The sequence below is a fragment of the Coregonus clupeaformis genome, chromosome 26, assembly GCF_020615455.1.
Source record: "Coregonus clupeaformis isolate EN_2021a chromosome 26, ASM2061545v1, whole genome shotgun sequence".
Taxonomy (NCBI): Eukaryota; Metazoa; Chordata; class Actinopteri; order Salmoniformes; family Salmonidae; genus Coregonus; species Coregonus clupeaformis.
This window is the reverse complement of record NC_059217.1, coordinates 50,883,028-51,027,206: the sequence shown is the minus strand read 5'-3', so window position 1 is coordinate 51,027,206 and position 144,179 is coordinate 50,883,028. Positions and strand designations below refer to the sequence as shown.

The following is a 144,179-nucleotide window of genomic DNA, read 5'->3' as shown; positions in this document are numbered from 1 at the left end:
GCAGAGGGTGCAGAGCTGGTGACCGGGGTAGTGGTAGCCAGGTGGAAAGCATGGCCAGCCGTAGCAAAATGCTTGTTGAAATTCTCGATTATTGTAGATTTATCGGTGGTGATAGTGTTTCCTAGCCTCAGTGCAGTGGGCTGCTGGGAGGAGGTACTCTTATTCTCCATGGACTTTACAGTGTCCCAAAACTTTTTGGAGTGCTACAGGATGCACATTTCTGTTTGAAAAAGATAGCCTTTGCTTTCCTAACTGCTTGTGTATATTGGTTCCTAACTTCCCTGAAAAGTTGCATATCGAGGGGGCTATTCGATGCTAATGCAGTAAGCCACAGGATGTTTTTGTGCTGGTCAAGGGCAGTCAAGTCTGAGGAGAACCAGGGGCTATATCTGTTCTTAGTTCTGAATTTTTTGAATGGGGCATGCTTATTTAAGATTGAGAAGAAAGCACTTTTAAAGAACAACCAGGCATCCTCTACTGACGGAATGAGATCGATATCCATCCAGGAAACCTGGGCCAGGTAAATTAGGAAGGCCTGCTCGCTAAAGTGTTTTAGGGAGCGTTTGACAGTGATGAGGGGTGGTCGTTTGACCGTGGACCCGTTACGGACGCAGGCAATAAGGCAGTGATCGCTGAGATCCTGGTTGAAGACAGCGGAGGTGTATTTAGAGGGTGAGTTAGTCAGGATGATATCTATAAGGGTGCCCATGTTTACAGATTTAGGGTTGTACCTGGTAGGTTCCTTGATAATTTGTGTGAGATTGAGGGCATCTAGTTTGGATTGTAGGATGGCCGGGGTGTTAAGCATATCCCAGTTTAGGTCACCAAGCAGTACGAACTCTGAGGATAGATGGGGGGCAATCAATTCACATATGGTGTCCAGGGCACAGCTGGGGGCTGAGGGGGGTCTGTAGCAAGCGGCAACAGTGAGAGACTAATTTCTGGAAAGGTGGATTTTTAGAAGTAGGAGCTCAAACTGTTTGGGCACAGACCTGGATAGTATGATAGAGCTCTGCAGGCTATCTCTACAGTAGATTGCAACTACACCCCCTTTGGCAGTTCTATCCAGACGGATGGACAGCCAACATCAGTACTGTTGACTCGTGAACATGCTTTCTCATATCATCAGCAAACCATTCACATCTGTAAAAAGAAAACCCTGTAAAAATGTGTACAATCGGTAAGGCACCTGACATATTTGCATGTGTATTTGTTTTAACGAAAACCATGTTCTACCTTTCACTCACTGGATGGTTACAACAAGCTCTTGTTATGTGCGACGTCCAAGATATATGCAATGGCCAAGATATATGCAATAGCCAAGATATATGCAATGGCCAAGATATATGCAACGGCCAAGATATATGCAATGGCCAAGATATATGCAATGGCCAAGATATATGCAACGGCCAAGATATATGCAATGGCCAAGATATATGCAATGCAATGGCCAAGATATATGCAATAGCCAAGATATATGCAATGTCCAAGATATATGCAATGGCCAAGATATATGCAATGGCCAAGATATATGCAATGGCCAAGATATATGCAACGTCCAAGATATATGCAATGGCCAATATATATGCAATGCAATGGCCAAGATATATGCAATGTCCAAGATATATGCAATGTCCAAGATATATGCAATGCAATGGCCAAGATATATGCAATGTCCAAGATATATGCAATGCAATGTCCAAGATATATGCAATGGCCAAGATATATGCAATGCAATGTCCAAGATATATGCAATGTCCAAGATATATGCAATGTCCAAGATATATGCAATGCAATGGCCAAGATATATGCAATGGCCAAGATATATGCAATGCAATGTCCAAGATATATGCAATGTCCAAGATATATGCAATGTCCAAGATATATGCAATGCAATGTCCAAGATATATGCAATGTCCAAGATATATGCAATGTCCAAGATATATGCAATGTCCAAGATATATGCAATGTCCAAGATATATGCAATGTCCAAGATATATGCAATGTCCAAGATATATGCAATGCAATGGCCAATATATATGCAATGCAATGGCCAAGATATATGCAATGCAATGGCCAAGATATATGCAATGGCCAAGATATATGCAATGGCCAAGATATATGCAATGGCCAAGATATATGCAACGGCCAAGATATATGCAACGTCCAAGATATATATGCAATGTCCAAGATATATGCAATGTCCAAGATATATGCAATGTCCAAGATATATGCAATGTCCAAGATATATGCAATGGCCAAGATATATGCAATGGCCATTAGATGGCGCTAAAACTCTGGGTAGGTGAGTAGTACTGCCGTAATGTCCTATATAACCAACTCTCAGTTGCCTCCTTTTCTCCTGTGCTGTGGTTGAGACTGAGACCACACCCTGCCCTGAGGAAAGCTGCCTGATCCTGCAGCCTACCAATGTCAATACTGAGAACAATGATGGTTGTAGCTGCCATTCTTTAGACAGGCACACACACACACACACTCACACATTTACATTTACATTTACATCATTTAGCAGACACTCTTATCCAGAGCGACTTACAAATTGGTGCATTCAACTTAGGATAGCCAGTGGGAAAACCACCTTTTTTTTTCTTCTTTTTTTTTTATGGGGGGTGGGGGAAGAAGGATTACTTTATACTATTCCAGGTATTCCTTAAAGAGGTAGGGTTTCAAGTGTCTTCAGAAGGTGGTCAGTGACTCCATTGTCCTGGCGTCGTGGGGGAGCTTGTTCCACCATTGGGGTGCCAGAGCAGCGAATAGCTTTGACTGGGCTGAGCGGGAACCGTGCTTCCGTAGAGGTAGGGGGGCTAGCAGGCCAGAGGTGGTGCCCTCGTTTAGGTGTAGGGTCTGATCAGAGCCTGAAGGTAAGGAGGTGCCGTTCCCCTCACAGCTCCGTAGGCAAGCACCATGGGAGTACATGCACACACACACACACACACACACACACACACACACACACACACACGCATGGGAGTACATGCACGCACACACACACACACACGCGCATGGGAGCACATGCACACACACACACACACACAAAAACAAGCACACATGCACACACGCATACTTAAACCAAACCTCTTGTTTTGTACACATCAGGCCCTATAGAAAAGTTCAGTCAAGGTAAGACCAAACTGTCATTTCCCATGTTTTATGTAGCGCCCTGGTGTGACTGTTTACAGACTATTTTCTGTCAACTATTTGTTGTGAAATTGACCTGGATAAGAGCGTCTGCTAAATGACTAAAATGTAAATGTAAAAATGTGAAAGAACATTAATAATACTGGATGTCTGAACTGAGGAGTACATTTAGTAGAGGAGATTTAATTTACAAATAGGGATTAGTGGGTCCCACCCTTTGATTTCACAGGTTTAGCAAGGCAGGTTTTAGGAAATTAACCAATGTGATGCACCAGACAAAATGATGATGCCAACAGATACTCTCATAGACTAGACGTAGTAACATAGTAAATGTAATTCCGGGACACATAAGAAAGATGGCTGATTAAGGCAAAAACGAAAGGAGGTGGATGAGTATAATGCAAACGTCTAGCAACCCAAAGGTGACGTCTTCGAATCTCATCACGGACAACTTTAGCGTTTTAGCTAATTAGAAAACGTTGAAACTACTTACTACTTCCTATCTACTTTACAACTACTTTGCATGTTAGCTAACCCTTCCCCTAACCTTTTAGCTAACTCTTCCCCCACCCCTAACCCTTTAGCTAACCCTTTCCCTAACCCTTTAGCTAACCCTTCCCCTAACCCTAACTTTAATACTTTAGACCTAACCCCTAGAGCTAACGTTAGCCAGCTAGCAAACGTTAGCGTTAGCCACCTAGCTAACGTTAGCCACAACAAATTGGAATTCGTAACATATCATACGTTTTGAAAATTCGCAACAAATTGTACTTTTAGCAAATTTGTAACATATTGTACGAATTGCAATTCGTAACATATTGTACAAATGCAATAGATAACATTTCATACGAATTGTAATTCGTAACATATCATATGAAATGGATATCCACAAATGAACACATACCATTCGAAACGTAACATATCACACTAAAATGGAGTCTCCTCGGATTTACGTACATAATAATACGAAATGCTCTGAGACCAGGTTGAGATATAATGCACTTTTGACAGGGAGGACGATCAAGTACAACACAGCAAGAAAGTGATTTGTTTACATCATTTACATGCCAGGGTGAGTGCCTGTCCTGTCCAGTTCATGCTGACAAGACCTATCCTACACTCCACAGTCCAACACACACATTGGGAACAGACAACCCATTGTTTCATTAATGTCAACTCCTCGACATCCCACCCCTGTAATTACATAAACCATGTCTGCGCATCAACCTACACCTACGCAGACCGTGTAGGCCTATGTTCCACCATGTATAGAAGATAGCCCTGTTTGGTAAAAGACCAAGTCCATATTATGGCAAGAAAATGCTCAAATAAGCAAAGAGAAACGACAGTCCATCATTACTTTAAGACATGAAGTTCAGTCAATACTGAACATTTCAAGGACTTTGAAAGTTTCTTTAAGTGCAGTCGCAAAAACCATCAAGCGCTATGATGAAACTGGCTCTCATGAGGACCGCCACAGGAATGGAAGACCCAGAGCTACCTCTGTTGCAGAGAATAAGTTCATTAGAGTTACCAGCCTTAGAAATTGTAGCCCAAATAAATGCTTCACAGAGTTCAAGTAACAGACACATCTCAACATCAACTGTTCAGAGGGGACTGTGTGAATCCGGCCTTCATGGTCGAATTGCTGCAAAGAAACCACTACTAAAGGACACCAATAAGAAGAAGAGACTTGCTTGTGTGTTGCAACCGAGGACAGACGATTTTTACGCGCTTCAGCACTCGGCGGTCCTGTTCTGTGAGCTTGTGTGGCCTACCACTCCACGGTTGAGCCGTTGTTGCTCCTAGACGTTTCCACTTCATAATAACATCACAATAACAGTTGACCGGGGCAGCTCTAGCAGGGCAGAAATTTGACGAACTGACTTGTTGGAAAGGTGGCATCCTATGACGGTGCCACGTTGAAAGTCACTGAGCTCTTCAGTAAGGCCATTCTACTGCCATTGTTTGTCTATGGAGATTGCATGGCTGTGTGCTCGATTTTATACACCTGTCAGAAACGGGTGTGGCTGAAATAGCCGAATGGTTTTCTTTGGCCCCCCATGTTTTCTTTTAAATTATTATTATTATGGACATAAAAGACTGTAAAATCACCAGGAAATCAGCTCCAAGTGATTTTAATTTAGGAAATCTGTTCCCCAGTATTCCCACACATAATGGAGAGACAAGTGATCGTATACAAATGTAAGCAAGGTTTGAAATTATTATGTTTTAGTCAAATATTATATATGTTTGGGCTTCTTGCGGTCAATTTGCAGTCTACAAATGATTTGTAATTATGTTCCGGCCCCCTGACCATCCGCTCAAGACAATAATCATCCCGAAGCTGAATCTAGTTGATGATCCCTGCCATACAGTGTAAATTGGAAGTCTATCAACAGGATATAACAAAAGCAACAGGATATGAGTCACGCCACTGAGTGATTGTCTCTGTTTTCATTGAGTTGCCATCACAAAGCAAGCAGGGAAGGAGCCAGTGAGGTCACAACTAGGAATCCAACAAGATTCCTCAATCTTTATCTTGGGATCACAATTGAGACCGCAGACCACTTTTTTTGCTACTCATAATTCCATGATCACGTTTTCTTGATTTGTTTTGTGTTATCTTTCCCCATCGATTTGATCTCCTTACCTCCTAATCATATTTACTGCCACAGCACTAGAGCACTATCCACTATGAATAACTGGAGATCTAGGCAGGGAATAGGGTGCAATTTGGAGTGCAGCCAGAGTGAAAGTAGAGGCGGAGTACACCTCAGACACCGAAAAAATTCAGAGAGGGAACATGTTCGATCCAAGAGAGAGAGAACCCAGAGCTAGAGAGAGACAGAGACAGACAGATAGAGACAGAGAGACAGAGAGACAGAGAGACAGAGAGACAGAGAGACAGAGAGACAGAGAGACACAGAGACAGAGACAGACAGACAGAGAGACAAAGAGACAGAGAGAAAGAGAGACAAAGAGACAGTGAGAAAGAGAGAGAGAAAGCGAGAGAGAGAGAGAGAGAGAGAGAGAGAGAGAGAGAGAGAGACATATATAGAGACATACAGACAAAGAGAGAGAAAGAGAGAAAAAAATCACCCACATCCACTGTCAGATTCCTGTGGTGCCACAGATCAGACACACTAATTAAAATGTCTGTCGTCTGTCTAATTCTCTCTAGGAAAGGAGGCGGAGGGAATCCAGAACATCTCTCAGAATGTGTCATTGTTGACTTATTGCCATGGGCAACATACTGAACAAAAGCGTTGGTCCCATGTTTCATGAGCTGAAATAAAAGATCCCAGAAATGTTCCATATGCACAAAAAGCTTATTTCTCTCACATTGTGTGCACAAACTTTTTTACCTCCCTGTTAGTGAGCATTTCTCCTTTGCCAAGATAATCTATCCACCTGACAGGTGTGGCAAATCAAGAAGTTGATTAAACAGCATGATCGTTACACAGGTGCACCTTGTGCTGGGGACAATAAACGGCCACTCTAAAATGTGTAGTTTTGTCACACAACACAATGCAAGATGTTTCAAGTTTTGAGGGATTGTGCAATTGGCATGCTGACTACAGGAATGTCCCCCAGAGCTGTTGCCAGATAATTTAATGTTAATTTCTCTACCATAAGCCACCTCCAACGTCGTTATAGAGAATTTGGCTGTACGTCCAACCGGCCTCACAACCACAGACCACGTGTAACCATGTCAGCCCAGGACCTCCACATCCGGCTTCTTCACCTGCGGGATCGTCCGAGACCAGCCACCTGGACAGCTGATGAAACTGAGGAGTATTTCTGTTTGTAATATAGCCCTTTTGTGGGGAAAAACTCATTTTGATTGGCTGTGCCTGGCTCCCAAGTGGGTGGGCCTATGCCCTCCCAGGCCCAGCCATGGCTGCGCTCCTTCCCAGTCATGTGAAATCTATAGATTAGGGCCTAATGAATTTATTTCAATTGACTGATTTCCTTATATGAACTGTAACTCAGTAATATCGTAGAAATTATCTAAAATTATCTAAAATAATAAAATGCTTTATCTCTACGATAAAAGCAATGAATTCCATCTTGAAAATACTTTAACTAAGTGAACAGAGATACAAGCCTATGGTTTATCCAGACTCTATAGAATGCAGAATCTCTCTCTCTCTCTCTCTCTCTCTCTCTCTCTCTCTCTCTCTCTCTCTCTCTCTCTCTCTCTCTCTCTCTCTCTCTCTCTCTCTCTCTCTCTCTCTCTCTCTCTCTCTCTCTCTCTCTCTCTCTCTCTCTCTAAGAATGCACATGCTTTCTAAATGCCATATCCTGTAATTTAGGTAATTCTAGATATGAATCAGATCATAGGTATGAGATGTAAATTCTATTCATACAGTGCTGGTATCATAAAATCTTTCAACTCCAGTAACTCAACACCAATCACAGCCCGTCCAGCTAAAGGGGGTTACTTTAACAAAGCAACTATGCAGACCTATCGAATCTGCAATGTCAAAGCGTGTGTCCCAAATAATACCCTATTCCCTACATAGTGCACTACTTTTGGCCAGGGCGCATCAAAAGTAGTGCACAACATAGGGGATAGGGTGTTATTCATCAAAGACGCTTGATCTAATTAACTCATCAAGATCAAATTCCACTCAGGTCAACTGACACTGCTAGCTAGTGTAACACAATCTAAAACAGGCCCTTAGTATCATGACCAAAATGCATTCTAAGTATATCAAAACAGAGTGTGTGTGTGTGTGTGTGTGTGTGTGTGTGTGTGTGTGTGTGTGTGTGTGTGTGTGTGTGTTCTCAAAGTCAACACACCATCACGTCCCATTCTATGCTTTTTGCTCTAATACACCTGTTGGTTTCAGAGCTTATCTCCGTCTGCACAGAGACATTCAGGATATGAGAGACCCATGAAAACTATGCTGCCCTAACTCTAAAACCAGCCCCATTATTATTGTTGGCACTCACAGTTATTTACAAAAGCAAGAGTGGAACAGAGGGAGGGGGAAACCAACAGCTCCCGCCTCTAGCTATTCTCCTCTACGTCCAGCCCTCATCTCATCTCTCACATTAAAAAGTTACCTAAGGCCACACCACACCCAACTCTCACTCAAATCACTCTCTATTGCTGCAATAGTCCTCCAGGTTTCATAACACCAATGTGTATTTTCCTGTTCCCCCCTCCCTCTTTTGGAACTTCATGATCTAGAGAGGTATTTGGGCAGTCCTTGTTCTCACAGTTTTGACATATTCCTGGCAAGGAGTACTGGGAGGGGCAGAGAGAGACTGGGAGGGGCAGAGAGAGACTGGGAGGGGCAGAGAGAGACTGGGAGGGGCAGAGAGAGACTGGGAGGGGCAGAGAGAGACTGGGAGGGGCAGAGAGAGACTGGGAGGGAGGGATGAATGGGTGGGTGGGGGAGAGAGAGAAACATGGATGGAGGAGATGGTGGAGGGGAGGGAGGGGTGAGAGAGAGGGAGAACACAGGGAGGGAAGGAGGGGAGAACAGGGGGGGTGAGAGAGAGGGAGAACACAGGGAGGGAAGGAGGGGAGAACAGGGGGGGTGAGAGAGAGGGAGAACACAGGGAGGGAAGGAGGGGAGAACAGGGGGGGTGAGAGAGAGGGAGAACATTGGAGGAGAGCCTAACTGTTCCAGGACCAGTTCCTGTGGAATGTCAGCCTAGAAGTAAAGTTGTGGAGTGAGGGATAGAAAGGGAAATAGACTGTGGTCATGAAACCATAGACAGCTGCTTCACAACCTCTGTAGAAAACTGTTTCAATGTTCCAGTCATTTATTACTGAATTTCATTCAAGATTTCCAGTCTTTCTGTCCATTAACTACACTATGTTATGTTTCTCCCAACTTGCGAAAACCTCTCCAGGAACAGGGTTGGGCAACCCTGACATAGACAATCTCTTTACACTAGAGATGGAAAGGAGACATGGCAGAACACTATAGGAAAGGAGACATGGAAGAACACTATAGGAAAGGAGACATGGAAGAACACTATAGGAAAGGAGACATGGAATAACACTATAGGAAAGGAGACATGGAAGAACACTATAGGAAAGGAGACATGGAAGAACACTATAGGAAAGGAGACATGGAAGAACACTATAGGAAACGAGACATGGAAGAACACTATAGGAAAGGAGACATGGAAGAACACTATAGGAAAGGAGACATGGAAGAACACTATAGGAAAGGAGACATGGAAGAACACTATAGGAAAGGAATGAAATATGAGCAGGAAGAGGAAACGACTGTTAAGCACCTGAATCCAACCCTTAACATCAAAGAGACAGACAGAGCAGGAGGGACTCTTTGGTTTGTATAATTGCTGTAATGTAAAGTCACATGACCAGCTGGTTGAGGGGTAAACAAACTATATTGCTGTAATGTAAAGTCACATGACCAGCTGGTTGAGGGGTAAACAAACTATATTGCTGTAATGTAAAGTCACATGACCAGCTGGTTGAGGGGTACACAAACAGTGAACGAGACCTCTTGTGTTCATGGAATCATACGACGGACAAGCAGCCATAGAAAGCAGAAACAATAACAGTCAAACAACTTTCTTCCATTTCTGCCTCTCTGTGCCTTGAGTGCAAGAAATCTGCTTGCCGAGGGACACATCGCACTCTAATCAAATCATTGAGCTCATCAAAATGTGCTCAAGGGAGACATGAAAGTAAATATTTGGGCACAAAAGGGTCAAAGGAGAAAATCGGGGGGGGAAAGGAATGGGAAGGAGATGAGGGTCATACACACATCATGTAGTTTGGTATGTAACTGTGCCTATGAGAGAAAGCCTGCCGGGAACACAAGGACAGAAAGCTTGTGGTTTCTGGCAATGGCAGCTCCTAGCCAGCGAGCTAAACCCACCGCTTTCTGACCACAGAACATATCTGTATACGCCTCTTTCCTTTCTCCCTTGTTGGCTACATTGTCTGCCTACGGTTTGGCGGTTTGGTATTCCTTAGACTTACGACACTGACGACTCAAAAAATGTATCTTGGTGCAGCTGCTACTACCAACAGTTAAACACTGTGATCTGGCAGGGCTTGACTGGCCATTTCATTTTAAAAGGGGGGGCTGGACTAAACAGGTGGTCAAGCAATAGCGGGGGGGTAAAGATGAGGCATGCAGAGGGTGTCAGATTTCTCCAAGGCAGGCCTTTCACAGCTCAATGGAGGCATGACCTTCCAGGTTCAAAGGCTGTTCTGTGACAAACATTCCAAAAGAGGTTCTAGAGTTTGACTTTAGAATCACCAAGGTCCAATCAACAAAGACAATAGAATGTTGTTGACCAAAACAAGATGACAGCAACAAGATAAACTATGTAATATTTGTGGAGATATTTAGTTTACAGTAACTGATATGTTTTGTGTTGTGTTTAGCCTGTGTCTTGTCGTCAACATCTTGGAGGAGTATATCTTTGAATGAAGGACACTTACGTACTTTGGATTGCTCAAGCAAGGCCAAGGCTGTCTGTCTCTTTGCTTCTTGTCTTTCTCTGTTTGTTTGTCTGTTAACATGGAGAGAGAAGGGGAATGGGAGTTAATCACATTGATTGATTGATTGATTGATTGATTGATTGATTGATTGATTGATCGACTAGTTAGGTTCATTCTCATGTCCACACGTCTCTCTTGCATGTGTTACTCACACAAGAGAGCAACCAACTTCAACACAATTTCATTCATGGCTTTCGGACAGACATAGAAACAAATTCATAAACTATGCCCGTACTTATATGCTACTGCTCCGGGGGATATCTAGTCTACATGACTACGTCACACGTCTGCAGTGCGTTGTGATTGTGTCTTCCTAACAATGCAATGGACTTTCACCTCAGAGATAATTCCTTTAATCAACTGGAGGGGCACTCCGGGAACATTAATAATTAACCTGCCTGGGTGAGAATAAAGTATTGACGGCAAAGAGTCCCAATCATGTAAAACACTCCCTTAAAATTAGGCGTGTGCAGCTACTGCTTGGGACATGCTGCATTATTTCAGGTCAACTATCTAGCCAAAAATAGACACACCAACTTCTAATATAGATGCAGCATCAGCTAAATCACGTAAATGCTGAAAGTGTTCCATTTTAAGAACAAACAACTTGCAGGTGGGAAAGGAACATTTTATCGTAGGTACTGGTGAAGCAAGAGCTTCTATATTCCAATACCCACTGGGTAAAAAAAACTGGTTGAATCAACGTTGAAAACTGAAATGTATGTGAATCAATGTGGAAAACTGATAGGAGTTGCAAAACGTCATCAACCTAAGGGCATTTCATCTTTTTTTTTTCCCACCCAACATTTAGCCTAAATCCAATGACATGGTTAAACGTTTTGTTGCTTTAACGTTGAATTCACATTAGTTGACAACTCAACCAAATGTAAATCGAAACTAGACGTCGAACTGACGTCTGTGCCCAGTGGGTTATGTGAATTATGTGGCAGCCACAACATTTTTAAATATGCACCACGGATCACTCAACACAACAAGAAAGATGCAATGCAGGCAGCCGGGGGTCATTTCAGTTTCCCGACTCAACGCAAGACTAGTATGTTCAAACCACAACTTAAACACATCGCTGGACTTTCAAATGTTGCCAAAACAGTCCCAAACAAAACAGTCACGAGCTATTGGCCCTTTCCTTATGGTTTTCCCCCTGGGGAGTCAACACCTTGGCTTATAAACAGACCTCACATACCCAGCTGCTGTCTGCCGTAGGCCTAGTTCTGATGTCTGATAATATATTTAGCCAAGATTCACTTTCAGTTCAGGTCTATTAAGATTTTAGAAACAACTAGAGACTAGCCTTAGGCCTCCATAACAGTTAGCGTCTCACTTGTAGCTGAAGTGTCTTCAGAAAATATTCCCACCCCATGACTTTTTCCACATTTTGTTGTATTACATTTAGATTTTTTTGGCATACACACAATACCCCATAATGTCAAAGTGGAATTATGTTTTTCAAAATGTATACTAACTCATTAAAAAGTAAAAGCTGAAATGTCTTGAGTCAATAAGTATTCAACCCCTTTGTTATGGCAAGCCTAAATAAGTTCAGGAGACAAAGATTTTGCTCAACAAAGTCACATAATAAGTTGCATGGACTCACACTGTGTGCAATAATAGTGTTTAACATGATTTTTGAATGACTACCTCATCTCTGTACCCCCACACATACTAACCGCCCCCTGTTATTGTAATGGTGAGAGGTTAGCATTTTGGGGGGCGGGGGGGGGGTATGATATTTCTGTGTCAGTTACTTTCTCACTCATCATTAGGTCACGATTCATTCAGGACTATCCGTAACCATGGTAGCATCCACATTAATTTAGAAGCATTTAGAAACGTGTTCTGTTCGTATTTACAATAAAAGTGACTCCAAAATGAGACAATACATTTCTACTGGGCAATAAAAAATTATCTGAAGCACAACCAAAAAACAAACAGCGAATGCATCCAACAAGTTTGTAGAGTCACCAGCGTGATGTAATCATTGTGTGCTAGTATTATGGAATGAAATAGTAAAACCTTTGATCTCTTTAATACACATTTAAGTGAATTTGTCCCAATCCCCTAAAATGGGTGGACTATTGTATGTACAAAAGTGCTGTCATTTCTAAACCGTTTCTAAACACCCAATATTGATGAATGAAAATACCCTCAAATTAAAGCTGACAGTCTGAACTTTAACCTCATAGTGGAGTACAGAGCCAAAACAAACAAAAAAAAAATTCCCTAGCTAGGTTTCCATCCACTTGGTGACAGATTTTCATGCAAATATTATAAAAAATCTGCATAAAAACAATATCCACATTTTTCCACCAGAGATGTGTTTCCATCAAATTGACTTGTTGCGGATAAAAGGTTCTGTGTGATGACGTAGTGCACATAAAAATATATTTTGCGGGTAACTTCCCGTGTACCCAATAAAAAAATAAAATTTTTAAATGGGTTTCCATCACATTTTCAACTCTACTGATGGTTTTGTCACAAATAATGTTGTGTTATATAGCGAGTGTCCCCACTCTGGTATTGCCACGTGCGCTCTTGCCAACAGCGCACAGATACAGGCGCTGTTGGTTGGAGCGCACGTATAGCCGACATGATGAGATTATCATGGACAAAAGAGCAAGATTATTTTTATTTGTCAAACGGCAGCCAAACAACGATCATCATGTCACCAGAATAAGACCCTCGATATGTATTGAAAAGGAGCATCAAGCTCATCACCGTGCACTTTTCACCACCCTGTGACGTTCATCATCATTTATTTAATCTGTAGCCCAATAAACTGCATGATATCCCGAGTCGTAGTGGGAGGACCACACAACACGTCATCGCCTCACTCCAAGTTTACTTCCATATGATGGTCATTATATCAATATTTGCGCACCGACATTTCTCCCATAAATCATTTTTACCGACACAAAAAGATCCCACCTTGTCTAGCGTAATTTTGTTTTGTCGACATTTGTAAAGTTTACTAAAACATTTTCTGTTTCCTTCAGGCCTGTCATGTACTTTACTCACATAACAAGGTTGGATGGACGCCTTCTTAGTGTCCCAATACCTTTGGAGCTCACTGTACCAGCACTAGCCTGAAGATGAAGAAATATCTGATTTAAGATTTATGACTCATACTATAAAGTATCTGGAGGATTCTGATTTCCTGAATGACAGTGATCATTTTCAGCACAGCCTTTAAGCTTTGAGACATCAATATTTTCAAGATATAATTGTATAAGCATATGCTAGCCAACTGCTTTTGGTATTGATATATTTTATTTTCCAATTAGACTTTGCCATTTGTACGTTGTATTTAAAGTGCTTTCTCTCCGGCTTAGTTCACAATTCCTGTCTACGTTTGAAGATCACTGCTTTGACTGGAGTGAAACAAAGAAGACTCTTTCCTCTTGAGCAGAAACAGCAAATGGTGGACTGGATTCCTCACAGACAGGCATGGACCAGTGTCAACCTGCCCCACAGACAAGCTGTGTTTTTTTTAGTCTGCTCTCTCCTCCCCTGTTGTTGTATGCAGAACTCAAAGTCAAAGTTATAGTAATGGGTAAAAAGATGAAAAGCTTTCCTGGATTTCCGATTGGTAACTTAAGAAGCTGAAGTAGTTTGAGGATCAAACACAAACCTATGACGCATAACACAGCTACATCTGCAACAAACTGGATCTTAGCTAGATTTAGAGCTACGTATCGCTCCTGTGTTCAGCTTGTGCTTACCTGTTGCAGAAGAGCAGAAACCAGGCATGTCATAGCTACATGTTGTTGTCTATAGCGATAGCCACCGGTGAACTAGGAGTAAACAAGGGTCTGGTAACGGATCCAACAAGTGTTTATCTCTTAACTGACCACCCGGCCGCCAGTCATTTCAAACCCTCATTAAAGTCTTTCATCACAACACCACCAAGCTAAAAACCTCTTCCTATCCTACTGCTTTATTGTTGGCACAGCTAGCCGGTTTGGTTATTTCTGCCTGGTACTGAAATAGATAGGCCAGAGGTGATAAATGCCAAGCGATACGAGGTTGGGTCGTCGCTGTGTTTGCATAGAGAGACTCGGGGGGTTATGGCAGCTGTGTACACTAACAGACATCAGAGGTTTGTATTAATTTTCCTCCTGTCACGAGGGGGGAGATCAACAACATACGTAGTAGGGCTGACCCCAATTAGTCGACCGCCATGCACCTCCCAAATGTTGTCACAATGCGGAAGGGGCTCTGTATAGCTCCGTATTGACATGATCGGTTGATGGTAGGTGGGGGGCGGTACACACCGGATAAACCTTGGATTGACCAATGCGCCCAGATGCACTATACACGTCTCTCTCCAGAATGCGCCCTCTCCTGCCAATTTGTGCACATTCATTGTTTCATAACTTCTTTGTGTGAATTGTTTGTGTTTGATTGTTAGTGTGTATCAATTCCCCATTACATAAATCACCGGTAGTACATTTACCGTTAATTCCTATAATTTCTAATCTACAATGTTTGTTATTTTCGTTATGGTAATTTATTTTAATGCATTCAATATTATTATTCCAGTCTTCCTGTTCTCATTGTGGGAGTGGACACATTGTTTGCAGAGCACACAACCTGCTACACTTGTGAGAAACACATTTTGGTTTATTTCATTCCATTTACGAGTTTTGTCAATTTTAGTCATTGTCTTTTGTTTGGAGCGTTCCTGTCAATGTTGAGGAAGGAAGCGCACGCATAGAAGTAAGGCCTATAGGCTACCTGGCCTGCGCCCAAATGGAGGCATATAAATGTGCCCATTTGGGGATCTGATAGTATTTCTGATTGGCTTAACGCACCACCACTAATGAGCTGTGGAGCTTCTCAAAGTAATGTTTTCTTCACCTCAAAACAGCAAGTAAACAAAGTCTGTTTTTACATCCATTGAGAATGACAATAGTTCCTCAATGTATTTGAAAAATCTTTCCAGCTCTCTCCATTTTGATCACCACTCAGCGTGAAAGGGAAAAATGTCATGCTCTGATCCAGTGGAAACGTCAAAAATAGGCCTACCTGATTACTTCTTATTAGTGCTTGACTTGGACTGAAATAAGTTCCGGTATTCATTTTGGGTGCTGGCACTGTTTATATTTAGGTGCAGGAGCTCCACAGTACTTTTGAGCTAATATTCTATAAGAGGAACAGGAGCTCAAGCAGTAGAACATTTGAGTTGCCGGTACTCAGCTCCGGTGAATTCCTGCCCAAGTCAAGCACCGCTTCTCATCCCTTGCGCAAATAGCCTACAGCTGTGTCTGTTCTGAGCGCACTGGCGTGGGAAACTTTGAGGGCCCAGAATATTTATACATTGTTGCAAGCTTCGGGCTAATAAAGCTAATAGTTGATACAATGTTTTAAGTTCGTTGCAGACAGGCCATGTGTAGCCAATGTGATTTATAGGATATTTATTTTTATCAGGATATTTTCTACCTGCAGGCTGCAATGTTTTCGTTTGTTGTCTTTATGTAGGCTATTTTTAAACGTGGCAATATAAGTTACTTTTTAGATTTGAATCATTTTCATTTAGATTTTGGATAGAATGTTGATTAACCACATGACAATGATTTTGAGGTATGAAGACGTTATTATTAATTAAATTAAACTGTTTCACAAAAATGTTTTTTTCTTCCGGTTATCTAGATCTCTGGCGCCCTCTTGAGGCATTTGCCTTATCTAATCAAACCGTAAGCTTAAAGCATCAGACAAGCTCAATGCATATAGTTGATTTTATTAACTATATATGGAAAATACACGTTTAAAAATGTTGACCAATCGATTGGAACAGACGACTTTCGGTCGACCAAGATTTTTTTGGTCGGGGACAGCCCAAATACCTAGGTAAGACGGTTAGGCACAAGAATTCCAAAAATGTGGGTTCTGTCTGTAATCCATTCAATGAAGGAGATTCACATAAGATTTGGTTGACCTAATTTGCATTGATTGTTTTAATGTCTGTTTGGAAATGTTTTCTGACCAGATAAATGGCTCTTGTCAATGGTGCTATTAACATAGGAACATGTCAACCTTGACTTGCATTGACTTGTTACATGGACATCACACATTCAAAACACTGTGTACTACTGGTCGCACCTATGTGGTAAAGCTAACATCATTAGTCAAAGCAAGGCGACTGGAATAACAGTTAAAGAAATATTCTGAGAAGCGTGGGGAAACACCTTCACCTATCATACTACTGTTGTGGGAAACTAGCTCAAGGTCACTGCAAAACTAAGCTTAACAAATCTCAGGTAGGTTTAACCCAGAAAGGAAACAGTGTGGCCCCACACTACTGTTAACCATCACAAGCACAGCAGTACACACAGAGGAGCTGTGCTAGCTAGCTTGCTAAAGGGAGTGTGGGGCTGTGCGGGCTGGGCCCGGGAATTAGACTGACTAGAATAGATGCATCACAATACCATGTCGGCAATATTGATTGTACCTATGAGTGTACTGTCAAATTTCCATCATCTGATGGGCTTTTCCCCGTTCTAGTCAGTCAAACAAATATATTGATTTATATGTGCCTCCGGTCTTTTCACCATCTCAGCGCTAGCTTGTTTGCTAAAGGATCGGAGCAACGAGCTAGGCTTCAGGTCCCACCTCAGGCAGTGTTAAAAGAGCAACAGGCTAAAGGGCTAGGTGCTGTGCTGTGCTACGAGGCTGGGCCCCACCCTAGCCTCCAGTCCTGTCTCAGCGCTAGCAGTTAGCTTGCTAAGAGATTGGAGCAACAGGCTACGATGCTGGGCCCCACCCTAGCCTCCAGTCCTGTCTCAGCGCTAGCAGTTAGCTTGCTAAGAGATTGGAGCAACAGGCTACGATGCTGGGCCCGACCCTAGCCTCCAGTCCTGTCTCAGCGCTAGCAGTTAGCTTGCTAAGAGATTGGAGCAACAGGCTACGATGCTGGGCCCCACCCTAGCCTCCAGTCCTGTCTCAGCGCTAGCAGTTAGCTTGCTAAGAGATTGGAGCAACAGGCTACGATGCTGGGCCCCACCCTAGCCTCCAGTCCTGTCTCAGCGCTAGCAGTTAGCTTGCTAAGAGATTGGAGCAACAGGCTACGATGCTGGGCCCCACCCTAGCCTCCAGTCCTATCTCAGCGCTAGCAGTTAGCTTGCTAAGAGATTGGAGCAACAGGCTACGATGCTGGGCGGCCCCACCCTAGCCTCCAGTCCTGTCTCAGCGCTAGCAGTTAGCTTGCTAAGAGATTGGAGCAACAGGCTACGATGCTGGGCCCCACCCTAGCCTCCAGTCCTGTCTCAGCGCTAGCAGTTAGCTTGCTAAGAGATTGGAGCAACAGGCTACGATGCTGGGCCCCACCCTAGCCTCCAGTCCTGTCTCAGCGCTAGCAGTTAGCTTGCTAAGAGATTGAAGCAACAGGCTACGGGGCTGGGCTCCACCCTAGTCTCTCAGTGCTAGCTAGATTGCTAAAAGAGCAACCAATGGGCTAGGCAACAGGGCTGGGTGTTATGCTGCGCTCTACAGGGCTGAGCAGGCCCCACCCTGGGCTGGGTGTTATGCTGCGCTTTACAGGGCTGAGCAGGCCCCACCCTGGGCTGGGTGTTATGCTGCGCTTTACAGGGCTGAGCAGGCCCCACCCTGGGCTGGGTGTTATGCTGTGCTCTACAGGGCTCCAATCTACCACATTCCTTGATAGAGCTGTCAGGCCAGCTGGAACGGAGTCCAGTCTCTACTCTCCTCTCTCTCTCTCTCTCGCCCCCTCTCTCTCTCTCCCGCAGTGAATAACTCCAAAGAAATAACCTCCACTCACTCTACCAAGCCTCTCCGTGTGCTGCCTGCCGCCCAGAGCATGTCAGCACAGGTTTCAGCCACAAAACAGAATAACACTTTTTTGTTGTAATTATTATTACTTTTTTGGGGGGTTGGGTTGTGCAACTACAATCATTATCACTGAATGGATCTCTGTACATGATTGTACCAAGGAGCCGTATAGACTCTCCAGTTTGGTAAATACCTAGTGAGATAGTATTTTATCTGATAGAGGCAGTGAAAATGAATGCAACCAGAGAAGCAAAGGATCTGAAAGGATCAGTCAGTCAAGACAACAAAACAATGAAGGATAGATTGAAAGGTGATGGTGATAAGAACACTAAATCAAACAATGAAGTGTGAAACACTGGTGAGTGAGTGGCAAGATTTGGTTAAGGATCTATGGGCCCTGGTCAAAGGTAGTGCACTATAAAGGGAATAGGGTGCCATTTGGGACGCACACTTAGACAAAGGAGAATAGAGAAACTGAATTGTCCCAATGTTATCAAACAGAACTGTCTCAATGTTTTCCTCCTTACTCTATTGTGGGGGGGTAGTTACAAGCGAAGGGGTGGACAGATCAGCTGACAAAGCAACATTTGCTACCACTAACTGGCCTGACTGGTTTACAGACCAGAGAGAGAGAGAGAGAGAGAGAGACAGTAAATCTCAGTAAGACAAAAATAATAGTGTTCCAAAAAAGGTCCAGTTGCCAGGACCACAAATATAAATTCCATCTAGACACCATTACCCGAGAGCACACAAAAAACGATACATACCTCGGCCTAAACATCAGCGCCACAGGTAATTTCCACAAAGCTGTGAACGATCTGAGAGACAAGGCAAGAAGGGCCTTCTATGCCATCAAAAGGAACATAAAATTTGACATACCAATCAGGATCTGGCTAAAAATACTTGAATCAGTTATAGAACCCATTGCCATTTATGGTTGTGAGGTCTGGGGTCCGCTCACCAACCAAGAATTCACAAAATGGGACAAACACCAAATTGAGACTCTGCATGCAGAATTCTGCAAAAATATCCTCTGTGTACAACGAAAAACACAAAATAATGCATGCAGAGCAGAATTAGGCCGATACCCGCTAATTATCAAAATCCAGAAAAGAGCCGTTAAATTCTATAACCACTTAAAAGGAAGCGATTCCCAAACCTTCCATAACAAAGCCATCACCTACAGAGAGATGAACCAGGAGAAGAGTTCCTTAAGTAAGCTGGTCCTGATTTGGTTGGCTCTGTTCACAAACACAAACAGACCCCACAGAGCCCCAGGACAACAACAACAACACAATTAGACCCAACCAAATCATGTGAAAACAAAAAGAGAATTACTTGACACATTGGAAAGAATTAACAAAAAAACAGCGCAAACTAGAATGCTATTTGGCCCTAAACAGAGAGTACACAGTGGCAGAATACCTGACCACTGTGACTGACCCAAATTTAAGGAAAGCTTTGACTAGGTTCGATCCCCGGGACCACCAATACACAAAAATGTATGCACGCATGACTGTAAGTCGCTTTGGATAAAAGCGTCTGCTAAATGGCATATTATTATTATTATTATTACTATGTACAGACTCAGTGAGCATAGCCTTGCTATTGAGAAAGGCCGCCGTAGGCAGACCTGGCTCTCAAGAGAAGACAGGCTATGTGCACACTGCCCACAAAATGAGGTGGAAACTGAGCTGCACTTCCTAACCTCCTGCCAAATGTATGACCATATTAGAGACACATATTTCCCTCAGATTACAGAGATCCACAAAGAATTAGAAAACAAACCCAATTTTGATCAACTCCCTTATCTACTGGGTGAAAAACCACAGTGTGCCATCACAGTTGCAAGATTTGTGACCTGTTGCCACAAGAAAAGGGCAACCAGTGAAGAACAACCACCATTGTAAATACAACCCATATTTATGTTGATTTATTTTCCCATTTGTACTTTAACTATTTGCACAATGTTACAACACTGTATATAGACATAATATGACATTTGAAATGTCTTTATTCTTTTGAAACTTCTGAGTGTAATGTTTACTGTTAATATTTATTGTTTATTTCACTTTTGTTTACTATCTACTTCACTTGCTTTGGCAATGTTAACACACGTTTCCCATGTCAATAAAGCCCTTAAATTGAAATTGAATTGAGAGAGGTTTTGCATAAGCAAAGAGAAAAAGGTTTTAGATTGACAGAGGCAATAATGTGATTATTCTACAGTACATGGTGCATAACACCTCAAATCAAATAACATAACATTGATTAATAACTGAACTTGAAATTATTTATTACACTGATTTGCAAGTGGAATAGATCCTTTTATAGAAATTATTTACATTTAGTTTCCAACACGCATCAAAATACACCAACATCTAAGGACTGCATACAAGTATTGTTTTAAAAGAGTGCAAATAAGTATTGTGTTATTTATTCTGTATGTTGTTGTTGTCCGACCCAAAGTGAACACTGTTTATTGTTTGTGTGAATGTCACCAATGGCTAATGGTAATTACAGGCTAATATCACACCCTATTTAAATCTTAAAGTGATGGAGCTTTGGAAATCATCATTTAATACCTGAAATTCTATTACATTCTATAGTTATTGTTGACATGAATCATTATAACGTCTTCCAGTGACATGACATATTGATACATAGTGTGTAACACACTTGTAACCTTTTGACTTTTTTTGCAACTTTTCTGCACATTCTATAGGCTAGCGGTTTTTATTTCAGAGTACGAGAACAGCTGTGGTTGGAAACAAATGGGTTTTAACAAGCAAAGACAAGTGCTGAGAAGGAGGTAAGGAAATGACAGTTTAAAAAAACATGTGAGCCAGTCTCTGTAGCCAGACAATAACCTCAACAAAGCAAAATATATTTCTAAATGTACATTCCTCGCACTGCCACCCTGACATTTAGGCACTCCATTCCAAACAACGTGTTACGTACAGATGTAGGATCTTAATTTGACCAGTTTCTCACAGCAGGAAAATAATCCAGCAGCAACGGAAAATTTTAATTATTGTGTGGATTATAATTAAATTGACATTTTTTCTAAGCGTTGATAGATTTTTTTTTTGTTTAGTTAGGGCAGATCAAGTCTGACATTGTGGAAATTAAACCTTGAATACACTACAAGTTTGCATTTCCTGGTGTGCAGCAAATGTCCTGCAACAACAGGGTGATCAAATTAAGATCCTATACCTTTACACCATATGTCAACTCTAGTCAGAGCTGGAGAAAGGCAGTTGGAAGGTGGGGGGTGGCACGGTTGTACATATGCGAGGTTGTGTAAGGTTTACGGCGAGTGTACTGTAGGGGTTTTCTGTGTTAGTAGTTTTTTTGTAACTTCAGGTGTGTGTTCACTGTGGCCCATGTCTACTCCCCATCCTACACTTGCACATGAGATATAAAAAGCTTATCCCAGCAAGAACGTTTTAAAAATTGGGACTGTATGAATTGGGCTCCAAAAAACATTGCCTGATTTTATTAACAGGAAACATGCCGTAAAGTCTGTCTCTAAATGCACAGACAGAATAGTCGAGAGGAGAGAGTGGGTAGTGGCTCTCTCTGCAAATCTGTGTACAATCGCTCTGTCTGAAAGACAGTATTTTGCAATAATCGTTATCATGAACATTGCTACATTTCATTATGGCAAAATAAGTCCACGAGCCAAGCGATATTTTGAGATCTGCTTACAGTTCCACAGAGGGGGGGAAGAGAACACCACACTACCCAGCAGTTTCCCAAGTTGGGATCAATAACGTAGTACTGTACAACTTCTACTCTACACATCATCTACACACCAATTCAAACAGCTGTTGCTGCTTTAGTGCACCAGTTGTGAAATGTATGTGATAAATACAATAAAATAGGGTGGGATTAAAATGAGTTAAAGGTCTACAATCAGAACACCCAGGGACCAATCAGAGATTAATAGAAGTGTTTTAAAAAAAACTTTCGTTTTATAGGAATAAGTCCTCCCCTACACTCTCTCTCTCTCTCTCTCTCTCTCTCTCTCTCTCTCTCTCTCTCTCTCTCTCTCCCTCTCTCTCTCTCTCTCTCTCCCTCTCCCTCTCCCTCCCTCCCTCTCCCTCCCTCCCTCCCTCTCCCTCCCTCTCCTTCTCCCTCCCTCTCCCTGTCTCTCCCTCGCTCTCTCTAACGGATAAGGTCCTAAACGGCCCTGAATGGGACCGTGAGGAGGAAATGGGCTCTTTCCGTTTCACACTGGCACAGTGAGAATGCCACTCCTCTCCTCTGCTATCAACAGTTGGCAGGGGAAAGCTATGGGGGCAGGTTTGGTGGAGTATAATGATGAATGTTCTATGAATTCCATGTCCACTGGATTGATAGATTATGTGAATAAACAACGATACCCAGTTTGGGCTTGACAGGGGGTTGTCAAGAAAGGCTCTGTTCTAAATCTGTTGGCTGTGTAGTAATTTATTGCTTACTTTGTTCCAGTCAGTATTTCACACTTACTATATTCTCTGTTTTGAACAAGTACTACCATGTCAAATGAACTGTTCAAAACATTGAACACACAGACATAGGCTATACTTTTTTCCATACCATCACATTAAAAAAAGTGAACATTTAAAGGTCCAATGCAGTCAAAAACGTGATTTTCCTTTATTTTATATATATTTCCACACTGAGGTTGGAATAATACTGTGAAATTGTGAAAATTATGATAACACCCTTTTAGTGTAAGAGCTGTTTGAAAAGACCACCTGAAACTTCAGCCTGATTTGGTGGGATGGAGTTTTTGCCTGTCTGGTGACATCACCAGGTAGTAAATTAGTTAATAGACCAATAAGAATGAGAGTTCCAAACTTCTCTGCCAATAACAGCTAGTTTCAGTTTCTCCCCTCCCCACTCAGACCACTCCCAGACAGTCCTAGCTAAATTCTTGCTTGAGAAATTGCTCTTTGCTAAGAAGACATTTTATTATTTTTTGACCATTTTAATTTTAAACAATCACAGTAAGGTACTTAGTGTTTACCCAGAAATGATTTTGATATTGATATTATTATTTTTTTAAAGATTGCATTGGACTTGACTGACCATATGTAGGGCGGCAGGTAGCTTAGTGGTTAAGAGCGTTGTGCCAGTAACCGAAAGGTCGCTGGTTCTAATCCCCGAGCCGACTAGGTGAAAAATCTGTCGATGTGCCCTTGAGCAAGGCACTTAACCCTAATTGCTCCTGTAAGTCGCTCTGGATAAGAGCATCTACTAAAATGTAAATGTAATACAACCCTTTGCTAATCACTATTCATCTCCTCAACAGGAACAATTGGAGAACCGCTTGACATTTACAGCTTTAAGGCATTTTCTGTGAGTTGGCTGACTCTGGTGGCAGCCTGTGGCTAGTGTTCTCTGGGAGAGCGGCTTTCGTTTCCTTGCTGCTCTACAGAACAACGTCGGCCAGGGTGTGACAGAAGGAGGAAGGGAGAACTTTACAAAGCATAATGTCTGGGGGATCTAAATCGCTACATCTCTATCTATGTCTATTTGGATGGAGAAACACACAAGGTGGCTGTTAGGTTTTATTATATCTCTTCAAGGTTAATACACGCCTGAAGTTACAACAGCGTAGCTGTTCTGTTATTCAAACACATTCTGTATCTTCCCTTCTTAATGTTCTGAGCTCGATAAAACACCTCTTTCCCTCTGCATAAAACACCTCTTTCTCTCTGTGTAAAACACCTCTTTCTCTCTGTATAAAACACCTATTTCTCTCTGCATAAAACACATATTTCCCTCTGCATAAAATACCTCTTTCTCTCTGCATAAAACACATCTTTCCCTCTGCGCTGCAGAAGTCTTGATTATTTTCCCCTCTTCTCCTCAAACCTGGTTTCAATTAGTAAGTATTTCCAAACCACTACATTCCATTACCATACCCCGCCCCCGCCCCCACCCAACCCCCTCTCCCCCCTCTCCTCCCTCTCCCCCCTCTCCCCCTCTCCCTCCCTCTCCCCCTCTCCCCCCTCTCCCTCCCTCCCTCTCCCCCTCTCCCTCCCTCTCCCTCCCTCTCCCCCCTCTCCCTCCCCTCTCCCCCCTCTCCCCCCTCTCCCTCCCTCCCTCTCCCCCCTCTCCCCCTCTCCCTCCCTCTCCCCCCTCTCCCTCCCTCTCCCTCCCTCTCCCCCTCTCTCCTCCCTCTCCCCCTCTCCCCCCTCTCCCTCCCTCTCTCTCCACCCTGGTTAGAATCCCAGGATAAAACGAATCCAGTTAAAACTGCGAGTCAGGAGAAAGTCCCTAAAACTCCATCCATGTCAACACAGTTAAAACACACTTAAAACAGACGAAAACTGTTTTTTTGTAGTTGTTGTTTTTTGCTAAATTGGAAAGTACAGTTTCATTTATCACACACACTGTATACTTATATACTATATTAAAACCGTTACTATATTATACTCTGAAAACCGTTGTTTTTTCGTGAAGATGGGTTGGAAGTTGTTGTTCTAAAACTGCTGTACATGACTGTGTAATTATTTTCTCTCTCGCTGGGTGCGCCTCCCTGAACGAGGGAGAAAGAGGGAGGGAGGGAGGGAGGGACGGAGGGAGGGAGGGAGGGACGGAGGGAGGAGGTGAAAGAGTAGTAGTAAGTACAATCCACACGCAAGCCTGTAGGCTATCTTAAAAGGCTTTATTGGAAACTGCCTTTACTGATAGACATTTCTTAACAAACAATTACTCATAGTCACACAAACACTCGACTTGGTAGATTAGGAAGCAAATAGAAAAAATATAAATTAGCATGACAGGTTTTTAATCAAAGATGATATTTGGGCGTTGTCTTTGGACAACTTTTTTTTTTTTTCTTACTGAGTGCAGGGCGAGATTAGATTCGGATGATCAATATCCACGTTGCTGAGATGAAGTAACAACTGGACTAGGCTATACATCTGCATGGGGTTTTTATTTAAAATGTTGATAGATAGCATTAAGCACAATGGAACATAACAACCCCCCCCCAGCTTTATTTTGTGCGCAGTAAGAGAGAGTGAAATAAGAAGGGTGACCCAAGTCCCCGTTCATGTGGGTGGGGACACACACCCACTTCATCTCGTGTTGGAAATTACAGAACTTTGAACGAGAAAAAAAAGTAACACCATGGACCACCACCCTTCCTCTCAGTTAGTGCGGTGTTAGTGCGGTGAAAGACTACAATTCTTATTTTCAAAAACTTTATGTAAACGAACCTTAAACAGCACGATTGCCACGTCATTTAACAAATGCGTTACAACTTTGGGAGGTTACCAGATGTGATACCATCACCATAATACACTTTTTAAATAATCTAAATCAGAATTGTGACGACAGAAGTAAATGGTTGTTTTACCTATGAGCAGTCAGAGCTGCAACAACTTCAACACAGCAGTTTGAGCATCTTTGGCAGTGTCCTCTTCTCCTCCTCCGTCCCAGCAGTCGATAAAAGCAAGTCTTCCTCTTCCCAATCAAAAGTTATTTCTCTCTTCTAATCTTCCCAATCAAAAGTTATTTCTCTCTTCTAAAATACTTTTTTTTTTTTCTCTCTCTCTATCAACCCGAGTCTCCCTCGGTGTCCAGGGCGTTTTTCTCTCCCCTTCCTTCTTCTCACTCTCTCACCTAAGTAAGTTTTACCTTTTTTCTAGTGTGCGTGGCTGTTACTCCGCACTTTGCAGAATGGTTGGACATGCGAACTGGTACTGCTACTGGTCGTGGATAGAGGGTGGGAAGGGAGGGATATAGGGTGTAGAAGGGCGTGGCGGTGGGCTCCCTTTCTGGCTCTGCCCATCCAATGCAACCTGGAATCAGGGGTAGACATAACATAGTAAATAAAATCGGGGCACTCTAATTATGTTTCAACAAAAATATAAACGCAACATGCAACAATTACATTGATTTTACCGAGAGAGTTCATAGAAGGAAATAAGTCAATTGAAATAAATTTATTAGGCCCCTAATCTATGGATTTCACACGACTGTGCAGGGGCGCAGCCATGGGTGGGCCTGGGAGGGCATAAGCCCACTCACTTGGGAGCCAGTCCCACAAAAAGGGCTTTATTACAGACAGAAATACTCCTCTGTTTCATAAACTTTCCGGGTGGCTGGTCTCAGATGATCCCGCAGGTGAAGAAGCAGGATGTGGAGGTCCTGGGCTGGCGTGGTTCCACGTGGTCTGCGGTTGTGAGGCCAGTTGGACGTACTGCCAAATTCTATAAAACGACGTTGGAGGTGGCTTATGGTAGAGAAATGAACATTAAATTATCTGGCAACAGCTCTGGTGGACAGTCCTGCAGTCAGCATGCCAATTGCACGCTCCCTCAAAACTTGAGATATCTGTGGCATTGTGTTGTGTTGTCCCCAGCACAAGGTGTACCTGTGTAATGATCATGCTGTTTAATCAGCTTCTTGATATGCCACACCTGTCAGGTGGATGGATTGTCTTGGCAAAGGATAAATGCTCACTAACATGGATGTAAACAAATTTGTGCAAAACATTTGAGAGAAATAAGCTTTTTGTGCGTATGGAACATTTCTGGGATCTTTTATTTCAGCTCATGAAACATGGGACCAACACTTTACATGATGCATTTATATTTTTGTTCAGTATAGTATGTCATGTTACTTTGCAGACATTACAGTGAAATGCTTACTTACAGCCCTTAACAAACAGTGCATTTATTTTTAATAAAAAAGTAAAATAAAACAACAACAAAAAAGTGTTGAGAAAAAAAGAGCAGAAGTAAAATAAAATAACAGTAGGGAGGCTATATATACAGGGGGGTACCGGTGCAGAGTCAATGTGCGGGGGCACCGGCTAGTTGAGGTAGTTGAAGTAATATGTACATGTGGGTAGAGTTAAAGTGACTATGCATAAATAATTAACAGAGTAGCAGCAGCGTAAAAAGATGGGTTGGGGGGGCAGTGCAAATAGTTTGGGTAGCCATGATTAGCTGTTCAGTAGTCTTATGGCTTGGGGGTAGAAGCTGTTGAGAAGTCTTTTGGACCTAGACTTGGCTCTCCGGTACCGCTTGCCGTGCGGTAGCAGAGAGAACAGTCTATGACTAGGGTGGCTGGAGTCTTTGACAATTTTGAGGGCCTTCCTCTGACACCGCCTGGTATAGAGGTCCTGGATGGCAGGAAGCTTGGCCCCAGTGATGTACTGGGCCGTACGCACTACCCTCTGTAGTGCCTTGCGGTCGGAGGCTGAGCAGTTGCCATACCAGGCGGTGATGCAACCAGTCAGGATGCTCACGATGGTGCAGCTGTAGAATTTTTTGAGGATCTGAGGACCCATGCCAAATATTTTCAGTCTCCTGAGGGGGAATAGGCTTTGTCGTGCCCTCTTCACGACTGTCTTGGTGTGTTTGGACCAGGATAGTTCGTTGGTGATGTGGACACCAAGGAACTTGAAGCTCTCAACCTGTTAGGGTTAGGGGTTAAGGTTAGGGTTAAAGTTAGGGTTAAGGTTAGGGTTAAAGTTAAGGTTAGGGTTAAGGTTTGGGTTAAGATTTAGGAGTTAGGTTAAAGGGTTAAGGTTAGGGGAAGGGCTAGCTAATACGCTAAGAAGTAGCACAAGTATCTAAGAAGTAGTAGGTTGTTGCAACGTTGCTAATTAGCTAAAATGCTAAAGTTGTCCGTGATGAGATTGGATTACGCAACCTTTGGGTTGCTAGACATTCGCATTATATGCCCACCCATAAGTAACCTTCTGTCTTATGTAACCATACAAAAAATGATTTACATTTACTATGCTACGTCTAGTCTATGAGACCAGCCTGCCCAACGCAACAGTCATTTCACTGCTCCAATGACATGTAATAGAAAGCTTTTGCCGCAACCAAAATAATTGGTTAAAGGGGCAGTCCTTCATGGTCCAGTTATCCAAAGTAATACATTTGTAACAGAGTTTTAGAGAGCAGATAAACTCAGATAAATGTGTTTCAAATATAACTTTTGTCTCTTTGTCTTTGAAGAAATGCTCTCTCTTGTTTTTATATAAACTTTTGAAATAGTTTTTCTTTGACGCAATAGGAATTTAACAATATAGTCCTAACCTATTTATTAACAACATATAAAGTTGAAACTTTTTCCATTTGTGAAGGAGCTTTGGTTGAAACTCAGCAGGGGCAATTGTATTGCTTTGAATGACTGTCCAACTTTGTTCTCTAAAATTCAAGAGATCCATTCAAAACATGAAACAACCCTTTGGTTATGATATATTATAAGTGTCCCAAATGGGACCCTATTCATATAAGGGCACCAGTCCTGGTCAAAAGTAGTGCACTATTAAGGGAACAGGTAGCCTAGTGGTTAGAGTGTTGGGACCAGTAACCGAAGGTGAAAAATCTGTCCATGTGCCCTTGGGCAAGGCACTTAAACCAAAGTTGCATCCCAGCTCTGTCACCCAATACTGTTATTCATGCCAGAGCAAACGCTACACTGTATAATTTCACCCTCATTGCTAGCTGTATTGCTTGCTCATTTTTTTTTTTGTGCTAGTCTCGCGGCAGCAAGACACATCATTATACATCTCGTCTTTGTTACTAGCAATTAAGTCAAATACTTCTCAAATGGCACCCTATTCCCTATATAGTGCACTACTTTTTGTCCAGAGCACCACTACACGGGGAATAGGGTGTCATTTGGGACGTACCCATGCAGGGCGTTGTCTAACTTGGTTCCAGGTAGGCTTCTCTTTCAGCAGTTATTGTCCTGGCCTGAAATGCACAGGATCAGTAGGCATGGAGAGAAGGTTGTTCTATCAAAAAAGGTTATGTTTTGTTTTTCATGTGAGGCAGAATATGGAAGTGAATAACAGAGTCAGAACAATATGCCGATCCAACAGAATTAACATCTGAGAGTTTTGGAGACGGTGATTTCAGATGAGGTGACTGCATTATGCTACTCCGATATTGGCCTTTTTGTCCCTTGAACCGCAAGTCACACTGAATTGAACTGTGTGTGTGTGTGTGTGTGTGTGTGAGGGTGTGGGTGTGGGTGTGTTTGTGTCTGCAGAGCATGGGTCCTTGCACGTAGGTGTGTGTATGCGGGCGTGCACGTGTAGGTGCGTGTGCTTGCCAAAGCTCTCATACCCCAGGACATGTCACACCCATATTGACTGAGGAGAAACAGCAAACAGTCAGATGTAGAGAGAGAGGGTGGAGAGATAGAGTGAGTGAGAGAGAGAGAGAGAGAGAGAGAGAGAGAGAGAGAGAGAGAGAGAGAGAGAGAGAGAGAGAGAGACAGACAGAGAGAGAGAGAGAGAGAGGGAGAGAGAGAGGGAGAGAGAGAGGAAGAACAGGAAGTGGAAACTGGTCCCGTGTGTCTGTGTAAGGAAGAACAGGAAGTGGAGACTGGTCCTGTGTGTCTTTGTAAGGAAGAACAGGAAGTGGAAACTGGTCCTTTGTGTCTGTTTAAGGAAGAGCAGGAAGTGGAAACTGATCCTGTGTGTCTGTGTAAGGAAGAACAGGAAGTGGAAACCGGTCCTGTGTGTCTGTGTAAGGAAGAACAGGAAGTGGACACTGGTCCTGTGTGTCTGTGTAAGGAAGAACAGGAAGTGGACACTGGTCCTGTGTGTCTGTGTAAGGAAGAACAGGGAGTGGCAGCACAATACTTTGAGTCAAGAAGACAACTCTGATTTGGCCTGCGTCCCAAATGGCACCCTATTCCATATTTATATAGTGCACTACATTTGACCAGAGCCATATGGACCCTATGGACCCTGGTCGAAAGTAGTGCACTATATAGGGAAAAGGGTGCCATTTGGGATGCAGTTTTAGTCTCAGGTTAGGGAACACACAGGGAAGTGGAGTGCAGCTGTACTAAAGACGTTGGCTGTTTTCTTTAGAAGTAGCCTGTCTATTCATGTGGAGATGATAGTGGAGAGCAAGGGGAGAGCTCATCATAAACTTCTGTATAGGTTAAGGAGGTCCTAAAGTTCTCAGAAGGAATGTCTGTTCCTCTCTAGGAACAGAGGAATCCCCAAAAATGCATATATTTTATACATCAAACAAATTTAGACCCCTTGACTTTTTCCACATTTTGTTACATTACGGCCTTATTCTAAAATTGATTAAATATTTTTTTTAATCAGCAATCTACACACAATACCCCATAATGACAAAGTGAAAACAGGTTTTATGAAATGTTTGCTAATGTATAAAAAATTTAAACAGAAATACCTTGTAAGTATTCAGACCCTTTGCTATGAGACTCGAAATTGAGCTCAGGTGCATCCTATTTCCATTGATCATACTTGAGATGTTTCTACAACTTGATTGGTCGACCTGTGGTAAATTATATTGATTGGACATGATTTGGAAAGGCACACACCTGTCTATATAAGGTCCCACAGTTGACAGTGCATGTCAGAGCAAAAACCAAGCCATGAGGTCAAAGGAATTGTCTGTAGAGCTCCGAGACAGGATTGTGTCGAGGCACAGATCTGGGGAAGGGTACCAAAAAATGTCTGAAGCATTGAAGGTCCCCAAGAGCACAGTGGCCTCCATGATTCTTAAATGGAAGAAGTTTGGAACCACCAAGACTCTTCCTAGAGCTGGCCGCCCGGCCAAACTGAGCAATCAGGGGAGAAGGGCCTTGGTCAGGGAGGTGACCAAGAACCCAATGGTCACTATGACAGAGCTCTAGAGTTCCTCTGTGGAGATGGGAGAACCTTCCAGAAGGACAACCATCTCTGCAGCACTCCACCAATTAGGCCTTTATGGTAGAGTGGCCAGACGGAAGCCACTCCTCAGTAAAAGGCACATTACAGCCCGCTTGGAGTTTGCCAAAAAGGCACCTAAAGACTCTCAGACCATGAGAAACAAGATTCTCTGGTCTGATGAAACAAAGATTGAACTCTTTGGCCTGAATGCCAAGCGTCAGGTCTGGAGGAAACCTGGCATCATCCCTACGGTGAATCATGGTGGCGGCAGCATCATGCTGTGGGGATGTTTTTCAGCGGCAGGGACTGGGAGACTAGTCAGGATCGAGGGAAAGATGAACGGAGCAAAGTACAGAGAGATCCTTGATGAAAATCTGTTTCAGAGTGCACAGGACCTCAGACTGGGTTGAAGGTTCACCTTCCAACAGGACAACGACCCTAAGCACACAGCCAAGACAAAGCAGGAGTGGCTTCGGGACAAGTCTCTGAATGTCCTTGAGTGGCCCAGCCAGAGCCCGGACTTGAACCCGATCGAACATCTCTGGAGAGACCTGAAAATAGCTGTGCAGCAATGCTCCCCATCCAACCTGAGAGAGCTTGAGAGGATCTGCAGAGAATAATGGGAAAAATACAGATACAGGTGTGCCAAGCTTGTAGCATCATACACAAGAAGACTCGAGGCTGTAATCGCTGACAAAGGTGTTTCAACAAAGTACAGAGTAAAGGGTCTGAATACTTATGTAAATGTGATATTTCAGTTTTTTATTTTTAACACATTTGCAAAAATTCTAAAAACCAGTTTTTGCTTTGTCATTATGGGGTACTGTGTGTAGATTGATGAGGGGGAAAAAACAATTTAATCAATTTTAGAATAAGGCTGTAACGTAACAAAATGTGGAAAAAGTCAAGGGGTCTGAATACTTTCCCAATACACTTTACATGATGTTTGAAAGTAGGCACTTTTCTATTTGGGCATGTCATGCTCACACAGATTGTTTAGCAAAATTAGAAACATGTTTTGAATTAAACTTTCAACTAACATTTTGTTTTAATCACACACAATCATATAATCATAATCAAGTCAGAAAACTCCAGCAGCAGATACAGTATATGGTTGTACTTCAGAAACGTATGCTGCACCTGCACCTGTTTACCTGAGCACCTGTTCGACTCACTGCCACTTGGGCGTGGTCCACTTCGAAAGACCAGTTGCATGTGTTAATATTCTCTGCCGAGTCTGACTAACACTTTGTCATGCTCAGTGACTCACAATGCCACAAATCATTGAGTAATGAAATGCAGCTAAACTCTGTACATTTCTAAATGCCTTCCCATCTGCGTCTACTCTTCAGTTTCTCAACCGCTCTTTGCCTTTTTTTGCGAAACATAAGGAATGTGTCAGTGGTTGAATGGTAGGATGTGTAGGAAGCATGGGTGTGTTTCCTGGTGAATGTGCTGTAGTGTAGGTGTGTCTGCCTGGGCGACCTGCCTGTGTGAACCAGTGCAAATAGCTGGGGCTGCAGTCACCGTGAGTCAGAGGGTCCGTCCCAAATGGCACCCTATTCCCTATATAGTGCACTACTTCCTCCTATGGGCTCTGGTCAAAAGTAGTGCACTATATAGGGAATAGGGTGTAATTTCGGACGCTTCCAGAGCCCCGCATGACTACATAGGATGTGTTTTAGGATTAGAAGAGAGGGATGTGTGTGTGTGTGTGTGTGTGTGGACAGATCTCCAAACCCATTTACAAAACAATCTTGAGCAGCCAAATACGATAAGACAGATAAACTTGAACATCTTCATCCAGATGCTTTCCATCAGTTCAAACAAGAAGGTCCACATGCCAATAGTGAAAAGAAAACACTGAAACCCAGATGATGATAGTCAACTGGAATTCCAATCCTACGATTGGACAATACAAGCAGTGTGCTTAGTAGAGAATAGCCAGCCTCTTGTCTGTTTCATTTTTTCATGAGATCAGTTGATAGATCATGGGGTAGTATTTGTGATACGCCAGGCCTGCTCCTCAGTGTAACCTTAGGATGTTGTGCTGTTGTCTTCACTGTAACCTTAGGATGTTGTGCTGTTGTCTTCAGTGTAACCTTAGGATGTTGTGCTGTTGTCTTCACTGTAACCTTAGGATGTTGTGCTGTTGTCTTCAGTGTAACCTTAGTATGTTGTGTTGTTAGTTGCAAATGTATAAAATAAAAGAAACTGAAATATAACCTTTACATAAGTATTCAGACCCTTTTCTCAGTACTAGGTTGAAGCACCTTTGGCAGCGATTACAGCCTTGAGTCTTCTTGGGTATGACACTACAAGCTTGGCACACCTGTATTTGGGGAGTTTCTCCCATTCTTCTCTGTAGATCCTCTCAAGCTCTCTCAGGTTGGATGGGGAGCGTCGCTGGATGGCTATTTTCAGGTCTCTCCAGAGATGTTTGATCAGGTTCAAGTCCGGGCTCTGGCTGGGCCACTCAAGGACATTCAGAGAATTGTCCCAAAGCCACTCCTGCGTTGTCTTGGCTGTGTGCTTAGTGTTGTTGTCTTGTTGGAAGGTGAACCTTTGCCCCAGTATGAGGTCCTGAGCGCTCTGGACCAGGTTTTCATCAAGGATCTCTCTGTACTTTGTTCCATTCATCTTTCCCTCGATCCTGACTAGTCTCCCAGTCCATGCCACTGAAAAACATCCCCACAGCATGATGCTTCCACCACTATGCTTCACAGTAGGGATGGTGTCAGGTTTCCTCCAGATGTGACGCTTGGCATTCAGGCCAAATAGTTCAATCTTTGTTTCATCAGACCAGAGAATCTTGTTTCTCATGGTCTGAGAGTCTTTAGGTACCTTTTGGCAAACTCCAAGCAGGCTGTCATGTGACTTTTACTGAGGAGTGGCTTCCGTCTGGCCACTCTACCATAAAGGCCTGATTGGTGTAGTGCTGCAGTGATGGTTGTCCTTCTGGAAGTTTCTCCCATCTCCACAGAGGAACTCTAGAGCTCTGTCAGAGTGACCATCGGGTTCTTGGTCACCTCCCTGACCAAGGCCCTTCTCCCTCGATTGCTCAGTTTGGATGGGCGGCCAGCTCTAGGAAGAGTCCTGGTGGTTCCAAACTTCTTCCATTTAAGAATCATGGAGGCCACTGTGTTCTTGGGGACATTCAATGCTGCAGACATTTTTTGGTACCCTTCCCCAGATCTGTGCCTCGACACAATCCTGTCTCGGAGCTCTACAGACAATTCCTTTGACCTCATGGCTTGGTTTTTGCTCTTACATGCACTGTCAACTGTGGGACATTATACTATATAGACAGGTGTGTGCCTTTCCAAATCATGTCCAATCAATTGAATGTATCACAGGTGGACTCCAATCAAGTTGTAGAAACATTTCAAGGATGATCAACGGAAACAGGCTGCACCTGAGCTCAATTTTGAGTCTCATAGCAAAGGGTCTGAATACTTATAAGGTATTTCTGTTTTTTATTTTTTATACATTTGCAAACATTTCTAAAAACCTGTTTTTGCTTTGTCATTATGGGGCTTTGTGTGTAGATTGATGAGGGAAAATAATAATTTAATCAATTTTAGAATAAGGCTGTAACGTAACAAAATGTGGAATGGGTCAAGGGTTCTGAATACCTTGCGAATACACTGTACATGTATCTCTGGATTGAATGGGATCCTATGGGCAAACGGCATAACACAATATGCCTATAAAGTATCTAAATATGTTAGATATTGTCACGCTCTGGCTCCGGGACTGTGTATTTTGAGCCAGGGTGTGTTCATTTTGGTTGTGTTTCATTGTTTGGTCGTGTGACTCCCAATCAGTGGTAACGAGTGTCAGCTGTCGGCTCGTTATCTCTGATTGGGAGCCATATTTAAACTGTCAGTGTTCACCTTAGTGTTGTGGGTTTTTGTTCCTTGTCAGTCATTGTAACGGAGGAATTCACGTTTCGTCATTGTTTATTGTTTTCGTGTTTAGGCTTTAATTTAATAAAGTCATGTTCACCTTCAACGCTGCGCATTGGTCCTCCTCATTAGACGATCGTGACAAAAAAAAACACCACGATGGGACCAAGCAGCGTGTCCAGGAGCCGTCGCCAGGGAGATCCCTCACAGATCTCCTTCGCCTCCTGGACTGGGTCAAGCCGAGTGAGGAGGAGAAGGGCTTGACACTATGGCAGAAGGGCGAGAGGCTGGCGGGGGATATGGAGACCTGGTCCACGGGTAGGAGAGACGCCCCGAAAAATTTTAGGGGGGGGCTCACGACGTCGGACCAGCAGGAGGCCGCGATAGAGCGGTCCAGTGGGTTGCCGGAGAAGGCCGCCGGGTTACGGGGGCCACTGGTCGAAGAGGGGATGGAGGAAGTAGAGGCACGGCGAGAGGTACTGGCGTGTGTTGCCAGTCCGGTCCGGCCCGTTCCAGATCCCGGTGTAGGACCAGTGGTGTGTGTCCCCAGTACAGTCCGGCCCATCCAAGCTTCCCGCACCAAGCCAGTGGTGTGCGTCGTCAGCCCGGCTCTGCCCGTGCCTGCTCTCCGCATCAAGCCTGTGGTGCGTCTCGTCAGCCCGGCTCTGCCCGTTCCTGCTCTCCGCACCAGGTCTGTGGTGCGCGTCGCCAGCCCAGTCCGGCCCGTTCCTGCTACTCGCAACAAGCCAAGGGTGCGAGTCGTCAGCCGGATTCAGCCCATTCCTGCTACTCGCACCAAGCCAAGGGTGCGAGTCGTCAGCCGGATTCAGCCCATTCCTGCTACTCGCACCAAGCCAAGGGTGCGAGTCGTCAGCCGGATTCAGCCCATTCCTGCTACTCGCACCAAGCCAGGGATGCGAGTCTTCAGCCTGGTGAGGCCTGTTCCGGCTCCACGCACCATGCAAAGGGTGCGTATCGTCTGCCAGGTCCGGTCCATTCCTGCCTCACGCGCCAAGCCAGGGGTGCGCGTCGGCAGTCCTGATCCAGCTAACTGGGTCAGATCGGACTGGGGACACTGCGGGGGGGATTGTAGTAGGGTGGTGGTCAAGCCCGGAGCCGGAGCCGCCTCCGAGGAGCAATACCCACCCAGCCCTTCCCTATTTGGGGTGTAGGCGCGGTCGGAGTCCGCGCCTTTAGGGGGTACTGTCACGCTCTGGCTCCGGGACTGTGTATTTTGAGCCAGGGTGTGTTCATTTTGGTTGTGTTTCATTGTTTGGTCGTGTGACTCCCAATCAGTGGTAACGAGTGTCAGCTGTCGGCTCGTTATCTCTGATTGGGAGCCATATTTAAACTGTCAGTGTTCACCTTAGTGTTGTGGGTTTTTGTTCCTTGTCAGTCATTGTAACGGAGGACTTCACGTTTCGTCATTGTTTATTGTTTTCGTGTTTAGGCTTTAATTTAATAAAGTCATGTTCACCTTCAACGCTGCGCATTGGTCCTCCTCATTAGACGATCGTGACAGATATGGACCAAAAACTGTCTTTAGATGTTAAACAACAGTATAGGTAAGTGTGAAAACAGGTACACATGTCAAAATTGGGGATATCCTAATTTAAGTGGTGGGGTTGCTCTTTGCTGAAACACAAACTGCTGATTGTGGCTTAGAGTAAGTTAAATGGATTTACACCATCTTGACAAACCCTACTTAAACAAATACCTGTTGTTTTACAAAAAAATCTACACAATAGGTTTAAAGAGTGGTCCTAGTAAATAAATAAAGTTACCAGCACAACACACCCATTGACTATACATTAGAATTAGCTAATTATCATTACCGAAATTAAAGGTTCTCATTACCGAAACGGACCTAAAAATGACACGGAAATGAGAAATCTGTGTTTCGGTAATGAGAGGCCCTTAGCTCAATCTGCAAATAATAGGAGACAGCCATTATGAGTCAGCAAATAATTGACCATTTCACTATTGCCCATTCATGCCTCCATGTTGGTAAGGTAAAGATTCTCTGCCTTTTGCCTAATTTGAGCTTTTTTTGCCATTTCAGTAATGAGAAGACCAAGTGGGGTAAAGGGGGAGTTGGAGAATAAGAACCTCATTCTGAAGGAATATAAACAAATACATGAACTTAACTTGTGCTCATCTAAGGACTACCCCTCTAGATGATGCATCATGGGTGAATAAAACTTAATTTAAAAAATGAATTAAGCAATTAACATCCCATCATGCTTAGGGTCATGTATAAAAATGCTGGGCAGGCCATTATTTTGGCTACCGTGACTATGCCCCCCGTAGGATGACAATGCCCCCATCCACAGGGCACGAGTGGTCACTGAATGGTTTGATGAGCATGATAACGATGTAAACCCTATGCCATGGCCGTCTCAGTCACCAGATCTCAACCCAATTCAACACTCCTGAGTGGCGCAGTGGTCTAAGGCACTGCATCGCAGTGCTAACTGTGCCACTAGAGATCCTGGTTCGAATCCAGGCTCTGTCGCAGCCGGCCGCGACCGGGAGACTCATGGGCGGCGCACAATTGGCCCAGGGTTGGGGAGGGAATGGCCGGCAGGGATGTAGCTCAGTTGATAGAGCATGGTGTTTGCAACGCCAGGGTTGTGGGTTCGATTCCCACGGGGGGCCAGTATAAAAAATAAAAAAATGTATTCACTAACTGTAAGTTGCTCTGGATAAGGGCGTCTGCTAAATGACTGTAAATGTAAAAACACTTATGGGAGATTCTGGAGCGGCGCCTGAGACAGTCTTTACCACCACCATCAACAAAACACCAAACGAAGAAATGTATAGTTGGGAGAACGGTGTCGCATCCCTCCAATAGAGTTCCAGACACTTGTAGAATCTACGCCAAGGTGCATTGAAGCTCTTCCGGCTCGTGGTGGCCCAACGCCCTATTAAGATGCTTTATGTTGGGGTTTCTGTTATTTTGGCAGTTACCTGTACAGTACGTCATTGTACTCGTTGTAGTGAGTCTTGTGTGGATTTCAGAGAAACAGTACTCTTTGTCATATCCGTTTCAATCAGCTATAGGCACAATAACTGTGGGGTTTCTGATATTGTTTGGTCTAAATAAAGAAATGCAAGATCCACGTGTCATTGCCAGAGGAATGTCACTGACCTATCTATTCCAACGAGTAAAGGGTTTTGGAGGATTACGAGATCAATCTTTTGCGTTCACTCTCAACAAGTACCCTAACCACTGATACACTGCTTTCTGTTTGATTTAAGTTCCAGTCATTGTGTTTCTGTAATGTGTCAATCATTGTCAAACAAAATGCTGTCGGGTTTAATCTGATGATCCGCATCCCAAATGGCACCCTATTCCCTATATAGTGCACTAGTTTTGACCAGAGCTGCTATGAAACCTGGTCAAATGTAGTGCACTATTAAGGGAATAGGGTGCCATTTGGGATGCAGTCATGGTAATCATGATATGGGACAAGCAACAGTTACTGTAGGTCAGGAGGGCAGAGTTATCAGACACCAAAATCCCTCCATGGTTAACCACCGAACATGTAGTGTAAAAAACTAAAACAGACAAAAACCAGCGATGACAGCGAGAAACATTGATACATCTTGCAACACGCATATCATAGATAACATAACAACAGCCTGATTTCCGTGGTTGCCATAGTTACTTTGTCATTTTTTGATGATGGGATGTTTTCGGGATTTCCCCACCACACTCACATGATTCAGACAGTCAGGCAAAGCCTTCCCCAGAGCCTCCCCGCCCCCTGTGCTCCCTTCTTCTTCTTCTTCTTCTTCTTCTTCTTCTTCTTCTTCTACAGAGAGTTAAAGAAAGAAAACAGGGAATGAGAGACAGATTGAACTGTGGTTTCCACTGCCAGTTGTGAGTCACGAACACGAGGGAGGGACAGAGAGGAGGCTGAAAAAAAAGAAAGACTATTCTGGGATGGTTGGCTGCTATAGCAACATAATAAGCAAGGGGGCAGGTTATTGCAGGGATGTTTCCATAGCAATGCCCTGTGTGTGTATATAAATATCGGATGCCAAAAAAGAGGTTGTAAGTGCTGTAACAAACTATGCAGAAATGAAGTGCAGTCAAAAGAAAGTTTATTTATACTATTATTGCGTGGTGAATAGATAGTTTGTCTATAGGACTTGAGAATATGTCCCGGTACTTTGAGCTTTTCCCGGGATTACCCTCTCATAGCTAACAGCTTTGACGTGTTACGTCTTGTCGTGGCCGACCACAGCACTGAAAAAAATCAACCACCCTCCAATTAGGGAATAGAGTTACCGCTGTTTAACTCAGCACTTTGCTCAAGGTGCGTAACACTCCACAACTCCACCTAGAATTTCAACAGCCAGCGGAGAAGTTGATGAATCCCTTTATTTGCTACTTTAAGGATAAAAGACAATGATAGTTTTAGCGTTATCTGAGGTGTCACATCAGTAACACGGTACCTTCTATTCACAGATAAACCGCTGTGTTTCGAGCCATTGTGTATGCCCGAGCCATTGTTCTTAGAGTCAGGTTTTTACTATTGTGTGTGATAAAAAAAAAACTAAAAAAACACTTTGCAACAGTTTGGTGTAGCCCTCGTCGATCCTCTGTTCGCTTTTTACTCAGACAGATACCTTCCCGTGAGCTCCACATTCCTCTAATAGTTGGAAATGTTCCAGAAGTCCAACACTGCAGTGTGGCAATGACTCCTGTTGAAAGTAGGTGGTGTTGCAATAATATCTGTTGAGAGAGTGTGCTAAACCAGACTAAGCCGCCTTCGTCTAATTGACTCAGACGTAGGAGTCATTTGGACACTACCCCTCGGTAGCTAGACTCACCTTAAACAAAACAAGTCCAAAATACACCAAGAAGGGTACCCTGGTTTTACCTGAGTCTGTCTTGAGTGTATTTGGGTCAAACAGTGAGCTCACTACCACTCCCCTCTGCCCTCCCTCAGGCCTCGCCAGAGAAACCTGTATTGAGAAGTATTTAATGTAAGCTATGGCATTTATCTATTTCAGAACAGACTCTGAGACACATGCTATTTACACACGTCACATTTACTGTTTCTCGTTGTTTAATCAATATCAAATCAGAGATATCTTGTAGATTTTGGCGAAACAGTTAATGTGACGTGTGTAGTTCTCGACTGAGCCTGCGACTTTAGTGAGCATTGGCTTCAACGCTCCACCTCCCAACTTTGGAAATATGAGCCTCAGGAACTATGGGGTCTCATATACAAAAATGCAGGGGCTGCCTGTCTGTTTTTCTCTCTCTCTCTCTCTCTCTCTCTCTCTCTCTCTCTCTCTCTCTCTCTCTCTCTCTCTCTCTCTCTCTCTCTCTCGCTCTCTCTCTCTCTCTCTCTGTCTCTCTGTCTCTCTCTCTCTCTCTCTCTCTCTCTCTCTCTCTCTCTCTCTCTCTCTCCTTTCTGGTATGTAGCAATGACATACTGTGTTCTCTCTTCTGTTCTCTTCGCTCTTTCTCTCACACAGTCCTACAGAGCAGCTAGAACGATATACAGTCGTTGCCAAAAATATTGGCACCCTTGCACTTTTTTCTAGTAACTCACAATTTTCCCTAAAAATAAGTTGAAATTGACCAAGGTGTTTGGTCTCCACAATTCTTTATTGCACTGTTAATATTACAGAACGTTTGTTTTTGATTCAGAAAATAAACAGAAATGGCATTGACAAAATTATTGACATCCTAGACTTAATATTTGGTAGCACAGCCTTTGGTCAAAATAACTGTAATCAAGCGCTTCCTATAGCCATCAATGCGCTTCCTGCACCTCTGTACTGGCAGTTTGGCCCACTCCTCTTGTGCTCCAGTTCTCCCAGTTTTGAAGGGTGCCTTCGCCCAACTGCTGTTTTCAGATCTCTCCACAAATGTTCAATGAGATTTAGATCTGGACTCATTGCTTGCCACTACAATCGTGTGTCTGACCTCCTCAGATAATTCTCTGGTTTTCTTTCTTTTCTCCATGCTCACCGTGGGACACACAGTGCCACAAAACAGCAGAATGACTCCTTTTCTCTATTCAAACTGGTTGAATTAGGGATTTTTATATTGCAGACACCTGCAACTCACCACAGGTGAGTTCAATTCCAAAGTAAAGGAGAATCACCTGCTTAAAATCTAATTATTTCTAACTAATTCTAGAAGGTGCCAATAATATTGTCGGGGCCATTTTAGGATTTCTTTGTGGAATAAGCTAACATTGAGTAAATTATTCAGATTTTATTGTTTTGTTCAACTGCAAAACAAAGACATACCATATGTGGATACCAACATTTTTTTCATTTCAACCATTTTCTAGAAGAAATTGTGCATTATTTGAAAAAAGGGCAAGGGTGCCACGAAATGAAATTAAACATTGTTTACATACTAAATATTTCTGACTATGTTGCCATGGCTCCCTGCCTGGTGAGTGTTGAGGTGTTCATGTCAGACAGTGCATGCATCCCAAATGGCACCCTATTCCCTATATAGTGCACTGCTTTTGACCAGAGCCCTATGGAAATGCTCTATTGCCCTGGTCAAAAGCAGTGCACTATATAGGGAATAGGGTGTCATTTGGGACACAGTACACTGTCTTCTTCCCCAGCCCCATTCAGCTATTTCACCTTTGCCACAGTCATGACCCCTGACCTCTGGCCCTCACCATTCCATTCCGATGCAAAATACACTGCAAAACACAGCCTTATGACCCCCGTTAAGTGTGCACCAACTGACTGCAGGCTGCAGGGAGGGAGACAGTGAGGAGGGGAGGGAGACACCCACACCCACCCACCCAGGAATGTTTTGTAATTTGTTTTTGGGTAAATTGGAAAATTAAACCAGTATTTCGGGCGTGAATATGTCAAGACGGAGAAGATCCCAATTTAGACACAATGTGTCTAAACCCACTTCCTCTAAAGATTCGGATACAACGGTTGGGTCATTCAACCAATGACACACAACGTTATGGAGATCTCCAAACTAGAATAATTAGCCCATCCAACTACCTCATCCCCATATTGTTATTTATTTTGCTCATTTGCACCCCAGTATCTCTATTTGCACATCATATTTTGCACATCTATCATTCCAGTGTTAATATGAAATTGTAACTATTTTGCACTATGGCCTATTTATTGCCTTACCTCCATAATTTACTACATTCGCACACACTGTATATATATTTTCTGTTGTATTTGTGACTTTATGTTTTGTTTATTCCATATGTAACTCTGTGTTGTTGTTTTTTATCGCACTGCTTTGCTTTATCTTGGCCAGGTCGCAGTTGTAAATGAGAACTTGTTCTCAACTGGCTTACCTGGTTAAATAAGGGTGAAATAAAAGGTGAAATAAAATAAAATAAAAATAAAAGAGTAACTGTCACTCTACCATAGTAACGACACAAACCATAGGAACATAAGTATGACAGTGAAATAAAGTGCGTGAGTTGAGGCAAAATATTTAGAGAACAGGGAAGTAGGGACTTGGGTGAGGTTGGTTTCTACTTGTGCTGTTTGTTCTCTCCAGCCCGAACCAAACCCTGCCTACAACCATCCCACTCTAAAACAGATGTGTGGACAGAAACACATGCCGAGCACACGCATAACATGCCTAAACTTTCACATGGGATTGACAGAGAGAAATAAATAAGTAGATGAACAATACAGAGCTCTTGTTCTTTTTCAATTGGCCAACGTGCCTCTTTTGGCAACTGCTTTGCTCCAATTGTTCGAAAAGATCCCATAAGGCACAGAAGAAGAAAAATGGCTGTAAAGTTGAGATAGGAGAGAGGAAGTCCAAGGGGGGTTGCTGTTGGCATAATACAGAGTTTTGTCTTGTGGCTGCTTGGGTTTCACTTTTTAACTCTAAAGCTACTGACCAAACTCTAGAGACTGTACAGCCTGGGGAGACTAGGATTGTATTGACTATACAGCCTGGGGAGACTAGGATTGTATCGACTGTACAGCCTGGTGAGACTAGGATTGACTATACAGCCTGGGGAGACTAGGATTATATTGACTGTACAGCCTGGGGAGACTAGGATTGTATCGACTATACAGCCTGGGGAGACTAGGATTGTATTGACTGTACAGCCTGGGGAGACTAGGATTGTATTGACTGTACAGCCTGGGGAGACTAGGATTGTATTGACTGTACAGCCTGGTGAGACTAGGATTGACTATACAGCCTGGGGAGACTAGGATTATATTGACTGTACAGCCTGGGGAGACTAGGATTGTATCGACTATACAGCCTGGGGAGACTAGGATTGTATTGACTGTACAGCCTGGGGAGACTAGGATTGACTATACAGCCTGGGGAGACTAGGATTATATTGACTGTACAGCCTGGGGAGACTAGGATTATATTGACTGTACAGCCTGGGGAGACTAGGATTGTATCGACTATACAGCCTGGGGAGACTAGGATTGTATTGACTGTACAGCCTGGGGAGACTAGGATTGTATCGACTATACAGCCTGGGGAGACTAGGATTATATTGACTGTACAGCCTGGGGAGACTAGGATTGTATCGACTATACAGCCTGGGGAGACTAGGATTGTATTGACTGTACAGCCTGGGGAGACTAGGATTGTATTGACTGTACAGCCTGGGGAGACTAGGATTGTATCGACTGTACAGCCTGGGGAGACTAGGCTATTCTGTCCACTGTGTGGTGTAGCTTGTGTTGTGGCACAAATAGCACCCTATTTCCTATATACTGCACTACGTTTTACCAGAGTCCTATGAGCCCTGGTCAAAAGTAGTGCACTATGTAGGAAATAGGGTGCCATTTGGGATGCGTACAGTGTTGGAAACTTTGCCATGTCTCAAACCTTTAAGAGGATGCATTGTAATACTGTCTGTTTGGACTCTACAATAAACTGTTTGAAATGTCCTCTTGGACTTGTTCAGTCCAACGTTCCCTGTAGGTGAGTAGTGTATAGAGACGTTGTTCTCACTCACCAATGTGTCTCATAAATTGAGCAAGGGAGCGGTTCAAACAACGCCAGTCCTTAGTCAAGGAATTGAAGCGGTTAGGATACTGTCTGCTTGTACTCTTCTGTTCCTAGGTCTATGCTCTAAATACATATATGCTTTATGCACAGATAGAGCAAGGGAGGAGTTCAGTTCAACAATGCCAGTCCTTAGTCAAGGAATAGGGAACCATAGATATTGTCTGTTGTCTATGTTGGGAACACCCAAAGTCTTGTTGCTATGGTGACTATCATAATGAATTTGGTGTGTGTAAACGACTTCTTTTTTTACTGTAGGCTTTAGCTGTGATGCACAGGACGAGTGAGTCATCCGTCCGCTCTAGGACTCAGGTCTGGCACCACAGTTTTTTGTTGTGGGAACATTTCCATAGTGTGTGTGTGTGTGTGTGTGTGTGTGTGTGTGTGTGTGTGTGTGTGTGTGTGTGTGTGTGTGTGTGTGTGTGTGTGTGTGTGTGTGTGTGTGTGTGTGTGTGTGTGTGTGTGATTTCCATGGGACCAAAGAACAAACTAAAATTGTGGTCAGATTGCATAACTCATAATTAGTATTACTCATAATAAATATCTGGATATAGTCTCACTCACCAGCCACACATCACGTGGGTCTCAGCACACAAGACAAGTTGAAAAGGCTCTAACAAGTTAGACTTAACTTTGGGATATTTTCCTTGCGTGTGTATCTACACTCTCCAACGTATTTATTTGGACAGAGAAGCTAAAACTTTTAACATGGCTCTCTACTCCATCAAATGTTTCATATGATGCAACAGAACAGAATGTCACCTTTTATTTGAGGGTATTCATACATATCTGTTTTATTGTTTAGAAATGAAAGCACTTTGTGTATCTAGTCCCCCCATTTGAAGGTGTCATAAGTATTTGGACAAATTCACTTATACTGTAAGTGACAACAACACGTATTTAAACGGTAACCATGTATCACCTTTTAACGTGGCATGAACACAGCCAGTCATGATGTTGTCATCTGATTGTCAAACAAATCACTTCACAAAGTAGGCTACCTGCGCATGTTTGTCCACTCCAAAAGAATTCCAGCATCCAGACAGTGCACTTTGCACCTGCCATTTGATGAAGGGAAAGAGACATCCGTTAGAAAACACCAAACAGAGTAATGACATTCAGCCATTAGGCTTGGACTCTAGGTGCCTGAATTAATTCATTGATGCATCTTACTGACAAATTGAACTTTTTTTGTAAAAAGCAAACACAGCTGTGTCTGTTCCGAGATCATCAGCGCCAGAAACTGTGAGGGCCCAGTTGAAACTGTTTGCTAGCGAGAGCTCAAGGCAGACAGAGAGAGAGAGAGGCAGACAGAGAGAGAGAGAGGCAGACAGAGAGGGAGAGAGGCAGACAGAGAGAGAGAGAGAGAGGCAGACAGAGAGAGGCAGACCGAGAGAGAGAGGCAGACAGAGAGAGAGAGAGGCAGACAGAGAGAGAGAGAGGCAGACAGAGAGAGGCAGAGAGAGAGAGAGAAGCAGACAGAGAGAGAGAGAGAGAGAGAGAGAGAGAGAGAGAGAGAGAGAGAGAGAGAGAGAGAGAGAGAGAGGAAGACAGAGAGAGCGAGAGAGAGGAAGACAGAGAGAGAGAGAGGCAGACAGAGAGAGAGGCAGACAGAGAGATGCAGACAGACAGAGAGGCAGACAGAGAGAGAGAGAGGCAGACAGAGAGAGGCAGACAGAGAGAGAGAGGCAGACAGAGAAAGGCAGACAGACAGAGAGGCAGACAGAGAGAGAGAGAGGCAGACAGAGAGAGAGAGGCAGACAGAGAGAGGCAGATAGAGGGAGAGAGGCAGACAGACAGAGAGAGGCAGACAGAGAGAGAGAGAGAGGCAGACAGAGAGAGAGAGAGGCAGACAGAGAGAGAGAGGCAGACAGAGAGAGAGAGGCAGACAGAGAGAGAGAGAGGCAGACAAGCAGAGTAGAGATAAATGCGATTGAAAGAACCTGAACCAACTGTCACCGTTTAATTTGGAATAAGATTACATTTTCATATGTACCACTGTAGCATTACAAAATTGCATTTTAAACAAATAGGAGAATGGTTAAATTATAGACCCCATTTAGGGGGAGCTCGTGTCTCATTCTGTTGGCTGAAAGTTAAAGAGGCACAAAGATCATACCCCCAATAAAATAAAATACATGTTTGTTCCGCTGTACGTTTCTCATTCATCATTATTCAGGATTCATTCATGATTATCCATAATCCTGGTAGCATCTACATTAATGTAGAAGTGTTCAGAAACACATTCTACTCTTATTTACAGTAAAAGTGATTCCAAAATGACACAATTTACCATTCAATTCCTATTGGTCAAAACATTATCTGAAACACAATCAAAACAAACCGCAAATGCATCTAACAAGTTTGTAAAGTCACAAGCTTGATGTAGTCGTTGCCTGCTAGGAATATGGGACCAAATACTACACTTTTGACTACTTTAATACACTATAAGTGAATTTGTCCAAAAATACACTTCAAACGGGGGGACTAGATACATGAAGTGTTTTCATTTCTAAATGGTAAATCAGATATGTATGAAAATACCCTCAAATAAAAAGTGACATTCTGTACTGTCGTTTAATATGAAACATTTGATCTCAAATAAAAAATGCTGGAGGATAATTAAGCCTCATTTACACATATCAGCTTCACTGTCCAAATACATTCTGAGTATATGTTCAGCAGTACGATAATGGAACTGCCATAGATATACAGTATAATACTAGAGTGGTTATGTGACTGCCATAGATATACAGTATAATACTAGAGTGGTTATGTGACTGCCATAGATATACAGTATAATACTAGAGTGGTTATGTGACTGCCATAGAGACACTGTATAATACTAGAGTGGTTATGTGACTGCCATAGATATACAGTATAATACTAGAGTGGTTATGTGACTGCCATAGATATACAGTATAATTCTAGAGTGGTTATGTGACTGCCATAGATATACAGTATAATTCTAGAGTGGTTATGTGACTGCCATAGATATACAGTATAATACTAGAGTGGTTATGTGACTGCCATAGATATACAGTATAATTCTAGAGTGGTTATGTGACTGCCATAGATATACAGTATAATTCTAGAGTGGTTATGTGACTGCCATATATATACAGTATAATTCTAGAGTGGTTATGTGACTGCCATAGATATACAGTATAATTCTAGAGTGGTTATGTGACTGCCATCGATATACAGTATAATTCTAGAGTGGTTATGTGACTGCCATAGATATACAGTATAATTCTAGAGTGGTTATGTGACTGCCATAGATATACAGTATAATTCTAGAGTGGTTATGTGACTGCCATAGATATACAGTATAATTCTAGAGTGGTTATGTGACTGCCATAGATATACAGTATAATTCTAGAGTGGTTATGTGACTGCCATAGATATACAGTATAATTCTAGAGTGGTTATGTGACTGCCATAGATATACAGTATAATTCTAGAGTGGTTATGTGACTGCCATAGATATACAGTATAATTCTAGAGTGGTTATGTGACTGCCATAGATATACAGTATAATTTTAGAGTGGTTATGTGACTGCCATAGATATACAGTATAATTCTAGAGTGGTTATGTAACTGCCATAGATATACAGTATAATACTAGAGTGGTTATGTGACTGCCATAGATATACAGTATAATTCTAGAGTGGTTATGTGACTGCCATAGATATACAGTATAATACTAGAGTGGTTATGTAACTGCCATAGAGACACTGTATAATACTAGAGTGGTTATGTGACTGCCATAGATATACAGTATAATTCTAGAGTGGTTATGTGACTGCCATAGATATACAATAAAGTGGCTTGCGAAAGTATTCACCCCCCTTGGCATTTTTCCTATTTTGATGCCTAACAACCTGGAATTAAAACTGATTTTTGGCGGGTTTGTATCATTTGATTTACACAACATGCCTACCACTTTGAAGATGCAAAATATTTTTTCTTGTGTTCTTGGGTTTGCGCAAAACATAGCATTTTCCTTGATGTCCAAAAAGCTCAATTTTAGTCTCATCTGACCAGAGTACCTTCTTCCATATGTTTGGGGAGTCTCCCACATGGCTTTGGCGAACACCAAACGTGTTTGATTATTTTTTTCTTTAAGCAATGGCTTTTTTCTCTTCCATAAAGCCCAGCTCTGTGGAGTGTCTGGCTTAAAGTGGTCCTATGGAAAGATACTCCAATCTCCACTGTGGAGCTTTGCAGCTCCTTCAGGGTTATCTTTGGTCTCTTTGTTGCCTCTCTGATTAATGCCCTCCTTGCCTGGTCTGTGAGTTTTGGTGGGCGGCCCTCTCTTGGCAGGTTTGTTGTGGTGCCATATTCTTTCAATTTTTTTTATAATCGATTTAATGGTGCTCCGTGGGATGTTCAAAGTTTAGGATATTATTTTATAACCCAACCCTGATCTGTACTTCTCCACAACTTAACCCACTACACTGCCAATAGGAACCAGGTATAACCCACCATACTGCCAAAAGGAACCAGGCATAACCCACTGCACTGCCAAAAGGAACCAGGCATAAAGTGTCAGTCAGTTGTCCGTTGCCAAGACAGATTACCGTCTCAATATAAACTCAGTTCATTCTTCACGGTCCATTGGGAATACATTAATGTCAACAATACAAGTTTGTGTAAAAAAATACTGTATGTTTTAACTGGGCTCCAACAGTCACCAGCCGATTGTAATGAAAGGAGTAAAAGAACTAGAATGGGCCCATAAACTCTGGTCAAAAGTAGTGCACTATAGAGGGTGTGGGGTGCCATTGAGACGCAGTTTATTGGGAGGGAACTTCATGTGGCTGAGGTTGGCACACAGGACAGAGTCAAACAGAACAGAGTTAAGGTTGGAGCAAAGCAAAGGCAGGTTAGGGCGTGGCGGGGCTCAGAGCCTGCAGCGACAGGTATAGAGGCCAGGTTAGGGTGGAGTTCATGTATTCAACTTGGGTCATATTCCTTAGGCACCAAACAGAAGAAAACAGACTGAAACAGTATAAGATTAACTTGTCCAATAAGAAACACTAGTTTTTTGTTGCAAGAGGTTTGCAGTTCACTAATGTATACAAGCCAGGTCAGGGCGGGGATCAACATATTTGTTTATTAGGATTTCCATTAGCTTTTGCAGAGGCAGTAGCTACTCTTCCTGGGGTCCAGATAAAAACACAAAACATGTCAACTAACAAAACACTGGTATACTAGCTAGGTTTCCATCCAATTGGCGACAGATTTTCATACTAATATTATAAAATCCGCATTAAAAACAATATGCAAATTTTTCCACCAGAGATGTGTTTCCATCAAATTGACTTGTTGCAGATAAAAGGTTCTGTGTGATGACGTAATGCAATACCTTTTGCGGTATTTTATATGTACCGAATAAAAAATACAACGCATTTTCATCTCTACTTATATAGCGAGTGAGAGCCTACATTATGAGATTATTATGGACAAAAGAGCGAGATTATTTTGTCCAACGGCAGCTAAACATCGATCATCATGTCACCAGAATAAGATCCTCTATATTTATTGGAAAGGAGCATCAAACTCATCACCTTGCACTTTTTCACCACCCTGTGAAGTTCATCATCATTTATTTAATATGTAGCCTGATAAACTACATGATTTCCCGAGTCGTAGTGGGAGAACCACACATCATGTCATCGCCTGGCTCCAATTACTTCGACATGATGGTTATTATATCAATATTTGCTCATGAAAGTGTTTCCACCGCCATTTCACGCATCATTAATTAATTAATTAATTTTAACAACACAAAAAGATCCCATCTTGTCTAGTGTATTTTTTTTGGTCGACATTTTGTACTTTTACAGAAAAATGTTCTGTTTCCATCAGGTCATGACATTTATTATCCGACATGTAGGCCTACTTTATTTACTCCCATAAAAAGCTTGGATGGAAACCTGGTTAGTAACGAATGAAAAAGGTCAAAACCAGGCTGATGGACACAGGAAAATGCCGGCTACAATTTTGTAAATGCCTACAGACAATATGTTCGTTCGACATGGTGGGATCTTTTTGTGTCTGTAAAATGTATTATGCGAGAAATGGCGGTGGAAACGCCTTTATGGGCAAATATTGATATAATGACCATCATATGTGTTAAGTTGCGTCAATTCAAATCTGGTATAGGAACAAAAAGAGGTCAATACACGTCTTCTAAAATAGACTAGTATTTTAATTAATGCAAACACTTGAATTGGTCAATATGATGTTCGTATATATGGGCCCACTGAAAAACCACGCAGGGCAGTCAGAGAACTGAGCTTTTGTTATAAGTTCTTCTTTAAATACTCTGACAGAGATAGTTCCCGCTCCCTGCTGGGCCTGTCAGGATAGAGGCTGGGCGTGGTTTAAACTTACCCAACCTATCGATGGCGCACAGGCTGGTCCCAGCCCCTTGGCGCTTCACTGTTGCCAGGCATTAGTTGTTATCTTTACAACTTGTCTCGAGTCAGCAACCTCAGACATAGTTTTCTTCTTCATGTTGCAGTACTTTGTCCTTGAGCGGTTTAACAAAGAGGCAGTGTGTGTGTGTCTGTGTGAATCACAAGTCTGTCTCAGCCCCCCCCCCTAATGGTTCCTCACATTAATCACAGCTTGTTATGTTAAACAATCTATATCAGTACAGCACAAACCTATTATGTTTAATCATTAATGTATTCTTTCTAAGCTAGGCATCACATCTAGTTGTAAGAAAATAGACCCCCACATATGGAAGTAAATTTGGAGTGACGTGATGACGTGTTGTGTGGTCCTCCCACTACGACTCGGGAGATCATGTAGTTTATCAGGCTACAGATTAAATAAAATGATGATGAACTTCACAGGGTGGTGAAAAGTGCAAGGTGATGAGCTTGATGCTCCTTTCCAATAAATATAGAGGATCTCATTCTGGAGACATGATGATCGATGCTTGGCTGCCGTTTGACAAATAAAAATAATATCACTCTTATCCATAATAATCTCGTAGTGTAGGTAGCCTACAGGCACTGTATCTGCCAGCTGTTTGCTACAGCGCATGGGAAAACCAGAGTGGGCACATTTGCTATATAACGCAACAGTTTTTCTGAAGAAAAAAAACATCAGTAGAGTTGAAAATGAGAAGGAAACCCATTTCACTTGCATTTTCCATTCGGTACATGGGAAAGTTAAATGAGTTCCATCGCATTTTCAACTCTACTTATATAGCGAGTGTGCCCACTTTGGTATTGGCACGTGAGCCTACATGATGAGATTATTATGGACAAAAGAGCGAGATGATGTTTGACAAACGGCAGCTAAACATCGATCATGTCACCAGAATAAGACCGAGGTAAAGACAGATTCAGGTTGGATATTCGACGGATATTCGCCTGTAGTTTTCCTTACGTCCACCAACAGCAGTTAGGGACCGTAAACATAGTGCCAAATATGTTTTATTATTATTTCAATAGCTCTTTAACCATTACTCCTAAAACGTTCAAAACTGGTTCTAGCTAACCCGATGGCAGAGACACATATTGCACACACTTTTTTTTGTTGATTTACATCTCGAGCCATTTAAAATGATTTATTTAAAAAAAATTAATTCAATAGCGCCTTGGTCATGTGACCTACTGACCTTAAACAAGGTTCATAATGTACACTCAGTGGGCCTACACATTGCACACCCTTTTGTTTGTCCATTTGCATCTCATGAGACTTTACGATAATATTTAAACGTTTCAAATTTCGATAACTCCTTTGTCCTATCACCTACAACCCTCAAACTACTTTCAGAATATCCACTGACTAGCCTTGTATATTGCACACACCCTTTTGTTTGTCCATTTTTCATCTCAGACGATTTTACATGAATTTTTCAGTTTTTCACTGTTTCAATAGCTCTCTGGTCATGTGACCTACCGACGTCAAACAAGGTTCAGAATATCCACTGACTACCCTTCCATATTGCACACCCTTTAGTTTGTCCAATTTCATCCCCCACGATTTTACACACATTTTTTCAAACTTTAGAATTTCAATAGCTCCTTGGTCATGTGACCTACTGACCTCAAACAAACTTCAGAATGTCCACGGACTAGCCTTATATATTGCACACTCTTGTTTGTGTCCTGTAATCTCACATGGCGTTATGTACATTTTTCAATGAATTTCAATAGCTCCTTGGGCATGTCAGTTACACACCTAAGATGTGTTCAGTGGATACAGATGAAGTCGGAGGTTTACATACACCTTAGCCAAATACATTTAAACTCAGGTTTTCACAATTCCTGACATTTAATCCTAGTAAAAAATCCCTGTTTTAGGTCAGTTAGGATCACCACTTTATTTTAAGAATGTGAAATGTCAGAATAATAGTAGAGAGAATGATTTATTTCAGCTTTTATTTCTTTCATCACATTCCCAGTGGGTCAGAAGTTTACATACACTCAATTAGTATTTGGTAGCATTGCCTTTACATTGTTTAACTTGGGTCAAACGTTTCGGGTAGCCTTCCACAAGCGTCCCACAATAAGTTGGGTGTATTTTGGCCCATTCCTCCTGACAGAGCTGGTGTAACTGAGTCAGGTTTGTAGGCCTCCTTGCTCGCACACACGCTTTTTCAGTTCTGCCCACAAATGTTCTATAGGATTGAGGTCAGGGCTTTGTGATGGCCACTCCAATACCTTGACTTTGTTGTCCTTAAGCCATTTTGGCACAACTTTGGAAGTATGCTTGGGGTCATTGTCCATTTGGAAGACCCATTTGAGACAAAGCTTTAACTTCCTGACTGATGTCTTGAGATGTTGCTTCAATATATCCACATAATTTTCCTTCCTCATGATGCCATCTATTTTGTGAAGTGCACCAGTCCCTCCTGCAGCAAAGCACCCCCACAGCATGACGCTGCCACCCCCGTGCTTCACGGTTGGGATGGTGTTCTTCGGCTTGCAAGCAACCCCCTTTTTCCTCCAAACATAACGATGGTCATTATGGCCAAACAGTTCTATTTTTGTTTCATCAGACCAGAGGACATTTCTCTAAAAAGTACGATCTTTGTCCCCATGTGCAGTTGCAAACCATAGTCTGGCTTTTTTATGGCGGTTTTGGAGCAGTGGCTTCTTCCTTGCTGAGCGGCCTTTCAGGTTATGTCGATATAGGATTCGTTTTACTTTGGATATAAATACTTTTGTACCTGTTTCCTCCAGCATCTTCACAAGGTCCTTTGCTGTTGTTCTGGGATTGATTTGCACTTTTCGCACCAAAGTACGTTCATCTCTAGGAGACAGAACGCGTCTCCTTCCTGAGCGGTATGACGGCTGTGTGGTCCCATGGTGTTTATACTTGCGTACTATTGTTTTTACAGATGAACGTGGTACCTTCAGGCGTTTAGAAATTGCTCCCAAGGATGAACCAGACTTGTGGAGGTCTACAATTTTTTTGATGAGTTCTTGGCTGATTTATTTTGATTTTCCCATGATGTCAAGCAAAGAGGCACTGAGTTTAAATGTAGGCCTTGAAATACATCCACAGGTACACCTCCAATTGACTCAAATGATGTCAATTAGCCTATCAGATGCTTCTAAAGCCATGACATAATTTTCTGGAATTTTCCAAGCTGTTTAAAGGCACAGTAAATTTAGGGTATGTAAATTTCTGACCCACTGGAATTGTGATACAGTGAATTATAAGTGAAATAATTTGTCCGTAAACAATTGTTGGAAAAATTACTTGTGTCATGCACAAAGTAGATGTCCTAACCGCCTTGCCAAAACTATAGTTTGTTAACAAGAAATTTGTGGAGTGGTTGAAAAACAAGTTTTAATGACTCCAACCTAAGTGTATGTAAACTTCCGACTTCAACTGTATATACTCATATTGCACAACCTCTAGTTATGTATCTTCTGTATTGTTGTTTGACAATTAGGGGGTTCAGTCCAGTGTTGTGTTTACCCTTTTCTTTAATATTTATCTATAATAATTGGTAGTTCTGAGTACTTATTTTCCCTTTCCTTAAGTCTTTATTTTGCCACAGTATTTAACAGCGGTACACAATAGGAGAGAATCTTCTTTCATCGTTAATATCAACCATAAAGGGCAAAGGGCAAAGTACGAGAGTCATATTATGAATTGTCCAAAGCAGGGATGGAGAGTGAACTGCACGGCCAGTAAGGTAGGCTGCAGTAGGCTTGCTGGTCAAAAACATATACTGAACATGTAACCACAATAACGGTGGCCAGATAATCAATGAATTCTTCTGAGTGTGGGTGTCCACTGTGCAGCAATGTCCACACCTACTGGGTCTCAGGCTTACAGATGTAAGTCTAATAATAGCGTGAGATGAAAGTAGACAGGGTGTGTAGACAGGGCATAGTGAGAGGACAATCTAAAGCATGTTTTAGGGCGGTAGGTCACATGACCAGGGAACTATTTAAATCGAAAACGTAAAAAAAAAAAAAAATCATGTAAAACCGCGTGAGATGAAAATGGACAAACTAAAGGGTGTGCAATGTGTAGGCCCACTGAGTGTACATTATGAACCTTGTTTAAGGTCAGTAGGTCACATGACCAAGGAGCTATTGAAATTGAAAAATTGTGAAAAATTCATGTACAATCGTATGAGATGAAAATGGACAAACTAAAGAGTGTGCAATGTAGAAGGGTAGTCAGTGGATTTCTGAAAGTAGTTTGAGGGTTGTAGGTCACATGACCAAAGAGCTATTGAAATGAGAAAGGAGTTCGATGGGGTTGAGGTCAGGGCTCTGTGCAGTCAAGTTCTTCCACACCAATCTTGACAAACCATTTTTGTATGGACCTCGCTTTGTGCACGGGGGCATTGTCATGCTGAAACCGGAAAGGGCCTTCCCCAAACTGTTGCCACAAAGTTGGAAACACAGAATCGTCTACAATGTCATTGTATGCTGTAGCGTTAAGATTTCCCTTCACTGGAACTAACGGGCCTAGCCCAAACCACGAAAAACAGCCAAAGACCATTATTCCTCCTCCACCAAACTTAACAGTTGGCACTATGCATTGGGGCAGGTAGCGGGTCTGCCAAACCCAGATTCGTCGGTCGGACTGCCAGATGATGAAGCGTGATTCATCACTCCAGAGAACGCATTTCCACTGCTCCAGAGTTCAATGGCGGCGAGCTTTACACCACTCCAGGCGACGCTTGGCGATCTTTAGCTTGTGTGCGGCTGCTCGACCGTGGAAACCCATTTCATGAAGCTCCTGACGAACTGTTCTTGTGCTGACGTTGCTTCCAGAGGCAGTTTGGAACTCGGTAGTGAATGAGTGTTGCAACCGAGGACAGATTTTTACACGCTACAGCACTCGGCGGTCCCGTTCTGTGAGCTTGTGTGGCCTACCACTTCGCGGCTGAGCCGTTGTTACTCCTAGATGTTTCCACTTCACAATAACAGCACTTACAGTTAACCAGGGAACCTCTAGCGGGGCAGAAATTTATGAACTGACTTGTTGGAAAGATGGCATCCTATGACGATGCCACATTGAATGTAACAGAGCTCTTCAGTAAGGCCATTCTACCGCCATGTTTCCTATGGAGATTGCATGGCTGTGTGCTCAATTTTATACAACTGTCAGCAACGGGTGCGGCTGAAATAGGCGAATCCACCAATTTGAAGGGGTGTCCACATACTTTTGTACATATAGTGTAGCAGGAAAGGGGGGGATCAACTCCATATTAATGCCCATGACTTCGGAATGAGATGTTCGACAAGGTGTTCACATACACTACATGACTAAAAGTATCTAATCCAAGGGTTTGTATGTCCCCTGGAGGACAAAGAAAATACTGCACCATCACCATTTTGACCCACCCATCTACCCCCAAAAAGTATTGCTGATTTAAATACCAAAGCTGCCATTTTGTAGCCCTTGTGTTGAAACTAGCTCCAGACAAGTCTGACTAATTTAGAAACTTCAAAAAACCTTTTGATGTATCCAAATGAATTTAGATGTATCCAGATGAAATCAAATTATTTTTCTAAAAGCTTAGTTTCATGAAATCATATGCAATTATTCTCATTAGTTAGGAAAAGGTTGGTATTTACTCTGAATATATACAGGTCACATCCCAAATTACACCCTATGAGCCCTGGTCAAAAGTAGTACCTTGTATAAGGAATAAGGTCAGATTTGGAACAGACTCACTGTATGCACAGAATCATGAGGTTGAGGGTCAGGAGAATCATGAGGTTGAGGGTCAGGAGAATCATGAGGTCGAGGGTCAGGAGAATCATGAGGTCGAGGGTCAGGAGAATCATGAGGTCGAGGGTCAGGAGAATCATGAGGTCGAGGGTCAGGAGAATCATGAGGTCGAGGGTCAGGAGAATCATGAGGTCGAGGGTCAGGAGAATCATGAGGTCGAGGGTCAGGAGAATCATGAGGTCGAGGGTCAGGAGAATCATGAGGTCGAGGGTCAGGAGAATCATGAGGTCGAGGGTCAGGAGAATCATGAGGTCGAGGGTCAGGAGAATCATGAGGTCGAGGGTCAGGAGAATCATGAGGTGGAGGGTCAGGAGAATCATGAGGTGGAGGGTCAGGAGAATCATGAGGTCGAGGGTCAGGAGAATCATGAGGTCGAGGGTCAGGAGAATCATGAGGTCGAGGGTCAGGAGACTGTAGATTTTCAATTATTTATTTTTTCACCACATTAAAAAGGCTATAATGTACGCAACCAATTAATTTATGGGCAGCAATTTAACCCTTTATTCCATGTCCAGATATCAGCTCCATGATTGCTACACCAAAACAGAATTAAATATCTGAATACTTTCACTGAATTAGCCTGCTCCCAGGTCTGTTTGTGCTCTTGCCAAATCCATTGCTCATTGTTAAGCCCAACAATTAGCCTGCTCCCAGGTCAGTTTGTGCTCTTGCCAAATCCATTGCTCATTGTTAAGCCCAACATGACGACGACTGACAAGGGACACACACACTGGCACTCTGGCTCGAACTGAAAAGAGATTCAGGCTTAAAACGGTGTAGCTAGTTGATGGGATACAACAAGGCAACAAAAATAGTCTAAACTAATACAAGTCATCTACCATTACTTTTTGGGAAATTCTATCACCAAAAACAAATCCAGAAAATGGCATTGTGGAAAACATGTTTATTTGTCAACTCAAAACAACCACTTCTTTTGGACCATTGAGACACAATCCACTCCAACTGAAGATCAGTTTGAGAAGGTCCAAGTGCAGTTTTAAGGTGTTGAATGTCCTCAGGTTAAAGGTGTTGACGTACAGCGGAGGACGTATCCCGGCCATGGTGCCTTCATCCTCCACCGCTGCTCACTTGAAGCACTTGCCCTGGTTAAAGGGTTTACCCACATGTTTAAACTCTCCCTCCCAAGCAAAGTACTCCTTGACCATGGTCTTGGTTTCGGCGCTGTCGGGGTCCAGTTTGCGCCAGGCGTAAGACTCGTAATCAATCTGCCAGTCATCAGACAGCTACACAGAGGGAGAGATTATAGGTGGTCAACTAAACGCAAGCATACAATCATTGAATTAACAACATTCCCAATATTGGGACAGAAGAATTAACCTGTAGGGTTTATAAATCCTTGGTGAGACTATATCAAGATCAACCAAATCACTCAAATGTATATGGTTGTAGAACAGGGTTCTCCAAGAGCACGTTCTCAATTCAGAACTGCAGTAGCCCTCCCACCTCTCTCTGATACCCCTAGGGCCAGTTTCCCAGACACAGGCTAACTTCAGTCCAGGATTAAAAAGCTTGGTCAAGGGAAAATTAAAATGTTTAATCCTGGACTACGCTTAATCTATGTCTGGGAAACCGGTCCCCAGTGTCTCGCCAAGACCGTTCATTTCAGTCAGCTTTATTATTCCACAGTGGAACAACGGACAAGAATTGTCTACTAAAATGACCTTCCACCCCAAACAGCCCCCCAAGGGGAAACAGAAACTCACAGTGAAAGCTAAGTCCTGTCCTCTGAAGATCCAGATTCCAGAAATGCTACTGTCGTTGTTCCCGCCGAACAGGATCACGCTGGCAAAGCCGTTCTTCCGGAGTTTGTCAAGTCGCTGGAACATTCCTGAAAGATGAAGCAGCTCTTAGAATACAAGACTACGACATTCCGTTTTTTGACAATGTTCCCTTACGTGTGGAATCCTTGACTCTAAATACATTGGCGCCAACGCCGCGTGAAAAGTGAGATTCACAAGGAAGTCTGACCTTTCCTGTCGAGTCGGCCCTTTGACGCGTCTACATAACTGTCACTTACAGTATGACTTCCACGTGTCACTACTTTCTAAGGTCTGATGTGTGTGGAGCTACGGCTCTGTGTATTCTACATCTGATGAGGTTACAGGTCATGAAGGTCATGGGGTCAGTGGGAGATGTGGATGTGTGTGTGTACAGCCTATGGATGGCTGTGGTAGCCATCTCACCCATGATGAGGTTGCAGCTCATGAAGGTCATGGTAAGCTCCTCGGGGTATTTGTACTCTCCGTACCAGATGGAGTAGCCCTCCTTGTCAAAGTGTTCCCAGAAGTGGGGCACGGCTACGGTCAGGGTGTCCTCGTTAGAGTACTTCCTCTTGAACTCGTCCATGACAAACGCACTGCAGGAAGAGGAGAGAGAGAGAGAGAGAGGAAGCAGGAGAGATTGAGTTATTAGGTGACTAGATAGTGTACAGAAGTTGATATATACATTGCATTCGGAAAGTATTCAGATCCCTCGACTTTTTCCACATTTTGTTATGGTACAGCTTTCTTCTAAAATTGAATCAAATGAATGTTTTCCCTCAATCTACACACAATACCCCATGACAAAGCGAACAGGTTTTTCATTTTTTTGGTGCTAATTTATCAAAAATTAAAAACATAAATACCTTATTTACTTAAGTATTCAGACCCTTTGCTATCAGACTCGAAATTGAGCTCAGATGCATCCTGTTTCCATTGATCATCCTTGAGATGTTCCTACAACTTGATTGGAGTCCACCTGTGGTAAATTCAATTGATTGGACATGATTTGTAAAAAAGGCACACACCTGTCTATATAAGGACCCACAGTTGACAGTGCATGTCAGAGCAAAAACCAAGCCGTGAGGTCGAAGGAATTGTCCGTAGAGCTCCGAGACAGGATTGTGTTGCGGCACAGATCTGGGGAAGGGTACAAGAAAATGTCTGCAGCATTGAAGGTTCCCAAGAACACGTTGGCCAGTTTGGATCCACCAAGACTCTTCCTAGAGCTGGCCACCCGGCCAAACTGAGCAATCGGGGGAGAAGGGCCTTGGTCAGGGAGGTGACCAAGAACCCAATGGTCTCTGACAGAGCTCCTATGTGGACCTAAAGGACTCTCAGACCATGAAAAACAAGATTCTCTGGTCTGAAGAAACCAATATTGAACTCTTTGGCCTGAATGCTAAGCGTCAAGTCTGGAGGAAACCTGGCACCAACCCTACGGTGAAGCATGGTGGTGGCAGCATCATGCTGTGGGGATGTTTTTCAGCGGCAGGGACTGGGAGACTAGTCAGGATAGAGGGAAAGATGAACGGAGCAAAGTACAGAGAGATCCTTGATGAAAACCTGCTCCAGAGTGCTCAGGACCTCAGACTTGGGTGACGGTTCACCTTCCAACAGGACAACAACCCTAAGCACACAGACAAGACAATGTCGGAGTGGCTTCGGGACAAGTCTCTGAATGTCCTTGAGTGGCCCAGCCAGAGGCCGGACTTGATCCTGATCGAACACCTCTGGAGAGACCTGAAAATAGCTGGGCAGCAACGGAAGAAGTTTGGAACCACCAGGACTCTTCCTAAAGCTGGCCGCCCAGCCAAACTGAGCAATCGAGGGAGAAGGGCCTTGGTCAGGGAGGTGACCAAGAACCCGATGGTCACTCTGACAGAGCTCTAGAGTTCCTCTGTGGAGATGGGAGAACCTTCCAGAAGGACAACCATCACTGCAGCACTCCACCAAATCAGGCCTTCATGGTAGAGTGGCCAGACGGAAGCCACTCCTCAGTAAAAGGCACATAACAGCCCACTTGGAGTTTGCCAAAAGGCCCCTAAAGGACTCTGGTCTGATGAAACCAAGATTGAACTCTTTGGCCTGAACGCCAAGCGTCACGTCTGGAGGAAACCTGGCACCATCCCTACGGTGAAGCATGGTGGTGGCAGCATCATGCTGTGGGGATGTTTTTCAGCGGCAGGAACTGGGAGACTAGTCAGGATCGAGGGAAAAATGAACTGAGTAAAGTACAGAGAGATCATTGATGAAAACCTGCTCCAGAGCGCTCAGGACCTCAGACTGGGGCGAAGGTTCACCTTCCAACAGGACAACGACCCTAAGCACACAGCCAAGACAAGGCAGGAGTGGATTCGGGACAAGTCTCTGAATGTCCTTGAGTGGCCCAGCCAGAGCCCAGACTTGAACCCGATCATCTCTGAAGAAACCTGAAAATAGCTGTGCAGCGATGCTCCCCATCCAACCTGACAGAGCTTGAGAGGATCTGCAGAGAAGAATGGGTGAAACTCCCCAAATACAGGTGTGCCAAGGTGCCACATGTGCCTTAACAAAGTACTGAGTAAAGGGTCTTAATACTTACGTAAATGTCATATTTCAGTAGTTTTTTTAATACATCTGCAGAAATGTCTAAAAATTTGTTTTTTTCCCCCTTGTCATTATGAGGTATTGTGTGTAGATTTAATCCATTTTAGAATAAGGCTGTAACGTAACAAAATGAGGGGAAAAAGTCAAGGGGTCTGAATACTTTCTGAATGCACTGTACTGGCTTTGGACCACTATAGTGAAGGAGTGGTAGAGAGAGAAGAGGCAGATTGAGTTATTAGTAATGTTCTACAGTAATATCCCACAGGGCTAATGGCAGTAGCTATTTATTATTAGTAATGTTCTACAGTAATATCCCACAGGGCTAATGGCAGTAGCTATTTATTATTAGTAATGTTCTACAGTAATATCCCACAGGGCTAATGGCAGTAGCTATTTATTATTAGTAATGTTCTACAGTAATATCCCACAGGGCTAATGGCAGTAGCTATTTATTATTAGTAATGTTCTACAGTAATATCCCACAGGGCTAATGGCAGTAGCTATGTATTATTAGTAATGTTCTACAGTAATATCCCACAGGGCTAATGGCAGTAAATATTTATTATTAGTAATGTTCTACAGTAATATCCCACAGGGCTAATGGCAGTAGCTATGTATTATTAGTAATGTTCTGCAGTAATATCCCACAGGGCTAATGGCAGTAGCTATGTATTATTAGTAATGTTCTACAGTAATATCCCACAGGGCTAATGGCAGTAGCTATGTATTATTAGTAATGTTCTACAGTAATATCCCACAGGGCTAATGGCAGTAAATATTTATTATTAGTAATGTTCTGCAGTAATATCCCACAGGGCTAATGGTAGTAGATATTTATTATTAGTAATGTTCTACAGTAATATCCCACAGGGCTAATGGCAGTAGATATTTATTATTAGTAATGTTCTGCAGTAATATCCCACAGGGCTAATGGCAGTAGCTATGTATTATTAGTAATGTTCTACAGTAATATCCCACAGGGCTAATGGCAGTAAATATTTATTATTAGTAATGTTCTACAGTAATATCCCACAGGGCTAATGGCAGTAGCTATGTATTATTAGTAATGTTCTGCAGTAATATCCCACAGGGCTAATGGCAGTAGCTATGTATTATTAGTAATGTTCTACAGTAATATCCCACAGGGCTAATGGCAGTAAATATTTATTATTAGTAATGTTCTGCAGTAATATCCCACAGGGCTAATGGCAGTAAATATTTATTATTAGTAATGTTCTGCAGTAATATCCCACAGGGCTAATGGCAGTAAATATTTATTATTAGTAATGTTCTGCAGTAATATCCCACAGGGCTAATGGCAGTAAATATTTATTATTAGTAATGTTCTGCAGTAATATCCCACAGGGCTAATGGCAGTAAATATTTATTATTAGTAATGTTCTGCAGTAATATCCCACAGGGCTAATGGCAGTAAATATTTATTATTAGTAATGTTCTGCAGTAATATCCCACAGGGCTAATGGCAGTAGATATTTATTATTAGTAATGTTCTGCAGTAATATCCCACAGGGCTAACGGCAGTAGATATGAGGGTAAAGCTAAACCACAGGTTTGTTCTTTGAGTCATTTCCAATTACTAGAGCCCACAGAGAGGAGTCTGTCAGGATAGACCTCAGTACTAAAGCCCACAGAGAGGAGTATGTCAGGATAGACCTTAGATTTGAACCAAGCGGAGTATTCGAGAAAGCATGACTATTAGTCAACTAACTTTTATAGCCACATGTAACTCATGATTTTCTGGTTGATTAAAGGCCTACTGAAGTCAAACGCGTTGTTTTTCCTGTGTTTTATATATACACAAACTGTAGTTCCACACTGAGGTTGGAATAATATTTTGAAAATTATAAAATGTCCTTTTAGTGTAAGAGCTGTTTGAAAACACCGCCTGAAATGTCAGCCTGTTTTGGTGGGTTAGAGTTTTGGCCTCCCTGGTGACATCACCAGGCATTCAATTAGTTAATAGACCAATAAGAAAGAGTTCCAAACCTCTCTGCCAATAACAGCTTGTCCCCCCCCACTCAGACAGTCATAGCAAAATTCTTGCTTGAGAAATTGCTCTTTGCTAAGAAGCTATTTTTGTTTCTTTTTGGCCATTTTAATTGAAAACAATCACAGGAAGGTACTTAATTGTTACCCAGAAATTATTTGATATCGAGATTTTAAAAAAGGCTGCATTGGACCTTTAAAAAAAAAAAAAAGCTACATTTGTATAAGATAATTATACCATGTCAATTTTAATTCCTCAAAAATATTCAGTTATTTCAAAGGGACTTTGGACAGCTGGCCAAACTCACTGATCCAGCTTTCTGGACCAACCCCCAGTACTCAAAGGGGTTTGAAAGAAGGCGAAACCTATTGGGACCCTGAGGGGTATACTACAAAGTTTAGCTTTTTATTTTAAAAAATGAACCAGGAAATCTAATTATTTCTGGTTGCTAATCAAAGTTACCTGGCTAACGCATTGATCCGGCTTTGTAGTGTACCCCCCTTCGGATCAATGAGTTAGCCAGCCAACTTTGATAAACAACCCGAAATAACTATCGATTTTCTGGTTCGTTAAGGAAGCTAAAACATGTTATTTTTCACCTTTATTTTAGCAGGGAGTCTCATTGAGATGTAGATCTATTTTATGAGGGAGGCCTGCATATACAATTTATAAATACAACGTAATACATACATTTTTACATTTACATTTTAGTCATTTAGCAGACGCTCTTATCCAGAGCGACTTACAGTTAGTGAGTGCATACATTATTTATATTTTTTTCATACTGGCCCCCCGTGGGAAGCGAACCCACAACCCTGGCGTTGCAAACTCCATGCTCTACCAACTGAGCTACATCCCTGCCGGCCATTCCCTCCCCTACCCTGGACGATGCTGGGCCAATTGTGCGCCGCCCCATGAGTCTCCCGGTCGCGGCCGGCTACGACAGAGCCTGGATTCGAACCAGGATCTCTAGTGGCACAGCTAGCAATGCGATGCAGTGCCTTAGACCACTGCGCCACTCGGGAGGTCAAGATGACAAAAACATACGAGTGTATTTTTGGTTGGTTGTTGAGTTAATTTCACCATGACCATTTCAAGCTCATCTTTCAAAAAAAAAAAAAAAAATAGGTTAAATCACAACATTTAGGCTAGTTAGCTGGCTAACTCATTGATCCAGCTTCTTAGTATAGCCCTCATGTATGTGGACATATGACGTACCTCTTTGGCAGGTGAGCGAAGGGGTCCTTCGTTTTGGGTTCTGAAGCCAGAGCTGCTTCACACTCGTCCATCTCCTCCACAGCAGGGGCAGCTTCCTTCTCCTTCTTCTTCTTCTCCTGAGGTTTGCCTGCCTCCTTTCCAGCTTTCTCTTTCTTGGGCTGGGCGTCTTTCTTGGGAGGGGTATCTTTCTTGGGCTGGGCGTCTTTCTTGGGCTGCATGTCAGAGAACTTCTTGGCTGGAGAATAAAGACAGCCATAATAAATCCAGTGTAGTGTCCTAGACTAGACCCAGTGTAGTGTCCTAGACTAGACCCAGTGTAGTGTCCTGTCCTAGACCCAGTGTAGTGTCCTGTCCTAGACCCAGTGTAGTGTCCTAGACTAGACCCAGTGTAGTGTCCTAGACTAGACCCAGTGTAGTGTCCTAGACAAGACCCAGTGTAGTGTCCTAAACTAGACCCAGTGTAGTGTCCTAGACTAGACCCAGTGTAGTGTCCTAGACTAGACCCAGTGTAGTGTCCTAGACTAGACCCAGTGTAGTGTCCTAGACCAGACCCAGTGTAGTGTCCTACACCAGACCCAGTGTAGTGTCCTACACCAGACCCAGTGTAGTGTCCTAGACCAGACCCAGTGTAGTGTCCTAGACTAGACCCAGTGTAGTGTCCTAGACTAGACCCAGTGTAGTGTCCTAGACTAGACCCAGTGTAGTGTCCTAGACTAGACCCAGTGTAGTGTCCTAGACTAGACCCAGTGTAGTGTCCTAGACTAGACCCAGTGTAGTGTCCTAGACTAGACCCAGTGTAGTGTCCTAGTCTAGACCCAGTGTAGTGTCCTAGACTAGACCCAGTGTAGTGTCCTAGACTAGACCCAGTGTAGTGTCCTAGACTAGACCCAGTGTAGTGTCCTAGACTAGACCCAGTGTAGTGTCCTGTCCTAGACCCAGTGTATCCTTGTGTTCACATCCTTTTACATCAAAACAAATGTTATTACCATTTGACCACAACATTAGCATCCATCAGTGCTTGAAGAGGGGCGTACCGCCACCGCTCATAATATAGCAGCTATTGTCCCAGGTCTTCTAGTCAGGATTATTGTAGATTGGGTCTACTTTAACCTGTGCCAAAGTCCTGTGTTATTCTCCCAAAGATTAGATTTCACAACGAGGGGGATGCCTCTGTCATGATAGTACGTCTTGGGTGGGTGACAATTACTTCATATAAGCTTTTTAATTATCTATCTCCATTGAAAACAAAGTCAAAATATTTCTCATTTAGAAATCTATCAAAAACATGTAACTGTTTTTAGATAATGGAACTAGAACAATATGTGGAACAATCCTTCATTCTAAAGTCGGTGCTTACGATCAAACTGAGCCATCTTGTCGCAGAGCTTGACCTCTCCGAGCACAGTCTTGAACTGGGGCTGGTTGACGCAGGTCTGGAACCAGCGGGTCACGTTGGGGTAAGGTTGGCGGAAGGAAGGCTCAAGGACCTACAGGAGGAGGGGGTCATTTAAAACCATGTGGATGGCTCTACTACTGTAAACCAACCATGTGGATAGCTCTACTACTGTAAACCAACCATGTGGATAGCTCTACTACTGTAAACCAACCATGTGGATAGCTCTACTACTGTAAACCAACCATGTGGATAGCTCTACTACTGTAAACCAACCATGTGGATGGCTCTACTACTGTAAACCAACCATGTGGATGGCTCTACTACTGTAAACCAACCATGTGGATAGCTCTACTACTGTAAACCAACCATGTGGATAGCTCTACTACTGTAAACCAACCATGTGGATGGCTCTACTACTGTAAACCAACCATGTGGATAGCTCTACTACTGTAAACCAACCATGTAGATAGCTCTACTACTGTAAACCAACCATGTGGATGGCTCTACTACTGTAAACCAACCATGTGGATAGCTCTACTACTGTAATCCAACCATGTGGATAGCTCTACTACTGTAAACCAACCATATGGATGGCTCTACTACTGTAAACCAACCATGTGGATAGCTCTACTACTGTAAACCAACCATGTGGATAGCTCTACTACTGTAAACCAACCATATGGATGGCTCTACTACTGTAAACCAACCATGTGGATAGCTCTACTACTGTAAACCAACCATGTGGATAGCTCTACTACTGTAAACCAACCATATGGATGGCTCTACTACTGTAAACCAACCATGTAGATAGCTCTACTACTGTAAACCAACCATGTGGATAGCTCTACTACTGTAAACCAACCATGTGGATAGCTCTACTACTGTAAACCAACCATATGGATGGCTCTACTACTGTAAACCAACCATGTGGATGGCTCTACTACTGTAAACCAACCATGTAGATAGCTCTACTACTGTAAACCAACCATATGGATGGCTCTACTACTGTAAACCAACCATGTGGATAGCTCTACTACTGCAAACAGAAAACAGCAACATCTAGGCCAGTGTTTCCCAATCCACTGGGCAAGCTTGTAAGCTAGAGCTGATATGTTCAGTCCTCGAAGGTACTCCCTCGAGGAATGGAGAGAGAAATACTAACCTAGGCTAAATTATAGGACATCAAAGCCATATCGGCTGGTTTCCCGGACCCAGATTAAGCCCAGTCCTGGATTCAAAATCCTTTGACGGTCCTTTTCAATCTCCACTGAAAGTGTATTTTAGTCCAGCACTAGGGTTACTCTGTCTCCGGTAAACCGTCCCCATGTACGAGTCCCAAATGCCACACTATTCCCTATATAAGTGCACTTAATAGGGAGCCAATTTGAGAGACAGCGTATGTTTGTTTATAAATATAAGGGGTTCCCTGATAAAACAAGCCATTGATTAGTTAACTGAAGCTAAATGTGTGCAGTGCAAGAGGTCCTTTTGAGGAATGGATAGGGAAACACCCACCTAGACTAAGTCAGAGAGACATGAAGCCCTATGTACAGTGGGGGAAAAAAGTATTTAGTCAGCCACCAATTGTGCAGGTTCTCCCACTTAAAAAGATGAGACCTGTAATTTTCATCATAGGTACACGTCAACTATGACAGACAAATTAAGAAAAAAAAATCCAGAAAATCACACTGTAGGATTTTTAATGAATTTATTTGCAAATTATGGTGGAAAATAAGTATTTGGTCACCTACAAACAAGCAAGATTTCTGGCTCTCACAGACCTGTAACTTCTTCTTTAAGAGGCTCCTCTGTCCTCCACTCGTTACCTGTATTAATAGCACCTGTTTGAACTTGTTATCAGTATAAAAGACACCTGTCCACAACCTCAAACAGTCACACTCCAAACTCCACTATGGCCAAGACCAAAGAGCTGTCAAAGGACACCAGAAACAAAATTGTAGACCTGCACCAGGCTGGGAAGACTGAATCTGCAATAGGTGAGCAGCTTGGTTTGAAGAAATCAACTGTGGGAGCAATTATTAGGAAATGGAAGACATACAAGTCCACTGATAATCTCCCTCGATCTGGGGCTCCATGCAAGACCTCACCCCGTGGGGTCAAAATTATCACAAGAACGGTGAGCAAAAATCCCAGAACCACACAGGGGGACCTAGTGAATGACCTGCATAGAGCTGGGACCAAAGTAACAAAGCCTACCATCAGTAACACACTACGCCGCCAGGGACTCAAATCCTGCAGTTCCAGATGTGTCCCCCTGCTTAAGCCAGTACATGTCCAGGCCCGTCTGAAGTTTGCTAGAGTGCATTTGGATGATCCAGAAGAGGATTGGGAGAATGTCATATGGTCAGATGAAACCAAAATATAACTTTTTGGTAAAAACTCAACTCGTCGTGTTTGGAGGACAAAGAATGCTGAGTTGCATCCAAAGAACACCATACCTACTGTGAAGCATGGGGGTGGAAACATCATGCTTTGGGGCTGTTTTTCTGCAAAGGGACCAGGACGACTGATCCGTGTAAAGGAAAGAATTAATGGGGCCATGTATCGTGAGATTTTGAGTGAAAACCTCCTTCCATCAGCAAGGGCATTGAAGATGAAACGTGGCTGGGTCTTTCAGCATGACAATGATCCCAAACACACTGCCCGGCAACGAAGGAGTGGCTTCGTAAGAAGCATTTCAAGGTCCTGGAGTGGCCTAGCCAGTCTCCAGATCTCAACCCCATAGAAAATCTTTGAGGGAGTTGAAAGTCCGTGTTGCTCAGCGACAGCCCCAAAACATCACTGCTCTAGAGGAGATCTGCATGGAGGAATGGGCCAAAATACCAGCAACAGTGTGTGAAAACCTTGTGAAGACTTACAGAAAACGTTTGACCTGTGTCATTGCCAACAAAGGGTATATAACAAAGTATTGAGAAACTTTTGTTATTGACCAAATACTTATTTTCCACCATAATTTGCAAATAAATTCATAAAAAATCCTACAATGTGATTTTCTGGATTTTTTTTTCTCATTTTGTCTGTCATAGTTGACGTGTACCTATGATAAAAATTAAAGGCCTCTCTCATCTTTTTAAGTGGGAGAACTTGCACAATTGGTGGCTGACTAAATACTTTTTTTCCCCACTGTATTTGTCGTCACAACAGTAAAAACAGAACATCAAACCTGTTTATAGAGCCAGATCATGCTGCAGGCCACGCTGATATCAGCCAGGCTGACTCTCTCTCCAACCAGGAAGGTCCTGGTGTTCAGGTGACTGTTCAGGACAGACAGAACCCTCTTCACCTCCTCCTTGGCCTGCTCTGTTGCCTGGGAGGGAGACGAGGGGGGTGACGCAATGCAATTACAATGGATACATTACACTGTGCAAGACTAGAGGCTACAGGGTGACAGACATGGCACCAAAAATGAGCTTTGAGCAGAGCAACTTTTAACCAGAACAGATAAGTTGGCTCCTAAGGACACTTCATTTAGCACTAGTCACCTAACCGCCTTTCAAATGTCTTGTTTTACTACAGTGTGAAATTACGTTGCCCATTGCCTCCACCCGCTGAATGTTTTATAGTCATTGCTGCACATCTCAGATGATTGCTACAGCATGTGACTTCACATTCTCTAGATGTTTAAATTCAATAATTTATTATATTGTCATTTAAATAAAACCAGAGAGGAAGCGGTGAACTTTAGACTACTTTGGTAAATTTGTATTTGTATGTATTATTAGTAACTATCTACAGTAATATCCCACAGGGCTAATGGTAGTAGATATTTATTATTAGTAATGTTCTACAGTAATATCCCACAGGGCTAATGGCAGTAGCTATTTATTATTAGTAATGTTCTACAGTAATATCCCACAGGGCTAATGGCAGTAGATATTTATTATTAGTAATGTTCTACAGTAATATCCCACAGGGCTAATGGCAGTAGATATTTATTATTAGTAACTATCTACAGTAATATCCCACAGGGCTAATGGCAGTAGCTATTTATTATTAGTAATGTTCTACAGTAATATCCCACAGGGCTAATGGTAGTAGATATTTATTATTAGTAATGTTCTACAGTAATATCCCACAGGGCTAATGGCAGTAGCTATTTATTATTAGTAATGTTCTACAGTAATATCCCACAGGGCTAATGGTAGTAGATATTTATTATTAGTAATGTTCTACAGTAATATCCCACAGGGCTAATGGCAGTAGATATTTATTATTAGTAATGTTCTACAGTAATATCCCACAGGGCTAATGGCAGTAGATATTTATTATTAGTAATGTTCTACAGTAATATCCCACAGGGCTAATGGCAGTAGATATTTATTATTAGTAATGTTCTACAGTAATATCCCACAGGGCTAATGGCAGTAGATATTTATTATTAGTAACTATCTACAGTAATATCCCACAGGGCTAATGGCAGTAGCTATTTATTATTAGTAATGTTCTACAGTAATATCTCACAGGGCTAATGGTAGTAGATATTTATTATTAGTAATGTTCTACAGTAATATCCCACAGGGCTAATGGCAGTAGCTATTTATTATTAGTAATGTTCTACAGTAATATCCCACAGGGCTAATGGTAGTAGATATTTATTATTAGTAATGTTCTACAGTAATATCCCACAGGGCTAATGGCAGTAGATATTTATTATTAGTAATGTTCTACAGTAATATCCCACAGGGCTAATGGCAGTAGATATTTATTATTAGTAATGTTCTACAGTAATATCCCACAGGGCTAATGGTAGTAGATATTTATTATTAGTAATGTTCTACAGTAATATCCCACAGGGCTAATGGCAGTAGCTATTTATTATTAGTAATGTTCTACAGTAATATCCCACAGGGCTAATGGTAGTAGATATTTATTATTAGTAATGTTCTACAGTAATATCCCACAGGGCTAATGGCAGTAGCTATTTATTATTAGTAATGTTCTACAGTAATATCCCACAGGGCTAATGGCAGTAGCTATTTATTATTAGTAACTATCTACAGTAATATCCCACAGGGCTAACGGCAGTAAATGAGGGTAAAGCTATATGACGCATTTCCAACGGCTAGAGCCCACAGTGAGGAGTCGTCGGCTAGACCTCAGTACTAGAGCCCACAGAGAGGAGTCGTCGGCTAGACCTCAGTACTAGAGCCCACAGAGAGGAGTCGTCGGCTAGACCTCAGTACTAGAGCCCACAGAGAGGAGTCGTCGGCTAGACCTCAGTACTAGAGCCCACAGAGAGGAGTCGTCGGCTAGACCTCAGTACTAGAGCCCACAGTGAGGAGTCGTCGGCTAGACCTCAGTACTAGGGCCCACAGAGAGGAGTCGTCGGCTAGACCTCAGTACTAGAGCCCACAGTGAGGAGTCGTCGGCTAGACCTCAGTACTAGAGCCCACAGAGAGGAGTCGTCGGCTAGACCTCAGTACTAGAGCCCACAGAGAGGAGTCGTGCCCAGACCTCAGTACTAGAGCCCACAGAGAGGAGTCGTCGGCTAGACCTCAGTACTAGGGCCCACAGAGAGGAGTCGTCGGCTAGACCTCAGTACTAGGGCCCACAGAGAGGAGTCGTCGGCTAGACCTCAGTACTAGGGCCCACAGAGAGGAGTCGTCGGCTAGACCTCAGTACTAGGGCCCACAGAGAGGAGTCGTCGGCTAGACCTCAGTACTAGAGCCCACAGAGAGGAGTCGTCGGCTAGACCTCAGTACTCAGAGGTGTGAAAGAAAACAAATGCCATTTGTACCCAGTGGAGTATTCCAGAAAGCAGGATTGTTACTTTTTATAAAGACATCTGATTGATTGACAGACAATCTAACAGTCTGTAACAAGATTAGATATGTCAGTCAGCATTAGGGCTGGGTGGTAAACCGTATTTGACTATATACTGGTTCTGAAGGACCAGTTCGGGTTTTACTTGACCTTCTATAACAGTATTTCAGGGTTTGTTAAACATGATACGGCACTAAATTTTTATAATTTACTCCGTTACACGAGTCGTCTCGCTCCCTCACCAAGCCCCGCCCCTCAAGGAGCCCAGTTGTTGTTGCTCGACCACGAGATCATCTGCCGACCCTTCACCTCTCCAGTCTGAACGGTCAACGCAGCAGAAGCAACAATATGTTGGCGACAACGATGCAGCTTTCCACTTCTTAATATAAATCCACAAAGCGTTCTATAATTACACTATTCGTTTTTTTGTATCTTACTGTCTTGCAAACAGCTAGTTTTGTCTTTTCTTAGCAAGTGTTGCGAAAATAAATCGTGTTCGATTAAGGCTAAATCGCTAGTTAGCTGGCTAGCTAAAACATTTTTTACTGAGTCAGAGCAAACTTAGCTAGCTAATACAGCCTGGTACCAGTGATGGTGTCGGCCTAGATCAGCGTGTAGTTTGTGAAACAGTATCTTCTAAATCAGAGAGGAACAGGCAAAGCATAAATATGTTAGCTAGCTACATTAAGTAAGCGAAAAATAAAATATTTTGCTGGTAAAACAAATCTGAGTGGCTGGTGGACCAAACAGTTAATTTCCCACCGTGGTTGTGATATCTGATAATCTACAGTGTAAGTGCAATAAAGAAGAGCTGGAACACAAGAGAGTCAGCGATAACAGTACATACCTGTTTGTTGAACTGCATGATTCCCAAGGTGGGGAAGACCCACGCAGAGGCTGGAGGGATGATCTCAGCGTCAGCAAAGCTCACCCACTGAAGCACCTGTGACTGGGCCTGGGGACTGCTGCCACGCAGTGCCTCATTGCTCACTGGGGGATGAAGACAGTCCCATAAGATGAGGAATGTGGGCACAGAGCTTAACAGGTAACGCCGTCCCAAACGGCAGTGAATCCAAGCAAAATGCTGCGTGATCTGTATCTTTTCAATCCATGTTTACAAAAAAGGTGGATATGGCGATTTGGTGGACGTTTCAGCCCGGTGGCCTTTCTTAGAAGACACAGTACAGTCATGACTTGTATCCAGGATCAGAGCGGATACTCTACCAGTAGGTTACTGGCGTTAATCCTTATACATTTACATTTTTACAGTTTAGTCATTTAGCAGACGCTCTTATCCAGAGCGACTTACAGTTAGTGAGTGCATACATGATTTATTTCATACTGGCCCCCCGTGGGAAACGAACCCACAACCCTGGCGTTGCAAACACCATGCTCTACCAACTGAGCTACATCCCTGCCGGCCATTCCCTCCCCTACCCTGGACCAATTGTGCGCCGCCCCATGGGTCTCCCGGTCGCGGCCGGCTACGACAGACCCTGGTGCTGTTTCCAATGCTAAGGATGGAACTAGTAACTTGTGTCAATAACCTGTGAATCATCTAAACAGTTGCCATTGATCAGGAAAAATATTAAAGTTATGTTAACTGTTTGCTAACAGTAGTTATTCCCCCCACCCCTCAATGATTTCAGTATTTACCAACGTTTAAGAAGCATAGAGGTTAAACAATTTCGTTTTGTTTTCTGTGTGAGGTTTACCTATAGCCTTGCGTGGAGGAAACACAACAAGGCCTCAAACCATCTCAGTTCTCTAGCACAGGGTTTCTCCAAACACAGTCATGGGGCCCCCCTGGTCGCACATTTAGGTTTTTTGCCCAAGCACTAAACAGCTGATTCAAATAATCAAAGCTTTATGATGAGCTGTTTATTTGAATCAGCTGTGTAGCGCTAGGGCAAAAAAACTAAACATGCACCAGGGGGGGGCCCCCAGGACAGAGTTTGGGAAACCATGCTTTATTAGACACTACAGGAGAGGACAGGGCCTCAAACCATTGCAGTTCTCTAGTAGCCTTGGGGCGGTATGCAGATTTTCATACCATCATACTGTTCTTCTGCCATCCCAGGATTTACGGTATTATCGTCATAGCACACAAAGGGGGCGCTAGAAACAAAAAGCCCACTGGGCGTCAATTACCAGAATGCTAACAAAATTAGCACAAGTAATCTTGAATTCCCATGGACGCTTTTAGCTAAATGCTAACAACCGCAAAATAACAACGTAATTGCAAAGACAGGCACATCCAGCTCATGAAGTTATAAAAGTATAGCTAGTAGCCATTTATAGCTAGTGGACATTTACAAGCGAAAGTGAACGAGAGAAATTGTGCAAATAAAAAGAGTTGACGCATGCTTGTTTGAAGGAAGAGCAGCATGTGATCACAGAGCAGAGGGGAGGAGAACAGAGGAGGAAGAGCAGCATGTGTACACAGAGCAGAGGGGAGGAGAACAGAGGAGGAAGAAAACAATAGCAGGAAGCACTAGGGAAAAAACACACTAGCGGGAAGTACTAGGGAAAAAACACACTAGCGGGAAGCACAGTGGGGGAAAACACACACTAGCGGGAAGCACAGTGGGGGAAAAAACACTAGCGGGTAGCACAGTGGGGGAAAAAACACTAGCGGGAAGCACAGTGGGGGAAAAAACACTAGCGGGAAGCACTAGGGAAAAAACACACTAGCGGGAAGCACAGTGGGGGAAAAAACACTAGCGGGAAGCACAGTGGGGGAAAAAACACTAGCGGGAAGCACAGTGGGGGAAAAAACACTAGCGGGAAGCACTAGGGAAAAAACACACTAGCGGGAAGCACAGTGGGGGAAAACACACTAGCGGGAAGCACTAGGGAAAAAAACACACTAGCGGGAAGCACTAGGGAAAAAACACTAGCGGGAAGCACAGTGGGGGAAAACACACACTAGCGGGAAGCACAGTGGGGGAAAAAACACTAGCGGGAAGCACAGTGGGGGAAAAAACACTAGCGGGAAGCACTAGGGAAAAAACACACTAGCGGGAAGCACTAGGGAAAAAACACACTAGCGGGAAGCACAGTGGGGGAAAAAACACACTAGCGGGTAGCACTAGGGAAAAAACACTAGCGGGAAGCACAGTGGGGGAAAAAACACTAGCGGGAAGCACTAGGGAAAAAACACTAGTGGGAAGCTCTACAGAGAACTCACCCAGAGATTTTTGACTCCTAAAATACAGCAGAAAACTAACACTGTCTCTTTATTAACTCAGTCACTTCCTTATACAACTAACAAGAAACCAACCAAATACACAGCCGGAGAGTACAGCACATCTTAGACAGTCATAAGATATCTGATGAGAAACAGTTAGTAGTGAATGGCATACTTCATCACCTCATGTGAGCCGCACAACCAAGAGAGACTCACTGATAGATATAGAACACTATGGACTCACTGATAGATATAGAACGCTATGGACTCACCAACAGAGACTCACTGATAGATATAGAACGCTATGGACTCACCAACAGAGACTCACTGATAGATATAGAACACTATGGACTCACCAGCAGAGACTCACTGATAGATATAGAACGCTATGGACTCACTGATAGATATAGAACACTATGGACTCACCAGCAGAGACTCACTGATAGATATAGAACACTATGGACTCACCAGCAGAGACTCACTGATAGATATAGAACGCTATGGACTCACCAGCAGAGACTCACTGATAGATATAGAACACTATGGACTCACCAGCAGAGACTCACTGATAGATATAGAACACTATGGACTCACTGATAGATATAGAACGCTATGGACTCACCAGCAGAGACTCACTGATAGATATAGAACACTATGGACTCACTGATAGATATAGAACGCTATGGACTCACCAGCAGAGACTCACTGATAGATATAGAACACTATGGACTCACCAGCAGAGACTCACTGATAGATATAGAACACTATGGACTCACCAGCAGAGACTCACTGATAGATATAGAACACTATGGACTCACTGATAGATATAGAACACTATGGACTCACTGATAGATATAGAACGCTATGGACTCACTGATAGATATAGAACACTATGGACTCACCAGCAGAGACTCACTGATAGATATAGAACGCTATGGACTCACTGATAGATATAGAACACTATGGACTCACTGATAGATATAGAACGCTATGGACTCACTGATAGATATAGCACACTATGGACTCACCAGCAGAGACTCACTGATAGATATAGAACACTATGGACTCACCAGCAGAGACTCACTGATAGATATAGAACGCTATGGACTCACTGATAGATATAGACACTATGGACTCACTGATAGATATAGAACGCTATGGACTCACCAGCAGAGACTCACTGATAGATATAGAACGCTATGGACTCACCAGCAGAGACTCACTGATAGATATAGAACGCTATGGACTCACTGATAGATATAGAACACTATGGACTCACCAGCAGAGACTCACTGATAGATATAGAACACTATGGACTCACCAGCAGAGACTCACTGATAGATATAGAACACTATGGACTCACATGACTCACCAGCAGAGACTCACTGATAGATATGGAACACTATGGACTCACTGATAGATATAGAACACTATGGACTCACTGATAGATATAGAACACTATGGACTCACTGATAGATATAGAACACTATGGACTCACTGATAGATATAGAACACTATGGACTCACTGATAGATATAGAACACTATGGACTCACTGATAGATATAGAACACTATGGACTCACTGATAGATATAGAACACTATGGACTCACTGATAGATATAGAACACTATGGACTCACTGATAGATATAGAACACTATGGACTCACTGATAGATATAGAACACTATGGACTCACTGATAGATATAGAACACTATGGACTCACCAGCAGAGACTCACTGATAGATATAGAACGCTATGGACTCACCAGCTCCAGCTTTCTCCTGTTGTGCTCTTTACAACGAACACGTGACTGGCTGCTGTTCTGGGGAACTACGGTAAGCTTCATAATGAAAAATAAATGTGACAGGCAAAATGAATAACGCAATTTGCTTTATCTCCTACCATATTGCACAAGTTGAATGCAGGTATTTCCTTAAGTAGCTACAAATATTCAAAATGTATTGGGGAAAACGTCAAAGAAATAGTTAACGGTATTGACAGTATTAAAAACCATCCCGTGGCTATTTCTAAATACCTCAGTATACCTCCCAACCCTCCTCTCTAGCATACACTACCGTCTGCATAACAACTACAGAGATAAGATTTTTTTTATAAATCTCACATGGATTTTGTGTATGCATTTTTCATGATAGCGGATCTAGCTTTGCATATTAGATATTGATAAATGAGGCCTCTGGAGAGATACTGGCTAAACAGGCTTGGGCTGTCACCCAATTCTGCAACCTTGTTAAATCCATGTGAGAAAGTGTGCAAATGTACACTGGAAGAAGGGTGGAGAATGGGGCTGAAGCCCAAGATTGCACCCCCAAAACAAAACACCCGACGCAGCCAATCAAGTTCATGATTGGCAGCTGATTAGTAGAATCGGATGTTCAATTATGGCAGTTGGAAACCAAACCCTGTATGAGGGTAGCTATCAAGGAGGAGGGTAGCTGGCCACCCCTGTCTTAAAGGATCAAAACAATCCATCTTCAGGCACTTATAGTCCACAGAAAATGTGGAAGGGCTAGAGTACATAATGCCAAGTCCCAAATGACCTCATATTCCCTACATAGTGCACTACCCTATGGCCAATGTTCCCTCTAAGATCAGCACACAGAATAAATATCAGCCCGCGCAGAGAAGCACGAGATTGAACTTCAGTCAACTTTCAAGAGTTTCCCCCGTTAGTTAACAGTATCAAAGTTTCCCTTTACTGTGGGAATTGTAATAGAATCAACGCAACATTAGCCACTTTCAATCCAACATACCGAAACAAAAACTATGGAAGACTTATTAATATGCCAAGCTAATTATGCAAGAGATTTTGGTTGTAGGCAGAACGAATCGGAGTAGGATTCTATTGCTTAGACAGGCACGACTCAACCAATCAGAGCTGCAGTAGGCCTATATGCAAATAGACCATTGCCATTTATGGATATGTGTTTCAATCACTTTGAACTGGACTGTGTTTACAGCATGAGTGGTTGTGAGTAGATGCGCTTGTTTTGAGATCAAAGCGAGAGCTGCACATTTTGTTCACATCCTTTGCTAGTTAGTGATCATTTGTAGTCAGCAATAGGGGAGTGAATCCTTACAAGAGCACTTGTGCATTTTTAGCCATCTTTGAAAAGCGAGTCTGGTAAAGAGCTTTTTTTTTTTTGCCTCAAAGTCGCAGTGATTTACTTTGAGACAGGCTTGAATAAGCCAAGTAGCCAATAGGTATAGGGTAGCATACATTCTCTGATTCTCTGTAATAATGGTATGGGAATAATAATGCATTTGATTTTGTTTCTTGCATGAAACACCACAACAACATTTTCAGTCACCTCCTTGTCTGAAGGTCAAGTGGATAAACAGGTTAGTGTCAAGCCCTGCATGTTCTAAAAAAAAGTCTAATGGAATGTAGGCCTATATTGAACACCACACATTGGCTGCTACTGTAGGCTGAATGATAGAACAGCTGTTTCCATGTTAAAATGTTATGGGATGCATTTTCTCCATTGTTTTTGATGGTAGGCCACTCTGGTAGGCCTACATTATGATCAAATAGTTTTAACAGTGGCTAACTTAAAGCGGGTACAGCCTCAGTGTTCACAGTAAACAACACGCCGGAAGTTGCACAGAATTTTCACAACGTTGAAGTTTGCGCTCAGCAGACCTGAACTTTGAGGGAACACTGCCCTATGGCACCTGGTCAAATGTAGTGCACTATATAGAGAATAGGATGCCATTTGGGACGTATCCACAGAAAAATACGGGATGTGAAAAGGAGACTTACGGTAGTGAGCAATGGCATTACTCTCGAAAAGACAGAAGCCGTCGTCGCCCTGAAAGGCTGGAACCTGATGAGGGGGCCGGTTTAAAAAAGGAAAACAGATTCAGTCATTTATTTGATTAGCTTGAGTCCATTTTCAACACCTGTCCTAGATGGGCGACACCAACATTATTTTATTTTTTTTTTTACTCTATGGGAAAATACAGCATTGATATGAAACCCATGTTCAATCTAGCTTGGGCACCAGTCTGTTTGTGCCATCATGCAGTGTTTGGCATGACAAGGAGTTGATATGAAAGCACAAACAGATCTGGGACCAGGCTATGATCGACCCAGAAGTCTTAAAATAGTAAATGCTTACGTCTGATGCTCAGGGTTAAAAAGCTCAAATGAAAACTTCATGATTATTTCAGGTGAAGAAATTCAAAACATCATTGCATCATACAAACTATGTTGGTAATATAGGCCTGCTACCACAGACAATACAAAATCGTATCATCCAAGTTCAAGGACACTGTAAACCACGGCAGTATCCCAAGTGGCACCCTATTCCCTATATAAGACCCTGGTCAAAAGTAGTGCACTGTGTAGGGAATAGGGTGCCATTTAAGACAGATCCCATTACAAAACCGATGCAGAAACCGACCTTGCCCAAGGGGAAGTTGTTGAGGAAGGCAGGGGTACGGTTCGTCTGCCCAAAGGTGAAGGCAGGGGCGCTGCTGGCCACCTTAGAGAGAGATGAGATGATACTTTATTAATCCCAAGAGGAAATTAGGCTGTGTTTACTCAGGCAGCACAATTCTGATATTTTGACCAATAACGGGCAAAATAACTGATCGGTCAAATTACCAATTGGTGGCAAATGATCAGAATTGGGCTGCCTGTGTAAACGCAGACTTAGTTTGTCATCCTTACAGCCATAGTAAAAACAATCACAGGACAATAAGAATAAATACATATGATAAGGCAGGTCGAAACGTGCAGTACCTTGAGGCGTGCCCCACTGTACTGGGCTGCAATCTGAGCCTTGAAGGCTCTCCAGTTCTCTGGATACGTGTACAGAGTCTGTGGACGGGAGGAGAGGGAACCATCACAACTATATTAAAATGGGGGGGGACCCCTGTACACAGCAGTCCATCTCGATCCAGGTGGTGGTTTAGGTAGGATCGACTAGTAGAATCACTAGTAGCTACATCACTATGGGGTTTTTAACAGTAGGCTATGTAGAGTGTTCAATCAAAAAACATATTTTGACCAATGTGTCAAATTATGTTAATAATATGTATAATTGTGTATATAAACAAAACTTATTGGAGTTTTTATACCCTTGTAGGATGACCAAAATTAGGGTGACTTAATCAATGGAGGCCAGAGAAAAATAAAGTGGTCAAAAATCAGGAAAACAGCATTGCGTCAGTTGGGCTGGATGCTGTGAGAGAGTTAAGGCTACCTGAGAGGCTCACCGTTGAACTCCTCATATTTCTTCTCCAATCAGGCGGATATAAAACAAACAATAGAGGATTGGCAGATATCGATTGCGACATGACATGTAGCATTTTCATATTTTAGTATATACGCTTTTCAGATTAATGCCAAATTCCTGTTCTTTTTTTCAAAGATTTCTCACAAAAACAAGCGTATCTCTGTGAAATGTCAACGTAGCACTGAGAGCACAGCAAACGTTTTTATCTTCGAAGCCTTTTACATTGAATTCAGGCTCAGCGTCGCGTTAATTTTGCGACCCGTGGAAACCACTTTGCAAACGATAACCACATGTAAAATACTCAAAAGTCGCTGTGAGAAAGCGGCGCCGCGCGGTCAACAGAGCTCTGTGATTATTATTGGCTGTATTAGGTTACGAAATTCAACTTTTTTGGATATAAATGTCGATATGTTAAGAGAAAGATCCCACTCAACGATTCAGAACATGAATAATCATATTTGTCTTGGTAAAATGTATTTTATAACACAAGGAAGTGAAACGTAATTACCAAAGCTTGTTTTCAACCACTTGGGGCAGAGTGTTCAGACACCCTACAGTATGGGACAGTTTCCCGGACACAGATAAAAAAGCCTAGTCCTGCTTAGGGCTGTTGCGGTGACCGTATTACCGCCACACCGGTGGTCACGAGTCAAGAAGGCAGTGAAATTCCACGTGACTGTTTAGTCCCGGTAACTATGCTTCTCCAAGCGCTGATGCTTCTGCTGGTCATTAGTAGCCTACCAAACTTGCTAACTGCCTGGTACTCAGCACTCTATTGTCCCTCTAATCACTCTGACATCAATGCAAATGTAATCAAAAATCTAAATCAAACACTTCATGTTTGTTGCGCAACATTTCTATAGGCTATGGAATTGCGTGAGAAAACAGAGTTTTGATGGCCTCTATTAAAAAGAGGAGGATCCCATCAGCTTTCTATAGGCTAGGCCTACTATATTTATTTCTCAACTTTCCTAATAGTAAGTTCATTGCTGCGCTTTACAACAGGAGTATAGCCTACCTGGCTTGTGAACGATGCCCAGTGTGTGCAGTAAGGCAAGAAACACTGCATGCCTTTTTTGGGGCAATTTTTTCAAATCATAGTCGCACACCTCATGTAGACTAGCCCATAGGCCTATGTTTTGATAAGGTTTGTATCACAACTGAAGTGGCCAAATAACTTCTTAAAATTGAGCACATTAATCCGCATTACAACCGGTGTAGAGCCTACCGTTCTGATCTGTTGCATCAGCGTCATTGTGTTTAAAAGGGTTTATTGATGCTAGTGGTTGTATTAATTTGGGATCTATCGCATCCCACAACTGTCCCAGACTATGTATGGAATAGCTATTTCTCGCACTGAAGAACAAGTTGACCAACAGAATATGTCAACTTTGGTACTATGGGGGATAGTAGGTTGACATAGGCTAGTGCTTTTGCTGTTCGTTAGGCCTACTCATCTTGTTGGCTGACAATATCTTCAATATGGGCCTTGGAATTCGATGAAGCGCGCAGTTGCGTCCCCGATGTGTCGGTCTTCACTTGTAGCCTACTTCGGAGCTGAGATGCCTGTGAGAAGGACCCGATCACGTGACGGGCTTAGCTAATAAGAATTGAGATATCTGAGAGAGCCGTGTGAGTGAGAGGTGCTTTGGAGCAGGGCAACTGGCAGCCGGGAGAAGGGAATTATAATATTCAGCCCAAGGGCACGATGGCCACTTGCCTGTAAAAGGCATGGAAAATTTTTAGGGGCCATTACGGCCACACAAGGGGAATACCACGAGAAATTCAAGGCCTGGTGAGAATATTATCAAGTGCTTGTCAAATTGTGAATGAGAGACTGATGAAGTGTGTGCAGCCTGAGCAGGAAACAGAGCAGAACTCATGCCTTTCATGCAACTTTTTTGAAATCATCATTAGAGTCACATCATGCAGCCTTAGAATGTATTAAAAATCCAAACTTATACCCCAACATTTGTATCACAACAAAGGTTGCCAAAATAACTAAATTAAGCATATAGGAGGAACTGTTGATTTGTTAACCGCTCAACACAAAATTGCCTCATGTGGCCACTCCCTCAGAAATCGTTTGGAGAAAATATCCTTTCTATTTTATTCAGCTTTGTTCAATTGTACTCTACATACTATAAAATAATGCCACGGAATTCTAGGCAAATCTTGTCTGCTAAACGAACTACTGTAACCCACAGCCATAGCCAGATCAGGGCCTAACATAAGGACAACTCAGAGTACACTATTCTGTTCTTCTGAAATAGACTACATTTTCTTCATATGTTTCTTCAGACCTGTCTAAAATAAATAATGGATTTATTGTGATGGTGTAGGCTATATTACAATTATTTATTATAATGTTGTTTTATGTAGATGTTCCAAAGGTCTGCATCAGGCTTATAGGCTATGGGTGGAAACCAGGAGATGATAAACCTGTTTATGTTCATTAATGGTCAATTACAGTGAGACCGGCAGTTATTTGCTTGAAAAATCACCAGCTGACAAAAATTCATGACCGCCACTGCCAATTCAGATTATTCATTGACACGGGCATTTAGACAATGACGTAAATTACTTGGAACAGGCCTGGTGGACATACAATAGCGATGCCTACATCCGTTCTCACCACATCATCAATGGTAGGAAATAGTCCTAGATGTATCCCAAAGGCCGGTAGATGGCGACATGGAGTCGTTCCATTTTACCGTCAAAGCGAACGTATGCAGCCGGCTATTATACTCGTATTACATTAACGTCATTTAGCAGACGCTCTTATCCAGAGCGACTTACAAATTGGTGCATTCCTATCCCATGTGGACCGGTTCGTACATAAAACATTCTCCAGTCAGGCTGCAAAGGAATGGATTTCCTCCCTAACAAGATGTAATGGCGAGTAGGCATAAAAAAAAAAAACGGGGCAAATATGCCCACTTTCTTTATAAAACATCATTTTCTACCATGCTATTGGCTAATGCTACTTCCATATGTTGTGCCCAGCGTTTAGCCAGGGATAAACAGACTGCTGCAGCCCGATTGGCTAAACGCAATACGCAACATCCGAGACTTCCATTCCTAGATATTAGTCACTGAATGGATAATGTTTTATGTACTAACCACGGGGGATAGGGGTGTATAGCCAGCTGCATACACTAACTTCGGATGGTAAGATGAAACGACTCAATATCACAATCTGCCAGCCTTTGGGCTAGCCTGGAAGCTGATTACTGGTAAAAGCATGTTAATGCATAGCCAAAATACATCAGGACGATGTCAGTAACAGAACAGCTTATTACATGCAAAAAAATAGCCATTCCAGTGCCAAAAATGTATTCCTAATATCTCACAACAGCTATACAACAACCAACTCAATTAGACCCTGGGTGTTGGGAATCTACAATATATGCAAGCATTATTGGCCTATAGTTACACCCAATGCGGGCAGAGGTTATACCCCTTTAAATTTCACTTATTTGCATTGGCTACTGAACTAGCTAAAAGCAAAGTCATCACGGTACATCACTGGCGGATCACAAAGACGATGCTTTGGCAACCATAATGAATATCCTGCATTGGTAGTGGCTTACCCCTAAAGTTGGCCACAACCCTATCCAAACAGCAAGTAAACGAGTTAGTTTGCCACCTACTGTTAGCTAGTACCACCTACTTTCCATTAGGTACCTAACTAGTTAGCTAAGTAGCCACAAGTATGCTACCCAGAGACTCCGGATGGCAATATTTGGATACTTTGATTGACAAATAAAAGCTGTAAATAAGCCATGACACGCGGGAGGTATAAAATCGACAGCAAGTAATTATCATTCATTATTCGTCACGGACTCTGAAGAACCCAACGTGGCACAAAGCACGGAAAGAGGCGTCATTTTACCACCGCGAATGCTATTACGCTGCATCGTCAAGAAAGACTGTATGAGGGGAACAAATAAACATGGAAATGAAGTTTAAATGGGCTAACTATGTCAGATATACTAAAGGGTAATTGATAAGTTGACGGATGGGGCAGATTCTGTACAGATGGTTGCTGAAATGCAAATAAAAATTCAGTGACAAAGCATCTCTCCATCTTACTCACCCCTGTCGCCATCTTTAGGACGAGAGAAAGGAAGAACCAAGGCGCACACCAGTGACGTATTTACTGCCTGTTGGGGCGCGTCGCTGAAATCAAACGTTGACTGAAAATGCTGGAATTAAATGGCATTTTGCCCAAACAAGAAAATATGAGCTGTGTTCGAATACCCATACTAACGTACTGTACACTACATACTATTAGTTAATTTAATTATACTGTAAACAAACAGTATCATTTAAGTACTAGCGCTTCGCCTGTCTACCGGAAGTTGCTGCTGTTGCTATGCAACCTCTTGCTAGCATAATATATTACTAGCTAGACATTTTACGATTTCGGGAGTGTTCGTAAATTCCGAGCGTTTCGGCTCTCGGGTCATTCAGAGCGCACACTACACTGGACGCTACCCAGTCTCTCATTAATGCTGTACTGATCCGAGCTTTCTGACCTCACAACGGCAGTCAAGCACCCAAGCTAACTGGCTAGCTGCTTCCAGACACAAGCACCCAAGCTAACTGGCTAGCTGCTTCCAAATACAAGCACCCAAGCTAACTGCTTCCATACAAATGAGAGAACACCTCACTCTGACCATTTTACTCGCCCTAGCAGAGCTGGTTAGGTTGTTTTTATGTTACCCACACTGACGACAGTGCTCTGAAATCGGAGTAGATAGCCAGAGTTAACAATGTCCATAGAGAACGCACAACGACTATACCACTTAACTAAAAATTACGTGAATAATCAAGTCAATAAACGTTGGGTAGTTAGTTAGTTGGCATATAGATAATATACTGCCTGGCAAGTTCGATGTATTAGTAGCCAACTAACGTTAGGTAACTAGCTAACATACCGCGGTACATACTGCTGTAATGCTATAGGATAGCGTAGCTAACAAATTGTCAGCAAAATAACGTGTAACTTAACTTATTTTAAAAGTCATTATTTTATTACATTGCTCAACATTTTCTTAAAATGTGTCATAATAAGTTAAAGCAATTAATTTGTCTCCACGCTCGTCGGACTCCGCCTGCATATTTTCCGCCATTTTCTTCATATCTGAAAACGTTATGAAGCCACGCCCATTTCCGGTAGAATTGCATTGTGGACACTAAAAGCAATATATACAGTTGCCACGATTTTGCGTTTCAACAATAAAATGTAATTTATTTTTCTAAGTAGGTTTCAATGAATTTCCATTGATTGAATGTGATGTATAGGTCTGTATCCCATTTGTTTTTTGTGTGTATAATTTTAAAAAGCACAACGCATACAAAATGGAGCAGACCTCCAGGTAAAATATATTTTGCAATGACTGAACATTTAATGGAGACAAGGTCAACATTAACAAAAAATATAAACATTTATTTCAGTTCACAAGTTGTAAAAATACAATATACAACAACATCTGAAGGGTAACTCCGACGATACAGTAGCGATTAATACGGCAACATAACCACCTGCTTATCAACAGGCTCTGGGTAGTTTCAATAGTATCTATTCATACTGTGTCAAAGGATCATTGATCCTTCCACATTTAGAACTTCACAATTTGCAGCAATACCACATTATCAACCTAGAAAAATATTAGTATGTTGATACACCAGCATAGCACTGCAGGGACATCAGCTGACAAGACCTGAGAACAGAAACAGAAAAAATGAATTACAGATCAATTCAATCTTTCAAACATTTCTTTAACACCTATGAAAGAAGACTACTAATAAAAGTGAAAACGCCAACATACCCAGGTAATCATCCATGAGGGATCCAATGGCAAACTGAAAAAGAGGAAAGCAAATATTCAACATTACAACTTGCAGGGCTGTTTATAGCGATGAGACTATGGAAATATTTCAGATTTTAAATAGCAAGCGGTTGTTTGCAATCTGTGAGGATATACAGTGCCTTCAGAAAGTATTCAGACCTCTTGATTGTTTCCACATTTTGTTACGTTACAGCCTTATTCTAAAATTGATTACATAGTTTTGTTCCCCTCATCAATCTACACACAATACCCCATAATGATAAAGCAAAAATAGGTTTTTAGAAATGTTTGCTAATTTATAAAAAAAAGAATAATAATTAATATCAAATTTACATAAGTATTCAGACCCTTTACTCAGTACTTTATTGAAGCACATTTGGCAGCGATTACAGCATCGAGTCTTCTTGGGTATGACGCTACAAGCATGGCACACCTGTATTTGAAGAGTTTTTCCCATTCTTCTCTGCAGATCCTCTCAAGCTCTGTCAGGTTGGATGGGGAGCGTAACTGCACAGCTATTTTCAGGTCTCTCCAGACATGTTTGATCGGGTTCAAGTCTGGGCTCTGGCTGGGCCAATCAAGGACATTCAGAGACTTGTCCCGAAGCCACCCCTGTGTTGTCTTGGCTGTGTGCTTAGGGTCGTTGTCCTGTTGGAAGGTGAACCTTCACCCCAGTCTGAGGTCCTGAGCGCTCTGGAGCAGGTTTTCATCAAGGATCTCTCTGTACTTTGCTCCGTTCATCTTTCCCTCGATCCTGACTAGTCTCCCAGTCCCTGCCGCTGAAAAACATCCCCACAGCATGATGCCGCCACCACCATGCTTCACCGTAGGCATGGAGCCAGGTTTTCTCCAGACGTGACGCTTGGCATTCAGGCCAAAGAGTTCAATCTTGGTTTCATCAGACCAGAGAATCTTGTTTCTCATGGTCTGAGAGTCTTTAGGTGCCTTTTGGCAAACTCCAAGCAGGCTGTCATGTGCCTTTTACTGAGGAGTGGCTTCCGTCTAGACATAAAGGCCTGATTGGTGGAGTACTGCAGAGATGGTTGTCCTTCTGGAAGGTTCTCCCATCTCCACAGAGGAACTCTAGAGCTCTGTCAGAGTGACCATCGGGTTCTTGGTCACCTGCCTGACCAAGGCCCTTCTCCCCCGATTGCTCAGTTTGGCTGAGCGGCCAGCTCTAGGAAGAGTCTTGGTGGTTCCAAACTTCTTCCATTTAAGAATGATGGAGGCCACTGTGTTCTTGGGGACCTTCAATGCTGCAGACATTTTTTGGTACCCTTCCCCAGATCTGTGCCTCGACACAGTCCTGTCTCGGAGCTCTACGGACAATTCGTTTGAACTCATGGCTTGGTTTTTGCTCTGACATGTACTGTCAACTGAGGGACCATATATAGATAGGTGTGTGCCTTTCCAAATCATGTCCAATCAATTTAATTTACCACAGGTGGACACCAATCAAGTTGTAGAAGCATCTCAAAGGATGATCAATGGAAACAGGATGGATCTGAGCTCAATTTCGAGTCTCATAGCAAAGGATCTGAATACTTATGTAAATAAGGTATTTCTGTTTTTTATTTGTAATAAATTAGCAAACATTTCAAAAAAACTGTTTTCGCTTTGTCATTATGGGGTATTGTGTGTGGATTGCTGAGGATTTGTATTTATTTAATCAATTTTAGAATAAGGCTGTAACGTAACAAAATGTGGAAAAAGTCAAGGGGTCTGAATACTTTCCGAATGCACCATATAGGGCTGTCAGGTGGCATTCTTAGTTGATGGTGATTGGACAGTGTCCTGTCAGGTAGCATTCTTAGTTGATGGTGATTGGACAGTGTACTGTCAGGTGGCATTCTTAGTTGATGGTGATTGGACAGTATACTCACAATGTCGTTTTTATCTACTCTTGTTCCCACGATCTTCAACCGAATCTCATCATCCTGTTGGATTACAATGTCCTAATGGGGAGAGGACAGAATCCTTAATAAAAAAATAAATAAAGGAAATGTATCCAAGAGTTGTGTCACTAAATATTCATTTTCAAAATGACACCCACACCACCACTATTTAGTGAAGAGCTAGTTTTAGATCTTACCTCATCGGTTGTCTTATAACAGGGAGGATTTGAGTTGGGGTCAAACTCCATCTCTGAGGGAATGGACTGCAGAAACAGTAAGTGACCATATTGACATTTAAGAGTCCTATCAATAAAACCGTTCAACAACTAAAGAGACACTTCCATGTGTACCTACATGACGAGAGATGAAACAGGACATGGGGCCGATCTCTGTGAACAGACCAACCTGAAAAGAACAGAACATCTGGTATTCATTTCACCACATCATGAAAACAATATGATCTATTCTTGTCAAGATTTGGCTGTGTCCCACATGGCACCCATAGGGCTCTGGTCAATAGTAGTGCACTATAAAGGGAATAGGGTATTATTTTTCCACACAGTCTGAATAACTAACCCCTTCCACTCATGCTACTGATAGTTAAACAAACTGTCCCATTTGTTTCAGAGTGCTCCACCTCAGATATCAGCTTATGGACGCTCAGACGATCTATCCACCATCCTCTCCCGTCATCGCAGACGCCCAGAAATATGTCTACATCTCAGTCATGGACTCCCTTCCACTGTCTCAGTTCACTGAGCCACTCAATGCTTTCATGCAACCGCTCGTGTTCTCCTTAGGACATCCTGTAGGTCTATGTACAGTACATGTTGTGTCTTTTTTTAAACCTTTGTACTTATTGTTTTGTACCCAGAACATTGAATTTGGCCCACGGGTGATTTTATTTTTGCCCCCTAAATTGAGGCCCCCCCCAAAAATAATTAATTGTTGGCCATAAAAGACTGTAAAAAACACCAGCAAATCAGCTCCAAGTGATTTAAATTTTTGAAATCTGTTCAAAAGTATTACCACGCATAATAGAGAGATATGTGATTGTATACAAATGTAAGCAAGGTTTGAAATTATGTTTTAGTCAAATATTTTATCTGTTTGGGCTTTTTTGCGGTCAATTTGCAGTCAACAAATTATTTGTAATTTAAAAAATGAATCTAGTTGATGACCTAGGGAATACTGGCTTTCTTTCCTTACTTTGTTGACCTGGGTAACCACGGCATCTACCACCTCGCCTTTGAATGGACGGAAGACAATAGCCTTGTACTTGACGGGGTAAAGCACGAATCCCCTGCCTGGTTGGATGACACCTGCACCAATGTTGTCAATGGTGGTCACCGCAATGACGAATCCATATCTGAAACAGAGCGTTGTACTGAGTCATTAACTGAGCAAGCAAATCAACTTGTTACTGGTCAAAACAACCAACCAGGTGTTGTGGAAGTGTGCAAACTGTAAAGACAATTTGTGGTCTCTTGTCTACATTGAAATGTAGCCTGGATTCCACACTGAATATCCGTTAGTTTCACTACCCTGAGCAAGGTTAATGAAAGGGAAGCTTCCCTGGCTCAATACCACTCACTTTCCTGTGCATGTTCCCTCCACTTCTGTGAAGAGCTTCTGTTTCACAGTGTTCAGGAGGTTGGGACCAAAGTACCGAGGGTGGAGCAGGATCTCATGCTCCAGGGAAATCTGTAAATGATCATATATATATATATATATACATATATATATACACATACATACAGTGAGGGAAAAAAGTATTTGATCCCCTGCTGATTTTGTACGTTTGCCCACTGACAAAGACATGATCAGTCTATAATGTTAATGGTAGGTTTATTTGAACAGTGAGAGACAGAATAACAACAAAAAAATCCAGAAAAACGCATGTCAAAGATGTTATAAATTGATTTGCATTTTAATGAGGGAAATAAGTATTTGGCCCCTCTGAAAAACATGACTTAGTACTTGGTGGCAAAACCCTTGTTGGCAATCACAGAGGTCAGACGTTTCTTGTAGTTGGCCACCAGGTTTGCACACATCTCAGGAGGGATTTTGTCCCACTCCTCTTTGCAGATCTTCTCCAAGTCATTAAGGTTTAGAGGCTGACGTTTGGCAACTCGAACATTCAGCTCCCTCCACAGATTTTCTATGGGATTAAGGTCTGGAGACTGGCTAGGCCACTCCAGGACCTTAATGTGCTTCTTCTTGAGCCACTCCTTTGTTGCCTTGGCCGTGTGTTTTGGGTCATTGTCATGCTGGAATACCCATCCACGACCCATTTTCAATGCCCTGGCTGAGGGAAGGAGGTTCTCACCCAAGATTTGACGGTACATGGCCCCGTCCATCGTCCCTTTGATGCGGTGAAGTTGTCCTGTCCCCTTAGCAGAAAAACACCCCCAAAGCATAATGTTTCCACCTCCATGTTTGACAGTGGGGATGGTGTTCTTGGGGTCATAGGCAGCATTCCTCCTCTTCCAAACACGACGAGTTGAGTTGATGCCAAATAACTCGATTTTGGTCTCATCTGACCACAACACTTTCACCCAGTTCTCCTCTGAATCATTCAGATGTTCATTGGCAAACTTCAGACGGGCCTGTATATGTGCTTTCTTGAGCAGGGGGACCTTGCGGGCGCTGCAGGATTTCAGTCCTTCACGGCATAGTGTGTTACCAATTGTTTTCTTGGTGACTATGGTCCCAACTGCCTTGAAATCATTCACAAGATCCTCCCGTGTAGTTCTGGGCTGATTCCTCACCGTTCTCATGATCATTGCAACTCCACGAGGTGAGATCTTGCATGGAGCCCCAGGCCGAGGGAGATTGACAGTTATTTTGTGTTTCTTCCATTTGCGAATAATCGCACCAACTGTTGTCACCTTCTCACCAAGCTGCTTGGCGATGGTCTTGTAGCCCATTCCAGTCTTGTGTAGCTCTACAATCTTGTCCCTGACATCCTTGGAGACCTCTTTGGTCTTGGAAATGGTGGAGAGTTTGGAATCTGATTGATTGATTGCTTCTGTGGACAGGTGTCTTTTATACAGGTAACGAGGTGAGATTAGGAGCACTCCCTCTGGGGCGGTGTGTCACAGTATCATCGGACTGAGCTTGTTGTCATAGCAGCCAATCTCAACGCTGTGCGTTACAGGGAAGACATCCTCCTCCCTCATGTGGTACCCTTCCTGCAGGCTCATCCTGACATGACCCTCCAGCATGACAAAGCCACCAGCCATACTGCTCGTTCTGTGCGTGATTTCCTGCAAGACAGGAATGTCAGTGTTCTGCCATGGCCAGCGAAGAGACTGGATCTCAATCCCATTGAGCACGTCTGCGACCTGTTGGATCGGAGGGTGAGGGCTAGGGCCATTCCCCCCAGAAATGTCAGTGAACTTGCAGGTGCCTTGGTGGAAGAGTGGGGTAACATCTCACAGCAAGAACTGGCAAATCTGGTGCAATTCATGAGGAGGAGATGCACTGCAGTACTTAATGCAGCTGGTGGCCACACCAGATACTGACTGTTACTTTTGATTTTGACCCCCCCTTTGTTCAGGGACACATTATTCAATTTCTGTTAGTCACATGTCTGTGGAACTTGTTCAGTTTATGTCTCAGTTGTTGAATCTTATGTTCACACAAATATTTAGACATGTTAAGTTTGCTGAAAATAAACGCAGTTGACAGTGAGAGGACGTTTATTTTTTTGCTGAGTTTATATATATATATAGTTAGTGTAAAGTTTGTTTTTACAATAGGTAACTTAGTACTTTAAAAGTCATACTGTTTATTGCTGAGAATGCCAGCACTTACTTTCATTGAGTCTAAGGGCGTTTTCACGTATAGTCCTCTTTAAAATAACCCATCTCAGTCCTCTTTCAAGTGAACTCTGGGGTAAAGAAAAGAGCTAAAGAACTCAGTTCTCTTTGTATTCACACTGCCCTTGCCTTTGACTAAGGACTCAACTATTTTGTCCTCTTTGCATTCACATTGCTGTTAAGAAAGGAAACAAGATCTTTCATCTACATGCACTCTGGGTTTTTACAAAGTGCAGGACAAGCCAATTAATCAGAATGTGTTATCCGACTGCTAGATATACCTACTTACATTTTGGAAGCTAATAGATTGCATTTAGTAAAAATATTATACATCATTCTAATCAGAAGATACTATTAACATGTACATTTGATAGCTAGCAAAAATAAATAGCAATAGAATAACTGCAGAATAAATAACGCTGTAATTGAAAATTGTACACCCAAGGTAGGCTACTGCCCCTTTAAGAGTTAAAACAGATGTTGTACCTATGTTGTGATTCTCACCAAATAAATTGTCTTCTCACACTATTCAAACAGTTTATGACGCTCTCAGCCTATAGATCACATATTGCAAACAAATAATCTGAACTAAAAACGAATTTCTGTGCGTCCTTGACAATCGCTAATAAATATGAAAATATATTTATTTCTGTAAACCTACACATCATCATCTCTCTTTTGTGGCGCCAGCGTGATGGTTTATGCCAAGGGAAACGGTGTTGCAGTAGTCTAGTGTGTGGGGCGGGAATATTGACAAGAGAACATATGGAGCTTTGCGTTCACATTATCCTACAAAAGGGAACCGGACCGCTGAATTCAAGCGAATCAAACTCAGACCACCTGTCGAGATGGTCTCAGTTCGGTTCGGGGGCTCTTTTGAGGAGTCGGAGTTCCTTTGGAGTCTTCACACTGCACAAAAAAACGCACTGAGTTCACAAAAATTGGCTGAAAGGGTCCAAGTGTGAAAACACCCTAAAGTAACATGTAGCTATCGGATTCATAGCTGGCTTTCTTAACAAACTATCATCACCAGAGGTATCAAACAGTTAAATATGCAGAACTATTATGGACGTAGATGTTTCATTTTGGCAACAGTTGGTTAACAGAGCAGTGAGCTAGATAGCTAGCCAACCAGCTAGCACTAGCGATAGCATAGTTAGCCACCATGGTGGTGTTTGTTATCGTCACAAGATCATACAAATCGAACATCTTACATGATAAAACATGATTTCCCGCTCACGCTTCCTTGATTGTAGCCTTCTGTTTAATTTATCAGAAAAGAATGGTTATCGTTTCTAAATTATTATTTAAATCCAGCGGCACATGACAGGCAGATGGTAATGTTTGATTTCTGGAATAAGTTTCACTTCCGGGGCAGAATATTCCCCGTGACGTCGGATTTCAAAATAAAAGCCCTGTATCTTTCATCAGTTTAAAACAGACTGGATCATAAACACTATAGCTTTTTTGGTCCAATAATGTGATCACTGATTATGATACAAAGACAAGGATTCGTGGGCTTAAAAATAATAACAAATATTTAATTTCAAGAACAAGAATGAAGTTGAAACATCTTTGGTTGTAAACAGTATCAACAGATAACATAACACAAAAATGCACCTGGCATGACACTGACAGGTCATCCGTCTTTTCCCTTATAGACAACACATGCCTCGAGTCACTGACAGTGTCAGTCAGTCAAAGAAAAGGAAATTGATCAAAAACAGAACTTCAAGATGATTTCAATATTGACACTTCCATTGAGAAGCGAAAAAAAGTTTCCGCAAATAACTCAAGTAGAAAATATGTATACACCAAAAAATGTACATACATATAGTCAAATGCTGCATGTAACAGAACAGAATTATGAAATGTGAGTTGTTTAAAACAATTCGTAAGCATTAAATGCAATGTAAGCGCATGCTCTTGTGATAGGCAGCACACTGAGCACCAGTGAAAGTATATGCCAAAAACAATATGGGATCGCGTCACAAATGGCACCCTATTCCCTACATAGTGCACTATTTTTTTCCTGGTCAAAAGTAGTGCACTATATATGGAATAGGGTGCCATTTGGGATGCAGAGCCACGGGCCATCACGGTTAGCATCATCTACCACAGTGTTTGGCGTCGTCATTGGAAAGGGTTTGGGCGTATTGAGACGTCCAGTCCTTTAAGAAGACCTCCTGTAGCTGGGTCTGTAAACTCCTCTGGCCCTCTCCCACCACAGAACCTGTCTGGTTCACCACCAGCCCAACACCTGCAGTGTGGGTGAAATAGTTCTCTGACCAGTTGGAGGTTCCTGTGTTCACACAATACGAGATACAAGTTAGTGCACTGATATGGCAGGTCAAAGTTTCTGTGTACATCAGAATGCTAATTGCAATGTGATGTTTATACTGTAAAACAAAAAACAAAAAAAACAGCAGACGTTGGTTTTGCAGCAGAATCAAATCCATAAAAACAACAGACATTTTGTCCAATGAGTAGTGAGTCGTGATGTGCAGTACCTATATAGACGACTCTGTCTGTCACCATGTACTTGGCATGGTTCACTCTTGAGAAAGGAATCTTCTTCTGCTCTGCTGTTGAAGGCACCTCAAATACTTTCTGTAGGACACGTCACGGACACAGGACATTAATGACAACAACCGAATGCAAAACTAGGGAAGGTACATTTCCCGAAGAAAATGGTGTGCTCGCTTCAGCTGTCTTCCAAGTATTTTTATGGTTTAAAAAAAAAAAAAAAAGGTGGAGAAATGGAAACAGCATACGTACCACATTGATGTTGCATCCCAGGGGAGGTCTGTTGAGGACGGTCAGAGACTGTAGGAAGACGAACATGGAGCCCGGAGAATGTGACCAGCAGCTTACTAGAAGGTTGACCTCTACCCCGCTAGTACACGCTGCTGCCCGTATGGCTGAGTCAATCGCAGGCCAGAACCTAATACAAAAAAATGTACCTGATTGGTTACATGTTTAAAAACATATACACAACATACATCCAATAAATGTCCTAATTAAAAATCTGATACACTGTTACATAACGTTAGAGAATCATTAAAGGAGCGAATCCTAACTCAAGTCAAATTTTCACTCAGGCATTGATGTCAATGGGAGAAGTGAAATTTCAACACAAGTGGAAGTTATGATTCGACCTGAGTGGCTCAGTGAACTGGGACATTGGAAGATAGTCCATGACTGAGATGTAGACATATTTCTGGGCGTCTGCGATGACAGAGAGGATGGTGGATAGATCGTCTGAGCGTCCATAAGCTGATATCTGAGGTGGAGCACTCTGAAACAATGGGACAGTTTGTTTAACTATCAGTAGCATTATGAAAAATATGAGTGGAAGGGGTTAAATAGTCAAAGTCTGTCCCAAATGACACCATTTCCTCCCATAGGGCTCTGGTCAAAAGTAGTGCACTATGTAGGGAATAGGGTGCCATTTGGGACTCAGATAACTAGAAGATCCAACTCACAGAGAGATATACTCGTGCGGGGACTCCATTGAGTTTGAGATTCAAGGGGTGCTCGGAGCTGGAGAGGGCAGAGTATCGGGCAGGCCAGAAGGGGGGTAGGGAACCATTTTTCTGAGCACCAATGTTCCAGTACACCCCGAATATCCTTGACGCATCCTGTGCCAGGCAGCTGCAGTCCTCCATGGAAACTCCCACCTCCTTCACCTGAGATGCACAGAGACGATCAATCAATCGTGAATCAATCAATCATCAATTAATGCATTGGAAGATATATACGATAAGGAGATGCATCAATTCTTACACGGCTCATATTTTATACAGCCTGGACTACAAATTGACATGCTGTTTCACCAGTTTTCCTGATCATTAGTTCAGATGATGTTTTCTATAAAAAGCAAATTATATCAATACCTGTGTGAGGGAACGCCAATCCATGTTGGCACTGCCCAGGTAGAGGTGTTTCTGATCCACGACCCACAGCTTGGTGTGGATGATACCTCCTGTCACTGACTGGAGATCCACCTCCCGTACCTCTGCACCTGAACACAGAAAGGAAGCAAAGGTTAGACACATAACAAGCAATCTTAAAAATATATTGTTTGAAAGATACAGTATTTTAACACTGGCTTTTACATTTAGGTAATTTAGCAGACACTCGTATCTAGAGCGAATACAGAGTGCATTCAACTAAGGTAGGATAGACAACCACAGTCATTTGCAAGTAATTTCCTGAATACACGCATAACCTGAAAAACAAATCCCACGAGACAAGGCCAGAGGGACCCGCCGTGGAAACAGAGCTGCTTCATGTACCTGTTCTAGATAAATCCGCCGTGTCTCGAGTATCAGTCTGAGGACCATTAACAGCAATCTGAAGTTTCACTCCTTTTGCTTCAAGTTCCATCAGCTGCTTGAAGACCTGTTTTCCCTGTAAAGCACATGCATGTCACAGTGAGAGTAATAAAATCCATGTTACATCAAAATATAACTGATCAGTGAGAAAACTATGTACACAGAGCGCAACGGTACAGCTATCCTAAACATCCACTGGTTCTCTTGGAATGGGGAAGCCATTTGAGATGTTGATATGATTATATGATTGATATATATATATATATATATATCATCACAACACAAAGCACAAATTAAATAGATGTAAATGTTATTTCCTTAAAAACAAACAAACATGTAAACCCAAAAATGAGTAAAAAATCTAAAATCAACCCTTTTCTTCTCCTACCTGTACAGCACTAGGCTCTGTGAGTCCCAGGTCAGTGTCCTCCTACCTGTACAGCACTAGGCTCTGTGAGTCCCAGGTCAGTGTCCTCCTACCTGTACAGCACTAGGCTCTGTGAGTCCCAGGTCAGTGTCCTCCTACCTGTACAGCACTAGGCTCTGTGAGCCCCAGGTCAGTGTCCTCCTACCTGTACAGCACTAGGCTCTGTGAGTCCCAGGTCTCCTACCTGTACAGCACTAGGCTCTGTGAGTCCCAGGTCAGTGTCCTCCTACCTGTACAGCACTAGGCTCTGTGAGTCCCAGGTCAGTGTCCTCCTACCTGTACAGCACTAGGCTCTGTGAGTCCCAGGTCAGTGTTCTCCTACCTGTACAGCACTAGGCTCTGTGAGTCCCAGGTCAGTGTCCTCCTACCTGTACAGCACTAGGCTCTGTGAGTCCCAGGTCTGTCCTCCTACCTGTACAGCACTAGGCTCTGTGAGTCCCAGGTCAGTGTCCTCCTACCTGTACAGCACTAGGCTCTGTGAGTCCCAGGTCAGTGTCCTCCTACCTGTACAGCACTAGGCTCTGTGAGTCCCAGGTCAGTGTCCTCCTACCTGTACAGCACTAGGCTCTGTGAGTCCCAGGTCAGTGTCTCGGAGGGTGAAGTAGAAAGCAGCTATGTCCACAGAGCTGTTGGCCCTGGTCAGTAGATTAGTCCATGTCTCAGAGATGCTTGGTAGGGATGAGGAATCCGGTGGGTAGAATAGGCCTTCAGGGACGCTCTCCACTAGGCTCACACTGATTAGAGAAGAGAAAAACATTTGGCAATTCAATTCAAACGACTTTATTTGTCCTCTTAGAGCAATTCAATTAGGACTACAGCAGTGCTCCAGACACACGCCCCCAGGTGGTAAGGTTAGGTAACAACACATCTGCCACGCTGATCCTCAACACGGGGGCCCCTCAGGGGTGCGTGCTCAGTCCCCTCCTGTACTCCCTGTTCACCCATGACTGTATGGCCAGGCACGACTCCAACACCATCATTAAGTTTGCCGACGACACAACAGTGGTAGGCCTGATCACCGACAACGATGAGACAGCTTATAGGGATGAGGTCAGAGACGTGTGGTGCCAGGATAACAACCTCTCCCTCAACGTGATCAAGACAAAGGAGATGATTATGGACTACAGGAAAAGGAGGACCAAGCAAGCCCCCATTCTCATCGACGGGGCTGTAGTGGAGCAGGTTGAGATCTTCAAGTTCCTTGGTGTCCACATCACCAACAAACTATCATGGTCCAAACACACCAAGACAGTCGTGAAGAGGGCACGACAACACCTATTCCCCCTCAGGAGACTGAAAAGATTTGGCATGGGTCCTCAGATCCTCAAAAAGTTCTACAGCTGCACCATCGAGAGCATCCTGACTGGTTGCATCACCGCTTGGTATGGCAATTGCTCCACCTCTGATCACAAGGCACTACAGAGGGTAGTGCGTACGGCCCAGTACATCACTGGGGCCAAGCTTCCTGCCATCCAGGACCTCTATACCAGGCGGTGTCAAAGGAAGGCCCTAAAAATTGTCAAAGACTCCAGCCACCCTAGTCATAGACTGTTCTCTCTGCTACCGCACGGCAAGCGGTACCGGGTAGCCATTTGATTAGCTGTTCAGGAATCTTATGGCTTGGAGGTAGAAGCTGTTAAGAAGCCTTTTGGACCTAGACTTGGCGCTCCGGTACCGCTTGCCGTGCGGTAGCAGAAAGAACAGTCTATGACTAACCTCCAACTGGTCAACTTGAAGCCCTCAACCTGTTCCACTACAGCCCCGTAGATGAGAATGGGGGCGTGCTCTGTCCTCTTTTTTTCCCTGTAGTCCACAATCATCTGCTTTGTCTAGACAGGTGTGTGCCTTTCCAAATCATGTCCAATCAATTGAATTTACCACAGGTGGACTCCAATCAAGTTGTAGAAACATCAAGGATGATCAATGGAAACAGGATGCACCTGAGCTCAATTTTGAATCTCATAGCAAAGGGTCTGAATACTTATGTAAATAAGGTATCTGTTTTTTTATTTGTAATACATTTTCTAAAAATTCTAAAAACCTGTTTTTGCTTTGTCATTATGGGGTATTGTGTGTAGATTGCTGAGAAGAAACAAAATGTATTTAATCCATTTTAGAATAAGGCTGTAACGCAACAAAATGTGGAAAAAGTCAAGGCGTCTGAATACTTTCCGTACATCACTAGTCATCGGACCTGGTTCACACAAGACTCAATTACACCTTCAACGTCATTGTGCAGACTGTGAAGACATTATGACATGAGGATGACCTGCTAGCCTGGTCCCAGATCAGCCAATATGACTATAGGAGTTAGCTGTACAGCACAAAGAGAAATGGAAGCAGGCTAGTGACCTGTAATTGACTAGTCCAGTATTGTGTGAACACAGGAACCTCCAACTAGTCAGATAACTATTTCACCCACACTACAGGTGTTGGGCTGGTGGTGAACCAGACAGGTTCTGATGTGGGAGAGGGCCAGAGGAGTTTACAGATCCAGCTACCGGAGGTCTTCTTAAAAAGAGCCACTGAACTCGCTGATTGGCTCGTGTGTTTTTGCTGTTGCTCATTAGAAAAAAAACAAGATTTCAGTCTTGGAGGTGGTGTGTTTCCTAACCGATTCTGCGTTTGTTTAATGAGGTTTGTCCCCCATGAGACACTGTAGACGCGGAAGCCTATTTCACTTCCTCAAAATCCCCAGAATGAATCTAAGATTAAATTAATTGCCGATTTCCTGAGTTACCGTTTTTTGCCGAGGATGTTTCAGTTGTGCAATTTTACATCCAACTAAGGCGTTGGGTGCAGTATTTCTCAAGTAAAAAAAATGTGTGGCGTGTTGTCTTATGTAAACAGTTGGAGCTGATGAGCAAGTCTATAGCTTGGTCTGTGCTATAGGATAGAGAGTAATCACCGCAGCTGTTCACCCCATATTAGTGGGCAAATGGACATCGTCAAATCAAAACCCAACCTTCATTTACCCGTTGCGACGCATGGGATGTTCCAAACTCCGCTTTAGACGAGACTGACTTTCTGACCAAAATGATCCCATTTACACTTTGTAGTCAATTTTGACAGAATAAATGTTTCTGACTCATATCTACGCCACATAGGTACTCGTTGCTTTTTAAAAAGGCAGTCGCTCTTTAAAAAAGGGACTGGACATCCCAATACGCTCAAACCCTTCCTAATGACGACGTCAAACACTGTGGTAGATGATGCCAACGGTGACAAACCCACGGCTGCGTCCCAAATGGCATCCTATTCCCTAGACGGCGCTCTGCTTTTGACCAGAGCCACCCATAGGGTTAAAAGGTCAAAAGCACTGCACTGTGTAGACAATAGGGTGCCATTTGGGACTAAAATATTCTCTGATAAATCTATATCTGTCCTCCGTCCCACCATCCACCAAAAGCTGTGAAAGATTGCATTACTTATAAAATTACATATAAAACATATATTTGTGAAGGGGTCAAACAAAAAAGTTACAATTATGTTCTGTAACACTTTTCTCACCGACAATCTGAGTTACAAGGCTCGTGTTGCACCCACAGTCCCTCCAGCCAGTGCAGCTCCAACTGTCCCACCAACTGTGACACCGACAGAGGCATCCCATAGTGCCAGACGTGTTGACCCAGTCCCCCAATCACAAGCAGAGTGGAGGGGAAAAGGCAGAATAGTGCAAAGCTCCAGCACCACGACGTCTACAAATTGAAGAGTGAGATTTAAAAACACGAGCAAGAGAACAGATTACAATTACTATTACAAGAAGGAATATGGGATTGTTTGTATGTCGTTGAGATTAGGATAAGATAATGACTCTTATCCCCCATGGGGTCATTCTGTTTGTGGCTCTGTGCAGGGCATACATTCAAAACAAAGCAAGCACAGACAAAAGGACATATAAAACTGCAGACAATAAATACAATACAGATTTTTCCTAAGGCGTTGCTACTACCCAAGATGGGTAATAACGGATTTCTAGACTCCTCACCTTGTTCGACTGACTGGATCTAGTTTTTCTCTGAGGCACTGCTCTGGGCGAGGGGACTGAGGTATCAGCGTCGGTTGTATCCTCAGGGTTTTTGGACCATTTTCCAGAAACCATCTCCTCGTTTGCAGACTTGTCTCGATTTTTACTAACAGCCTCAGATTCACTGAAGCGCTCAGTCTCAACACTGGGCTTCTCAAGCTCCTTCTCCTCCCGCAATGGGGAGTCCAACCCATCTCCATCCTCTTCTAATAGAAACTCAATCTCCATGGCCTCAGCCTCACAGGGAGTTTCCTCATAGCCCGTTTCCACATCATCATCATCAGGCTGATTCAGATCAGTCTCCTCCTTCTCACTCTCAACTATCTCTAGGGATTCCTTTTCAGCGTGACCAGAGGAGATGTCGCCACTATCCATTCTAACCTCAGCCTCAAACTCTTCCTCCGTGCCCTTCTGCACAGTTTCAGTGGTGGTGAGGAATGTCTCAATTGTATATTGAGATGGAGTGGCGAGCTCTTCGGTGGTCTGGAGTGGTTTTCCTGGGTCACCATAGTCCCCTGCGTCAGCCCTGAGGGCCGGTCTAGGGGTTGCCGTCATGGGATGGAGCTGCTCCTGATGCCCTTCAGATGGAGTAACATCCAGAGAGCTGGGGCTTTGCTCTGGGGAGCTAACAGCATGAGACAGGGTCTGAGGGTTGAGTTTATGTAGACGGACTGTAGGAAGAGGGAGACCTGTTTCTCTAATACCGGGCAGTTTTGATCTTGACATCTCCCCACTGCTGCTTGTTGAGAATGCCTGTTTAGAAGACTCTGTTCTGGTAATAGACGGGGCAGGTGGATCTGAGCTTTGACTGCTGCTGCTGCTGGTGGTGGTGGTGGTGGGGCGTTTTTTGGCTAATGTTTTGTGAAAAGCAGGAATTCGAGAGGCGTGTTGTTTGTTTTTGCGTGAGTCTTCTTCTTCTTCCTCTTTTCTCTCAGAGTCTTCTTCTCGGTCTAACCGGTTCAACATCCAATTCTTAACTCCCTGTTTAAAAATTATCCCCCCCCCCCCCAGTAGGGAATGGAGAGAATGTCTGAAATTAATAGTTTAAAATTGGAAAAACACTCATCTTAGGTTGCTTATTGCAAGGTGTGTGTGTGTGAATAATTTGAAGATATCATAGATACTAAAAAAAAGTGACAGGGACAAGTCTTCATTTCAAATGAATAATTTCACAGTGTCCTATCTACAGTTTCATCAATGCAAAGTAACAGAAAGCAAATGATCGATAAATCCTAAAGATGTGTATGATTTCATTTGACGTGAGGAATAAATCATACAGGACAAGGCCAACGTTTAAAAATGTCTTCACTACAGTGTCTTTCATGCAAACAGTAAGAAAATAACGTTAATCAAGACACCGTCATAGAGCTGTAAATGTTATCATTTCCTGTGAGGAATAGGCTAAATTGTACAGTGCAAGGCCAATGTGTGTCTATGGCTAAAACCCCTTATAGGTCTATGGTTAAAACCTACGGTCACATCCAGGTGAGAGTCCCCACACCGCTTTGTGGTGGCCTCATCTTCTGACAGGGCTGGAGAATGATCATCATCATCCATCATAACGTTGTTCTGAAACTCTTCTCTATTTTCCTCTGTATCCTAGGATGAGTCACACAATCAAGTCGGTGATATTTTTGCACATAACTTAACATCGCTGCAACTCCTAGTTCCAATGGATACAACCAATGTGGTCTGAGCATTTCGTATTATCCTGTAAGTAAATTTGAGACACTTAATATAGTATGATATGTTACGTTTCGTATGGTATGTGTTAATTTGTGGATGTCCATCATCCATATTGTAAGATATGTTATGAATTACAATTGGTAAGATACATTACGAGTTGCCAAAACATACAATATGTTATGAATTTGTAAAACACATGATATGTTACGAATTTGCTAAACAGATGTGTTGTGGCTAACGTTTGCTAGGCGGCTTGGTGGCTAACGCTAACTAGCTGGCTAACGTTAACTATATGGGTTGGGTGTTAAGGTTGGGTGTTGTCAAAAAGGTCCTTTGGATTGCTAGATGTTCGCGTCATACACCCACCTTCCTTTCGTTTTAACTTTAAGAAACCTATCTTTTGTAACCATACCAAACATAACATACTAATTTGAGTGTCCCGGCTTGACGTTGACTATGTTACGTCTAGTCTATGAGAGCAGTCTGATCCGACAGAAACAAAGTTAGAAACACGAAGTGAAACTATTACCTAGCCAGCCAGCTTTCAAAGCAAGATGAGGTTCAAACAATGTCAGGAAGTCATTATTACTAAGCTTGCAAACCTGGCGTCTAATATAGTGATTCAGCTATGCTTTGAATTTATATTCAAGGACTTTAGTTAGGTAGCTAACTAAACTTACCAGGAGTTTAAAGCAGCCAGGTACAATCAAATGCGCTGAACGTGCTGTACTCTCGCTCTCTATGACAAGCTAGTTAGCTACGTGGCTATGAAAAGTCGGATGAGGAAGAGAGAGGAAGGCGGAAAAGCTAACTCACTCAATTGAAAAAAATCACCCACCTCTAAAAACGTGCTCTTATTTTTCCTCAAACGGGTCGACCTTCTCACGTTCATCTCCACTGGAGCAGATTTCATTCGAAGCTCCATCTTCAAGTAGCTGCAGCCTCGGCGCGCTAAGCCACAAAAGTTAGCCTAGCTAATGGTTTTTCGCGCAAAAATAACTAATAGAACAAAGTCAACAAACGTTGTAAATTAGCTAGATAACTAGCCAACTTGTGGCGGTTACGCATTGCACCCGGTAACTAATTTTGTTAAACATTAGGATTGTTAGCTTAACTAATGTTAGCAAGCTTAAACGGGTAAACTGCGACACAACAAAACAATAAATTGAAATTACCGCGATTTCCTGTCATCGTTGGGGGTTGCCACAACAACAGAGCATGACATATGCATATGCATGAGACAAAGCTTGCCCCCTGTTGGTGTAAAATAAAACTTCACCTCACCTAAATGTCCAGTATCACAACCCACCACCTGGGGGCGCCGTCGACCAAACGACAACAGTAGGTGACGTTCAAAACAACTCGGAAATCTCCAATTTTATACTTCAGTGCGTTTAAAACAACAGGGAGCTCAGAACTAGGAAATCTCAAAAGTTATACTTCAGTGCGTTCAAAACAACTGGGAGCTCAGAACTCGGAAATCTCAAACTTTATACTTCAGTGCGTTCACAACAACAGGGATCTCAGAACTCGTAAATATCCAATTTTATACTTCAGTGCGTTCAAAACAACTGGGAACTCCCCCCCAAAAAATAAACAAAATAGCTCCGACTGGGAAAAATCGATTTGAACGGCCATCCAACTCGGAATTCCAACTCATGAACTCGGGCCTCTTTCTGAAGCTCCGACTTTCCGAACCGAATCACTGACGTCATGATTAGATCTCGTATTTCTCCGAGTCCCCAGTTGTTTTGAACGCGGCATCAGTTAGAGATGGCGTCGCTTCTGCAGCCTGACAGGGTTCTCTACCTAGTTCACGGAGAGAAAAAGATCCGATCTCCGTTGTCTACACTTTATTTTTGCCGGTATTGCAGTGATTTGCGTTCCCTAGAATGTGTGTCTCACGAGGTAAGTGACGAAAATGTCAACACTACTTTTACTAACTATCTCAATCAGAGATATCTAGCTAACTCGTAGCGTTAGCTGTTTGGGAGGGATTGGTCAACATAGTCCAGCCCCCGTACAAAAAACATTGTAATCTTATTTGCCATATCGCACGCCAATCAATGTTTATTAACCAACTCTGTCGTCTGATTGGCCGTATATGCCGTCTTTACTTCCGTCCTACTTTCATAATGTTGTACGTTTTATCTAGCTACCTAGCTAAGCTAACTGTTAACAAGCAAGCAAGCAAGACAGCTAGCCAAACAACATATTACATCCGTTTATTTGGTCGGTGTTCACTATGAACTTATTTTCTCCAATTAACAGTGACACATTCCCACTGGAAATACAACTTAAACTTAACAGCCGTTTGAAAAGCTTTTTTAATTGTTAGCTAGCTATACAGCCCCCTAGGTAGCTAGTCAGCTGGCTAACGTACGCTATTCATCACCACACCCAGACAGAGCGACCACAGTGGGGTCTCAGATCTAGCAAACAGCTTTTGACAGAGTTCGTTATTCTTGTGAAATATCTTATTTAGGTATCTAGCTAACTATTTATCTAGCGATGTAGTTGATACGTGCCACGTCAGACAGCTTTGATTCTTAACTTACACAGCCACACAACGGACAGTGACCCTCACCCATAGAAACTCACATTTGTATTACTGAAGCTGAACCAGTATCTGTTAGGTCTAACGCACAGAAATTGGGTCATGCTGAAACATGATTACTGTCTGTGCAGTTATAACTACTAGCTAGCTACGAGGGATAGCTATGCACATTCATGTCCCACTAACCACAGGAAGCTGCTGAGGGGAGAACGGCTCATAATAATGGCCGGAACGGAGCAAATGGAATGGCATCAAACACCTGGAAACCAATGTGTTTGATGTATTTGATACCATTCGAAAAAATTCCGCTCCAGTCATTAACACAAGCACGTCCTCCCCAATTAAGGTGCCACCAACCTCCTGTGCCACTAACATAAATTGTTGAATGCTGCCTCTGGTTTCCAGGTGGACTCTCATTACTGTCCAAGCTGCCTGGAGAATATGCCTTCAGCAGAGGCAAAGCTGAAGAAGAACAGGTGAGTAACATTTGCAACTGAGCATCAGCATAGACCTGTTTTATATAGGGTCTATAGCATGGACCTATTCCTTACTGTCTAGCCATTGACAATGTTCACTGCATCCAGCCTACATTTCCCAGCTCTCTGTTTTGTTCTAGGAAGAGGATATTCAACCAGCTGAATGAAAACTTCAGGTTAGACATAGAGGTTAGGGTTAAGGTTAGTGTTAAGGTTGGGTTTATCTATAGTTCATGTTCTATATTAGTGCAAGGAATTGCCAGGGACCTCAAGATACGATGTATCACGATACTTAGGTGCCGATACGATATGTATTGCGATTCGATGTTCCAAACATATTGCTCACCATATGTCTGCTGCAGAGGGACAGAGAGAGCCATGATATTTTGTTGTTGTTGTTGTTGATCGGTCATGGAAATAAAGTGCTGAAAACAAATTGGCTCCGATTTTAAAAAGAAGATGGAGAACAAGTTATGAAGGGAAAATACTGGAGGTTTGGTGCAGGTACAGCCAATTTGCGCAGAAATAATATTGGCGATACGATATATCGTCAAAATTAATATTAATATCCCCCCCCCATCATCACTATTCTATGGGGTCAAAGGTTATATTAAGGTTAGGTGTAGCCTAGTTTACGTGAGGTCAGGGTTAAGGAAAGCCATAAAAGCTAGCATTGGGTCAGATTACTGTGATTATTTCTTCCTGTTGAATATATATATATATATACACTACCTTTGTTCTAACTAGCTATACCTCCTTCCTCTGCGTGCCCCAGGTGTGCCAACTGCTTCGACTGCCCATGCTGCATGCACACCCTGTCCACACGGGCAACCAACATCCCAGCCCCTCTTCCTGACGACCCCAGCAAGACGTCCATGAAGAAGGCCTACTACCTGGCCTGTGGCTTCTGTCGCTGGACATCCAGAGATGTGGGCATGGCTGACAAGTCTGTGGGTGAGTGCCAGGCCTACCTCACTGTTGACGAAGAGGGGGAGATATTGGACTCTTTATATTGGGCCAGTGTTAGGCATGGGTCAACTATTCTGTGGCTGGCTGAGGGTGGGAAGTGGCTTCAACCAAATCAAATAGCAAACCTTGCTAGTGATCATAGTTACTACTGAAGGAAGTGTCCCCTGCACGGGTGACGAGGGGGAGATATTGAACTGACTATTGATAATAGGCCATGTTAGAATGGTCCAAATGCAAAAAAACGAATTCATATTTGATGTATGGAGCTTTGTTTGGATTTGTTACCCTGAGTAGAGATCTGTCCCTTATCATGTAGACGTGTGCACTAGTGGCCTACGTGTCTGTTGTGTGATTTGACTTGTTGGGTGTTTTCTGGACGACTGTTGAAGTTCTTTCTCTTTGTCTTCACTTCAGCCAGTGGAGGATGGCAGGAGCCTGAGAACCCTCATACTCAACGGGTAGGTTGCCTGCCTTTGGTCTGATCTTCAATTCAGCTAGACAACCCCAGGCTGTAGAATGCTGTGACGCTGGAAGTTGCATAGAGTCTTTTGTAACTGATGCTGTATTAAAAAAACGCACTGCGTGATCAACCACAAACAGCACACTGCTGATACAGGCTCCAGGCCTAAATGGTGGCTTTGACTCGTGTTATGTCTATTCTTCCTCCAGATCAATAAACTGATAGAGTATTACCAGCAGCTGGCCCAGAGAGAGAAACTGGACAGGGACAGGAAGAAGCTGGCCAGGAGACGACCATACATGCCGCTGGCCTTCTCGGTACACACCTCTCTCACACACACACACACACACACACACACATCTCACACACACACACACTCCGGCAGATAACATGCTCAGCTTTCACACTTCTCTCTGGAATATGAACTTGACTGTTTTACACGTTAACCACGGCCCAGCGCCCACCTTTATAATGAGACATATCATGATGAGCATTCTCAAAGCCGCAAAAACGCTTTTCATGTTTGTTTGTTTGTTGTTATGGCTGTGTTATTAACCCTGCTGGTGGCGGGGTCTGAAATTAACAAGGCAACTACAGTGGCTTGTGAAAGTATTCATCCCCCTTGGCATTTTTCCTATTTTGTTGCCTTACAACCTGGAATTAAAATTTATTTTTGGGTGGTTTGTATCATTTGATTTATACAACATGCCTACCACTTTGAAGATGCAAAATATTTTTTGTTGTGAAACAAACAAGAAAAACAGAAGACTTGAGCGTGCATAACTATTCACCCCCCCCCCCCAAGTCTCTTGGGGGTATGTCTCTATAAGCTTGGCACATCTAACAACTGGGATTTCTGCCCATTCTTCAAGGCAAAACTGCTCCAGCTCCTTCAAGTTGGATGGGTTCCGCTGGTGTACAGCAATCTTTAAGTCCATACCACAGATTCTCAATTGGATTGAGGTCTGGGCTTTGACTAGGCCATTCCAAGACATTTAAATGTTTCCCCTTAAACCACTCAAGTGTTGCTTTAGCAGTATGCTTAGGGTCATTGTCCTGCTGGAAGGTGAACCTCCGTCCCAGTCTCAAATCTCTGGAAGACTGAAACAGGTTTCCCTCAAGAATTTCCCTGTATTTAGCGCCATCCATCGATTATTCCTTCAATTCTGACCAGTTTCCCAGTCCCTGCCGATGGAAAAACATCCCCACAGCATGATGCTGCCATCACCATGCTTCACTGTGGGGATGGTGTTCTCGGGGTGATGAGAGGTGTTGGGTTTGCGCCAGACATAGCGTTTTCCTTGATGGCCAAAAAGCTCAATTTTAGTCTTCTCTGACCAGAGTACCTTCTTCCATATGTTTGTGAGTCTCCCACATGCCTTTCGGCGAACACCAAACGTGTTTGCTTATTTTTTTCTTTAAGCAATGGCTTTTTTCTGGCCACTCTTCCGTAAAGCCCAGCTCTGTGGAGTGTACGGCTTAAAGTGGTCCTATGGACAGATACTCCAATCTCCGCTGTGGAACTTTGCAGCTCCTTCAGGGTTATCTTTGGTCTCTTTGTTCCCTCTCTGATTAATTCCCTCCTTGCCTTGTCTGAGTTTTGGTGGGCGGCCCTCTCTTGGCAGGTTTGTTGTGGTGCCATATTCTTTCAATTTTTTAATAATGGATTTAAATGGTGCTCCGTGGGATGTTCAAAGTTTGATATTTTTTTATAACCCAAACCTGATCTGTACTTCTCCACAATTTTGTCCCTGAACTGTTTGGAGAGCTCCTTGGTCTTCATGGTGCCGCTTGCTTGGTGGTGCCCCTTGCTTGGTGGTGCTCCTTGGTCTTCATGGTGCCCACTTGCTTAGTGGTGTTGCAGACTCTGGGGCCTTTCAGAACAGGTGTATAAATACTGAGATCATGTGACAGATCATGTGACACTTAGATTGCACACAGGTGGACTTTATTTAACTAATTATGTGACTTCTGAAGGTAATTGGTTGCACCAGATCTTATTTAGGCGCTTCATAGCAAAGGGGGTGAATACATATGCACACACGACTTTAACGTTATTACATTTATTTTTTTTTTTTAAACAAGTTATTTTTTTCATTCCACTTCACCAATTTGGACTATTTTGTGTGTCATTATAATCAAATGATACAAACCACCCAAAAATCAATTTAAATTACAGGTTGTAATGCAACAAAATAGGAAAAAACGCCAAGGGGGATGAATACTTTTGCAAGGCACTGAATAACCTGCATGATGTACTGTAATAGTTAGTTCCAGTATGTTAACATTTGATTGAAATGCATGTATAGTTTGTGTTAATGGTCGGAAGGACTGGTTTGGTTCAGAACCTGGCCCATACTGGAACATTGCATTCAGAACCTGTGATTGGTGAAGGGTCACTATATGCTAGCTGCTAGCTGTGTGCTAGCTGCTAGCTGTGTGCTAGCTGCTAGCTGTGTGCTAGCTGCTAGCTGTGTGCTAGCTGCTAGCTGTGTGCTAGCTAGCTATATACTAGCCACTGCAGCTGAATAGTTCATCTCTACCACTGATGCTTTTCTGTTGCATGTTATCAGTTACTGAAATGTTTGCTTCAGTGCTTTGGTTTCACCTGATACTTCTCTTCTCTTCTCTTCTGCACGCTGACATGTTGGTTTTTAACCCCTTCCCACCCAGCAACACACTATTCATGTGGTGGTGAGTTGTAGTTTGATAGTCAAAGCACTGTTCTCTCTCGCTCCCTCGTTAGGAAATGTACCGTTAAAGCTGATTTGGCCTGTAATATAGTAGAGTAGTAACTCTTCTCCCACTGTGAACATACATAAAGATTTTTGTTGTCGTTGTTCAAACCAAATTATTTATCTAGATTTGTTTTTTTTCTTTGATTTCGATCACAATTTTATTTTAGGCATTTATGCTAGTAAATGTTTTCCTAATTAGATATTTAAAAAAATGCCTAGTAAAGGAAAAATATGAACCATTTTATCAGTCATCAATGGAAAAATGCCAGTGGTGTTCCTCTCCCATAAGTCTACCACGTGGTGTCTGCCTGTGAGTTAGCTGACGTTGTGTTGCTCTGCCGTATAAAGGAGAAGTATGGTCTGGGTACCAGACTACAGCGACAGAGGCCTGGAGCTCCTATCACCAGTCTGGCTGGTCTTTCGTGAGTATTACATGACATTCCAATAATGTTATTGTCCGTAAAGTACGAGTATCACATCCTCTCGTGTAATACTATACTGTACCATTCCTTTATATTGTTCAAAAAGTATGAGTATCACATCCTCTCATGTCTGTCCATGTCTCCTATAATGACCTTCACCGTGTCTGTCCCTGTCTCCTATAATGACCTTCACTGTGTCTGTCCCTGTCTCCTATAATGACCTTCACAGTGTCTGTCCCTGTCTCCTATCATGACCTTCACTGTGTCTGTCCCTGTCTGCTATCATGACCTTCACTGTGTCTGTCCCTGTCTGCTATCATGACCTTCACTGTGTCTGTCCCTGTCTCCTATCATGACCTTCACTGTGTCTGTCCCTGTCTCCTATCATGACCTTCACTGTCTGTCCCTGTCTCCTATCATGACCTTCACTGTGTATGTCCCTGTCTCCTATCATGACCTTCACTGTGTCTGTCCCTGTCTCCTATCATGACCTTCACTGTGTCTGTCCCTGTCTGCTATCATTACCTTCACTGTGTCTGTCCCTGTCTCCTATCATGGCCTTCAGTGTCTGTCCCTGTCTCCTATAATGACCTTCACTGTGTATGTCCATGTCTGCTATCATGACCTTCACTGTGTCTATCCATGTCTCCTATCATGACCTTCACTGTGTCTGTCCATGTCTGCTATCATGACCTTCACTGTGTCTGTCCATGTCTCCTATAATGACCTTCACTGTGTCTGTCCCTGTCTCCTATAATGACCTTCACTGTGTCTGTCCCTGTTCCAGTCTGAAGGAAGGTGAAGACCAGAAGGAGATGAAGATAGAGCCAGCCCAAGCCTTAGACGAGGTGGAGCCACTGCCTGAAGACTGCTACACCAGACCTATCAACCTACCAGAGGGTAAGAGACACTGACCCCCTAAGCCTGACCCCCTAAGCCTGACCCCTGACCCCCTAAGCCTGACCCCTGACCCCCTAAGCCTGACCCCTGACCCCCTAAGCCTGACCCCCTAAGCCTGACCACTGACCCCCTAAGCCTGACACTGACGACCCCCTAAGCCTGACACTGACGACCCCCTAAGCCTGACCCCTGACCCCCTAAGCCTGACCCCTGACCCCCTAAGCCTGACCCCTGACCCCCTAAGCCTGACCCCTGACCCCCTAAGCCTGACCCCTGACCCCCTAAGCCTGACCCCTGACCCCCTAAGCCTGACCCCTGACCCCCTAAGCCTGACCCCTGACCCCCTAAGCCTGACCCCTGACCCCCTAAGCCTGACCCCTGACCCCCTAAGCCTGACCCCTGACCCCCTAAGCCTGACCCCTGACCCCCTAAGCCTGACCCCTGACCCCCTAAGCCTGACCCCTGACCCGGACCTTTAACACTGCAGTAACCCTACACCAGACCTATCAACCTGAGGGTAACAGTGATCACTACTTTTTAAAGCTACAATCCTTAATTGAAACAAAGTGTTTTCCCCACACCTGTTTCGGTTAAAAGTTGAGCGATGGGGCTGGAGAAATGTAACCACTCTCAAATTCACAGACCGAGCTATGGATGCAAGGACTGACCATCTATGATATCAGCATTATAGGTTGAACCATGTAATGAGGCTATACAGTGGTTTACATTTACAGTGCATTCGGAAAGTATTCAGACCCCTTGACTTTTTCCACATTTTGTTACTTTACAGCCTTATTATAAAATGAAAATGGATTAAATTGTTTTTTTCCCCCTCATCAAGCTACACACATAATGACAAAACAAAAACAGGTTTCTAGAAAATTTCGCAAATATATTAAAAATAAAAAAACGAAATGACATTTACATATTCAGTATTCAGACCCTTTAATCATTACTTTGTTGAAGCACCTTTGGCAGCGATTACAGCCTTGTCTTCTTGGGTATGACGCTACAAGCTTGGCACACGTGTATTTGGGGAGTTTCTCCCATTCTTCTCTGCAGATCCTCTCAAGCTCTGTCAGGGCGGATGGGGAGCGTCGCTGCACAGCTATTTTCAGATAGCTCCAGAGATGTTCGATCGGGTTCAAGTCCGGGCTCTGGCTGGGCCATTCAAGGACATTGAGACTTGTCCTGAAGCCACTCCTGCATTGTCTTTGCTGTGTGCTTAGGGTCGTTGTCCTGTTGGAAGTTGAACCTTCACCCCAGTCTAAGTTCCTGAGCGCTCTGGAGCAGGTTTTCATCAAGGATCTCTCTGTACTTTGCTTCGTTAATCTTTCCCTCGATCCTGACTAGTCTCCCAGTCCCTGCCACTGAAAAACATCCCCACAGCATGATGCTGCCACCACCATGCTTCACAGTAGGGATGGTGCCAGGTTTCCTCCAGACGTGACGCTTGGCATTCAGGCCAAAGAGTTAAGTCTTGGTTTCATCAGACCAGAGAATCTTGTTTCTCATGGTCTGAGAATCCTTTAGGTGCCTTTTGGCAAACTCCAAGCGGGCTGGCATGTGGCTTTTACTGAGGAGTGGCTTCCGTCTGGCCACTCTACCATAAAGGCCTGATTGGTGGAGTGCTGCAGAGATGGTTGTCCTTCTGGAAGGTTCTCCCATCTCCACAGAGGAGCTCTGTCAGAGTGACCATCGGGCTCTTGGTCACCTCCCTGACCAAGGCCCTTCTCCCCCGATTGCTCAGTTTGGCCAGGTGGCCAGCTCTAGGAAGAGTCTTGGTGGTTCCAAACTTCTTCCATTTAAGAATGATAGAGGCCACTGTGTTCTTGGGGACCTTCAATGCGGCAGACATTTTTTGGTACCCTTCCCCAGATCTGTGCCACGACACAATCCTGTCTCGGAGCTCTACGGACAATTCCTTCGACCTCATGGCTTGGTTTTTGCTCTGACACGCACTGTCAACTGTGGGACCTTATATAGACAGGTGTGTGCCTTTCCAAATCATGTCCAATCAATTGAATTTACCACAGGTGTACTCCAAGTTGTAAAAACATCTCAACGATGATCAATGGAAACAGGATGCACCTGAGCTAAATTTCGAGTCTCATAGCAAAGGGTCTGAATACTTATGTAAGAGCTATTTTTTTATATTTAATACATTTGCAAAAAATGCTAAACCTATTTTCACTTATTGTGTGTAGATTGAAAAAAATAAATACATTTAAACAATTTTAGAATAAGGGTGTAGCCAGTGGAAGTCAGTGCCGTTTTATTTTTTTCATGAGCATGGCCTTGTATACGTCAAAAGTTTTGAGAATGACACAAGTATTGGTCTTCACAAAGTTCGCTGCTTCAGTGTTATGAGATATTTTTGTCAGATGTTACTATGGTAATACTGAAGTATAATTACAAGCATTCCATAAGTGTCAAAGGCTTTTATTGACAATTACATTTAAGTTTATGCAAAGAGTCAATATTTGCAGTGTTGACCCTTCTTTTTCAAGACCTCTGCAATCCGCCCTGGCATGCTGTCAATTAACTTCTGGGCCACATCCTGACTGATGGCAGCCCATTCTTCCATAATCAATGCTTGGAGTTTGTCAGAATTTGTGGGTTTTTGTTTGTCCACCCGCCTCTTGAGGATCGACCACAAGTTCTCAATGGGATTAAGGTCTGGGGAGTTTCCTGACCATGGACCCAAAATGTTGATGTTTTGTTCCCCGAGCCTTTTAGTTATCACTTTTGCCTTATGGCAAGGTGCTCCATCATGCTGGAAAAGGTATTGGTCGTCACCAATGGATGGTTGGGAGAAGTTGCTCTCGGAGGATGTGTTGGTACCATTCTTTATTCATGGCTGTGTTCTTAGGCAAAAATGTGAGTGAGCCCACTCCCTTGGCTGAGAAGCAACCCAACACATGAATGGTCTCAGGATGCTTTACTGTTGGCATGACACAGGACAGATGGTAGCGCTCACCTTGTCTTCTCAGGACAAGCAAGGCGTTTTCCGGATGCCCCAAACAATCGGAAAGGGGATTCATCAGAGAAAATGACTACCCCAGTCCTCAGCAGTCCAATCCCTGTACCTGATGTTTTTCCTGGAGATAAGTGGCTTCTTTGCTGCCCTTCTTGACACCAGGCCATCCTCCAAAAGTCTTCGCCTCACTGTGCGAGCAGAAGCACTCACACCTGCCTGCTGCCATTCCTGAGCAAGCTCTGCACTGGTGGTACCCCGATCCCGCAGCTGAATCAACTTTTGGAGACTGTCCTGGCGCTTGCTGGACTTTCTTGGGCGCCCTGACGCCTTCTTCACAACAATTGAACCTCTCTCCTTTAAGTTCTTGATGATCCCAAATGGTTGATTTAGGTGCAATCCTACTAGCAGCAATATCCTTGCCTGTGAAGGCCTTTTTGTGCAAAACAATGATGACGGCACGTGTTTCCTTGCAGGTAACCATGGTTAACAGAGGAAGAACAATGATTTCAAGCACTACCCTCCTTTTAAAGCTTCCAGTCTGTTATTCTAACTCAATCAACATGACAGAGTGATCTCCAGCCTTGTCCTCGTCAACACTCTCACCTGTGTTAACGAGAGAATCACTGACATGATGGCAGCTGGTCCTTTTCGTGGCAGGGCTGAAATGCAGTGGAAATGTTTTTGGGGGATTAAGTTCATTTTCATGGCAAAGAGGGACTTTTTGCAATTAATTGCAATTCATCTGATCACTCTTCATGACATTCTGGAGTATATGCAAATTGCCATCATCAAAACTGAGGCAGCAGACTTTGTGAAAATGTAGTATTTGTGTCATTCTCAACTTTTGACCACGACTGTATATTACAGCATATTGGATGACTGTCATCCATATTCCATTCATCCAGTTCAATGTAACAGTCGATAGGTTTAGGCTACTACATGATACTCAAATTTTCCCTATACCCATCATGAGGTTGCTACAACCTAGCCTATGAATGAAAGTTTACAACGTAGGTGCACACAGGTCGAGAGACACATTTGAGGTGACAGACAGTGACACATTCAATACCACCTTGCCCACTCTTACCTGCATCTAGCTGATATAGGGCGTAATCATTAGTCCAACACTTGCAAACGAGAGTTTCTATTGGACAAATTCAGTTATGTTTATCCCCGTTTCGTTTGCTTCCGTTTTAAGAAAGGTTTTTCAACAGAATCGGAGGAATGAATACACCCCTGATCACGCGTAAACAGTTTACTTTCATAGCAGCCACGTTGTATTCCTCAATGCGTCAATGCGCAACGAATCAGCTGAATGTGACCAGGCGAAAACCTTTCCAAGCCAAACCGCTACACACAGCCTACATCGTTGTCCCCATGTTGGTTAAAGTAACGTCCTAGTCAACATAGCGAATATAACTAATGCGTTAGTAAACCCACTACAATCATGCAGTAACGTTAGTGTATAGTCAGTAAGCAGTTTAGCAGTTACACTGGCGGGCCCCGGTGGCAATACATTCATAAAACCAAAAGCTTACCTTTTTACTTGGAAGAGTTCCAGTGTTGTGTTGGATAGTCATAACCAGCTAGCAAACATAGCATCCCTCTGTTTGAGCAGGGTGTTTCAGTAGGCTAAACTAGCCCTCCCTTGCGCAGGGTGTTTCAGTAGGCTAAACTAGCTAGCTGCATTTGCTAGCTAAGTAAGTGAAACTGAAAGTGAAAATAAAATTACTCTCTTGCTTCTCCTTCATTTTTGAAGAAATTAATTTGTTAAACTGTTCAATTATTGTCCTTCTCTCTCTGAGTCAACTACTCACCACATTTTATACACTGCAGTGCTAGCTAGCTGTAGTTTATGCTTTCAGTACTAGATTAATTCTCTGATCCTTTGATTGGTTGGACAACATGTCAGTTCATGCTGCAAGAGCTCTGATAGGCTGGAGGACATCCTCTGGAAGTTGTCATAATTACTGTGTAAGTCTATGGAAGGGGGTGAGAACCATGAGCCTCCTAGGTTTTGTATTGAAGTCAATGTACCCAGAGGAGGACGGAAACTAGCTGTCCTCCGGCTACACCATGGTGCTACCCTACAGAGTGCTGTTGAGGCTACTGCAGACCTTTATTGCAATACAGTGTGTTTTAATCAATTATTTGGTGATGTGAATATATTTAGTATAGTTTTATTTAAAAAGGATAACTTAAAAAAAATGTTAACATTTAATTTTTATGAAATACACTGAGGAGGATGGACTGGCTATAACGTAACAACATGTGGAAAAAGGGACGGGGTCTGAATACTTTCCGAATGCACTATATGTTGTTTACAAATGTTGGAGTAAAACAAGTTTATATTTTGGGTTCTGATGGGGTACGACAGTTGAACTAAGCTCATGAGGCATTTATAAGTTATATACTCAGTCAACGGGTATAGATAAATCATTTATAAGTCTGAAAATGGATGTAGCAATTCTAGCTTCATCCACTACTTTCCCTTGAAGCTATATGTTATAATAATGTCTAAGTCTACAGCTATGTCCGGGTACACTGGTTGTTTTTGAAATCTGCCTTGTGTTAACCTCCCTGTGTGGCCTGGTTGACCATGTTGTGTTAACCTCCCTGTGTTGCCTGGTTGACCATGTTGTGTTAACCTCCCTGTGTTGCCTGGTTGACCATGTTGTGTTAACCTCCCTGTGTGGCCTGGTTGACCATGTTGTGTTAACCTCCCTGTGTGGCCTGGTTGACCATGTTGTGTTAACCTCCCTGTGTGGCCTGTGACCATGTTGTGTTAACCTCCTGTGTGGCCTGGTTGACCATGTTGTGTTAACCTCCCTGTGTGGCCTGGTTGACCATGTTGTGTTAACCTCCTGTGTGGCCTGGTTGACCATGTTGTGTTAACCTCCCTGTGTGGCCTGGTTGACCATGTTGTGTTAACCTCCCTGTGTGGCCTGGTTGACCATGTTGTGTTAACCTCCCTGTGTGGCCTGGTTGACCATGTTGTGTTAACCTCCCTGTGTGGCCTGGTTGACCATGTTGTGTTAACCTCCCTGTGTGGCCTGGTTGACCATGTTGTGTTAACCTCCCTGTGTGGCCTGGTTGACCATGTTGTGTTAACCTCAGGGTCTGTGTTGTGTTAACCTCAGGGTCTGTGTTGTGTTAACCTCAGGGTCTGTGTTGTGTTAACCTCATGGTCTGTGTTGTGTTAACCTCATGGTCTGTGTTGTGTGTTAACCTCATGGTCTGTGTTGTGTTAACCTCATGGTCTGTGTTGTGTTAACCTCATGGTCTGTGTTGTGTGTTAACCTCAGGGTCTGTGTTGTGTTAACCTCATGGTCTGTGTTGTGTTAACCTCAGGGTCTGTGTTGTGTTTTAACCTCATGGTCTGTGTTGTGTGTTAACCTCAGGGTCTGTGTTGTGTGTTAACCTCATGGTCTGTGTTGTGTTAACCTCGTGGTCTGTGTTGTGTGTTAACCTCGTGGTCTGTGTTGTGTGTTAACCTCATGGTCTGTGTTGTGTGTTAACCCTCGTGGTCTGTGTTGTGTGTTAACCTCATGGTCTGTGTTGTGTTAACCTCATGGGTCTGTGTTGTGTTAACCTCAGGGTCTGTGTTGTGTTAACCTCATGGGTCTGTGTTGTGTGTTAACCCTCAGGGTCTGTGTTGTGTGTTAACCTCATGGTCTGTGTTGTGTTAACCCCAGGGTCTGTGTTATGTTAACCTCATGGTCTGTGTTGTGTTAACCTCATGGTCTGTGTTGTGTTAACCTCAGGGTCTGTGTTGTGTTAACCTCAGGTCTGTGTTGTGTTAACCTCAGGGTCTGTGTTGTGTTAACCTCATGGTCTGTGTTGTGTTAACCTCATGGTCTGTGTTGTGTTAACCTCATGGTCTGTGTTGTGTGTTAACCTCATGGTCTGTGTTGTGTTAACCTCAGGGTCTGTGTTGTGTGTTAACCTCAGGGTCTGTGTTGTGTGTTAACCTCATGGTCTGTGTTGTGTGTTAACCTCATGGTCTGTGTTGTTGTTTACCCAGGTTGTGTTAACCTCATGGTCTGTGTTGTGTGTTATAGTGACCACCTTGCGTCAGCGGCTGCTGCAGCCTGACATCCAGCCTGCCGGAGCCTCTCAGCTCCACCCCAAACACAAACACCTGCTGATCAAGCGCTCTCTGCGTTGCAGGGTCTGTACATGACACAGTACTTTTACACCCTACTCTTCTCAGAAAGGGCATTTTACTACCTATTTTACTGTTGTTGTTTTTTGCTAGGCAATTTATCTTGATTTCTCATGGTAGAAATGTTTGCTTTTCTTCCTAGAAATGTGAGCACAATCTGAGCAAGCCAGAATTCAACCCAACCTCAATAAAGTTCAAAATCCAGCTGGTGGCTGTGTAAGTATTGCTTGGCATCCTCTCTGTACTGAACATAGTCACCTTGTTTTCTACTCCGATTGTTGGTATTGGTTTATTTATTTCTCAGTAAAGTGATGTTATTTTCAATCCTAAAGGAGTTACATCCCCGAAGTCAGAATCATGTCCATTCCAAACCTGCGCTTCCAGAAGGCAAGTCAATTATTCAAGTATAAGACATCCTATGTCACATGTTGTCTGTAGGGGAACAGAATGACTTACAGTATGAGTGGTATCATGTTGTCTGTAGGGGAACAGAATGACTTACAGTATGAGTGGTATCATGTTGTCTGTAGGGGAACAGAATGACTTACAGTATGAGTGGTATCATGTTGTCTGTAGGGGAACAGAATGACTTACAGTATGAGTGGTATCATGTTGTCTGTAGGGGAACAGAATGACTTACAGTATGAGTGGTATCATGTTGTCTGTAGGGGAACAGAATGACTTACAGTATGAGTGGTATCATGTTGTCTGTAGGGGAACAGAATGACTTACAGTATGAGTGGTATCATGTTGTCTGTAGGGGAACAGAATGACTTACAGTATGAGTGGTATCATGTTGTCTGTAGGGGAACAGAATGACTTACAGTATGAGTGGTATCATGTTGTCTGTAGGGGAACAGAATGACTTACAGTATGAGTGGTATCATGTTGTCTGTAGGGGAACAGAATGACTTACAGTATGAGTGGTATCATGTTGTCTGTAGGGGAACAGAATGACTTACAGTATGAGTGGTATCATGTTGTCTGTAGGGGAACAGAATGACTTACAGTATGAGTGGTATCATGTTGTCTGTAGGGGAACAGAATGACTTACAGTATGAGTGGTATCATGTTGTCTGTAGGGGAACAGAATGACTTACAGTATGAGTGGTATCATGTTGTCTGTAGGGGAACAGAATGACTTACAGTATGAGTGGTATCATGTTGTCTGTAGGGGAACAGAATGACTTACAGTATGAGTGGTATCATGTTGTCTGTAGGGGAACAGAATGACTTACAGTATGAGTGGTATCATGTTGTCTGTAGGGGAACAGAATGACTTACAGTATGAGTGGTATCATGTTGTCTGTAGGGGAACAGAATGACTTACAGTATGAGTGGTATCATGTTGTCTGTAGGGGAACAGAATGACTTACAGTATGAGTGGTATCATGTTGTCTGTAGGGGAACAGAATGACTTACAGTATGAGTGGTATCATGTTGTCTATAGGAGTGCCAGGTGCTGCTGACCCTGACCAACCCAGTGGAGAATATTACCCACGTCACCCTGGTGGGCTGTGAGGAGGGAGACCCAGAGGACATCAACAGCACTGCTAAGGTACTGCTGACTAGGGTTGCAAAGCCACCGGTAATATACCAAAGTTACCGGAATCTTTAGTAATTTTGGTAATTAACAGATTGCCATAGATTTTCAGTCGCAACTTTGGTAATTTTATACTTGAAAACATAAAAAAAACATGTATTCATATATGGTGTTAAGTTTTTATATCTGTGTCCATGAGTTTTTTTTTTTTGTTAATAGACCATGTGGTTCAAGAGAAAATAGCCTAATTAATGAAAAAAAAACATCTAATCAACATTATTTTCACTCTGCAACTCTTCCAACTATTGACGTTTCACAACTGCCACCAGTTTGGCCCCAAAACAGTGACAACAAATAAATGTGTAAAAAAAAATATTATATACAGTGAGTGAAAAAAGTATTTGCTCCCCTGCTGATTTTGTACGTTTGCCCACTGACAAAGACATGATCAGTCTATAATTTTAATGGTAGGTTTATTTGAACAGTGAGAGACAGAATAACAACAACAACAAATCGCTTGTCAAAAATGTTATAAATTAATTTGCATTTTAATGAGGGAAATAAGTATTTGACTCCTCTGCAAAACATGACTTAGTACTTGGTGCAAAACCCTTGTTGGCAATCACAGAGGTCAGACGTTTCTTGTAGTTGGCCACCAGGTTTGCACACATCTCAGGAGGGATTTTGTCCCACTCCTCTTTGCAGATCTTCTCCAAGTCATTAAGGTTTTCGAGGCTGACGTTTGGCAACTCGAACCTTCAGCTCCCTCCACATATTTTCTCTGGGATTAAGGTCTGGAGACTGGCTAGGCCACTCCAGGACCTTAATGTGCTTCTTCTTGAGCCACTCCTTTGTTGCCTTGGCCGTGTGTTTTGAGTCATTGTCATGCTGGAATACCCATCCACGACACATTTTAAATGCCCTGGCTGAGGGAAGGAGGTTCTCACCCAAGATTTGACAGTACATGGCCCCGTCCATCGTCCCTTTGATGCGGTGAAGTTGTCCTGTCCCCTTAGCAGAAAAACACCCCCAAAGCATAATGTTTCCACCTCCATGTTTGACGGTGGGGATGGTGTTCTTGGGGTCATAGGCAGCATTCCTCCTCTTCCAAACACGGCGAGTTGAGTTGATGCCAAAGAGCTTGATTTTGGTCTCATCTGACCACAACACTTTCACCCAGTTCTCCTCTGAATCATTCAGATGTTCATTGGCAAACTTCAGACGGGCCTGTATATGTGCTTTCTTGAGCAGGGGGACCTTGCGGGCGCTGCAGTCCTTCACGGCGTAGTGTGTTACCAATTGTTTTCTTGGTGACTATGGTCCCAGCTGCCTTGAGATCATTGACAAGATCCTCCTGTGTAGTTCTGGGCTGATTCCTCACCGTTCTCATGATCATTTCAACTCCACGAGGTGAGATCTTGCATGGAGCCCCAGGCTGAGCGAGATTGACAGTTATTTTGTGTTTCTTCCATTTGCGACCAAGCTGCTTGGCGATGGTCTTGTAGCCCATTCCAGCCTTGTGTAGGTCTACAATCTTGTCCCTGACATCCTTGGAGAGCTCTTTGGTCTTGGCCATGGAGGAGAGTTTGGAATCTGATTGATTGATTGCTTCTGTGGACAGGTGTCTTTTATACAGGTAACAAGATGAGATTAGGAGCACTCCCTTTAAGAGTGTGCTCCTAATCTCAGCTTGTTACCTGTATAAAAGACACCTGGGAGCCAGAAATCTTTCTGATTGAGAGGGGGTCAAATACTTATTTCCCTCTTTAAAATGCAAATCAATTTATAACATTTTTGACATGCGTTTTTCTGGATTTTTTTGTTGTTATTCTGTCTCTCACTGTTCAAATAAACCTACCATTAAAATTATAGACTGATCATGTCTTTGTCAGTGGGCAAACGTACAAAATCAGCAGGGGATCAAATACTTGTGTGTGTGTGTGTGTGAGATAGATAGATAGATATATATATATATAACAAGGATATTTCATGCTGAAACCCTCATATTAACACAAATGGTTTTAATGTCACAAGGACAGTGAAATGCCTTTCTTGCCAACTCAAAGCCCACCAATGGTGTTCACTAAGGTGCTGGTTTATATTTAGGATGTTTTACAGCTTTGTCATTCAATGTTTTAAAAAATCAATATATTTTTATTTAATTATATTGTGATAAGGCCACACGGAAGGCCAGAGATAATTAGACGCCTGTGATCATCTGAAGTACCCAAAAGGGGCCACTAGATGTCTTGAGCTATTTTACAGAAGATTATTGAAAGATACCAAAATTCTGGTAGTTTACTGGTAAATGTAGGAAGTTTCCAGTAATATACCCTCCCTTTGCGACCCGCTGACCTCTCACCCCTAACCTCTGTTGTTGATGATGATGATATAGTGATTGTTGTTTATAGGTGATGGTTCCTACCATGGAGTTGGTCCTGGCAGGGAAGGATGCTGCAGCAGAATACGATGAGTTGGCTGAGCCTCAGGACTTCCAGGACGACCCAGAGTAAGTCTTAAGTAGCGATAACAGAACTGAGGAGAAAGGACATTAGCGCTAGTTTAAACTAGTGTACTATATAGGGAACAGGGTGACATTTGAGCTCTGCCCCTGTTCTCCTTACCTTCCCACTCTGCTCCTGTCTCCTCTCCAGCGTGGTGGCCTTCAGGAAATCCAATAAGATCGGTTTCTTCATCAAGGTGGTCCCTCAGCGCGAGGAGGACGGTGACGTCACCGTGTCCTTTAAGATCCGCCACGACTTCCGCAACTTGGCGGCTCCCATAAGGCCGAGCGAGGAGGGCGACGCCCCCACCGAGGCCGTCTGGCTCACACACCACGTAGAGCTCAGCCTGGGGCCGCTCGTAGCGTGAGGAGGTTACACACACCGAATACATACACTGACACACACACACACACACACACAACATAGAATACACACAGAAACAGAAAATACACACATACACTAAGTTTACAAAACATTAGGAACACCTTCGCTTTCCATGACATAGACTGACCAGGTGAATCCAGGTGAAAGCTATGATCCCTTATTGATGTCACTTGTTAAATCCACTTCAGTCAGTGTAGATGGAGGGGAGGAGACAGGGTTAAAGAATGATTTTTAAGCCTTTAGACAATTGACACATGGATTGTGTATGTGTGCCATTCAGAGGGTGAATGGGCAAGACAAAAGTTTTGAGTGCCCTTTAACGGGGTATGGTAGTAGGTGCCAGGCACACCGGTTTGTGTCAAGAACTGCAACGCTGCTGGGTTTTTCATGCTCAACAGTTTCCTGTGTGTATCAAGAATGGTCCACCACCCAAAGGACATCCAGCCAACATGACACAACTGTGGGAAGCACTGGAGTCAACATGAGCCAGCATCCCTGTTGAATGCTTGTAATACCTTGTAGAATCCATGACCTGACGAATTGAGGCTGTTATGAGGGCAAAACGGGTTCCTAATGTTTGGTATACTCACTGTACAGTTGAAGTCGGAAGTTTGCATAAACTTAGGTTAGAGTCATTAAAACTCGTTTTTCAAACACTCCACAAATTTCTTGTTAACAACTATAGTTTTGGCAAGTCGGTTAGGACATCTACTTTGTGCATGACACAAGTAATTTTTCCAACAATTGTTTACAGACAGATTATTTCACTTATAATTCACTGTATCACAATTCCAGTGGGTCAGAAGTTTACATACATTAAGTTGACTGTGCCTTTAAACAGCTTGGAAAATTCCAGAAAATGATGTCATGGCTTTAGAAGCTTCTGATAGGCTAATTGACATCATTTGAGTCATTTGGAGGTGTACCTGTGAATGTATTTCAAGGCCTACCTTCAAACTCAGTGCCTCTTTGCTTGACATTATGGGAAAATCAAAAGAAATCAGCCAAGACCGCAGAAGAAAAATTGTAGACCTCCACAAGTCTGGTTCGTCCTTGGGAGCAATTTCCAAACGCCTGAAGGTACCACATTCATTTGTACAAACAATAGTACGCAAGTATAAACACCATGGGACCACGCAGCCGTCATACCGCTCAGGAAGGAGACACGTTCTGTCTCCTAGAGATTAACGTACTTTTGTGCAAAAAGTGCAAATCAATCCCAGAACAACAGCAAAGGACCTTGTGAAGATGCTGGAGGAAACAGGTACAAAAGTACCTATATCCACAGTAAAACGAGTCCTATATCGACATAACCTGAAAGGCCGCTCAGCAAGGAAGAAGCCACTGCTCCAAAACCGCCATAAAAAAGCCAGACTACGGTTTGCAACTGCACATGGGGACAAAGATCGTACTTTTTGGAGAAATGTCCTCTGGTCTGATGAAACAAAAATAGAACTGTTTGGCCATAATGACTATCGTTATGTTTGGAGGAAAAAGGGGGTTGCTTGCAAGCCGAAGAACACCATCCCAACCGTGAAGCACGGGGGTGGCAGCATCATGCTGTGGGGGTGCTTTGCTGCAGGAGGGACTGGTGCACTTCACAAAATAGATGGCATCATGAGGAAGGAAAATGATGTGGATATATTGAAGCAACATCTCAAGACATCAGTCAAGAAGTTAAAGCTTGGTCGCAAATGGGTCTTCCAAATGGAAGCATACTTCCAAAGTTGTGCCAAAATGGCTTAAGGACAACAAAGTCAAGGTATTGGAGTGGCCATCACAAAGCCCTGACCTCAATCCTATACAAAATTTGTGGGCAGAACTGAAAAAGCGTGTGCGAGCAAGGAGGCCTACAAACCTGACTCAGTTACACCAGCTCTGTCAGGAGGAATGGGACAAAATGTACCAAATTCATCGTGGGATGCTTGTGGAAGGCTACCCAAAATGTTTGACCCAAGTTAAACAATTTAAAGGCAATACTACCAAATACTAATTGAGTGTATGTAAACTTCTGACCCACTGGGAATGTGATGAAAGAAATAGAAGCTTAAATAAATCATTCTCTCTACTATTATTCTGACATTTCACATTCTTAAAATAAAGTGGTGATCCTAACTGACCTAATACAGGGAATTTTTTACTAGGATTAAATGTCAGGAATTGTGAAACTGAGTTTAAATGTATTTGGCTAAGGTGTATGTAAACTTCCGACTTCAACTGTGTGTGTATATATAGTAGAACAGTGGAGAGAGAACACACTAACAGATATACACACACACACACACACTGTCCATGCATTGGATCACATATCTCACACACACTCGACTTGCACACTTTTCTGTACCCCCAAGCAGTTCCAGAGACCCTTTCCTGCTTCACGCTTCAATTTAGGCATTATCTTAAACCTCCTCCCACTAAGGATGAAGAGTATTTACATGCATGCTGTGCCAGGTTACATCTAATAATAAACGTATCTTAGGTGATGTCATCAATGTCATTACTGTTGAAGGTAGGGTGAGACTGTCATTACTGTACTCTTCTCTGGGTTGAAGCTAGGGTGAGACTAAGGAGTTAAAAGAGGTGTGTTATTTTTGCTGTTCGTCTTCAGTATTAAAGTCAGTCAGTTATTCTATTAGCAGTCTAGGAGTAGTGAGACCTGTAAACGTGTCGGTGCGTCTGAGGTACTCCGCAGCGGTAAGATATATTTACTTCAAAACACTATCGGTCAATTTATCAATTTTAATAAAATGTTAAGTGTATATTGATTCTACTGAAGATGCGACCAACGGTGGCTGGTAACTGTGTATTGCCATTCACTGGTATCATTTTGATTAGTCTGGAAGGAATTCCTCCTCGGTATGTTCGACGGAGCCTTACAACACGGTTAACCTGTACTGGCTAATAATAAAATAATGTCCGAAAAACACCGTGTGTTATTGTGTTATTGGAGAGGAGTAGAAGGTGAGAGGCTCAACCCCAAACGAGAGACGAGGACCAACCAACCAAAAATCACAAGAGCACACCTCTCGCTCACAATTTAAAAACGTGATACTTTTATTTCTCTAATTCAACTTAAAATTGTTACTTTTTGGCCGTCAATTGACTTTATCAGAATCATTTTGTTGTTTTTACCTTTTGATTCGTATATTATTTATTTATTGTGTTTCTTTAAGAAACTAGTTTAATCAATTTGCCTTCGTCATTTAGTGCATGTCGACAGTGCCGCCACAAGGGGGAACTGTGGGGTTGTTTTATTTATATGGTGTAACGGCATGCTGCCTCCTGTAGATGGCATCCCAGGACTTCCACATTACATTTACATTTTAGTCATTTAGCAGACGCTCTTATTCAGAGCGACTTAGTGAGTGCATAATTATTATTTTTTTTTTTTTCATTCTTCACCTGTGGGATCGTCTGAGACCAGCCACCCGGACAGCTGATGAAACTGAGGAGTATTTCTGTCTGTAATAAAGCCCTTTTGTGGGGGAAAACTAATTCTGATTGACTGGGCCTGGCTACCCCAGTGGGTACGCCTATGCCCAGCCATGGCTGTGCCCCTGCCCAGTCGTGAAATCCATAGATTATGGCCTAATGAATTTATTTCAATTGACTGATTTTCTTATATGAAATGTAACTCTGTAACATTTAGGAAATTGTTGCGTTTATATTTTTGTTCAGTGTACGTTCGAGATGGGACAGTTATGTAGGTTTAAAGTGGCACTCAAGTCTCCTTTTTACCTCATTTTAACACCTGATTTACTTAACAAAGGGTGGTCCAGGTATGTCATGACATAGCACATGTGGTTGGAGGTTCTCTATTGCTCCTGTATTGTGTCTAAAAGAGGTGTTGGGTTCAAAGCAGAAGCCAAATTTCAGTTGGAACTTGTGTGCGATTGACCAACATAGTGTTCTTATTGTTCCTTAAGCAAGGGGGGGGCGATGACATCACGGATTGCCATCAGACCAACTCTTTGAATGCCCTACTCCTTGAAATTTGCAGTTGTCTAAAAACCTATATTTTTCTCAAAATGTTAGTATTTTTTTTCTTTATTGTGTGTACTTTACTGTATTTATACTTGGAATATCACTTTTCAACAGCAAAAGTTCAAAAATGATTGGACAATTTACATTTGAGTCATTTAGCAGACGCTCTTATTCACAGCGACTAGGGTTAAGTGCCTTGCTCAAGAGCACATCAACAGAGTTTTCAACGCCTCGGGGGGATCCTGCCCAGCAATCATTTGGTTATTGGTTCACTACCTGCCGACCCAATGTAGGTATCATACATGATGTAAATATCCATTCTCTCTTGCTTCTCTATAAATAGACTGTGAACATATTATGATTAAAGCCTTTATAACACCTGATACCCAGAGTCATAAAACATTAAGACACGGTCATAACTATGTCATAATATGTCATAACACTGTCATGACCCATATATTTACACCTGTTTATATATTTCATTATTCTATGGCTGGTTATGACACCTACATAAGAGTCAAATCCCACATCTACTCAAATGTTTTTTTTTTTTCCTGCCAAGAAGTTTAATTTCATTTGAAAGTTTGTTTCATAAGTCCTTTGTTGTAATTAATTATTTACAGTCGTGTTTTTTTTTTCATCATATTTTAAATTTGTAGAAAATATACTTTATGACACTGTCAAGAAGCATTATGACCATCATATTCATATGAGCCAGATAGGCCTATCACGTACAGGCCCTTATGTCAGTCATCAGTCAAAAAGAGGGTGTCTTGTCCTGCTCCTGAAATCTGCTCCTGCGTTCATCCCAGTCATCAGCAACAGAGCATTGGGGGAGGTGCATGTCCGACGTCAATGTGGTGCACAATTACAATAACTTAATACGATCAATTTCAGAAAATGTTATATAACAGAAACATACTCTTGACAAGTAGACTATGGTGTAATGGAATGTTTTGTGGGTTTTTACACTCTTATGTAGGTGTCATAACCAGCCCATAAATAACACAATATACAGTTGAAGTCGAAAGATTACATACACCTTAGCCAAATGCATTTAAACTCAGTTTTTCACAATTCCTGACATTTAATCCTAGTAAATATTTCCTGTCTTAGGTCAGTTAGGATCACCACTTTATTTTAAGAATGTAACATTTCAGAATAATAGTAGAGATAATTATTTATTTAAGCTTTTATGTCTTTCATCACATTCTCAGTGGGTCAGAAGTTTACATACACTCAATTGGTGTTTGGTAGCATTGCCTTTAAATTGTTTAACTTGGGTCAAATGTTTCGGGTAGCCTTCCACAAGCTTCCCACAATGAATTTGGTGAATTTTGGCCCATTCCTCCTGACAGAGCTGGTGTAACTGAGTCAGGTTTGTAGGCCTCCTCGCTCGCACACGCTTTTTCAGTTCTGCCCACACATTTTCTATAGGATTGAGGTCAGGGCTTTGTGATGGCCACTCCAATACCTTGACTTTGTTGTCCTTAAGCCATTTTGCCACAACTTTGGAAGTATGCTTGGGTCATTGTCCATTTGGAAGACCCATTTGCGACCAAGCTTTAACTTCCTGAATGCTGTCTTGAGATGTTGATTCAATATATCCACATCATTTTCCTTCCTCATGATGCCATCTATTTTGTGAAGTGCACCAGTCCCTCCTGCAGCAAAGCACCCCCACAGCATGATGCTGCCACCCCCGTGCTTCACGGTTGGGATGGTGTTCTTCGGCTTGCAAGCACCCCCCTTTTTCCTCTAAACATAACGATGGTCATTATGGCCAAACAGTTCTATTTTTGTTTAATCAGACCAGAGGAAATGTATCCAAAAAGTACAATCTTTGTCCCCATGTGCAGTTGCAAACCATAGTCTGGCTTTTTTATGGCGGTTTTGGAGCAGTGGCTTCTTCCTTGCTGAGCAGCCTTTCAGGTTATGTCGATATAGGACTCGTTTTACTGTGGATATAGATACTTTTGTACCTGTTTCCTCCAGCATCTTCACAAGGTCCTTTGCTGTTGTTCTGGGATTGATTTGCACTTTTTGCACCAAAGTACGTTAATCTCTAGGAGACAGAACGCGGCTCCTTCCTGAACGGTATGACGGCTGCGTGGTCCATGGTGTTTATACTTGCGTACTATTGTTTGGACAGATGAACGTGGTACCTTCAGGTGTTTGGAAATTGCTCCCAAGGATGAACCAGACTTGTGGAGGTCTACCATTTTTTTTCTGAGGTCTTGGCTGATTTCTTTTGATTTTCCCTTGATGTCAAGCAAACAGGCACTGAGTTTGAAGGTAGGCCTTGAAATACATCCACAGGTACACCTTCAATTGACTCAAATGTTGTCAATTAGCCTATCAGAAGCTTCTGAAGCCATGACATCATTTTCTGGAATTTTCCAAGATGTTTAAAGGCACAGTCAACTTAGTCTATGTAAACTTCTGACCCACTGGAATTGTGATACAGTGAATTATAAGTGAAATAATCTGTTAACAATTGTTGGAAAAATTACTTGTGTCATGCACAAAGTAGATGTCCTAACCGACTTGCCAAAACTATAGTTTGTTAACAAGAAATATGTGGAGTGGTTGAAAAACGAGTTTTAATGACTCCAACCTAAGTGTACGTAAACTTCTGACTTCAACTGTGTGTCACAACCGGTCTAAATATGTGTTATGTCAGCTGCTATGATATTATGACATGGTTATGACTGGGTGTCAAGTAAAGTGTTACCAAGTTTTCTTAGAAGAAAAGAGTACTCGCGGACAGATTAAATACGAATCATTACCGAAGAGGGTTTGAGGTCAGCGCTGTTTGCAAATGGAACGCATTTAAGTTTTCATGGGAAAAGACACTTTGGGAGGAACTCTCTGGTTGCTTCACTAGAAGAACAAGAAAAACACAAAGCCACACACACACACACTCTCTCACACACACACACACACACACACACACACACACACACACACACACACTCTCACACAGCTGCGGATAGAGGCTATTGTATCCCTACTGTAAATAATGGTCTAACGATCTCACATCTGGTAGGGTAAATGTTCTGTAAACTAATTTAGGTAAACGCAGCCAGACCGAGCCAGGCAGGCAGGTTAACACGTGGGTGGGTGAGCTGTGTGGTAGTTGTGTTTTTAAGACTCCGTAGTAATACTACTATGTTATACCACTACTGTACTGTTTTAACGCTAATACTATAGAACTACTGTACTTAAGGCAGTGTCAGGAATAGTGATCTGTCAACATCAGTCAACAACTTTACATCAGGCAGCGACTAGACTACAGAGAGACGTGAGGAAAAAACCCCCAGAGATGACTGTTAATCCAAACAGGACAGCTGAAAGTTGTGCTTGAGTCCCAAATAGTACCCTATTCCCTTTATAGTGCACTACATTTGACCAGGGCCCAATAGGGACGCAACCTGTGACTGAGCCTGTGGCTGTCCTATCAACAGATCGTCTTGATATGTGCTGCTGAAAAAACACACCTTAAGACATTCCCCTCTAGAGGGGTGGCGGGGGTGGAGGGGCAAGGGGTGTAGAGGGTGAGGGAGGAGGCGTGAGGGGGTTGTGGGAGGGTGATGGGAAGGTAGTGGGGGTGGGGGGGGGTCAGCTGCTTTCTCAGTGTTCCTTTTCACTCCAAGGTCCAAAGTCAACATTCTGATGGCTGCAGTGATCAAGACCAAGAGAGAGTATGGAAAGAGAGAGCATGGAAAGAGAGAGGGAAAGAGAGAGCATGGAAAGAGGGAATGAGAGGGAGAAAGAGAGGATGCCGGATACAGAGAAAGGGAGAAAATAGGTTTCTCAGGTTAACAGGTTCCAGTCAGAACTGGACACCCAGAGGACTGTCTGTACTCTATCCATCCATCTGATCCAGACATAATCTATTACCTGTAATTAGCCTGGTGATGGTCCGCTGAGCAGAGAATGACGGGGGTGATTAATCAGACCCTCCACTCAACCTGAAGGGGTTGTGTATAAAAACGTACCCTGGTATCACAGCAGTCACAGTGATACAGTGAGGGAAAAAAGTATTTGATCCCCTGCTGATTTTGTACGTTTGCCCACTGACAAAGAAATGATCAGTCTATAATTTTAATGGTAGGTTTATTTGAACAGTGAGAGACAGAATAACAACAAAAAAATCCAGAAAAACGCATGTCAAAAATGTTACAAATTGATTTGCATTTTAATGAGGGAAATAAGTATTTGACCCCCTCTCAATCAGAAAGATTTCTGGCTCCCAGGTGTCTTTTATACAGGTAACAAGCTGAGATTAGGAGCACACTCTTAAAGGGAGTGCTACTAATCTCAGTTTGATACCTGTATAAAAGACACCTGTCCACAGAAGCAATCAATCAATCAGATTCCGAACTCTCCACCATGGCCAAGACCAAAGAGCTCTCCAAGGATGTCAGGGACAACATTGTAGACATACAAAAGGCTGGAATGTGCTACAAGACCATCGCCAAGCAGCTTGGTGAGAAGGTGACAACAGTTGGTGCGATTATTCGCAAATGGAAGAAACACAAAAGAACTGTCAATCTCCCTCGGCCTGGGGCTCCATGCAAGATCTCACCTCGTGGAGTTGCAATGATCATGAGAACGGTGAGGAATCAGCCCAGAACTACACAGGAGGATCTTGTCAATGATCTCAAGGCAGCTGGGACCATAGTCACCAAGAAAACAATTGGTAACACACTACGCCGTGAAGGACTGAAATCCTGCAGCGCCCCCAAGGTCCCCCTGCTCAAGAAAGCACATATACAGGCCCGTCTGAAGTTTGCTAATGAACATTTGAATGATTCAGAGGAGAACTGGGTGAAAGTGTTGTGGTCAGATCATACCAAAATCGAGCTCTTTGGCATCAACTCAACTCGCCGTGTTTGGAGGAGGAGGAATGCTGCCTATGACCCCAAGAACACCATCCCCACCGTCAAACATGGAGGTGGAAACATTATGGTTTGGGGGTGTTTTTCTGCTAAGGGGACAGGACAAGTTCACCGCATCAAAGGGACGATGGACAGGGCCATGTACTGTCAAATCTTGGGGAAGAACCTCTTTCCCTCAGCCAGGGCATTGAAAATGGGTCGTGGATGGGTATTCCAGCATGACAATGCCCCAAAACACATGGCCAAGGCAACAAAGGAGTGACTCAAGAAGAAGCACATTAAGGTCCTGGAGTGGTCTAGCCAGTCTCCAGACCTTAATCCCAGAGAAAATATGTGGAGGTAGCTGAAGGTTCGAGTTACCAAACGTCAGGCTCGAAACCTTAATGACTTGGAGAAGATCTGCAAAGAGGAGTGGGACAAAATCCCTCCTGAGATGTGTGCAAACCTGGTGGCCAACTACAAGAAATGTCTGACCTCTGTGATTGCCAACAAGGGTTTTGCCACCAAGTACTAAGTCATGTTTTGCAGAGGGGTCAAATACTTATTTCCCTCTTTAAAATGCAAATCAATTTATAACATTTTTGAAATGCGTTTTTCTGGATTTTTTTGTTGTTATTCTGTCTCACACTGTTCACATAAACCTACCATTAAAACTATAGACTGATCATGTCTTTGTCAGTGGGCAAATGTACAAAATCAGCAGGGGATCAAATACTTTTTTCCCCCACTGTACTTGTCATCTTCCCTGTGTATATCCAGGCTCTAACACAGATCCTATCTAGATCAGTTCTGTGTTCCCTGTGTATATCCAGGCTTTAACACAGATCCTATCTAGATCAGTTCTGTGTTCCCTGTGTATATCCAGGCTGTAACACAGATCCTATCTAGATCAGTTCTGTGTTCCCTGTGTATATCCAGGCTGTAACACAGATCCTATCTAGATCAGTTCTGTGTTCCCTGTGTATATCCAGGCTGTAACACAGATCCTATCTAGATCAGTTCTGTGTTCCCTGTGTATATCTCAGGCTGTAACACAGATCCTATCTAGATCAGTTCTGTGTTCACTGTGTATATCCAGGCTGTAACACAGATCCTATCTAGATCAGTTCTGTGTTCCCCTGTGTATATCCAGGCTGTAACACAGATCCTATCTAGATCAGTTCTGTGTTCCCTGTGCATATCCAGGCTGTAACACAGATCCTATCTAGATCTGTTCTGTGTCCCTTTCTCGTTCTGTGTCCCATATCCAGGCTGTAACACAGATCCTATCTAGATCAGTTCTGTGTTCCCTGTGTATATCCAGGCTGTAACACAGATCCTATCTAGATCAGTTCTGTGTTCCCTGTGTATATCCAGGCTGTAACACAGATCCTATCTAGATCAGTTCTGTGTTCCCTGTGTATATCCAGGCTGTAACACAGATCCTATCTAGATCAGTTCTGTGTTCCCTGTGTATATCCAGGCTGTAACACAGATCCTATCTAGATCAGTTCTGTGTTCCCTGTGTATACCCAGGCTGTAACACAGATCCTATCTAGATCAGTTCTGTGTTCCCTGTGTATATCCAGGCTCTAACACAGATCCTATCTAGATCAGTTCTGTGTTCCCTGTGTATATCCAGGCTGTAACACAGATCCTATCTAGATCAGTTCTGTGTTCCCTGTGTATATCCAGGCTGTAACACAGATCCTATCTAGATCAGTTCTGTGTTCCCTGTGTATATCCAGGCTGTAACACAGATCCTATCTAGATCAGTTCTGTGTTCCCTGTTATATCCAGGCTGTAACCAGATCCTATCTGTCGTCTGTGTTCCCTGGTTTCCAGGCAAACACAGATCCTATCTAGATCAGTTCTGTGTTCCCTGTGTATATCCAGGCTGTAACACAGATCCTATCTAGATCAGTTCTGTGTTCCCTGTGTATATCCAGGCTGTAACACAGATCCTATCTAGATCAGTTCTGTGTTCCCTGTGTATATCCAGGCTGTAACACAGATCCTATCTAGATCAGTTCTGTGTTCCCTGTGTATATCCAGGCTGTAACACAGATCCTATCTAGATCAGTTCTGTGTTCCCTGTGTATATCCAGGCTGTAACACAGATCCTATCTAGATCAGTTCTGTGTTCCCTGTGTATATCCAGGCTGTAACACAGATCCTATCTAGATCAGTTCTGTGTTCCCTGTGTATATCCAGGCTGTAACACAGATCCTATCTAGATCAGTTCTGTGTTCCCTGTGTATATCCAGGCTGTAACACAGATCCTATCTAGATCAGTTCTGTGTTCCTGTGTATATCCAGGCTGTAACACAGATCCTATCTAGATCAGTTCTGTGTTCCCTGTGTATATCCAGGCTGTAACACAGATCCCTATCTAGATCAGTTCTGTGTTCCTGTATTTCCAGGCTGTAACACAGATCCTATCTAGATCAGTTCTGTGTTCCCTGTGTATATCCAAGGCTGTAACACAGATCCTATCTAGATCGGTTCTGTGTTCCCTGTGTATATCCAGGCTGTAACACAGATCCTATCTAGATCAGTTCTGTGTTCTCTGTATATCCAGGCTGTAACACAGATCCTATCTAGATCAGTTCTGTGTTCCCCGTAGTATATCCAGGCTGTAACACAGATCCCTATCTAGATCGTTCTGTGTTCCCTGTGTATATCCAGGCTGTACACAGATCCTATCTAGATCAGTTCGTGTTCCTGTATATCCAGGCTGTAACACAGATCCTATCTAGATCAGTTCTGTGTTCCCTGTGTATATCCAGGCTGTAACACAGATCCTATCTAGATCAGTTCTGTGTTCCCTGTGCATATCCAGGCTGTAACACAGATCCTATCTAGATCAGTTCTGTGTTCCCTGTGTATATCCAGGCTGTAACACAGATCCTATCTAGATCAGTTCTGTGTTCCCTGTGTATATCCAGGCTGTAACACAGATCCTATCTAGATCAGTTCTGTGTTTCCTGTGTATATCCAGGCTGTAACACAGATCCCATCTAGATCAGTTCTGTGTTCCCTGTGCATATCCAGGCTGTAACACAGATCCCATCTAGATCAGTTCTGTGTTCCCTGTGCATATCGCAGGCTGTAACACAGATCCTATCTAGATCAGTTCTGTGTTCCCTGTGTATATCCAGGCTGTAACACAGATCCTATCTAGATCAGTTCTGTGTTCCTGTGTATATCCAGGCTGCAACACAGATCCTGTCTGAATCAGTTCTGTGTTCCCTGTATATCCAGGCTGTAACACAGATCCTATCTAGATCAGTTCTGTGTTCCCTGTGTATATCCAGGCTGTACACAGATCCCTATCTAGATCGAGTTCTGTGTTCCCTGTGTATATCAGGCTGTAACACAGATCCTATCTAGATCAGTTCTGTGTTCCCCTGTGTATACCCAGGCTGTAGACACAGATCCTATCTAGATCAGTTCTGTGTTCCCTGTGTATATCCCAGGCTGTAACACAGATCCCTATCTAGATCGGTTCTGTGTTCCCTGTGTATATCCAGGCTGTAACACAGATCCTATCTAGATCAGTTCTGTGTTCCCTGTGTATATCCAGGCTGTAACACAGATCCTATCTAGATCAGTTCTGTGTTCCCTGTGTATATCCAGGCTGTAACACAGATCTATCTAGATCAGTTCTGTGTTCCCTGTGTATATCCAGGCTGTAACACAGATCCTATCTAGATCAGTTCTGTGTTCCCTGTGTATATCCAGGCTGTAACACAGATCCCTATCTAGATCAGTTCTGTGTTCCCTGTTATACCCAGGCTGTAACACAGATCCTATCTAGATCAGTTCTGTGTTCCCTGTGTATACCCAGGCTGTAACACAGATCCCTATCTAGATCAGTTCTGTGTTCCTGTGTATATCCAGGCTGTAACACAGATCCTATCTAGATCAGTTCTGTGTTCCCTGTGTATATCAGGCTGTAACACAGATCCTATCTAGATCAGTTCTGTGTTCCCTGTGTATATCCAGGCTGTAACACAGATCCTATCTAGATCTGGTTCTGTGTTCCCTGTGTATCCAGGCTGTAACACAGATCCCTATCTAGATCAGTTCTGTGTTCCCTGTGTATATCCAGGCTGTAACACAGATCCTATCTAGATCAGTTCTGTGTTCCCTGTGTATATCCAGGCTGTAACACAGATCCTATCTAGATCAGTTCTGTGTTCCCTGTGCATATCCAGGCTGCTAACACAGATCCTATCTAGATCAGTTCTGTGTTCCCTGTCATATCCAGGCTGTAACACAGATCCTATCTAGATCAGTTCTGTGTTCCTGTGTATATCCAGGCTGTAACACAGATCCTATCTAGATCAGTTCTGTGTTCCTGTGCATATCCAGGCTGTAACACAGATCCTATCTCAGATAGTTCTGTGTTCCGTGTATATCCAGGCGTAACACAGATCCTATCTAGATCAGTTCTGTGTTCCCTGTGTATATCCAGGGCTGGCAACACAGAATCCTATCTAGACTGGGTTCTGTGTTCCTTCTGTGTATACCGAAGGCTGCAACACGATCCTATCTAGATCAGTTCTGTGTTCCCCAGTAATATCCAGGCAGTAACACACGATCCCTATCTAGATCAGTTCTGTGTTCCCTGTGTATATCAGGCTGTAACACAGATCCTATCTAGATCAGTTCTGTGTTCCCTGTGTATACCCAGGCTGCTAACACAGATCCTGCACTAGATCGGGTCTGTGTTCCCTGTGTATATCCAGGCTGTAACACAGATCCCATGTCTAGATCAGTTCTGTGTTCCCTGTGTATATCCAGGCTGTAACACAGATCCTATCTAGATCAGTTCTGTGTTCCCTGTGTATATCCAGGCTGTAACACAGATCCTATCTAGATCAGTTCTGTGTTCCCTGTGTATACCCAGGCTGTAACACAGATCCTATCTAGATCAGTTCTGTGTTCCCTGTGTATACCCAGGCTGTAACACAGATCCTATCTAGATCAGTTCTGTGTTCCCTGTGTATATCCAGGCTGTAACACAGATCCTATCTAGATCAGTTCTGTGTTCCCTGTGTATATCCAGGCTGTAACACAGATCCTATCTAGATCAGTTCTGTGTTCCTGTGTATATCCAGGCTGTAACACAGATCCTATCTAGATCAGTTCTGTGTTCCTGTGCATATCCAGGCTGTAACACAGATCCTATCTAGATCAGTTCTGTGTTCCCTATGTATATCCAGGCTGTAACACAAGATCCTATCTAGATCAGTTCTGTGTTCCTGTGCATATCCAGGCTGTAACACAGATCCTATCTAGATCAGTTCTGTGTTCCCTGTGTATATCCAGGGCTGTAACACAGATCCTATCTAGATCAGTTCTGTGTTCCTGTGTATATCCAGGCTGTAACACAGATCCTATCTAGATCAGTTCTGTGTTCCCTGTGTATATCCAGGCTGTAACACAGATCCTATCTAGATCAGTTCTGTGTTCCCTGTGTATATCCAGGCTGTAACACAGATCCTATCTAGATCAGTTCTGTGTTCCCTGTGTATATCCAGGCTGTAACACAGATCCTATCTAGATCAGTTCTGTGTTCCCTGTGTATATCCAGTGTTCCCTGTGTATATCCAGGCTGTAACACAGATCCTATCTAGATCAGTTCTGTATGATTTACTGCCTTCAGGTGTGTTATTTTCTACTGTGTTGTGCAGCATAGTCTGGTGGTGAGGTATTGAAGTTAGGGTACGTCCCAAATGGCACCCTGTTCCCCATGGGCCTTGGTCAAAAGTAGTGCACTAAATAGGGAATAGGGTGCCATTTGAGACCGGAGTGGTCCTGGCCGGGTGCAGTCAGTCAATCAGACAGACAGACTTGTAATGGAATGTTTCATCTGGTCAGAGTTGGTGGAGCTGACTTTTATAAATCTCTATAAATCTAAAGAGGTTAGAGGTCAGAGAGAAGAGGCGAGGAGGAAGAGGAGGATGGGGATGCTGAGGTATTTTTTCAGCTTTTGAAATCCGATAGTGTGGTGTGGCGTAGTGGAAGAACTCTGTCAACACTTGGCAGTGGAATCGCTGAAATCCCCTAACTTACATACAGTGCATTCGGAAAGTATTCAGACCGCTTGACTTTTTCCACATTTTGTTACGTTACAGCCTTATTCTAAAATGGATCAAAATGTTTTCCCCCCTCATCAATCTACACACAGTACCCCATAATGACAAAGCAAAAACTGTGTTTTTGAAATGTTTGCAAATGTATTAAAAATAAAAAGCTGAAATATTACATTTACATAAGTATTCAGACCCTTTAAGCAGTACTTTGTTGAAGCACCTTTGGCAGCGATTACAGCCTCGAGTCTTCTTGGGTATGACGCTACAAGCTTGGCACAGCTGTATTTGGGGAGTTTCTCCCATTCTTCTCTGCAGATCATCTCATGCTCTGTCAGGTTGGACGGGGAGCGTCGCTGCACAGCTATTTTCAGCTCAATGAGCTCAATTTCGAGTCTCATAGCAAAGGGTCTGAATACTTATGTAATTAAGGTATTACGTTTTTATTTTTAATACATTTGCAAAAATTCTAAAAACCAGTTTTCACTTTGTCATTATGGGGTATAATTTAGCTAACCCTTCCCCTAACACTAACCTTATCCCTTTAACCTAACTTCTAAACTTAACCCTAACCTTAACCCTAACCCCTAACCCCTAGCCTAGCTAACATTAGCAAGCAAGCTAACATTAGCCACCTAGCCAGAATTCGTAACATATCATACGTTTTGGAAATTAATAACATATAGTATGTTTTGCAAATTCGTAACATATAATACAAATTGTAATTGGTAACATATCATTTGAAATGGGTGATGGACATCAACAAATTAACACATACCGTACGAAACGTACGAAACGTAATACATCATACTAAATGGAGTGTCTCGGATTTACGTACAGAATAATACGAAATACTATGAGACCAGGTTGGGCCAAACCGTGGACACTACAAAGGTTTTTCGTGAGAAGACCGATTTTTGGGGGGGGTGTTTCCTGGTCTGACAACAGTACTGTAGCTCTGCCACTTTCCACCGCATATGAGGAAGGGCGACAGAGGTGGATGTATCAGAAGAGACACTACAGGAGGCTACTCTCTGTGCTGTATCATTGTCCTCTGTCTGTGCTGTATCATTGTCCTCTGTCTGTGCTGTATCATTGTCCTCTGTCTGTGCTGTATCATTGTCCTCTGTCTGTGCTGTATCATTGTCCTCTGTCTGTGCTGTATCATTGTCCTCTGTCTGTGCTGTATCATTGTCCTCTGTCTGTGTTGTATCATTGTCCTCTGTCTGTGTTGTATCATTGTCCTCTGTCTGTGTTGTATCATTGTCCTCTGTCTGTGTTGTATCATTGTCCTCTGTCTGTGCTGTATCATTGTCCTCTGTCTGTGCTGTATCATTGTCCTCTGTCTGTGCTGTATCATTGTCCTCTGTCTGTGTTGTATCATTGTCCTCTGTCTGTGCTGTATCATTGTCTGTCTGTCTGTGTTGTATCATTGTCCTATGTCTGTGCTGTATCATTGTCCTCTGTCTGTGCTGTATCATTGTCCTCTGTCTGTGCTGTATCATTGTCCTCTGTCTGTGCTGTATCATTGTCGTCTGTCTGTGCTGTATCATTGTCCTCGGTCTGTGCTGTATCATTGTCCTCTGTCTCTGCTGTATCATTGTCCTCTGTCTGTGTTGTATCATTGTCCTCTGTCTGTGCTGTATCATTGTCCTCTGTCTGTGCTGTATCATTGTCCTCTGTCTCTGCTGTATCATTGTCCTCTGTCTGTGCTGTATCATTGTCCTCTGTCTGTGCTGTATCATTGTCTGTCTGTCTGTTGTATCATTGTCCTCTGTCTGTGCTGTATCATTGTCTGTCTGTCTGTGTTGTATCATTGTCCTATGTCTGTGCTGTATCATTGTCCTCTGTCTGTGTTGTATCATTGTCCTATGTCTGTGCTGTATCATTGTCCTCTGTCTGTGCTGTATCATTGTCCTCTGTCTCTGCTGTATCATTGTCCTCTGTCTGTGCTGTATCATTGTCCTATGTCTGTGTTGTATCATTGTCCTCTGTCTGTGCTGTATCATTGTCCTCTGTCTGTGTTGTATCATTGTCCTCTGTCTGTGCTGTATCATTGTCTGTCTGTGTTGTATCATTGTCCTCTGTCTGTGCTGTATCATTGTCTGTCTGTCTGTGTTGTATCATTGTCCTCTGTCTGTGCTGTATCATTGTCCTCTGTCTGTGCTGTATCATTGTCCTCTGTCTGTGCTGTATCATTGTCTGTCTGTGTTGTATCATTGTCCTCTGTCTGTGTTGTATCATTGTCCTCTGTCTGTGCTGTATCATTGTCCTCTGTCTGTGTTGTATCATTGTCCTCTGTCTGTGTTGTATCATTGTCCTCTGTCTGTGCTGTATCATTGTCTGTCTGTCTGTTGTATCATTGTCCTCTGTCTGTGCTGTATCATTGTCTGTCTGTCTGTGTTGTATCATTGTCCTCTGTCTTGCTGTATCATTGTCCTACGTCTGTGCTGTCTCATTGTCCTCTGTCTCGCTGTATCATTGTCCTCTGTCTGTGTTGTATCATTGTCCTCTGTCTGTGCTGTATCATTGTCCTCTGTCTGTGCTGTATCATTGTCCTCTGTCTGTGTTGTATCATTGTCCTCTGTCTGTGCTGTAGATTCTCTGGCCAGGGGTTCCCCAGACATGCCATGCCCCGTTAGGTGCTGCTGAAAGACTGGAGTGAGGAGAGAGTGTTAAGGGGCTGGAGGCTAGGGGTGAGGAGAGAGGGGCTAGTGGTTGGGGTGTTAGAGAGAGAGGGAGAGAGGGCTAGTGGTTAGGGTGTATAGAGAGAGGAGAGAGAGGGGCTAGTGAAGTAGAGAGAGGAGAGGGGCTAGTGGTGTTAGAGAGAGAGAGAGAGGAGAGGGAGAGAGAGGGGCAGTTTTGTTAGAGAGAAGAGAGTAGAGGTGGGGAGTGTTAGAGAGAGAGGAGAGGGGCTAGTGGTTGGGGTGTTAGAGAGAGAGAGGGGGAGGGCTAGTGTTGAAAGGTATTTAGTGTAGAGAGAGAGAGGAAGGGGCTAGTGGTTGGGTGTTAGAGAGAGAGAGGGGAGAGAGGGGCTAGTGGTTGGGTGTTAGAGAAGAGGGAGAGAGGGGTAGTGGTTGTGTTAGAGAGAGAGGGAGAGAGAGGGGGCTAGTGGTTGGGGAGAGGGAGAGTGGAGCAGAGGAGGGTTTAGAGAGAGAGGAGAGAGGGCTTGCTGAGAGTGAGATGGCAAGTGTTAGAGAGAGAGGAGGGCTAGTGGTTGGGGTGTTAGAGAGAGAGGGAGAGAGGGAGCTAGTGGGTTGGGGGTGTTAGAGAGAGAGAGAAGAGCTAGTGGTTGTGGGGTGTTAGAGAGAGAGAGGGAGAGAGGGGCTAGTGGTTGGGGTGTTTTTACCTTGAGAGAGAGAGGGAGAGAGGGGGGCTAGGTGGTCAGGAGTGTAGTTAGAGAGAGAGGGAGAGAGGGGCTAGTGGTTGGGGTTGTTAGAGAGAGAGGGAGAGAGGGGCTAGTGGTTGGGGAGTGTTAGAGAGAGGGGGAGAGGCTAGAGGGTTAGGCAGTGTTAGAGAGAGAGGGGAGAGAGGGGCTAGTGGTTGAGGGTGTTAGAGAGAGAGGGAGAGAGGGGCTAGTGGTTGGGGTGTTAGAGAGAGAGGGAGAGAGGGGCTGGTGGTTGGGTGTTAGAGAGAGAGGGAGGAGGGGCTAGTGGTTGGGGTGTTAGAGAGAGAGGGAGAGAGAGGGGGCTAGTGGTTGGGGTGTTAGAGAGAGAGGAGAGAGGGCTAGTGGTTGAGGGTGTTAGAGAGGGAGAGAGAGGGGCTAGTGGTTGGGGTGTTAGAGAGAGAGAGGAGAGAGGGCTAGTGGTTGGGAGTGTTAGGAGAGAGGGGAGAGAGGGGCTAGTGGTTGGGGTGTTAGAGAGAGAGGAGAGAGGGTGTAGAGAGAGGGGAGATATTTGAGAGAGGAGATGTGGTAGAAGAGAGGGAGAGAGAGAGAGAGAGAGCCAGTGGTTGGGGTGTTAGAGAGAGAGGGGAGAGAGGGGCTAGTGTTTGGGTGTTAGAGAGAGAGAGAGCAGTGGTGGAGAGAGAGGGGAGAGAGGGGCTAGTGGTTGGGGTGTTAGAGAGAGAGGGAGAGAGAGAGGCTGAGTGGTTAGGAGGTGTTAGAGAGAGAGGAGAGAGGGGCTAGTGGTTGGGGTGTTAGAGAGAGGGAGAGAGGGGGCTAGTAATGTTGGGGTGTTAGAGAGAGAGGGGAGAGAGGGCTAGTGGTTGGGGTGTTAGGAGAGAGGAGAGGGGGAGAGGGGCCAGTGGTTGGGGTTAGAGAGAGAGGGAGAGAGGGGCCAGTGGTTTGGGGTGTTAGAGGAGGAGGTGAGAGTAGTGGTTTGAGTGTTAGGAGAGAGAGGGAGAGAGGAGCCAGTGGTCAGTGTTAGAGAGAGAGGGAGAGAGGGGGCTAGTGGTTGGGGTGTTAGAGAGAGAGGGAGAGAGGGGCTAGTGGTTGAGGTAGAGAGAGAGAGAGGGGGCTAGTGGTTGGGTGTTAGAGAGAGAGAGGAGAGAGGGGCTGAGTGGTTGGGGTGTTAGAGAGAGAGGGAGAGACTAGTGGTTAGGGTAGTTAGAGAGAGAGGAGGAGGGCAGTGGTTGAGTATTAGAGGAGAGGAGAGGGCGGCTAGTGGTTGGTGTTAGGAGAGGAGAGAGGGACTAGTGGTTTGGGGTGTTAGAGAGAGAGGGGAAGAGGGGCTAGTGGTTTGGGGTTGTTAGAGAGAGAGGGGAGAGAGGGGGCTAGTAGTTTGGGGTGTTAGAGAGAGAGGGGAGAGAGGGAGTGCAGTGTTAGAGAGAGAGAGGAGAGAGGGGCTAGTGGTTTAGGGGTGTTAGAGAGAGGGGAGAGAGGGGCTAGTGGTTGGGGTGTTAGAGAGAGAGAGGGAAGAGAGGCTAGTGGTTGGGGTGTTAGAGAGAGGGGAGAGAGGGCTAGTGGTCGGTATTAGGAGAGAGAGAGACTAGTGGTTGGGGTGTTAGAGAGAGAGGGGAGAGAGGGCTAGTGGTTAGGGTGTTAGAGAGAGAGAGGAGAGAGGGGCTAGTGTTGAGTGCTAGAGAGAGAGGAGAGAGTGGTTAGGGGTGTTAGAGAGAGGGGAGAGAGGGGCTAATGGTTGGGGTGTTAGAGAGAGAGGGAGAGAGCTAGTGGTTGGGGTGTTAGAGAGAGAGGGAGAGAGGGGGCTAGTGGTTGGGGTGTTAGGAGGGAGAGAGGGGGCTAGTGGTTGGGGTGTTAGAGAGAGAGGGAGAGAGGGGCTAGTGGTTGGGGTGTTAGAGAGAGAGGGGAGAGAGGGGCTAGTGGTTGGGGTGTTAGGAGAGAGGGGAGAGAGGGGCTAGTGGTTGGGGTGTTAGAGAGAGAGGGGAGAGAGGGGCTAGTGGTTGGGGTGTTAGAGAGAGAGGGGAGAGAGGGACTAGTGGTTGGGGTGTTAGAGAGAGAGAGGGAGAAGGGGCTAGCTGGTTGGGTGTTAGAGAGAGAGGAGGAGAGGGGCTAGTGGTTGGGTGTTAGAGAGAGGTGAAGAGAGGGGCTAGTGGTTGGGTGTTAGAGAGAGGAGAGAGCTTAAATAGGGTTAGACAGAGGGGAGAGAGGGGCTAGTGAGTGTGTTAGAGAGAGAGAGGAGAGAGGGCTAGTGGTTGGGGTGTTAGAGAGAGAGGGGAGAGAGGGGGCTAGTGGTTGGGGTGTTAGAGAGAGAGGGAGAGAGGGGGCTAGTGGTTGGGTGTTAGAGAGAGGAGAGAGTGGTTAGGGGTAGTGAGAGAGAGGAGAGGGGCTAGTGGTTGGGGTGTGTAGAGAGAGGGAGAGAGAGGCTAGTGGTTGGGGTGTTAGAGAGAGAGGGGAGAGAGGGCTAGTGGTTGAGGTGTTAGAGAGAGAGGGAGAGAGGGGACTAGTGGTTGGGGTGTTAGAGAGAGAGGGAGAGAGGGGCTAGTGGTTGGGGTGTTAGAGAGAGAGGAAGAGGGCTAGTGGTTGGGGTGTTAGAGAGAGAGGAGAGGAGGGGCTAGTGGTTAGGGGTGTTAGAGAGAGGAGAGGAGAGGCTGGCTGGTTGGGGTGTTAGGAGAGAGGAGAGAGAGGGGCTAGTGGTTGGGGGTGTTAGAGAGAGAGGGGAGAGAGGGGCTAGTGGTTGGGGTGTTAGAGAGAGAGGAGAGAGGGCAAGAGAGAGAGAGGGGCTAGTGGTTGGGGTGTTAGAGAGAGGGGAGAGGGGGCTAGTGGTTGGGGTGTTAGAGAGAGAGGAGAGAGGGGCTTAGTGGTTGGGGTGTTAGAGGAGAGAGAGAGATAGATTAGGGTCAGTTAGAGAGAGAGGAGAAGGGAAGCTAGTGGTAGTTTAGGAGAGAGGAGAGAGGGGCACTAGTAGTTTGGGTATAGAGAGAGAGGAGAGAGGGGCTAGTGGTTGGGGTGTTAGAGGAGAGAGAGAGAGGGCTAGTAGTTGGGGTATTAGAGAGGCAAGAGGAGCGAGTGCAGTTGGGTCAGTGTTAGAGAGAGAGGGAAAGAGAGGGGCTAGTGGTGGTAAGGAGTGAGAGGGAGAGAGGGGCTAGTGAATTTGGAGTGTTAGAGAGAGAGGAGAGAGGGGCTATGGTTGGGGTGTTAGAGAGAGAGAGAGAGAGGGCTAGTGGTTTGGGTGTTAGAGAGAGAGGGAGAGAGGGGCTAGTGGTTGGAGTGTTAGAGAGAGAGGGGAGAGGGGCTAGTGGTTAGGGTATTAGAGAGAGAGGAGAGAGGGGCTAGTGGTTGAGTGTTAGAGAGAGGGAGAGAGGCTTAGTTTGGGTGTGTTAGAGAGAGAGGGAAGAGGGCTATGTTTGAGGGTGTTAGAGGAGAGGGAGAGAGGGGCCAGTGGGAGTGTTAGAGAGAGGGGAGAGAGGGGCTAGTGGTTTGGAGTGTTAGAGAGAGAGGGAGAGAGGGGCTAGTGGTTTGGGGTGTTAGAGAGAGGGAGAGAGGGGCTAGTGGTTGGGGTGTTAGAGAGAGGGGGGAGAGAGGGCTAGGTGGTTGGGGGTGTTAGGAAGAGAGGAGAGAGGGCCAGAGTTAGAGAGAGAGGAGAGAGGCTAGTGGTCAGTGTTAGAGAGAGAGGAGAGAGAGGGCTGGTGGTTGGGGTGTTAGAGAGAGAGAGAGAGAGCGCTAGTGGTTTGGGTGTTAGAGAGAGAGGGGAGAGGGGCTAGTGGTTGAGGTGTTAGAGAGAGAGGAGAGAGAGGGGCTAGTGGTTGGGGTGTTAGGTAGAGGGGAGAGAGTGGAGACATAGTGGTTAGGTGTTAGAGAGAGAGGGGAGAGAGGGACTTAGTGGTTGAGGGTGTTAGGAGAGAGAGGAGAGAGGGGCCTAGTGGTTGGGGTGTTAGAGAGAGAGGGAGAGAGGGGCTAGTGGTTTAGAGTGTGTTAGAGAGAGAGGGAGAGAGGGGGCTAGTGGTTGGGGTGTTAGAGAGAGAGGGGGAGAGAGGGCCAGTGGTTAGGGTGTAAATAGAGAGAGGAGGAGAGGGGGCTAGTGGTATGGGTGTTAGAGAGAGAGGGAGAGGGCTAGTGGTTGGGGTGTTCGGAGAGAGGACAGAGGTAAATTTGGGTGTTAAAGAAGAGAGAGGAGAGAGGGC

The 144,179-nt window shown here is 43.4% G+C and overlaps 5 protein-coding genes and 2 non-coding genes across 9 annotated transcripts in view; 1 reads left to right on the top strand and 6 right to left on the bottom strand.

The window, feature by feature from the left end:
- The window catches only part of LOC121537909 (neuroblast differentiation-associated protein AHNAK-like), a 51,254-nt gene extending 25,078 nt beyond the window's left edge, over window positions 1-26,176 (bottom strand). The window contains 2 exon segments of the mRNA XM_045207657.1: window positions 10,614-10,680; window positions 25,836-26,176. The gene's annotated coding sequence lies outside the window, so the exon portion shown is untranslated.
- Window positions 26,177-57,201: 31,025 nt separating this feature from the next.
- On the bottom strand, window positions 57,202-83,664 carry LOC121538469 (elongation factor 1-gamma). The gene is made up of 11 exons (XM_041846508.2): window positions 83,638-83,664; window positions 79,043-79,120; window positions 78,702-78,782; window positions 78,059-78,122; window positions 71,936-72,078; window positions 68,489-68,632; window positions 65,266-65,395; window positions 63,909-64,143; window positions 58,517-58,689; window positions 58,037-58,161; window positions 57,202-57,556 (listed from the first exon to the last, which is right to left on the bottom strand). Exons 1-11 carry the CDS (start codon window positions 83,647-83,649, stop codon window positions 57,398-57,400), a joined length of 1,344 nt encoding a protein of 447 aa, XP_041702442.1. The 5' UTR covers window positions 83,650-83,664; the 3' UTR covers window positions 57,202-57,397.
- On the bottom strand, window positions 62,187-62,320 carry LOC121547292. The gene has a single exon (XR_005996515.1). It is a non-coding gene; the product is annotated as a small nucleolar RNA SNORA18 (small nucleolar RNA).
- LOC121547297 lies at window positions 78,421-78,495 on the bottom strand. The gene has a single exon (XR_005996518.1). It is a non-coding gene; the product is annotated as a small nucleolar RNA SNORD36 (small nucleolar RNA).
- A 1,304-nt stretch (window positions 83,665-84,968) lies between the features above and the next one.
- Window positions 84,969-92,482, bottom strand: LOC121538462 (DNA-directed RNA polymerase II subunit RPB7). Its single transcript, XM_041846493.2, has 8 exons — window positions 92,330-92,482; window positions 88,886-88,995; window positions 88,501-88,660; window positions 87,646-87,696; window positions 87,489-87,554; window positions 87,280-87,351; window positions 85,376-85,409; window positions 84,969-85,267 (listed from the first exon to the last, which is right to left on the bottom strand). The coding sequence occupies exons 1-8, from the start codon at window positions 92,339-92,341 to the stop codon at window positions 85,254-85,256; spliced, it is 519 nt and encodes a 172-aa protein (XP_041702427.1). The 5' UTR covers window positions 92,342-92,482; the 3' UTR covers window positions 84,969-85,253.
- A 153-nt stretch (window positions 92,483-92,635) lies between these two features.
- pld7 (phospholipase D family, member 7) lies at window positions 92,636-103,167 on the bottom strand. 2 transcript variants are annotated; one of them, XM_041846472.2, is made up of 12 exons: window positions 102,431-103,167; window positions 101,380-101,505; window positions 99,868-100,887; window positions 99,390-99,577; window positions 96,430-96,613; window positions 95,414-95,528; window positions 95,012-95,139; window positions 94,601-94,804; window positions 94,274-94,413; window positions 93,894-94,059; window positions 93,626-93,725; window positions 92,636-93,417 (listed from the first exon to the last, which is right to left on the bottom strand). In XM_041846472.2, the coding sequence occupies exons 1-12, from the start codon at window positions 102,515-102,517 to the stop codon at window positions 93,224-93,226; spliced, it is 2,652 nt and encodes an 883-aa protein (XP_041702406.1). In that variant the 5' UTR covers window positions 102,518-103,167; the 3' UTR covers window positions 92,636-93,223. The 2 variants fall into 2 exon arrangements, with proteins under 2 accessions (XP_041702406.1, XP_041702416.1); XM_041846482.2 differs by lacking the exon at window positions 102,431-103,167 and adding an exon at window positions 102,273-102,394.
- A 138-nt stretch (window positions 103,168-103,305) lies between these two features.
- Window positions 103,306-121,759, top strand: LOC121538440 (dynactin subunit 4). 2 transcript variants are annotated; one of them, XM_041846451.2, is made up of 14 exons: window positions 103,306-103,500; window positions 104,555-104,625; window positions 105,401-105,579; window positions 106,009-106,052; window positions 106,264-106,371; window positions 108,728-108,748; window positions 109,141-109,214; window positions 110,002-110,114; window positions 117,156-117,265; window positions 117,402-117,475; window positions 117,592-117,646; window positions 118,710-118,817; window positions 121,214-121,311; window positions 121,457-121,759. In XM_041846451.2, exons 1-14 carry the CDS (start codon window positions 103,366-103,368, stop codon window positions 121,671-121,673), a joined length of 1,407 nt encoding a protein of 468 aa, XP_041702385.1. In that variant the 5' UTR covers window positions 103,306-103,365; the 3' UTR covers window positions 121,674-121,759. The 2 variants fall into 2 exon arrangements, with proteins under 2 accessions (XP_041702385.1, XP_041702394.1); XM_041846460.2 differs by lacking the exon at window positions 108,728-108,748 and having other exon boundaries at window positions 103,307-103,500.
- The last annotated feature ends 22,420 nt before the right edge of the window (window positions 121,760-144,179 follow it).

What these genes read in the sequence shown, in the direction of transcription:
- LOC121538469 (XM_041846508.2), bottom strand. An exon ending in TGATCTGGCTCTATAAACAG is followed by an intron (nt 65,396 to 68,488) that starts GTTTGATGTTCT and finishes CTCCTCCTGTAG; the next exon opens with GTCCTTGAGCCTTCCTTCCG. An exon ending in GACAGGACTTAGCTTTCACT is followed by an intron (nt 57,557 to 58,036) that starts GTGAGTTTCTGT and finishes CCCTCTGTGTAG; the next exon opens with CTGTCTGATGACTGGCAGAT.
- LOC121538462 (XM_041846493.2), bottom strand. An exon ending in GAGGGAACATGCACAGGAAA is followed by an intron (nt 88,661 to 88,885) that starts GTGAGTGGTATT and finishes GCTCTGTTTCAG; the next exon opens with ATATGGATTCGTCATTGCGG. An exon ending in CCTGTTTCATCTCTCGTCAT is followed by an intron (nt 87,555 to 87,645) that starts GTAGGTACACAT and finishes CTGTTTCTGCAG; the next exon opens with TCCATTCCCTCAGAGATGGA.
- pld7 (XM_041846472.2), bottom strand. Translation starts at nt 102,517, where the DNA reads ATGGAGCTTCGAATGAAATCTGCTCCAGTGGAGATGAACGTGAGAAGG. An exon ending in GATCCAGTCAGTCGAACAAG is followed by an intron (nt 99,578 to 99,867) that starts GTGAGGAGTCTA and finishes TTCAATTTGTAG; the next exon opens with ACGTCGTGGTGCTGGAGCTT. An exon ending in GGCGGATTTATCTAGAACAG is followed by an intron (nt 95,140 to 95,413) that starts GTACATGAAGCA and finishes TTCTGTGTTCAG; the next exon opens with GTGCAGAGGTACGGGAGGTG.
- LOC121538440 (XM_041846451.2), top strand. Translation starts at nt 103,366, where the DNA reads ATGGCGTCGCTTCTGCAGCCTGACAGGGTTCTCTACCTAGTTCACGGA. An exon ending in TAGAATGTGTGTCTCACGAG is followed by an intron (nt 103,501 to 104,554) that starts GTAAGTGACGAA and finishes TCTGGTTTCCAG; the next exon opens with GTGGACTCTCATTACTGTCC. An exon ending in GACTTCCAGGACGACCCAGA is followed by an intron (nt 121,312 to 121,456) that starts GTAAGTCTTAAG and finishes TCTCCTCTCCAG; the next exon opens with CGTGGTGGCCTTCAGGAAAT.